General features: G+C 43.5%; 9 protein-coding genes, 1 long non-coding RNA gene, 1 other non-coding gene and 3 pseudogenes across 11 annotated transcripts; 10 read left to right on the top strand and 4 right to left on the bottom strand.

Annotated features, from left to right (window-relative positions):
• The first annotated feature begins 10410 nt into the window (after positions 1-10410).
• On the top strand, positions 10411-17280 carry LOC121754887. Its single transcript, XM_042150178.1, has 5 exons — positions 10411-11451; positions 11533-11761; positions 12365-12627; positions 12835-12887; positions 17241-17280. The coding sequence occupies exons 1-5, from the start codon at positions 10411-10413 to the stop codon at positions 17278-17280; spliced, it is 1626 nt and encodes a 541-aa protein (XP_042006112.1).
• Positions 17281-31967: 14687 nt separating this feature from the next.
• On the bottom strand, positions 31968-35427 carry LOC121754886. Its single transcript, XM_042150177.1, has 2 exons — positions 34862-35427; positions 31968-31986 (listed from the first exon to the last, which is right to left on the bottom strand). Exons 1-2 carry the CDS (start codon positions 35425-35427, stop codon positions 31968-31970), a joined length of 585 nt encoding a protein of 194 aa, XP_042006111.1.
• A 7923-nt stretch (positions 35428-43350) lies between these two features.
• LOC121754885 lies at positions 43351-45165 on the top strand. Its single transcript, XM_042150176.1, has one exon. It carries the CDS (start codon positions 43351-43353, stop codon positions 45163-45165), a length of 1815 nt encoding a protein of 604 aa, XP_042006110.1.
• Positions 45166-49761: 4596 nt separating this feature from the next.
• On the top strand, positions 49762-54372 carry LOC121756536 (transmembrane 9 superfamily member 1-like). The gene is made up of 12 exons (XM_042152102.1): positions 49762-50112; positions 50718-50910; positions 50997-51101; positions 51233-51250; positions 51334-51428; positions 51522-51674; positions 51840-51974; positions 52167-52333; positions 52799-52893; positions 53054-53427; positions 53666-53939; positions 54014-54372. The coding sequence occupies exons 1-12, from the start codon at positions 50038-50040 to the stop codon at positions 54079-54081; spliced, it is 1752 nt and encodes a 583-aa protein (XP_042008036.1). The 5' UTR covers positions 49762-50037; the 3' UTR covers positions 54082-54372.
• A 10654-nt stretch (positions 54373-65026) lies between these two features.
• LOC121754318 lies at positions 65027-67780 on the top strand (annotated as a pseudogene).
• A 3526-nt stretch (positions 67781-71306) lies between these two features.
• LOC121754294 lies at positions 71307-73726 on the top strand. The gene is made up of 2 exons (XM_042149671.1): positions 71307-71517; positions 73256-73726. The coding sequence occupies exons 1-2, from the start codon at positions 71448-71450 to the stop codon at positions 73471-73473; spliced, it is 288 nt and encodes a 95-aa protein (XP_042005605.1). The 5' UTR covers positions 71307-71447; the 3' UTR covers positions 73474-73726.
• Positions 73727-79392: 5666 nt separating this feature from the next.
• LOC121753977 (alpha-(1,4)-fucosyltransferase-like) lies at positions 79393-82356 on the top strand. The gene is made up of 3 exons (XM_042149289.1): positions 79393-80036; positions 81246-81419; positions 81536-82356. Exons 1-3 carry the CDS (start codon positions 79554-79556, stop codon positions 82103-82105), a joined length of 1227 nt encoding a protein of 408 aa, XP_042005223.1. The 5' UTR covers positions 79393-79553; the 3' UTR covers positions 82106-82356.
• A 439-nt stretch (positions 82357-82795) lies between these two features.
• Positions 82796-87416, top strand: LOC121755801 (protein TIC 40, chloroplastic-like). Its single transcript, XM_042151201.1, has 14 exons — positions 82796-83133; positions 83603-83714; positions 83864-83921; positions 84016-84033; positions 84404-84695; positions 84863-84972; positions 85068-85128; positions 85392-85464; positions 85641-85681; positions 86169-86214; positions 86474-86568; positions 86658-86761; positions 86886-86933; positions 87027-87416. Exons 1-14 carry the CDS (start codon positions 82923-82925, stop codon positions 87078-87080), a joined length of 1323 nt encoding a protein of 440 aa, XP_042007135.1. The 5' UTR covers positions 82796-82922; the 3' UTR covers positions 87081-87416.
• Positions 87417-90550: 3134 nt separating this feature from the next.
• LOC121756577 lies at positions 90551-93001 on the top strand. Its single transcript, XR_006040966.1, has 4 exons — positions 90551-90748; positions 91000-91207; positions 91413-91522; positions 92161-93001. It is a non-coding gene; the product is annotated as an uncharacterized LOC121756577 (long non-coding RNA).
• A 5967-nt stretch (positions 93002-98968) lies between these two features.
• Positions 98969-115006, top strand: LOC121753970 (annotated as a pseudogene).
• Positions 110583-110689, top strand: LOC121756644. The gene has a single exon (XR_006041023.1). It is a non-coding gene; the product is annotated as a small nucleolar RNA R71 (small nucleolar RNA).
• A 273-nt stretch (positions 115007-115279) lies between the features above and the next one.
• LOC121755055 (receptor homology region, transmembrane domain- and RING domain-containing protein 2-like) lies at positions 115280-117524 on the bottom strand. Its single transcript, XM_042150342.1, has 3 exons — positions 117087-117524; positions 115908-116609; positions 115280-115777 (listed from the first exon to the last, which is right to left on the bottom strand). The coding sequence occupies exons 1-3, from the start codon at positions 117211-117213 to the stop codon at positions 115410-115412; spliced, it is 1197 nt and encodes a 398-aa protein (XP_042006276.1). The 5' UTR covers positions 117214-117524; the 3' UTR covers positions 115280-115409.
• A 647-nt stretch (positions 117525-118171) lies between these two features.
• LOC121754884 lies at positions 118172-134092 on the bottom strand (annotated as a pseudogene).
• Positions 134093-139005: 4913 nt separating this feature from the next.
• Positions 139006-140921, bottom strand: LOC121754123. Its single transcript, XM_042149469.1, has 3 exons — positions 140317-140921; positions 139729-139914; positions 139006-139645 (listed from the first exon to the last, which is right to left on the bottom strand). The coding sequence occupies exons 1-3, from the start codon at positions 140803-140805 to the stop codon at positions 139364-139366; spliced, it is 957 nt and encodes a 318-aa protein (XP_042005403.1). The 5' UTR covers positions 140806-140921; the 3' UTR covers positions 139006-139363.
• Positions 140922-142600: the final 1679 nt, after the last annotated feature.

Below are 142600 nucleotides of genomic sequence, written 5' to 3'. Positions count from 1 at the left end.
CCTCCTCCAGAGGGTCCCTGTTGAGTGCTATGTTCAGACCCGCGGTATCTCTCTCGCATCCAAGTGTCTGTGTTGTGTCTCTTCTTTTTCAGTCGAGTCTTTTCAGCATTTGTTTGTGTCGAGTCCGTTGGCGAGATCTGTTTGGGACTACTTCGATGGCTGGTTCCCTTATATTAGCACACACATTCACACGTGCACTGATATTGCACTTAGATTAGGTTTTTGGTGGAGGTCCTCTCACAGGGCTCCCACCTTGCACATCAGTTTTATCATTCCTTGCTTGGTATATTGGTTCATTTGGACGGAGAGGAATAGCTGCAAGCACCGCGGCGTTTCTTTTCGTTCTTCCCATGTTATTTGGCAGGTGATTCGGCATTTGCGGATTCTTGTGGCGGCGGGTGTGCTAGTCCCCCTTCATTGGCGCGGTTGCACCCCGACTGTCGACTTCATGCCTTCAGTTCCTCCTCGCCGGCGAGTTCTGAGGTCCTTGAGTGTGCTTTGGCATCCACCCGACGATCCTTGGGTGAAGCTGAACACAGATGGGGCCTTCTCTACCTCGACGGGACAGGCTGGTGGTGGGGGAGTGGTTCGTGGCTCAGACGGTTCTCTTTTGAGGGCCTTTTGCACGCCCCTTGTAGCTGCGTCGGCCTTCGAGGCGGAGCTTCTAGCTCTTCTTCATGGGTTGACGATGGCTATGGAGTTCTCATCACAGGTTTGGGTCGAGATGGACGCAGCAGCAGTGGTCGCAGTGTTCACTTCGGGACGCATGGGAGCGGCGGACGTGAGACATCACATGGCTCGCATTCGCATTTTGCTCTCACAGATGCAGGTTCGGTTCTCTCACATCCACCGAGAGGGTAACCGGGCAGCAGATTTTCTTGCAGGTAGGGGGGTCCAGACCCCTGCCATCACTTACTATGATTCAGATACAGCGCCTCGGTACTTGAAGTCGCTTGTGAGGATGGACCAGCTGGGCTATCCGAACTTCAGATTCAGATATCGAGATGGATGAGTTTTTATTTTTGTTATGGATTTTGATATGTATTTCTTGTATTTCCTTTGGGCTTGACCACTCCTTGGTCATCGCCCAAGTTATTATGTGCTTTATTAGTTCGTTTGCTAGATGGATAATACCCGGCTTGTGGGGATATCCTAGTAGCTTAGATAAGTTTTTTGATATGTATCTCTTTTTGTGGACCAAGTCACTTTTGGGCTTGGTCAATGTACGACACTTTATCGTTTGATTTGATATAGACAGGTTGGGGGTCCGCCTAACCCCCCGCCGTAATGGTGTTTGAGAAAAAAAAAAAAAAAAAAAAAAAAAAACCCTAAACCCTAAACCCTAAAAACCCTGAACCCTAAACCCTAAACCCTAAACCCTAAACCCTAAACCCTAAACCCTAAACCCTAAACCCTAAACCCTAAACCCTAAACCCTAAACCCTGAACCCTAAACCCTAAACCCCACTTCAAAAAAAAAAAAAAAAAAAAAAAAAAACCCTAAACCCCACTTCCCCTCCCGCAGAGGGTTCATCGAAGAAGGCGAGGCTTTCGGCCTCGGGAGCCTACTGAGTTTCCCATGTCTTCTCACTTCATGATCTGGAATGCCCAGGGGATAGCGAACACTGCTACCCAGGGCACTTTCAAGAATATTATCGATATGTATAGTGTTTTGTTTGCCGCGGTGCTTGAGCCCCAGACGGATCCTCGGCCTTCTTTCTTTAGTAGGCGATTTGGGTTGCAGTTTAGGTGTTCGAACACAAACGGCAAGATTTGGATCTTCTCTCACAAGGACTGGCAGGTCGAGGTCATTGACGACTCTGAGCAGGTCCTTCACGTCCGAGTTTCTGCTGCGATATTCCCTTTTTCAATCTATCTCTCCGTAGTGTACGCTAAGTGCTCGAGGGAGGGGAGATACGATCTGTGGAATAAGCTCAGGGACATCTCTCTAGCCACTGACGGGGCCCCCTGGCTTGTTGGTGGTGACTTCAACATCTTCTTGTTGGAGGAAGAGAGACAGGGCAGCACGACAGACAGGCACGGAGAGATGATGGACTTCGCCGACGCCGTAGCAGACTGCCAGCTACTGGACCCAGGCTTTGATGGCCCACCGTTCACATGGACGAGGAGTGGGCTTTGGGAGAGATTGGACAGAGTTCTTCTTGGGGAGCACTGGACGACCGCCTTTGCGGCTACTAGGGTGACTCATTTGCCTAGGATCTCCTCAGATCATGCCCCTTTGCTTGTGCGGTGCCAACTCACGGCTCAGATTCCGAGGCCTTCGTTTAGGTTTCAGAACATGTGGGTTAGGCATCACACTTTCAGGGATGAGATTGCCAGAGTGTGGACGGCGGAGACGGGCTTCTTCGGCATGCTTAATCTTCAGTTCAAACTCAGCAGAGTTAAGGGTTTTCTCAAGGGATGGAATAGGGAGGTCTTTGGGAACATCTTTGAAAAGCTGAGGGAGGCAGAGGAGGCAGTTGCCGCTGCGCAGACGGCTTACGACGGGGACCCGACAGGAGCCCACAGGAGTGAGCTTAGCCGTTGCACCGCCCTCTACGTACTCCGCACTAGGATGGAGGAGGATTTCTGGAAGCAGAAGGCTGCCATTCGGTGGGCGGCAGAAGGTGAAAGGAATTCCAAATTCTTCCACGGGTGGGTGCGACAGAAGCGGGTGAAGTCCCGGATTCACGCCATTCAGGCAGGAGGACAGACTCTCACGTCGGAGGAGGACATCAGACAGTCGGCGGTTGACTACTTCCAGCGGCTTCTCACGTCAGACGTTGAGCACTTGGAGCAGCCGGACCTTGATCTCTTGCGCGGTCTCCCAGACTCCGTGGACCGCGAGGGCCTCTGTGCAGTTCCCGACTACGATGAGGTGAGGGCGGCGGTCTTTGGCATCAGTGGGGACAGCGCCTCGGGACCGGATGGCTTCTCGTCTCTTTTCTTCCAGCACTGTTGGGACATCGTAGGAGCAGAGGTGGTGGCAGCAGTGGCGGACTTCTTCTTAGGAGCTCCCATGCCCCGCAGCTTCACGGCCACGACCATCATTCTCTTGCCGAAGAAGGCAAGCCCGGCGACCTGGGCAGAGTACAGGCCGATCAGCCTTTGCAACGTGACCAACAAGATCATCTCCAAGATCTTGACATCGCGTTTGGCGCCGCTGCTTCCTCAGGTTGTGGCGCCGAACCAGAGCGATTTTGTAAAGGGTCGCTTGCTTAGTGATAATGTGCTCTTGGCTCAGGAATTGATTCACGATATCGGCAGGTCGCTCATTCAGAAGGCAAAGTCGCCTAATCTGGCCCTCAAGCTAGATATGGCTAAGGCCTATGATCGAGTGCAGTGGCCTTTCCTCCTCCTGGTGCTTGAGAGGATGGGATTCCCGCCGGGGTGGGTGAGTATGGTCGATCGTTGCACCTCCTCTTGCTGGTTCTCTGTGCTCGTGAATGGGGCTCCGGCAGGTTTCTTTCAGTCTACGAGGGGACTTCGCCAGGGAGATCCGTTATCGCCGTCGCTGTTCGTGCTTGCTGCAGATTATCTTTCGAGGAGCTTGAACAGGCTTGTGGACACACATCCCGATATGGAGTATAGATGTGCTAGGCGCGCGCCGGCCATATCCCATTTGTCTTATGCCGATGACGTTATCATCTTTGTCAGGGCGCACAGACAGTCCGTGGAGAGGCTGGTTCATTGTCTCGAGCACTATTCTGCCGAGTCAGGTCAGATGGTGAACAGGGGAAAGAGTCATTTCTACCTCTTTGAGAAGTTCGACGCTTGGGCGGCTGAGGTGGCAGAGGCGAGTGGATTCCAGCAGGGATTCCTCCCTTTCACCTACCTCGGTGTCCCTATCTATAAGGGGGGGCTGAAGGCCGGCTACCTTTTAGATATCCGACAGAAGATGGTGGACCGGATTCACAGCTGGTCTCACAGACATCTTTCTCTTGGAGGGCGCCTCGCTCTGATCAAGAGCACCCTTGTAACCATCCCACTTCACATCTTCCAGGTCCTGAAGCCGTATCAGTATTGGATGAGGGAGTTGGAGCAGATCTTGGCCCGGTTCTTTTGGGGCACGGTTGGGGAGCAGAGGAAGATTCACTGGGTTAGCTGGAAGAAGAAGATTTGTCTGCCGTTGGATGAGGGAGGCCTCGGCATCCGTCGTTTCCGCGAGGTCGTCAAAGCTTTCAGCATCAAGCTCTGGTGGAGATTTCTCGCGCAGGATTCACTTTGGGCGCAGTTCACCATGCGCAAGTATTGTTTCCATGCTGGTCGCGCTTTCATTTCTCCTTACTCTGTGCATGATAGTCCTATCTGGCATCGTCTCACGGACATTAGGGGTCAGGTTCATGGTCTCATTAGGTGGTCCCTAGGCGAAGGGCGGATTAGTTTCTGGGACGACGTGTGGGTCGGGGATCTCCCCCTTAGGACCTATTGTCCGCCCGGGACTGATCTTCCTGCCGCTGAGGTCTCTAGATTCTGGCATGATCATACTTGGCATGTTGAAAAACTGCATGATTATCTGGCTTTGTATGGTGTGCCTTTGCATGTGTTGGATCTTATCAGGGCTGTCCCGATTGAGGTGGGCAGGCGGGATGTGATGCGATGGAGCCTCACTGGCGATGGCGAGTTCTCGACGGCCTCAGCCTGGGAGCTCATCCGGACACGGTCCCCTAGACATTTCGGACTTCGCATGGTTTGGAATGCTGGGCTGGCCCCTACCATCTCTGTCTTCATCTGGCGCCTCCTCCTCCACAGGCTCCCTGTTGAGTGTTATGTTCAGGCCCGTGGTATCTCTCTTGCATCCAAGTGTCTCTGTTGTGTCTCTTCTATTTCAGTCGAGTCGTTTCAGCATTTGTTTGTGTCGAGTCCTCTGGCGAGATCGGTTTGGGATTACTTTGATGGCTGGTTCCCTTACATCAGCACACACATTCACACGTGCACTGACATTGCACATAGATTAGGTTTTTGGTGGAGGTCCTCTCACAGGGCAACCGCCTTGCACATCAGCTTCATCATTCCATGTTTGGTCTACTAGTTTATCTGGACGGAGAGGAATAGCTGCAAGCATCGCGGCATTTCTTTTCGTTCTTCGCATGTTATTTGGCAGGTTGTTCGGCACCTGCGGATCTTGGTGGCGGCAGGCGTGCTCGTCCCCACTCATTGGCGTGGTTGCTCTCCGGCTGTTGACTTCATGCCTTCGATTCCTCCTCGCCGGCGAGTTCTGAGGTCCCTGCAAGTGCTTTGGCATCCACCCGACGATCCTTGGGTGAAGCTGAACACCGACGGGGCCTTTACTAGCTCGACGGGACAGGCAGGCGGTGGGGGAGTGGTTCGTGGCTCAGACGGTTCTCTCTTGGGGGCCTTTTGTACGCCTCTCGTAGCTGGGTCGGCCTTCGAGGCAGAGCTTTTAGCTCTTCTTCACGGGCTGCCACTGGCTATGCAGTTCTCCTCGCATGTCTGGGTCGAGATGGATGCGGCAGCAGTGGTCGCGGTGTTCACTTCAGGACGCGGAGGAGCAGCGGATGTGTGACATCACATGGCTCGCATTCGTACTTTGCTCGCACAGATACAGTTCATGTTCTCTCACATCTATCGAGAGGGCAACCGGCCAGCTGACTTTCTGGCAGGTAGGGGGGTCCAGACCCCTGCCATTACCTTCTTTGATGCGGATTCAGTGCCTCGGTATTTGAAGTCGCTCGTCAGGATGGACCAGTTGGGCTATCCAAACTTCAGATTCAGATATCGAGATGGATGACTACTTCACTTGGTTCGTGGTTTTGATTTATGGTTTTTTTATTTCCTTTGGATTTGGCCCGCTTTTGGCCATCATCCTTGTCCTTTTTATGATGTATAGCTTTGTTATGTTTATTCTCTCTTTAGTTAGATGGTTAGTACCCGATCTGTGGGGATACCATAGTAGCTTTGTTAGCTCTTGTGTTTTGTATCTCTCGTGCGGACCGAGTCACTTTTGGGCTCGTCTGATGTATGTTCTTTTGGAGATTTTTGATATATACAGGTTGGGGGTCCGCCTTAACCCCCCGCCGTGATGGTGTTCGAGGTGTTGCCCTCTCACATCTTTCGAGAGGGCAACCGGCCAGCAGACTTTTTGGCAGGTAGGGGGGTCCAGACCCCTGCCATCACCTTCTTTGATGCGGATTCAGCGCCTCGATATTTGAAGTCGCTCGTCAGGATGGACCAGTTGGGCTATCCGAACTTCAGATTCAGATATCGAGATGGATGACTTCTTCACTTGGTCCGTGGTTTTGATTTATGGTTTTTTTATTGCCTTTGGATTTGACACGCATTTGGCCATCATCCTTGTTCTTTTTAGGATGTATAGCTTTGTTATGTTTATTTTCTCTTTAGTTAGATGGTTAGTACCCGGTCTGTGGGGATACCATAGTAGCTTTGTTAGCTCTTGTGTTTTGTATCTCTCGTGCGGACCGAGTCACTTTTGGGCTCGTCTGATGTATGTTCTTTTGGTGATTTTTGATATATACAGGTTGGGGGTCCGCCTTAACCCCCCGCCGTGATGGTGTTTGAAGGAAAAAAAAAAAAAAAAAACCCTAAACCCTAAACCCTAAACCCCTGAACCCTAAACCATCCAAGCAAACCAATCCAACCAAGCTGCTCTAGTGGCTTGGGAGTTGATATCAGGGAGCTTTCACTTCCTAGGAGGTCGCAGGTTCGAATCCTAGGAAGTGCAGATTTGGGGATTAATTTCTCCTTGGGTGTGGGCCCAGAATGACAACGAAGCGCACCTACGGGGTAAGACGCTTCACCTCCAACTGTTAGGTCGGGGGTCCGAGTCACATCGGAGGGTAGATGGGGAACCATCGTCGATCCTCCTAAATTTGAAAAAAAAAAAAAAAAAAAAAAAAAAAAAAAAAACCATCCAAGCAAACCAAACCATTCGTCACTTTGCACGCAAATCACACACACTAAAAACACACAATGCTCTCTAGCTTTTCGAAGTTCCCAAGTCAGATTTCGCCAATTTTTGTGTTTTTTGTTTAGTTCTTTTCCGTCAATCTTGTTCGTCTTAGTCGTTTACCCAATCTGTCCGATTGGTTTTTGTTTTCGGCGTGGTTTTGGTCGGTTTTTTGGTCGTTTTCTTTTTTTCCGTCGAGTCACCATTTTTTCCGTCATCTTCCTTTCCTTTTTCCGGCGGATTTTGCCGCCTTTCCGTCGTGTTTAGTTTAGTTTCTGTGTCTGCCAAGGTTGACAGTCAGTTTTACCGTTTCTGTTTGAAGTTTGGAGGTGGTCGGAAACCTTGAGGTTTTCCGGCAATGGCGGAAAACCCGCTGCGGAGGTTGCCGGCTTCCCCTCAGCGGGAACGCACGGATAAAGAAGAAACTGATCCAGTTTGGTGTGATGCGAGACAATCAGATTTACATTCGGAGTAGGAGGCCGTAGCAGAGGCGGAGTCGGGGGGTTCTGAATATTCGCCGTCGGAGGAGGAGGAATCTTCAAACGATTCGGACTTTGATGATGATGATTTGCTTAATTCGGAGGAGGAATTTCAGAGAGAAATGGAGGAGCAGCGCATAGCTGATGAGAAAAATGGTCATTTTCAGGAGATCCGACAGCCGGCAGTAAACCGACCGGAGTCAGCGTCGGAGGCGGCGGCGCCAGTTGCTGACCTTACTGCTAGGGTTTCGGATGTCTCCCCAATGAATCTGGACGAGAAGGGTGGCGATGGGAGGCGTCAGCAGATTGGTGAGAGTTCCTCCCGTAATAGCCGCGATAATCGCGGAAACCCAACCCTGCCTAACGTTCAAATTTCTTATGAAGATACGGGTGATAACTTAGGAAGATTGCATTCAACAGCTGTTAGGAGTGGAGTAACAGCAAATCGTGGAGGAGGGAATTTGAATTCAAATTTGGGAGAGGTGCATGCGTTTGAAAATTCGATTTTCTCCGAAAATAATTTGCCATCTTCTGCGTTGAGTGAGGGGAAGAATCAGCAGATTTCGTGTGATTCGCTTATGGAAGGGGAGATACGGTTAATCTCGGAAGGAATGTTTGACCCACATCAACTGGAATTGGCCGAGAATCTCGCGGCTATTAGGGAGGCAGATCGTATGCTGTATGGAGATGAAAATGCAACGCTTGATCTCAAGGAGGCTCGATCCCTGGTGGAGGCTCATACTGGAGTCGGGCCACTCAGCGGGCCTAAGGAATTGGGCCCGAATTTTTCCGCCATGGACAACGACCATTCAAATCAGGGCCTGGTAAGTGGCTTTTTAAAATCCTCCCTCTCCAAATCTGCTATCCCCAGCCTAACTCCTTCTGCCAATGATTCCCAGCCCAAATCTACTGCCCAAATGCCTACACCCCACTCAAAGCCCAATTTACCAAAACAAAATAATAAACCACCTTTGCCCAACAAAACGACCCACCAAAACAAGACCCAAATTTCCCACAGCCCAAATAAAAATCGCCCATCACCTAAACCCAACTCAGCAGCCCAAATCAAAAAAAATAAGAACAGCCTTCCTCCGCCAAACTCTGTTACCGGAAAGGAGCTTGCTGCGTATCTGTTTACCGGACGGCACCATTCCAGGCAGCCTCCTGTCCCACCAGTTGTTATACCCCTCAACTCCAACGAGTTTGAAGCTTCAAATATGATGGAATTCCCTCCGATTCCAGGCATGAAGGCGACCCCAGAGGCTGCTGCAGCCGCTGTTCCCAGCAACACAGCCACGGGTCACAGTCTTTCTATGCACCAGAAACAGTCGGGCGTTGTCTTCCGGCGACCCGGGCATGGTCCCCTCATCCTCTTGGGCGGATAGGATGGAAGAAGATACAATTTTGGAGGAGGAAACGACTATGGAAAATTCTGAAACCCCACATGAAGCAGCGGCTGTTCCGCTTGAAAGCAATCCAAATATTTTCTTTGGTCGATCAATGGCTGATGTTCTCAAGTCGGGGCAGCCGGCAGAAGGTCCAATTCTCCTAGACCGTCAACGAGCTGACAAGAGAGGCGAGGTCCGGATTGTTGAAGGTAAACCTTGCTTATATTTTTCGGCTAATGAAACTTCCACTCTTGCAGACCGTATAGGACCTGCCATCGTCGGAAAATTTTCTCACTCCATCCCCCCTGCCCACCAAATTCAAAAAGCCTTAGGTAATCTTAAATTGGTTGGTGCCATGTCGTGGAATTTTCTGAATGCAAAACATATTTTCATCCAATTGTCTGATATGCGTGACTATGTGAAATTGTTAAATGGTCCTAACAACTCTCCTGTGTGGTATATTGAACATCATCCCATGCGTGTTTTTAAATGGACACCTGATTTTGATCCGTTTTTTGAGATCCCTATTGTGGCTATTTGGTGTAACATTCTTGCTTTACCTGTGCATTTATTTGAGGAGTCCTCTTTGATTGCAATTGGTGAGATGCTAGGTAAGCCCGTTCAAGTGGATCGTGCCACTATTTCTAGATCGCGCGTTTCCTTTGCACGTATTTGTGTTGAGGTGGATCTGTCGAGGCCTATTCCAGAGGAGATAGATATTAACATTGCAGGGAAACATGTGACTTTGAAGGTGAAATGGGATAAGATCCCTTTATATTGTTCCGAGTGCAAGCACGTAGGCCACTCAGCGATGACTTGCTATGCTTCTGGGAAGCGCCCCATGCCTCCCAAGAGGGATTACACTCAAGGGCCGCCCTCCCAGAACAGACCGACCCCCAACAAAGAGGGTGAGTCGCGTCGTGCAGAGCAGCCCCTCGCTGCGAGCTCTGCGGCTGGTAAACAGCCACAGGTCCAGCGGCAGCAGTCTAGCGCGGGAAAGGCTACAGAGAGGCCTCCCCCAGAGGTTAGCCAGCCTCCGCGTCAAGTGAGACGTAGGCAGGAGTTGGCGGTCACAGAGATGGCCCCCGCCTCTGTCTCACACCCTGGGTCTTCTTCCGCAGTCGCAGAGGGTGCACAGGTCGCTGAGGACGACGGTTTCGTCGCTCCTAAGAAGAAGATGAACGCGAAGAAAGTTGCTAGTCGACAGAGGTGGCGAGAGAAGCGCCGGGCAGAGAGACGGGCAACCTCTATCGCAGAAAGGACAGTGTCAGACGGCGAGGGAGAGCATGGCATTGAGGCGGATGAGTCCTCGTCAGAGAGTGAGCGGGGTTCTAGATCGCTCTCTCCTACACTTCGACTTGGGCTCGGGTTCGGGCCCCTAGCGATGGTGTTGCATGACAACAACATGTTCGGAGCCTTGGAGGATTTTCCCTCTGATGATGTTGAGGTTGAGGTAGACAGCGATGACCACCAGGATCATATGATTTGTGAGGTACCGAAGACGAGGCTTGAACTCTCAGATCCGGTGATTCAGTACATAGGACCTCCTTCCCCTCCAGCAGAGGGTACACCGAAGAGGGCGAGGCTATCGGCCTCGGGAACTCGCTGAGTTTCCAATGTCTAGCCATTTCATGATCTGGAATGCCCAGGGGATAGCGAACGCTACTACCCAAGGCAGTTTCAAGAATATGATCGATATGTATAGTGTGTTGTTTGCCGCAGTGCTTGAGCCTCAGACAGAACCCCATCCTTCTTTCTTTAGTAGGCGCTTTGGGTTGCAATTTAGGTGCTCGAACACAAACGGCAAGATTTGGATCTTCTCTCACAGGGATTGGCAGGTCGATGTGATCGACGATTCCGAGCAAGTTCTTCATGTCCGAGTTACTGCTGCTATATTCCCTACTCCAATCTTTCTCTCCGTAGTGTACGCTAAGTGCTCGAGGGAGGGGAGATACGATTTGTGGAATAAGCTCAGGGACATCTCCTTAGCGACTGACGGGGCACCCTGGCTTGTTGGAGGCGACTTCAACATCTTCTTGTTGGAGGAAGAGAGACGGGGCAGTACGACAGATAGGCACGGAGAGATGATGGACTTTGCTGACGCCGTTGCAGACTGCCAGCTCCTGGACCCAGGCTTTGATGGCCCACCTTTTACTTGGACGAGGAGTGGGCTCTGGGAAAGGTTGGACAGAGTCCTTCTAGGGGAGCATTGGACGACAGTCTTTGCAGCTACTAGGGTGACTCACTTGCCTAGGATCTCTTCAGATCATGCCCCTTTGCTCGTGCGATGCCAGCTCACTACCCAGATTCCGAGGCCATCCTTTAGGTTTCAGAACATGTGGGTACGGCATCATACTTTCAGGGATGAGATCACCAGAGTGTGGGCGGCGGAGACGGGCTTCTTCGGCATGCTCAATCTTCAGTTCAAACTCAGCAGAGTGAAGAATTTTCTCAAAGGATGGAACAGAGAGGTCTTTGGGAACATCTTCGAGAGGCTGAGGGAGGCAGAGGAGGCAGTTACCGTTGCGCAGGCGGCTTACGACGGGGATCCCACAGGAGCCCATAGGAGTGAGCTCAGCCGATGCACCGCTTTCTATGTACTCTGCACTAGGATGGAGGAGGATTTCTGGAAGCAGAAGGCTGCCATTCGGTGGGCGGTAGAAGGCGAAAGAAATTCCAAATTCTTCCATGGGTGGGTGCGACAGAAGCGGGTGAAGTCACGGATTCACGCCATTCAGGCAGGAGGACAGACTCTCACGTCAGAGGACGATATCAGACAGTCGGCGGTAGGTTTCTTTCAGCAGCTGCTCACGACAGACGTTGAGCAGTTGGAGCAGCCGGACCTTGATCTCTTGAGCAGCCTTCCAGACTCAGTGGACCGCGAGGGCCTCTGTGCAGTCCCGGACTCAGATGAGGTGAGAGCGGCGGTCTTTGGCATCAGTGGAGACAGCGCCTCTGGACCGGATGGTTTCTCGTCCCTGTTCTTCCAGCACTGTTGGGACATCGTTGGAGCAGAGGTGGTGGCAGCAGTGGAGGACTTCTTCTTGGGGGCCCCTATGCCCCGCAGCTTCACAGCCACGACCATCATACTCTTGCCGAAGAAGGCAAGCCCGGCGACCTGGGCGGAGTACAGGCCGATTAGCCTTTGCAATGTGACCAACAAGATCATCACCAAGATCTTGACATCGCGTTTGGCGCCACTGCTTCCTCTAGTATTGGCGCCGAACCAGAGCGGTTTTGTCAAGGGTCGCTTGCTTAGTGATAATGTGCTCCTGGCTCAGGAATTGATTCATGATATCAGCAGGTCGCTCATTCAGAAGGCTAACTCCCCTAATCTGGCCCTCAAGCTAGATATGGCGAAGGCCTATGATCGAGTGCAGTGGCCTTTCCTCCTCATGGTGCTTGAGAGGATGGGATTCCCGCCGGGGTGGGTGAGTATGGTCAGGAGATGTATCTCTTCGTGCTGGTTCTCTGTGCTTGTGAACGGGGCTTCGGCAGGTTTCTTCCACTCTACGAGGTGACTTCGCCAGGGAGATCCGTTATCGCCGTCTTTGTTCGTGCTTGCTGCAGATTATCTGTCGAGGAGCTTGGACAGGCTTGTGGCTACACATCCTGATATGGAGTATAGATGTGCTCGACGCGCGCCGGCCATATCCCATCTGTCTTATGCCGACGACATTGTCATTTTTGTCAGGGCGCACAGACAGTCCGTGGAGAGGTTGGTACATTGTCTTGACCACTATTCTGCCGTGTCGGGCCAGATGGTGAACAAGGGAAAGAGTCACTTCTATCTCTTTCAGAAGTTCGACTCTTGGGCGGCCGAGGTGGCAGAGGTGAGTGGATTCCAGCAGGGATTCCTCCCTTTCACTTACCTGGGAGTGCCTATCTATAAGGGGGGGCTGAAGGCCGACTACCTTTTAGATATCCGACAGAAGATGGTGGACCGGATTCACAGCTGGTCCCACAGACATCTCTCTCTTGGAGGTCGCCTTGCTCTGATCAAGAGCACCCTTGTCACTATCCCTCTTCACATCTTCCAGGTTCTGAAGCCGTTTGAGTACTGGATGAGGGACTTGGAGCAGATCTTGGCCAGGTTCTTTTGGGGCACGGTTGGGGAGCAGAGGAAGATTCACTGGGTTAGCTGGAAGAAGAAGATTTGCTTGCCGTTGGATGAGGGAGGCCTTGGCATCCGTCGTTTTTGTGAGCTCGTCAAAGCTTTCAGCATCAAGCTCTGGTGGAGATTTCTCGAGCAGGATTCACTATGGGCGCAGTTCACCATGCGCAAGTATTGTTTCCATGCTGGTCGTGCCTTCATTTCTCCTTACTCTGTGCATGATAGTCCTATATGGCATCGTCTCACGGACATTAGGGGTCAGGTTCATGGTCTCATTAAGTGGTCCCTCGGCGAAGGGCGGATTAGTTTCTGGGATGACGTGTGGGTCGGGGATCTCCCCCTTAGGACCTATTGTCTGCCTGGGACTGATCTTCCTGCCGCTGAGGTCTCTAGGTTTTGGCGTGATCATACTTGGCATGTTGATAAACTGCATGATTATTTGGCTTTGTATGGTGTGCCTTTGCATGTGTTGGATCTTATCAGGGCTGTTCCGATTGAGGTGGGCAGGCGGGATGTGATGCGATGGAGCCTCACTGGTGATGGCGAGTTCTCGACGGCCTCAGCTTGGGAGCTCATCCGGACACGGTCCCCTAGACATTTCGGACTTCGCATGGTTTGGAATGTTGGGCTGACCCCGACCATTTCTATCTTCATCTGGCGCCTCCTCCTCCAGAGGGTCCCTGTTGAGTGCTATGTTCAGACCCGCGGTATCTCTCTCGCATCCAAGTGTCTGTGTTGTGTCTCTTCTTTTTCAGTCGAGTCTTTTCAGCATTTGTTTGTGTCGAGTCCGTTGGCGAGATCTGTTTGGGACTACTTCGATGGCTGGTTCCCTTATATTAGCACACACATTCACACGTGCACTGATATTGCACTTAGAATAGGTTTTTGGTGGAGGTCCTCTCACAGGGCTCCCACCTTGCACATCAGTTTTATCATTCCTTGCTTGGTATATTGGTTCATTTGGACGGAGAGGTATAGCTGCAAACACCACGGCGTTTCTTTTCGTTCTTCCCATGTTATTTGGCAGGTGATTCGGCATTTGCGGATTCTTGTGGCGGCGGGTGTGCTAGTCCCCCTTCATTGGCGCGGTTGCACCCCGACTGTCGACTTCATGCCTTCAGTTCCTCCTCGCCGACGAGTTCTGAGGTCCTTGAGTGTGCTTTGGCATCCACCCGACGATCCTTGGGTGAAGCTGAACACAGATGGGGCCTTCTCTACCTCGACGGGACAGGCTGGTGGTGGGGGAGTGGTTCGTGGCTCAGACGGTTCTCTTTTGAGGGCCTTTTGCACGCCCCTTGTAGCTGCGTCGGCCTTCGAGGCGGAGCTTCTAGCTCTTCTTCATGGGTTGACGATGGCTATGGAGTTCTCATCACAGGTTTGGGTCGAGATGGACGCAGCAGCAGTGGTCGCAGTGTTCACTTCGGGACGCATGGGAGCGGCGGACGTGAGACATCACATGGCTCGCATTCGCATTTTGCTCTCACAGATGCAGGTTCGGTTCTCTCACATCCACCGAGAGGGTAACCGGGCAGCAGATTTTCTTGCAGGTAGGGGGTCCAGACCCCTGCCATCACTTACTATGATTCAGATACAGCGCCTCGGTACTTGAAGTCGCTTGTGAGGATGGACCAGCTGGGCTATCCGAACTTCAGATTCAGATATCGAGATGGATGAGTTTTTATTTTTGTTATGGATTTTGATATGTATTTCTTGTATTTCCTTTGGGCTTGACCACTCCTTGGTCATCGCCCAAGTTATTATGTGCTTTATTAGTTCGTTTGCTAGATGGATAATACCCGGCTTGTGGGGATATCCTAGTAGCTTAGATAAGTTTTTTGATATGTATCTCTTTTTGTGGACCAAGTCACTTTTGGGCTTGGTCAATGTACGACACTTTATCGTTTGATGTGATATGGACAGGTTGGGGGTCCGCCTAACCCCCCGCCGTAATGGTGTTTGAAAAAAAAAAAAAAAAAAAAAACCCTAAACCATCCAAGCCCCTTGGCCTAGCGGTAAAGGGTGCTGGATACCGCGTCCATCCTGGAGGTCTCGAGTTCGAACCCTGGGTGGCGTAATTTGTCTTTCCTCCTTGTTATAGGAGTTGATTTGTAATTTCCTCCTTCATATATATGATATTAATATATGAAGTTAATTTTAAAAAAAAAAAAAAAAAAAAAAAAAACCCCTGAACCCTAAACCCTTTCACTTACCTAGGAGTCCCTATCTATAAGGGAGGGCTGAAGGCCGACTACCTTTTAGATATCCGACAGAGAGATCTCTCTTGGAGGTCGCCTTGCTTTGATCAAGAGCACCCTTGTCATTATCCCTCTTCACATCTTCCATGTTTTGAAGCCGTTTGAGTACTGGAAGAGGGACTTGGAGCAGATCTTGGCCAGGTTCTTTTGGGGCACGGTTGGGGAGCAGAGGAAGATTCACTGGGTTAGCTGGAAGAAGAAGATTTGCTTGCCGTTGGATGAGGGAGGCCTTGGCATCCGTTGTTTCCGTGAGCTCGTCAAAGCTTTCAGCATCAAGCTCTGGTGGAGATTTTTCACGCAGGATTCACTATGGGCGCAGTTCACCATGCGCAAGTATTGTTTCCATGCTGGTCGTGCTTTCATTTCTCCTTACTCTGTGCATGATAGTCCTATATGGCATCGTCTCACGGACATTAGGGGTCAGGTTCATGGTCTCATTAGGTGGTCCCTCGGCGAAGGGCGGATTAGTTTTTGGGATGACGTGTGGGTCGGGGATCTACCCCTTTGGACCTATTGTCAGCCTGGGACTGATCTTCCTGCCGTTGAGGTCTCTAGGTTTTGCCGTGATCATACTTGGCATGTGGAAAAATTGCTTGATTATTTGGCATTGTATGGTGTGCCTTTGTATGTGTTGGATCTTATCAGGGCTGTTCCGATTGAGGTGGGTAGGCGGGATGTGATGCGATGGAGCCTCACTGGCGATGGCGAGTTCTCGACGGCCTCAGCTTGGGAGTTCATCCGGACACGGTCCCCTAGACATTTCGGACTTCGCATGGTTTGGAATGCTGGGCTGTCCCCGACCATTTCTATCTTCATCTGGCGTCTCCTCCTCCAGAGGGTCCCTGTTGAGTGTTATGTTCAAACCCGTGGTATCTCTCTCGCATCCAAGTGTCTGTGTTGTGTCTCTTCCTTTTCAGTCGAGTCTTTTCAGCATTTGTTTGTGTCGAGTCCGTTGGCGGGATCTGTTTGGGACTACTTCGATGGCTGGTTCCCTTATATTGGCACACACATTCACACGTGCACTGATATTGCACTTAGATTAGGATTTTGGTGGAGGTCCTCTCACAGGGCTCCCACCCTACACATCAGTTTTATCATTCCTTGCTTGGTATATTGGTTCATTTGGACGGAGAGGAATAGCTGCAAGCACCGCGGCGTTTCTTTTCGTTCATCCCATGTTATTTGTCAGGTGATTCGGCATTTGCAGATTTTGGTGGCGGCGGGCGTGCTAGTCCCCCTTCATTGGCGCGGTTGCACCCCGACTGTCGACTTCATGCCTACAGTTCCTCCTCGCCGGCGAGTTCTGAGGTCCTTGAGCGTGCTTTGGCATCTACCCGACGATCCTTGGGTGAAGCTGAACACAGATGTGGCCTTTTCTACCTCGACGGGACAGGCTGGTGGTGGGGGAGTGGTTCGTGGTTCTGACGATTCTCTTTTGAGGGCCTTTTGCACGACCCTTGTAGTTGCGTCGGCCTTCGAGGCGGAGCTTTTAGCTCTTCTTCATGGGCTGACGATGGCTATGGAGTTCTCAACTTAGGTTTGGGTTGAGATGGACGCAGCAGCAGTGGTCGCAGTGTTCACATCAGACGCAGGGGAGCGGCGGACGTGAGACATCATATGGCTCGCATTCGCATGTTGCTCTCACAGATGCAGGTTCGGTTCTCTCATATCCACCGAGAGGGTAACCGGGCAGCAGATTTTCTAGCAGGTAGGGGGGTCCAGACCCCTGCCCTCACTTACTATGATGCAGATACAGCGCCTCGGTACTTGAAGTCACTTGTGAGGATGGACCAGCTGGGCTATCCGAACTTCAGATTCAGATATCGAGATGGATGACTGTTTTTATACTTGGTTTAGATTTCTGATTTATCATCTTTGTACTTCCATTGGGCTTGGCCATCCCTTGGTCATCACCCATGTTATTATCATGTATTTTATTTCTTTTAGATGGATAGTTCCCGGTATGTGGGGACATCCTAGGGTGTTTTCTAGTAGTTTGATACGTTTCATCTTTCTGGGCCAAGTCACTTTTGGGCTTGGTCTATGTATGATACTTTATTGGTTTTGATATGGACAGGTTAGGGGTCCGCCTAACCCTCCGCCGTGATGGTGTTTGATTTAAAAAAAAACCCCTGAACCCTAAACCGATGATTTTTTGTACACTTGGTTCTGGTTTTTGATTTGTATGCTTTGTACTTCCTTTGGGCTTGGCTATCCCTTAGCCACCTCCCATGTTGTCTTGTTGGTTTTTTGTTCTCTTGCTAGATGGATAATACCCGGCTTGTGGGGACATCCATGTTGTTTAGTTAGAGTTCTTGATATGCATTACTTTGTGGGCCAAGTCACTTTTGGGCTTGGCCAATGTATGACATTTTCTTGGTTTTGATATAGACAGGTTGGGGGTCCGACTAACCCCTCACCGTGAAGGTGTTTGAAAAAAAAACCCTGAACCCAAAACCCTAAACCCTTTTAAAAAAAAAACCCTGAACCCTGAACCAAAAAAAAATGAATCAAAAAAATGAATCCCTTGCATGCAAATCACACACACTAAAAACACACAATGCTCTCTAGCCCTTTGTATTTTCAAAATCCGATTTCGCCTTTTTTTCACGTTTGTTGTTCTTGTTTTTTCGTTCTTCTTGTTCGTTTGAGTCTTAGAAGTTGTTCTACCGATTTAGTTTTTGTCGTCGTCGTGTTTTTGGCCGTTTTCCGGCCATTTTTATTTTTCGTCACTTTCTCTCTCTAGATTGCCGTCAACTTCTTCCCTCTTTTCCGGCGGGTCTGGCCGCCTTCTCGTCGTGTCTGGTCTGGTCTAGGTGTTAGTGGTGGTCGTGGAGTCTTTCCTTCGTCTCAGTTTCAAGTTTGGAGCTGGTCGGAAAAGCTTGAAGTTCGGCCGTCAATGGCGGACCGATCGCAACATCATCTGCCTTCTTCTCTCCAGCGGCATGGCGGTGTTTTAGAGCGTGTCAAAGATATTGAATCTATAATGGGAAGAAATGGAGCGAGAAAGGTTGATTTGCAGCCAGATTCGGAGATCGCCGACGAGATTGGTTCGAACGTCTCCGAACACTCTATGTCGGCGGAAGAGATTGATGAAGATGATTTGCTTGATGATGAAGAAGAGTTTCAAAAGGAAATGGAAGATCAGAGAATCCTCGACTCAAAAAACGGCCACTTCGAAGAAGAGCTATCGCCGGTCGGAACGTCGGTGACGGCAGAAGAGGCGGTCGAGTACTTAGCTCTCTCTCTCGCTGCATTTCCACTGTGTCAGGGAGAGAACATGATGATGACTGAAAGGGAGTGTTCTCGCGTGGGGAAGGAGCATTCCCACGTGAATCCGGGAACGGGAGGTGGTGCTTTGTTGATGGGTGGATGTGCATTGTTGATGGGTAGATGCTCCGGCGCCGCTTCAGTCGTGAGTGAATAGGAAAAGCATTTGGGTGAGGACCCATGTCTGGAGCAGGTGCAAGTTCACGGAAATCTCGGAAAGGGAGGCGCTGCATCGTCAATTCATGAAAGAGATGATTTGGTTTCAGAGATGATGGAACAGCCTGTTGTTGAGAAAGGCATGGCTACGGTTTCTAGCATGCATGCTTGCATGGAGAGTGGGTACACATTAAATGCAAAGCCTTATTCCTCTTCTTTAGGTAGCACCGGGAATCAAAGCCCCGTGCCTATTTTTTCGGAAACTGATATGCGGCTGACAGCTAGGCATGGGCATGTGATTGGAGTGGTTAATGTAGAGGATCATGCGCTCCTTGCTCCCACCGAGAATCGATCCCAGGACCGTCTACCAGCTGCCTTTGCAGAAGAAAGCCAGCTTTTTGATCTCATGGAGGTTCGATCCCTGGTCGCTCACCAGGTAGATTCGGGCCCTGCTCTCGGGCCGCGAGTTCCAGCAATTTCTCCAGCCTTGCCCCAGCCCAATTCTCAACCAAATTACTCCCAGCCCAATAAACACCCCACCAATCAATCCCCTTCCATCTTGGCGAAGCCCAATTCGGATTTTATTAATCCAAAGCCCCTTCGGCCCAGTTCAATTAACCAACCCAATGCCACCTCCCCTCAGCCCAAAAAAAAACCATTTCAAATCCAAACAAGCTGCCAATTTTAAAAACAACTCCCCCCCTCTGCCTCGTCACTTCCATTCAGCCTCCGACGCCGGCAAAGACCTTGCCGTCGCGATTTTCACCGGCAAAAAATAGCCCAGCCAAGCTAATTCCATTCCACTCATTCAACCCCAACCCCCTAACGGCTTTGCGACCTCAAACATGGAGGATTTCCCTCCGTTCAGCGGCTGCAATTTCACTCCAGCAGCTCCGACTCCTACTGATCGGACAGCCTCCCCAGCGGCTGCTCCTCTCCCGGCGGTCCAACTCTCACACACGACATCTTTTGCTGCCAACAAGGTTAATTCACCTCCTCTTTCTTGGGCTGCTTTGATGAGCGAAGAAGATAAAAGGGAGAAAGAAGTTCATGGGAACAATTCAAAGGCACATATGTCTTCTTCGACAGAAACTAATGGGGATCGATCCAACATTTATTTTGGGAGGTCCATGGCTGATGTATTAAAGAAGGGGCAGCCGGCAGAGGGTCCGATTTTGTTGGACCGAGAAAAGGCGGATAAAAGAGGCGAAGTCCGCATTGTCGAAGGTAAACCTTGTTTATTTTTTTCGGCTAATGAGACTTCTCTTCTTGCAGGCCGTTTAGGTCCCGCCATCGTCGGCAAATTTTCACACTCCATCCCCCCTGCCCACCAAATCCAAAAGGCACTAGGTAATATAAAATTTGTTGGTGCTATGTCTTGGAATTTCTTGAATGCGAAGCATATTTTTATTCAATTATCTGATATGAGTGATTATGTGAAATTATTGAATGGGCCTAACAACTCACCTGTTTGGTATGTTGACCATCACCCGATGCGTGTTTTTAAATGGACTCCTGATTTTGACCCTTTTTTTGAAATCCCTATTGTCGCAATTTGGTGTAACATACTTGCTTTGCCTGTTCACTTATTTGAAGAGTCGTCTCTTATTGCGATTGGTGAGATGCTAGGCAAACCTGTACAAGTAGATAGGGCCACTATCACTAGATCTCGCGTTTCATTTGCTCACATTTGTGTCGAGGTTGATTTGTCGCGCCCTATTGTTGATGAGATTGATATCGATATTGCGGGGAAACATGTCAAGTTGAAGGTGAAATGGGACAAGATCCCTCTATATTGCTCTGAATGCAAGCACGTTGGTCACTCGGCGTCGACGTGTTATGCATCCGGGAGGCGGCCTATGCCTCCCAAGAGGGACTACTTCCAAAGGCCGACCCCACAGAACCGGCCTCCTCCCAGTGGAGAGGGAGAGTCGCATCAGGGATGCCCTAGTAGACAGCCTCAGGGCCCGAGGTACCAACCGACAGAGAGGCTTCCCCCGGAGGTTGGACAGCCATTGCGTCAGGAGAGGTGCAAACACGGCTTCATGATCATAGAACCGGCCCCTGGCCCCGTCTTACACCCCGGGCCTTCTTCAGCAGCCGCAGAGGGCTCTCAGGTTGCATGGGACGACGGCTTCGTCGTGCCTAAGAAGAAGAATAAGGCCAAGAAGAAGAATAAGGGCAAGAAGAAACAGGCGAACAAGACCTCGGCGAGGACAGTGTCAGAGGTAGAGGGTCATCAGGGCATGGAGGCGGATGAGTCCTCGTCAGGGAATGAGCGGGGCTCTAGATCCCGTTCGCCTTCTATTACACGCGGATTCGGTTATGGGCCCCTAGCGATGGTTGTGCATGGTGATAACATGTTCGGGGCCATGGAGGATTTTTCCTCGGATGATGCCGAGGTTGAGGTAGACAGCGATGACCACCAGGATCATATGATTTGTGAGGTACCGAACACGAGGCTTGAACCCGACGATCCGGTGCTGCAGTACATTGGACCCACTTCCCTTCCCGCAGAGGGTTCATCGAAGAAGGCGAGGCTTTCAGCCTCGGGAGCCTACTGAGTTACCCATGTCTTCTCACTTCATGATCTGGAATGCCCAGGGGATAGCGAACGCTACTACCCAGGGCACTTTCAAAAATATGATCGATATGTATAGTGTTTTGTTTGCCGCGGTGCTTGAGCCCCAGACGGATCCCCGGCCTTCTTTCTTTAGTAGGCGATTTGGGTTGCAGTTTAGGTGTTCGAACACAAACTGTAAAATTTGGATCTTCTCTCACAGGGACTGGCAGGTCGAGGTCATTGACGACTCTGAGCAGGTCCTTCATGTCCGAGTTTCTGCTGCGATATTCCCTTTTTCAATCTATCTCTTCGTAGTGTACGCTAAGTGCTCGAGGGAAGGGAGATACGATCTATGGAATAAGCTCAGGGACATCTCTCTAGCCACTGACAGGGCCCCTTGGCTTGTTGGTGGTGACTTCAACATCTTCTTGTTGGAGGAAGAGAGACAGGGCAGCTCGACAGACAGGCACGGAGAAATGATGGACTTCGCCGACGCCGTAGCAGACTGCCAGCTACTGGACCCAGGCTTTGATGGCCCACCGTTCACATGGACGAGGAGTGGGCTCTGGGAGAGATTGGACAGAGTTCTTCTTGGGGAGCATTGGACGACCGCCTTTGCGGCTACTAGGGTAACTCATTTGCCTAGGATCTCCTCAGATCATGCCCCTTTGCTAGTGCGGTGCCAGCTCACGGCTCAGAAGGCCTTCGTTTAGGTTTCAGAACATGTGGGTTCGGCATCACACTTTCAGGGATGAGATTGCCAGAGTGTGGACGGCGGAGACGGGCTTCTTCGGCATGCTTAATCTTCAGTTCAAACTCAGCAGAGTTAAGGGTTTTCTCAAGGGATGGAACAGGGAGGTCTTTGGGAACATCTTTGAGAAGCTGAGGGAGACAGAGGAGACGCTTGCCGCTGCGCAGGCGGCTTACGACGGGAGTGAGCTTAGCCGTTGCACCGCCCTCTACGTACTCCGCACTAGGATGGAGGAGGATTTCTAGAAGCAGAAGGCTGCCATTCGGTGGGCGGCAGAAGGCGAAAGGAACTCCAAATTCTTCCACGGGTGGGTGCGACAGAAGCAGGTGAAGTCCCTGATTCACGCCATTCAGGCAGGAGGACAGACTCTCACGTCGGAGGAGGACATCAGACAGTCGGCGGTTGACTACTTCCAGCGGCTTCTCACGTCAGACGTTGAGCACTTGGAGCAGCCGGACCTTGATCTCTTGCGCGGTCTCCTAGACTCCGTGGACCGCGAGGGCCTCTGTGCAGTTCCCGACTACGATGAGGTGAGGGCGGCGGTCTTTGGCATCAGTGGGGACAGCGCCTCGGGACCGGATGGCTTCTCGTCTCTTTTCTTCCAGCAATGTTGGGACATCGTAGGAGCAGAGGTGGTGGCAGCAGTGGCGGACTTCTTCTTATGAGCTCCCATGCCCCGCAGCTTCACGGCCACGACCATCATTCTCTTGCCGAAGAAGGCAAGCCCGACGACCTGGGCAGAGTACAGGCCGATCAGCCTTTGCAACGTGACCAACAAGATCATCTCCAAGATCTTGACATCGCGTTTGGCGCCGCTGCTTCCTCACGTTGTGGCGCCGAACCAGAGCAGTTTTGTAAAGGGTCGCTTGCTTAGTGATAATGTGCTCTTGGCTCAGGAATTGATTCACGATATCGGCAGGTCGCTCATTCAGAAGGCAAAGTCGCCTAATCTGGCCCTCAAGCTAGATATGGCTAAGGCCTATGATCGAGTGCAGTGGCCTTTCCTCCTCCTGGTGCTTGAGAGGATGGGATTCCCGCCGGGGTGGGTGAGTATGGTCGATCGTTGCATCTCCTCTTGCTGGTTCTCAGTGCTCGTGAACGGGGCTCCGGCAGGTTTCTTTCAGTCTACGAGGGGACTTCGCCAGGGAGATCCGTTATCGTTGTTCGTTCTTGCTGCAGATTATCTTTCGAGGAGCTTGAACAGGCTGGTTGACACACATCCCGATATGGAGTATAGATGTGCAAGGCGCGCGCCGGCCATATCCCATTTGTCTTATGTCGATGACGTTATCATTTTTGTCAGGGCGTACAGACAGTCCGTGGAGAGGCTGGTTCATTGTCTCGAGCACTATTCTGCCGTGTCGGGTCAGATGGTGAACAGGGGAAAGAATCATTTCTACCTCTTTGAGAAGTTCGACGCTTGGGCGGCTGAGGTGGCAGAGGCGAGTGGATTCCAGCAGGGATTCCTCCCTTTCACTTACCTTGGTGTCCCTATCTATAAGGGGGGGCTGAAGGCCGGCTACCTTTTAGATATCCGACAGAAGATGATGGACCGGATTCACAGCTGGTCTCACAGACATCTTTCTCTTGGAGTGCGCCTCGCTCTGATCAAGAGCACCCTTGTCACCATCCCTCTTCCCATCTTCCAGGTCCTAAAGCCGTATCAGTACTGGATGAGAGAGTTGGAGCAGATCTTGGCCCGGTTCTTTTGGGGCACGGTTGGGGAGCAGAGAAAGATTCACTGGGTTAGCAGGAAGAAGAAGATTTGCCTGCCGTTGGATGAGGGAGGCCTCGGCATCCGTCGTTTCCGCGAGGTCGTCAAAGCTTTCAGCATCAAGCTCTGGGGGAGATTTCTCGCGCAGGATTCACTTTGGGCGCAGTTCACCATGCGCAAGTATTGTTTCCATGCTGGTCGCGCTTTTATTTCTCCTTACTCTGTGCATGATAGTCCTATCTGGCATCGTCTCACGGACATTAGGGGTCAGGTTCATGGTCTCATTAGGTGGTCCCTAGGCGAAGGGCGGATTAGTTTCTGGGATGACGTGTGGGTCGGGGATCTCCCCCTTAGGACCTATTGTCCGCCCGGGACTGATCTTTCTGCAGCTGAGGTTTCTAGGTTCTGGCATGATCATACTTGGCATGTTGAAAAACTGCATGATTATCTGGCTTTGTATGGTGTGCCTTTGCATGTGTTGGATCTTATCAGGGCTGTTCCGATTGAGGTGGGCAGGCGGGGTGTGATGCGATGGAGCCTCACTGGCGATGGCGAGTTCTCGACGACCTCAGCTTGGGAGCTCATCCGGACACGGTCCCCTAGATATTTCGGACTTCGCATGGTTTGGAATGCTGGGCTGACCCCTACCATCTCTGTCTTCATCTGGCGCCTCCTCCTCCACAGGCTCCCTGTTGAGTGTTATGTTCAGGCCCGTGGTATCTCTCTTGCATCCAAGTGTCTCTGTTGTGTCTCTTCTATTTCAGTCGAGTCGTTTCAGCATTTGTTTGTGTCGAGTCCTCTGGCGAGATCGGTTTGGGATTACTTTGATGGCTGGTTCCCTTACATCAGCACACACATTCACACGTGCACTGACATTGCACATAGATTAGGTTTTTGGTGGAGGTCCTCTCACAGGGCCACCGCCTTGCACATTAGTTTCATCATTCCCTGTTTGGTATACTGGTTTATCTGGACGGAGAGGAATAGCTGCAAGCATCGCGGTATTTCTTTTCGTTCTTCGCATGTTATTTGGCAGGTTGTTCGGCACCTGCGGATCTTGGTGGCGGCGGGTGTGCTAGTCCCCCTTCATTGGCGCGGTTGCACCCCGGCCGTTGACTTCATGCCTTTGGCGCCTCCTCGCCGGCGAGTGCTACGGTCCCTGCAAGTGCTTTGGCATCCACCCGATGATCCCTGGGTGAAGCTGAACACCGACGGGGCCTTTTCTAGCTCGAAGGGACAGGCAGGCGGTGGGGGAGTGGTTCGGAGCTCAGATGGTTCCCTCCTCGAGGCCTTTTGCACGCCTCTCGTAGCTGGGTCGGCCTTCGAGGCGGAGCTCTTGGCTCTTCTTCACGGGCTGACTTTAGCTATGCAGTTCTCATCGCATGTTTGGGTCGAGATGGATGCGGCAGCAGTGGTCGCGGTGTTCACTTCAGGACGCGGAGGAGCAGCGGATGTGAGACATCACATGGCTCGCATTCGTACTTTGCTCGCACAGATTCAGTTTATGTTCTCTCACATCTTTCGAGAGGGCAACCGGCTAGCAGACTTTTTGGCAGGTAGGGGGTCCAGACCCCTGCCATCACCTTCTTTGATGCGGATTCAGCGCCTCGATATTTGAAGTCGCTCTCCAGGATGGACCAGTTGGGCTATCCGAACTTCAGATTCAGATATCGAGATGGATGACTTCTTCACTTGGTCCGTGGTTTTGATTTATGGTTTTTTTATTGCCTTTGGATTTGGCACGCATTTGGCCATCATCCTTGTTCTTTTTAGGATGTATAGCTTTGTTATGTTTATTTTCTCTTTAGTTAGATGGTTAGTACCCGGTCTGTGGGGATACCATAGTAGCTTTGTTAGCTCTTATGTTTTGTATCTCTCGTGCGGACCGAGTTACTTTTGGGCTCGTCTGATGTATGTTCTTTTGGTGATTTTTGATATATACAGGTTGGGGGTCCGCCTTAACCCCCCGCCGTGATGGTGTTTGAGGAAAAAAAAAACCTGAACCCTGAACCATCCAAGCCTCCTAGCTCAACTGGTTGAGAAGGGAGGCAAGGATATGGCACCATCCAGGAGGTCTTGAGTTCGAATCCTGGATGGTGCACCTTGGGATTAATTTCCCCTGTGGGCCTGATCAAGGTTGTTTCCTTGGGCTTGGCAAGCTGATGGGCCTGGAACTCGTCTCGGGTGGCGGCTGTTCACGGGCGTAGACCCGTCTCGGGTGGCGTCATCTCGGATGGCGGGGTTCACGGGCGTAGACCTGTCGAAGGTGCACGGCTGGTTGGCTGCCTGTCTACCCACCACAAGGGGCTGGTTGGCGGCCTGTTTACGAACCACGAGGGGCTTGGAAAGGGCTGGTTAGCTTATCGAATGTATCACGAACTCCGATGTATGTGTGTGAAGGGGAAAAAAAACCCTGAACCCTGAACCAAACCCTAACCCATTCATGCCCTTGCATGCAAATCACACACACTGAAAACACACAATGCTCTCTAGCCATTTGAAATTTACTGAAAACACACAATGCTCTCTAGCCATTTGAAATTTCAAATTCCGATTTCGTCTCGTTTTTACGTTTTTCGTTTTAGTTTTTTTCGTTCATCTTCTTCGTTTGAGTCTTAGAAGTTGTTCTACCGTTTTTGTTTTTGTCGTCGTCGTGTTTTTGGTCGTTTTCCGACCATTTTTTTTTTCGTCACTTTGTCTCTCTAAATTTCCGTCGTCTTCTTCCCTCTTTTCCGGCGGGTCTGGCCTCTTTTTCGTCGTGTCTTGTCTGGTTTGGGTGTTAGTAAGGTAGAGGAGTCGTTTGGTGGTCTCCGTTTGAAGTTTGGGCCTGGTCGGAAAAGCTCGAAGTTCTCGCCGTCAATGGCGGATCGGCCGCCACAGCCTCTGCCAGCCTCCTTCCAACGGCTGGTCTCTGTGTTTGAAAGAGAAAGAGACACAGAGCCTGAACAAGCCTCAACTGAGGCGGGCAATATCGGTTTTTCTCGAGGTCGCCCGTCAATGGCGGACCGGCTGCCAAGGCGGTTGCCAGCTTCGTCTCAGTCGCATGTCAGTGATTCAGACAGTGGGATGAATGCTGACCCTTTTACGCAAAGATCCTCGGCGGAAATTCTGGAAGTTCAGCCGTTTTCTGCCATCGCCGATAAGAATTTTTCATGCATCTCCGATCACTCCATGTCGGCAAAGAACTCGAGGAAGATGACTTACTTGATGAGGAAGAGGAATATCAGCAAGTTTTGGAAGAACAGAGGACAATGGATGCTAAAAATGGTCATTTTGAAGATGATTGGCGTCCTCCGATCAAGGAAACGGTAACGCCGGCGGAGGTGGCGAGATATATTGCCAACTCGTTCACCGAAGCTGCTCTGTACCAGGAAACGGTCTTGGGTGAGGAGGAGAGTCCATGCATGGGGAAGGAGCAACTTTACGTCAATCATGGAAAAAGTGGTTGCTCTCCAATGCAGCATGGTGTTGCATGCCCCAATCCTCTCAACATGGAGGAGCCGTCTCTCGAGAAGTGCACAGCCGCCAGGATCTTCAACCATACCTGCATTGGGAGTGAACAAAGAATTATTACTTTGGCTGACTCCTCATCCTTGGGTAGTTCAACAAATCACGGCTGTGTTCCTTGTTCTTCGGAAAAGGCGCCGCAATTGCCAGCTGGGCAGAGTCACGGGACTGAAGAAGAAAACGCAAGCCTCGACCTTGTGGAGGTTCAAACCCTGGTGGAGCAGCAAATCCCTTCGGGCCATCAAAACGGGCCGCTGCTATTGGGCCAGGTTAGTGCAGCTGTCTCTTCCTCCCCTTCCGTTTTAAATTCCCCACCCCTTATTTCGCCCCAGCCCATTACAGCCCCATCCTCAATTTTAATTCCACCAGCCCAACCTCCTCAACAACCCAATCTTCCTAACCCTCCAGCCCAATCCTCTCTCAAGCTCCCCAAATCCAGATTCCCTCTACCCAAACTCCCAGCCCAGGAAAAAATTCACCCAGCGTCTTCCTCTAAGTCTAAACCATCAGCCTACTCCAAAAATAAAAAATACCAACCTGCTACTGTCTTGGCTGGAAAACAGATTGCCGAGGCTTTTTTTGCCGGCGGTAGCCACGCACAAATCAGCCCCCTGCAACCTAACGTGCATTCTTCAACGTCGACATGCTTGCAAACCTTGGATGAAATGGAATTCCCCCTTTTACCAAATTCAGCAGCCCCTACTCCCTTCCCAAATGGCACAAACATGGTGGATAATTACAATCAACTTTGCTCTACAATTCACAATGAAAAAGGTCAAGCAAGCTCCTCTAAACAAGCCACGGTTCTTGCCAAGAGTACTCCTACTCCTCCTCAACCTTGGGCTAATTTGATGGGTAAAGAAGCTTACATGGAGAAAGAAATGCATGGGGAAAGTTCAAAGAGGGGACTGTCTCCTTCGGCTGAAATCAATGAAGACCATTCAAACATTTATTTTGGGAGGTCTATGGCTGATGTTTTAAAGAAGGGGCAGCCGGCAGAAGGTCCGATTCTTTTGGACCGGGAAAAGGCGGATAAACGAGGCGAAGTCCGCATTGTCGAAGGTAAACCTTGTTTATTTTTTTCGGCTAATGAGACTTCTATTCTTGCAGGCCGTATAGGACCTGCCATCGTCGGAAAATTTTCTCACTCCATCCCTCCTGCCCACCAAATTCAAAAGGCCCTAGGTAACCTCAAACTTGTGGGTTCTTTATCTTGGAATTTCTTAAATGCAAAGCATATTTTTATTCAACTTTCCGACATGCGTGACTATGTGAAAATATTGAATGGTCCTAATAACTCGCCTGTTTGGTATGTTGAGCATCACCCTATGCGTGTCTTTAAGTGGACCCCCGATTTTGACCCCTTTTTTGAAATCCCTATTGTGGCTATTTGGTGTAATATTCTTGCCTTACCTGTGCATTTATTTGAGGAGTCCTCGTTGATTGCTATTGGTGAGATGTTTGGCAAGCCTGTCCAAGTTGATCGGGCTACTATTACTAGATCTCGCGTCTCCTTTGCTCGGATTTGTGTCGAGGTTGATTTATCGCACCCTATTCCGGAGGAGATAGATATTGATATTGCAGGTAAACATGTGACACTTAAGGTGAAATGGGACAAGATCCCGTTGTATTGTAACGAGTGCAAGCACGTGGGGCACTCGGCGATGTCATGCTACGCTTCGGGGAGGCGGCCTATACGGCCAAAGAGGGACTATTCCCAATGGCCGACCCCACAGAACCGGCCTCCTCCCAACAGAGAGGGAGAGTCGCATCCGGCAGGCCCTAGTACACAGCCTTAGGGCCCGAGGTACCAGCCTTTTGCTAGGCAGGCGACAGAGAGGCCTCCCCCCGAGGTTGGACAGCCACGGCGTCAGGAGAGGCGCAACCAGGGCTTGGTGATCAGAGAGCCGGCCCCTTGGCCCCGTCTTACACCCCGGGCCTTCTTCAGCAGCCGCAGAGGGTTCACAGGCTGCACGGGACGACGGCTTCGTCATGCCTAAGAAGAAGAAGAACTTCAAGAGCGCAGCTTGGTACGAGAGGCGACGAAGAGAGGCACCGAAAGAAGATGCAGGCGAAAGCCACCTTGGCGCGGACAGTGTCAGACGGAGAGGGACATCAGGGTATGGAGAGGGATGATTCCTCATCAGGGAGAGAGCGGGCCTCTAGGTCTAGATCGCCTTCTATTACACGCGGTTTCGGATACGGACCTCTGGCGATGGTTTTGCACGGTGATAACATGTTCGGGGCTTTGGAGGATTTTCCCTCGGATGATGCCGAGGTTGAGATGGACAGCGATACCCACCAGGATCATATGAGAGTGGTGGTACCGAACACGAGGCTTGAATCCGACGATCCGGTGCTGCAGTACATTGGATACACTTCCCCTCCCGCAGAAGGTTCATCGAAGAAGGCGAGGCTTTCGGCCTCGGGAGCCTACTGAGTTTCCCATGTCTTCTCACTTCATGATCTGGAATGCCCAGGGCATAGCGAACGCTACTACCCAAGGCACTTTCAAAAATATGATCGATATGTACAGTGTTTTGTTTGCCGCGGTGCTAGAGCCCCAGACGGATCCCCAGCCTTCTTTCTTTAGTAGGCGATTTGGGTTGCAGTTTAGGTGTTCGAACACTAACGGCAAGATTTGGATCTTCTCTCACAGGGACTGGCAGGTCGAGGTCATTGACGACTCTGAGCAGGTCCTTCACGTCCGAGTTTCTGCTGCGATATTCCCTTTTTCAATCTATCTCTCCGTAGTGTACGCTAAGTGCTCGAGGGAGGGGAGATACGATCTGTGGAATAAGCTCAGGGACATCTCTCTAGCCACTGACGGGGCCCCCTGGCTTGTTGGAGGTGACTTCAACATCTTCTTGTTGGAGGAAGAGAGACAGGGCAGCACGACAGACAGGCACGGAGAAATGATGGACTTCGCCGACGCCGTTGCAGATTGCCAGCTTCTGGACCCTGGTTTTGATGGCCCACCGTTCACATGGACGAGGAGTGGGCTCTGGGAGAGATTGGACAGAGTCCTTCTTGGGGAGCACTGGACGACCGCCTTTGTGGCTACTAGGGTGACTCATTTGCATAGGATCTCTTTAGATCATGCCCCTTTGCTAGTGCGGTGCCAGCTCACGGCTCAGATTCCGAGGCCTTCGTTTAGGTTTCAGAATATGTGGGTTAGGCATCACACTTTCAGGGATGAGATTGCCAGAGTGTGGACGGCGGAGACGGGCTTCTTCGGCATGCTTAATCTTCAATTCAAACTCAGCAGAGTTAAGGGTTTTCTCAAGGGATGGAACAGGGAGGTCTTTGGGAACATCTTTGACAAGCTGAGGGAAGCAGAGGAGGCGGTTACCGCTGCGCAGGTGGCTTATGACGGGGACCCCACGGGAGCCCATAGGAGTGAGCTTAGCCGTTGCACAGCTCTCTACGTACTCCGCACTAGGATGGAGGAGGATTTCTGGAAGCAGAAGGCTGCCATTCGGTGGGCGGCAGAAGGTGAAAGGAATTCCAAATTCTTCCACGGGTGGGTGCGACAGAAGCGGGTGAAGTCCCGGATTCACGCCATTCAGGCAGGAGGACAGACTCTCACGTCGGAGGAGGACATCAGACAGTCGGCGGTTGACTACTTCCAGCGGCTTCTCACATCAGACGTTGAGCACTTGGAGCAGCCGGACCTTGATCTCTTGCGCGGTCTCCCAGAGGAAGTAGACCGCGAGGGCCTCTGTGCAGTCCCCGGCTACGATGAGGTGAGGGCGGCGGCTTTGCCATCAGTGGGGACAGCGCCTCGGGACCGGATGGCTTCTCGTCTCTTTTCTTCCAGCATTGTTGGGACATCGTTGGAGCAGAGGTGGTGGCAGCAGTGGCGGACTTCTTCTTAGGAGCTCCCATGCCCCGCAGCTTCACGGCCACGACCATCATACTCTTGCCGAAGAAGGAAAGCCCGGCGACCTGGGCAGAGTACAGGCCGATTAGCCTTTGCAACGTGACCAACAAGATCATCACCAAGATCTTGACATCGCGTTTGGCGCCGCTGCTTCCTCAGGTTGTGGCGCCGAACCAGAGCGGTTTTGTAAAGGGTCGCATGCTTAGTGATAATGTGCTCTTGGCTCAGGAATTGATTCAAGATATCAGCAGGTCGCTCATTCAGAAGGCAAACTCGCCTAACCTTGCCCTCAAGCTAGATATGGCTAAGGCCTATGATCGAGTGCAGTGGCCTTTCCTCCTCCTGGTACTTGATAGGATGGGATTCCCGCCGGGGTGGGTGAGTATGGTCGATCGATGCATCTCTTCATGCTGGTTCTCAGTGCTTGTGAATGGGGCTCCGGCAGGTTTCTTCCAGTCTACGAGGGGACTTCGCCAGGGAGATCCGTTATCGCCGTCGCTGTTCGTGCTTGCGGCAGATTATCTTTCGAGGAGCTTGAACAGGCTTTTTGACACATATCCCGATATGGAGTGTAGGTGTGCTAGGCGCGCGCCGGCCATATCCCATCTGTCTTATGCCGATGACGTTATCATTTTTGTCAGGCGCACAGACAGTCTGTGGAGAGGCTGGTGCATTGTCTCGAGCACTACTCTGCCGTGTCGGGTCAGATGGTGAACAGGGGAAAGAGTCATTTCTACCTCTTTGAGAAGTTCGACGCTTGGGCGGCTGAGGTGGCAGAGGCGAGTGGATTCCAGCAGGGATTCCTCCCTTTCACTTACCTTGGTGTCCCTATCTATAAGGGGGGGCTGAAGGCCGGCTACCTTTTAGATATCCGACAGAAGATGGTGGACCGGATTCACAGCTGGTCTTACAGACATCTTTCTCTTGGAGGGCGCCTCGCTCTGATCAAGAGCACCCTTGTCACCATCCCTCATCACATCTTCAAAGTCATGAAGCCGTATCAGTATTGGATGAGGGAATTGGAGCAGATCTTGGCCCGGTTCTTTTGGGGTACGATTGGGGAGCAGAGGAAGATTCACTGGGTTAGCTGGAAGAAGAAGATTTGCCTGCCGTTGGATGAGGGATGCCTCGGCATCCGTCGTTTCCGTGAGGTCGTTAAAGCTTTCAGCATCAAGCTCTGGTGGAGATTTCTCGCGCAGGATTCTCTTTGGTCGTAGTTCACCATGCGCAAGTATTGCTTCCATGCTGGTCGTGCTTTCATTTCTCCTTACTCTGTGCATGATAGTCCTATATGGCATCGTCTCACGGACATTAGGGGTCAGGTTCATGGTCTCATTAGGTGGTCCCTCGGCGAAGGGCGGATTAGTTTCTGGGATGACGTGTGGGTCGGGGATCGCCCCCTTAGGACCTATTGTCCGCCCGGGACTGATCTTCCTGCTGCTGAGGTTTCTAGGTTCTGGCATGATCATACTTGGCATATGGAAAAATTGCATGATTACTTGGCTTTGTATGGTGTGCCTCTGCATGTGTGGATCTTATCATGGCTGTACCGATTGAGGTGGGCAGGCGGGATGTGATGCGATGGAGCCTCACTGGCGATGGCGAGTTCTCGACGGCCTCAGCTTGGGAGCTCATCCGGACACGGTCCCCTAGATATTTCGGACTTCGCATGGTTTGGAATACTGGGCTGACCCCTACCATCTCTGTCTTCATCTAGCGCCTCCTCCTCCAAAGGCTCCCTGTTGAGTGTTATGTTCAGGCCCGTGGTATCTCTCTTGCATCCAAGTGTCTCTGTTGTGTCTCTTCTACTTCAGTCGAGTCGTTTCAGCATTTGTTTGTGTCGAGTCCTCTGGCGAGATCGGTTTGGGATTACTTTGATGGCTGGTTTCCTTACATCAGCACACACATTCACACGTGCACTGATATTGCACATAGATTAGGTTTTTGGTGGAGGTCCTCTCACAGGGCCACCGCCTTGCACATCAGCTTCATTATTCCCTGTTTGGTATACTGGTTTATCTGGACGGAGAGGAATAGCTGCAAGCACCGCGGCATTTCTTTTCGTTCTTCGCATGTTATTTGGCAGGTTGTTCGGCACCTGCGGATCTTGGTGGCGACGGGTGTGTTTGTCCCTCTTCATTGGCGCGGTTGCACCCCGGCCGTTGACTTCATGCCTTTGGCGCCTCCTCGCCGGCGAGTTCTACGGTCCCTGCAAGTGCTTTGGTATCCACCCGACGATCCTTGGGTGAAGCTGAACACCGACGGGGCCTTTTCTAGCTCGACGGGACAGGCAGGCGGTGGGGGAGTGGTTCGGGGCTCAGATGGTTCCCTCCTGGGGGCCTTTTGCACGCCCCTCGTAGCTGGGTCGGCCTTCGAGGCGGAGCTCTTGGCATTTCTTCACGGGCTGACTTTGGCTATGCAGTTCTCATCGCATGTTTGGGTCGAGATGGATGCGGCAGCAGTGGTCACGGTGTTCACTTCAGGACGCGGAGGAGCAGCGGATGTGAGACATCACATGGCTCGCATTCGTACTTTGCTCGCACAGATACAGTTTATGTTCTCTCACATCTATCGAGAGGGCAACCGGCCAGCAGACTTTTTGGCAGGTAGGGGGGTCCAGACCCCTGCCATCACCTTCTTTGATGCGGATTCAGCACCTCGGTATTTGAAGTCGCTCGTCAGGATGGACCAGTTGGGCTATCCGAACTTTAGATTCCGATATCGAGATGGATGACTACTTCACTTGGTTCGTGGTTTTGATTTATGGTTTTTTGTTTTCCTTTGGACTTGGCCATCATTTGGACATCATCCTTGTTATTATTTTGATGTATAGCTTTGTTATGTTTGTTTTCTCGTTAGTTAGATGGTTAGTACCCGGTCTATGGGGATACCATAGTAGCTTTTTTAGCTCTTGTGATTTGTATCTCTCGTGCGGACCGAGTCACTTTTGGGCTTGGCTGATGTATGTTCTTTTGGTGATTTTTGATATATACAGGTTGGGGGTCCGCCTTAACCCCCCGCCGTGATGGTGTTTGAGGGAAAAAAAACCCTGAACCCTGAACAAGTGGTTCGGGGCTCAGACGGTTCTCTCTTGGGGGCCTTTTGTACGCCTCTCGCAGCTGGGTCGGCCTTCGAGGCGGAGCTTTAGCTCTTCTTCACGGGCTGACACTGGCTATGCAGTTCTCCTCGCATGTCTGGGTCGAGATGGATGCGGCAGCAGTGGTCGCGGTGTTCACTTCAGGACGCGGAGGAGCAGCGGATATGAGACATCACATGGCTCGCATTCGTACTTTGCTCGCACAGATACAGTTCATGTTCTCTCACATCTATCGAGAGGGCAACCGGCCAGCAGACTTTCTGGCAGGTAGGGGGTCCAGACCCCTGCCATCACCTTCTTTGATGCGGATTCAGCGCCTCGGTATTTGAAGTCGCTCGTCAGGATGGACCAGTTGGGCTATCCGAACTTCAGATTCAGATATCAAGATGGATGACTTCTTCACTTGGTTCGTGGTTTAGATTTATGGTTTTTTGATTTCCTTTAGATTTGGCCCGCTTTTGGCCTTCATCCTTGTTCTTTTTATGATGTATAGCTTTGTTATGTTTATCCTCTCTTTAGTTAGATGGTTAGTACCCGGTCTGTGGGGATACCATAGTAGCTTTGTTAGCTCTTGTGTTTTGTATCTCTCGTGCGGACCGAGTCACTTTTGGGCTCGTCTGATGTATGTGCTTTTGGTGATTTTTGATATATACAAGTTGGGGGTCCGCCTTTACCCCCCGTCGTGATGGTGTTTGAGGGGAAAAAAAACCCCTGAACCCTGAACCCTAAACCCTCCCCAAGCAAAACTCTATCCAACCTCTCCCAGACCCCGTTTCGTGTCCAAGTAAAATCAGGACCATCGAAGCCAGGATCAAAAAGCTGACAATCTGCAATCGCATCTGCAAAATCCATCATCTCACCGTGTCTCTCTGCTGTGCCACCCCGTCGCTCATCCTCCGTGAGGAAGGTGTTGAAGTCACCTCCAACGAGCCAAGGTGATCCATCTGTCAACAGGGAAATCTCTCTGAGCTTGTCCCACAAGCTATATCTGCCCACCCTAGTGCACTTGGCATACACAATCGAGAGGTGAATGGGAACCGGAAAGATGGCGGCCGTAACTCTCACATGCAGGACCTGGTCCGAGTCGTCGACCACCTCAATCTCCCAGTCTCTATGTGCAAAAATCCAAATCTTGCGGCTGATATTCGCACACCCAAACTGAAGGCCAAACCGCCTACTGTAAAAAGAAGGTCGGGGATCGGTCTGAGGCTCGATCACAGCTGCAAATATCACACTGTACATATCAATCATGTTCTTCAGAGTGCCCTGGGTGCGAGAATTTGCAATGCCCTTGGCATTCCAAATCATGAAGTGGCTAGACATGAGGAGATCAGTGGGACCCCGAAGCCCTAAGCTTCGCCTTCTTCAATCTACCCTCAGGAGGAGGGGAAGTGTGTCCCGTGCCATGGGCCTCGAGCTCTAGCAATCTAATGCGCGAAGCCGAGGCCTCAGCCATCAAAGTGTCCTGAAACTCTGTAACAAGTCGATCCTCCTCGTCGTCAGATGGGAAGTCCTCCAATGCCCCAAACATGTTGCTGTCCACCGCAACAATGGCCAAAGAGTCATTCACATGTCGGGATGTGTACGATGGGGAGAAGGATCCACCATCACTCTCGCTCTCTGAAGCTGAATCCTGGCCATCTGTGTCGGGGTCATCACCCCCCTCTGACTGAACCTCTGTCGGACTCACAAGTTGTTGCTTCTTCTTCAATCGTTGCCTCTCCTTCTTTCTGGCCCGGCTGGCTGCACTGCGTGTCTTCTTCTTCTTCCTAGGAACAATGAATCCATCATCCTTGGTCTCATGTGTCCCTGCCATGGCTAATCCCGAAGGCCCAGCATCAATGAAGTGTCCCGGGGCCTTCGGGTCGTGCTCCGAATGAGCAGTCTCCCTCTGTAGAATACGAACGGCTGGTCTCTGTACCTGGTGAGTCTCTGGCTGCCGTATCTCGGGAGTCTGTTTCTGAACTCCAAAGTTCCCAACCTATGGGACTCTAATGTGAGAGGCGCCTACCGAAAACTGGCCTCGAGGCTGTTCCTCGTGTCCCCTGCTGGGAGTGGTCTCCCGGTGCTGATCTCTCATCTCCTGCCTCGCTGGGGGATGATCCCCCCTCCACTGACTGGATGGGCCCGGCTGCCTCGGCACCCCGTGAGAGTAGTCCTTTTTGGGGGCATTGGACGCCTGCCAAAAGCATAACAGTTCTCTGCACTGTGCCCCACATGCTGACACTCTCGACAGTACAACGGTATCTTATCCCACTTGATCTTCAAAGTGACCCTCTTCCCCGCAATATCCAAAGCGATCTCCTCAGGGATAGGCTGGGAGATTTCAACCTCAACACAAATACGGGCAAATGAAACCCGTGATCTAGTGATCGTTGCCCGATCCACTTGCACAGCGTGACCAAACAAATTCCCAATAGCAATCAAAGCAGACTCCTCAAACAAATGCACAGGTAAAGCAAGAATATTGCACCATAAAGCAACAATGGGGATCTCAAAAAATGGATCAAAATCAGGGGTACACTTAAAGACACGCATGGGCTGATGCTCAATATACCAAACAGGAGAGTTATTTGGACTATTTAAAATTTTCACATAATCACACATCTCAGATAATTGAATGAAAACATGCTTCGCATTTAAAAAATTCCACGACAAAGTACCTTTTAATTTGATGTTTCCCAAGGCTTTCTGAATTTGATGTGCGGTAGGGATGGAATGCGAGAACTTTCCAACAATGGCGGGTCCTATACGGCCTGCAAGATCGGCAGACTCATCAGATGAAAAAAATAAACACGGTTTACCTTCGACCATTCGGACCTCGCCTCTCTTTTGTGCTCGGGCGTGATCAAGTAGGATTGGGCCTTCCGACGGCTGTCCCATCCTCAACACATCCGCCATCGAGCGGCCAAAAAACACTTTTTTTTCTTCTCCTTCTCCATTCCATCTCCATTGTTAATTGGACCACCTTGTTCTTTCTCCACCAAATCCGCCCAAGTCAAGAGTGGCGTAGATTTTTTCAGAGTGTTGTCCGAGGGAGGAATTTCATTTGAGGCCATTGGGGCTGCCCCATATGCGGAATTAAGTGAGGGGTAATTCGAAGCCTTTAAGGGATTATGATGATGATTGTTTAGAGGGTTGGCTGGGGTTTGCATGGGATGTTGAGTTGAAAGCATGGGATTGTTAATAAAATTCAAGGGGTTGTCGGTTGTAATTGGAGAAGGAATTTAGTTATATTTATTTTGGTGTGTAGGCGTGGATTTAAAATTAGTAAGGGCTGGAAATTGGTGGAGGTCATGAGACGGTTTAGAAGACTGAGTATGTGGTTGGTAAAGAGTAGGCTTGGACGTGTGGGAATTAAAAGGATTGGGCTTAGGGAGATTTAAAAATGAATTGGGCTTAAAAGGGGAAAAGGCTGATGGGGATACCTTATTTGTGAGGCAGGCTGTAAATCTGGGCCGAAGATTAAGCCCCATTCCAGCAGGCCCGAACATTGATGATAGACGGCTGGGCTGCCCAGCTCCTCCAATTTTAGAGGTAGACGGCCCAAAAGGCGGTGGCCCAAAATCTGAAACAGGCAGAAGGTGTCGTTGCTGAGTGTGTTGAGATTCCAAGAGGTCCAAAATTGCTACCTCTTCATGTGGGACCGCTGATAATGGGACCACCTCCAGTCCAGTCGGCTGACACATGGCAACACCATGTCCACGCGGCGTTGACTGTGGATTCAGAGTAGTTGAGTCCTCAAAATACACGCGCTCCACATCAATAGTTGAAGATTTCCCAGATTTTTTCACTCTTTCCAACAGCAAAAGGCTTGAATTCGATTTGGCATGTTCTTCGGTATTAATGTTGTCGCTGCCATCCATGTTGCTACCTCCCAATGATCTCGATTATATTGCTTGCTTTCTAGGATAAAGCAAATTTCCTTCCCTCTCACCAGCTGGTTTTCCACTTTCCATGCAAGATCTATTCCCTTTTCGGTGCAAAATCAGAGAGTTGACTCCATTAGGCGGTTGGAGTGTATCTTGAATTGGAGCCTTCTTAAATGCAGCCGACGCTATTTTGGGGCATGTGAGGTTGGCGGCTAGTGTTTCATTAATGAGTGTTGTACCCAATGTTTCGCTAGCTCCGAGAAAAGAGGTAGCCGTTGCAGCATGTGTAGTACTCCCTCCGTCCCGCACTACTCGCACGTTTCATTTTCGGCACGGAGATTAAGGAATGAGTGTATAGCAAAGTCAAATATTACGGCTGTAGGTGAAAATTTTTACTAAAAATGGAAATAGTGCAAATAACTTGGGACGCCCAGAAAAGAAATAAGTGCAAGTAGTCCGGGACGGAGGGAGTATAAAACAAGCCATTCTCCACTTCTTGTACAGCTACCACCCCTACAAAATCGATATCCTCCAAACTCCCTTTCCCATGTAGTACATTTGCAGCCTTTCCACATTCGGAAACCCCCAAACAAAAGGTATTAATTCCACTGTCTTCTTGTTGATTTGGATTATGCAAACTTGCTGTTGTACTCTCTGCCTTCCCTCTCTCATCCTCTGAAACATGTAGCGACGTAACATCAGAGATCCTAGAGGACGTATCAGCCTCATAAGCCGCCACCCTTGGTGCAACCCTAGAGGACCGTCGTGGAATTGAGTTTGCTGCCTAAACCTGTGTTGCCGGCGGCTATTTTGAGGAATTTTTTCGTAGCGTGTGAGAGATTGGTTGTGCCGGCGACTCAGAATTTTCGATAAAGTGGCCATTTTTCCGGTCGGCAATCCTATCTTCTTCCATTTCTTTCCAATATTCATCATCCAAGGCAAAGACGTGCTCCACCTTTCTGTTCAGAAATTTCTTTTTCATCTCCTCTATTTCTGCCAATGAGTGAAGCCTCTCGTCACCATGAACAGCCTCTGATTGAAAATCGATATTCGTCGCCTCCTTCCAAACCTGTTCAGAAACCTCCTCCCTCCCTGAAAATCGATTTGTTTCACTGTCTAAGACCACGAGCAGCTCCGGCAGTCGCCTCTGCGGCGGGTCCGCCATTGCCGCAAAGATTCAGTTGACGGCGACCACTCCCACCCACCAAAAACCCAAGCAGACACACAAAAATGTACCTACAAACACAAACGACACAACAACTCACCTAGACACGACGACTGATGGCAAGAAACCGCCGGAAACCAAACGAAGAAGATGACCTGAAAGTGGATTCCGGCGACAGAAACTAAAAACGACCAAAATCCGGCCAAAAACTTGACGAAATCAAAAACAAAAACGGACAGAAAGATTAAACGACCAAGATGAACAAGATTGACGGAAAAAAACTAAACTAAAAACACTAAAATCGGCGAAATCTGACTTGGAAATTTCGAGGGGCTAGAGAGCATTGTGTGTTTTTAGTGTGTGTGATTTGCGTGCAAGGACACGAATGTTTAGGGCGGTTTAGGGTTTAGGGTTTTTTTTTTCTCAAACACCTTCACGGTGAGGGGTTAGGCGGACCCCCAACCTGTCTATATCAAAACCAAAAGAATGTCATACATTGGCCAAGCCCAAAAGTGACTTGGACCACAAAGAAATGCATATCAAGAACTCTAACTAAACAAGGATGTCCCCACAAGCCGGGTATTATCCATCTAGCAAGAGAACAAAAAACCAACAAGACAACATGTGAGGTGGCTAAGGGATAGCCAAGCCCAAAGGAAGTACAAAGCATATAAATCAAAAACCAGAACCAAGTGTACAAAAAATCATCCATCTCGATATCTGAATCTGAAGTTCGGATAACCCAACTGGTCCATCCTCACAAGTGACTTCAAGTATCGAGGCGCTGTGTCTGCATCAAAGAAAGTGATGGCAGAGGTCTGAGCCCCCCTACCTGCGAGAAAATCAGCAGCCCGGTTTCCCTCTCGGTGGATGTGAGAGAACCGAACCTGCACCTGTGAGAGCAAGATGCGAATGCGAGCCATATGATGTCTCACGTCCGCCGCTCCCCCGCGACCGGAAGTGAACACTGCGACCACTGCTGCTGCGTCCATCTCGACCCAAACCTGTGATGAGAACTCCATAGCCATCGTCAACCCATGAAGAATAGCAAGAAGCTCCGCCTCGAAGGCCGACGCAGCTACTAGGGGCGTGCAAAAGGCCCTCAACAGAGAACCGTCTAAAGCACGAACCACTCTCCCACCACCAGCCTGTCCCGTCGAGGTAGAGAAGGCCCCATCTGTGTTCAGCTTAACCCAAGGATCGTCAGGTGGATGCCAAAGCACGCTCAAGGACCTCAGAACTCGCCGGCGAGGAGGAACCGAAGGCATGAAGTCGACAGTCGGGGTGCAACCGCGCCAATGAAGGGGGACTAGCACACCCGCCGCCACCAAAATCCGCAAATGCTGAATGACCTGCCAAATAACATGGGAAGAACGAAAGGAAATGTCGCGGTGCTTGCAGCTATTCCTCTCCGTCCAAATGAACCAATATACAAGGCAAGGAACAATAAAACTGATGTGCAAGGTGGGAGCCCTGTGAGAGGACCTCCACCAAAACCCTAATCTAAGTGCAATGTCAGTGCACGTGTGAATGTGTGTGCCAATGTAAGGGAACCAGCCATCGAAGTAATCCCAAACAGATCTCGCCAACGGACTCAACACAAACAAATGCTGAAACGACTCGACTGAAAAAGAAGAGACACAACACAGACACTTGGATGCAAGAGAGATACTGCGGGCCTGGACATAGCACTCAACAGGGACCCTCTGGAGGAGGAGGCGCCAGATGAAGATAGAGATGGTCGGGGTCAGCCCAGCATTCCAAACCATGCGAAGTCCAATATGTCTAGGGGACCGTGTCCGGATGAGCTCCCAAGCTGAGGCCGTCGAGAACTCGCCATCACCAGTCAAGCTCCATCGCATCACATCCCGCCTGCCCGCCTCAATCGGAACAGCCCTGATAAGATCCAACACATACAAAGGCACACCATACAAAGCCAGATAATCATGCAGTTTTTCAACATGCCAAGGGGGAGATCAGTCCCAGGCGGAAGATCAGTCCCAGGCGGACAATAGGTCCTAAGGGGGAGATCCCCGACCCACACGTCATCCCAGAAACTAATCCGCCCTTCGCCGAGGGACCACCTAATGTGACCATGAACCTGACCCCTAATGTCCGTGAGATGATGCCAGATAGGACTATCATGCACAGAGTAAGGAGAAATGAAAGCACGACCAGCATGGAAACAATACTTGCGCATGGTGAACTGCGCCCATAAAGAATCCTGCGCGAGGAATCTCCACCAGAGCTTGATGCTGAAAGCTTTAACAAGCTCACGAAAGCGACGGATGCCAAGGCCTCCCTCATCCAACGGCAAGCAAATCTTCTTCTTCCAGCTAATCCAGTGAATCTTCCTCTGCTCTCCTACCGCACATCAAATTCAGAAAGCCTTGGGAAACATCAAATTAAAAGGTACTTTGTCGTGGAATTTTTTAAATGCGAAGCATGTTTTCATTCAATTATCTGAGATGTGTGATTATGTGAAAATTTTAAATAGTCCAAATAACTCTCTTGTTTGGTATATTGAGCATCATCCCATGCGTGTCTTTAAGTGGACCCCTGATTTTGATCCATTTTTTGAGATCCCCATTGTTGCTTTATGGTGCAATATTCTTGCTTTACCTGTGCATTTGTTTGAGGAGTCTGCTTTGATTGTTATTGGGAATTTGTTTGGTCACGCTGTGCAAGTGGATCGGGCAACGATCACTAGATCACGGGTTTCATTTGCCCGTATTTGTGTTGAGGTTGAAATCTCCCAGCCTATCCCTGAGGAGATCGCTTTGGATATTGCGGGGAAGAGGGTCACTTTGAAGATCAAGTGGGATAAGATACCGTTGTACTGTCGAGAGTGTCAGCATGTGGGGCACAGTGCAGAGAACTGTTATGCTTTTGGCAGGCGTCCAATGCCCCCAAAAAGGACTACTCTCACGGGGTGCCGAGGCAGCCGGGCCCATCCAGTCAGTGGAGGGGGGATCATCCCCCAGCGAGGCAGGAGATGAGAGATCAGCACCGGGAGACCACTCCCAGCAGGGGACACGAGGAACAGCCTCGAGGCCAGTTTTCGGTAGGCGCCTCTCACATTAGAGTCCCATAGGTTGGGAACTTTGGAGTTCAGAAACAGACTCCCGAGATACGGCAGCCAGAGACTCACCAGGTACAGAGACCAGCCGTTCGTATTCTACAGAGGGAGACTGCTCATTCGGAGCACGACCCGAAGGCCCCGGGACACTTCATTGATGCTGGGCCTTCGGGATTAGCCATGGCAGGGACACATGAGACCAAGGATGATGGATTCATTGTTCCTAGGAAGAAGAAGAAGACACGCAGTGCAGCCAGCCGGGCCAGAAAGAAGGAGAGGCAACGATTGAAGAAGAAGCAACAACTTGTGAGTCCGACAGAGGTTCAGTCAGAGGGGGGTGATGACCCCGACACAGATGGCCAGGATTCAGCTTCAGAGAGCGAGAGTGATGGTGGATCCTTCTCCCCATCGTACACATCCCGACATGCGAATGACTCTTTGGCCATTGTTGCGGTGGACAGCAACATGTTTGGGGCATTGGAGGACTTCCCGTCTGACGACGAGGAGGAGCGACTTGTTACAGAGTTTCAGGACACTTTGATGGCTGAGGCCTCGGCTTCGCGCATTAGATTGCTAGAGCTCGAGGCCCATGGCACGGGACACACTTCCCCTCCTCCTGAGGGTAGATTGAAGAAGGCGAAGCTTGGGGCTTCGGGGTCCCACTGATCTCCTCATGTCTAGCCACTTCGTGATTTGGAATGCCCAGGGCATTGCGAATTCTCGCACCCAGGGCACTCTGAAGAACATGATTGATATGTACAGTGTGATGTTTGCAGCTGTGATCGAGCCTCAGACCGATCCCCGACCTTCTTTTTACAGTAGGCGGTTTGGCCTTCAGTTTGGGTGTGCGAATATCAGCCGCAAGATTTGGATTTTTGCACATAGAGACTGGGAGATTGAGGTGGTCGACGACTCAGACCAGGTCCTGCATGTGAGAGTTACGGCGCCATCTTTCCGGTTCCCATTCACCTCTCGATTGTGTACGCCAAGTGCACTAGGGTGGGCAGATATAGCTTGTCAGAGAGATTTCCCTGTTGACAGATGGATCACCTTGGCTCGTTGGAGGTGACTTCAACACCTTCCTCACGGAGGATGAGCGACGGGGTGGCACAGCAGAGAGACACGGTGAGATGATGGATTTTGCAGATGCGATTGCAGATTGTCAGCTTTTTGATTCTGGCTTCGATGGTCCTAATTTTACTTGGACACGAAACGGGGTCTGGGAGAGGTTGGATAGAGTTTTGCTTGGGGAGCATTGGACGACAGTTTTTGCAGCTACCCGGGTCACTCATCTGCCTAGGATCTCCTCAGATCACGCCCCCCTCCTGGTCAGGTGTCAGACCTCTTTACAGATTCCGAGGCCGTCTTTCAGGTTTCAGAACATGTGGACCCGGCATCATACTTTCACGGAGGAGATTGCCAGGGCATGGGAGGCAGACACGGGGTTCTTTGGTATGATTAATCTTCAGTTCAAGCTCAATCGAGTTAAAGGTCTCCTCAAGAGATGGAACAGAGACGTCTTCGGGAACATCTTTGAGAGGTTGAGAGAGGCAGAGGGGGCGGTCACCTTGGCCCAGGCGGCATTTGATGGGGATCCCACACCCACGCACAGGGCTGAGCTCAATAGGTGCATCGCAGAGTATGTCCTCCGCACTAGGATGGAAGAGGATTTTTGGAAGCAGAAAGCTGCCATTCGATGGGCGACAGAGGGCGAGCGGAATTCCAAGTTCTTTCATGGGTGGGTCCGACAGAAGAGGGTAAAGTCCAGGATTCACGTGATTCAGGCAGGCGGCCAAAGCCTCACCTCAGAGGAGGAGATCAGACAGTCGGCGGTTGGGTTCTTTCAGCAGCTCCTCACGTCAGACATCGAGCAGCTGGGACAGCCCGATCTTGACATCCTGCACAACTTGCCGGATTCAGTGGACCGCCAGGGTCTTTGCGTAGTGCCAGATTCAGATGAGGTCAGAGCAGCAGTTTTTGGCATCAGTGGAGACAGTGCTTCAGGTCCGGATGGCTTCTCGTCCCTGTTCTTCCAGCATTGTTGGGACATTGTGGGTGCAGATGTGGCGCTGCTGTTGCCTCTTGTGCTGGCGCCGAACCAGAGTGGTTTCGTGAAGGGTCGCTTGCTTTGTGATAATGTTCTTTTGGCTAAGGAGATGATTCATGACATCGGCAGGAAGATCCTCAAGAGGGCCCCATCGCCTAATCTAGCACTTAAGCTGGACATGGCAAAGGCTTATGATAGAGTGCAGTGGCCTTTTCTCCTCATGGTGCTTGAGAGGATGGGATTCCCGTCGGGATGGGTGAGTATGATCAGACGGTGCATCTCCTCGTGCTGGTTCTTGGTTCTGGTGAATGGTTCCCCTGCGGGCTTCTTCCAGTCGACGCGGGGCCTTCGCCAGGGAGATCCTCTCTCCCCATCTCTCTTCGTTCTCGCAGCAGACTACCTGTCTAGGAGCTTGGACAGGCTGGTTGATTCCCATCCGGACATGGCGTACAGAGCTGTTAGATCATCGCCCACTATCTCCCACCTCTCCTATGCCGACGACATCATCATCTTCACCAGGGCGCATAGGGAGGCGGTTGAGAGACTCGCGCACTGCCTTGACCACTATTCGGCAGTGTCTGGTCAGATGGTGAACCGGGGAAAGAGTCACTTCTTCTTGCACCCGAGGTTTGAATCATGGGCAGATACGGTGGCGGAGGTCGGAGGCTTTCAGATGGGCTCGTTCCCTTTCACATACCTCGGGGTGCCTATCTATAAAGGTAACCTGAAGGCTGACTACCTCCTCGACATCCGACAGAAGATGGTTGACCGGATCCACAGCTGGTCCCACAGACACCTCTCTCTTGGGGGTCGTCTTGCTCTGATCAAGAGCACCCCGATGACTATCCCGCTCCGCTCCACATCCTTCAGGTCATGGAGCCCTATGGGTACTGGTTGAGGGAGCTGGAGCAGACTATGGCCAGATTCTTTTGGGGCACCGTTGGACAGCATAAGAAGATTCACTGGGTCAGTTGGAAGAATAAGATCTCCTTGCCGTTGGATGAGGGAGGCCTTGGCATCCGTCGCCTCCCCGAGTTGGTCGCCGCTTTCAGCATTAAGCTCGGGTGGAGATTCCTCTCGCAGGATTCCTTGTGGGCACAGAACACTTTGAGTAAGTATTGTAATCATCGTGGACGTGCTTTTGTTGCTCCTTGTGCTTCGCATGATAGTCCTATTTGGCGTCGTCTCACTGTCATTAGGCAGCATGTGCATTGTTTCATTAGGTGGTCCCTTGGCGAGGGGAAGATCAGCTTCTGGGATGACGTGTGGGTCGGGGATCGTCCCCTTCGGACCTATTGTCAGCCTGGGACTGCTCTCCCACCCGACGAGGTTTCTTGTTTCTTGTGTGATGGTACTTGGGATGATGATAAACTGCATGAATTGCTTGTTCGGTATGCTTTGCCTGCGCATGTTTTGGATGTTATCAGGGCTGTGCCGATTGAGGTGGGCGGTAGGGATGTGATGCGATGGAGTCTGACCGATGATGGCGAGTTCTCGACGGCCTCAGCTTGGGAGCTCATTCGGACTCGGTCCCCTAGACACTTCGGCCTTCGCATGGTATGGAATGCTGGGCTGACCCCGACTACCTCCGTGTTCATCTGGCGCCTCCTCCTTTAGAAGATCCCTGTTGATTGTCATGTACAGTCTCGTGGTATTTCCCTTGCTTCCAAGTGTCTGTGTTGTGTCTCTTCTTCTTATGTCGAGTCTTTACAGCATTTGTTTGTGTCTAGTCAGTCGGCGAGGTCTGTTTGGGACTACTTTGATGGCTGGTTTCCTGATATATGCACACACATTCACACGTGCACTGATATTGCACTTAGATTAGGTTTCTGGTGGAGGTCCTCTCACAGGGCTCCCACCTTGCACATCAGCTTCATTATTCCTTGCTTACTCTACTGGTTCATTTAGATGGAGAGAAATAGCTGCAAGCATCGCGGCATTTCTTTTCGTGCTTCCCATGTGATTTGGCAGGTTGTACATCAGTTGCGGACTTTGGTGGCGGCGGGTGTTCTAGTCCCCTTTCATTGGCAGGGTTGCACCCCGGTTGTCGATTTCATGCCCATGGCTCCTCCTCGCCGGCGAGTTCTGAGGTCCCTGAGTGTTCTTTAGCATCCACCTGACGCGCCTTGGGTGAAGCTGAACACAGACGGGGCCTTTTCTACCTCGACTGGACAGGCTGGTGGTGGGGGGGTAGTTCGTGGTCCAGACGGTTCTCTCCTGAGGGCCTTTTGCAAGCCCCTTGTAGCCGCGTCGGCCTTTGAGGCGGAGCTTCTTGCGCTTCTTCATGGTCTGACGATGGCTATGGAGTTCTCATCACAGGTCTGGGTCGAGTTGGATGTAGCAGCAGTGGTAAGGTGTTCAATTCAGACCGTAGGGGAGCAGCGGAGGTGCGACACCACATGGTTAGCATTCGTCTTTTGCTCTCACAGCTGCAGACGCGCTTCTCTCACATCCATCGGGAGGGCAATCGAGCAGCGGATTTCTTAGCAAGTAGGGGGTCCAGACCCCTGCCCTCACATTCTTCGATGCGGATACAGCACCTCGGTACTTGAAGGCACTTGTGAGGATAGACCTGTTGGGCTATCCGAACTTCAGATTCAGGTACCGAGATAGATGATCGACTTGGTTTTTAGTTTTTGATTTGTATTACTTTTTTCTTCCTTATGAGTTGGTCACTTTTGGGCCAGCCATGGGTACGTATGTTTTGGTTCCTTGTTACATAGCTTTTTTGCTTGATTGATTGATAGATAGCGCCCGACTTGTGGGGCTGTCTTAGCTTGATTTTCTAGTTCAAGTCACTTTCGGGCTTGGACTATGTATGTTTATGACTTTTACCATTTTGGATGATATGGACAGGTTGGGGGTCTGCCTAACCCCCCACCGCTAAGGTGTTTGAAAAAAAAATGAAAAAAAAAACCCTAAACCCTAAATGACACGCATAAATCGAGAAATGGTCCAAATTTGAAAAAAAAAACCCTAAACCCTAAACCCTGAAACCCTGAAACCCTGAACCCTGAACCCTGAACCCTAAACTAGAATGTTATTGAAGAATGAGTCTTTAAAAATAAAGGAAACATATTAAGAATTAATAAAAATAAAAAAATAAAAAAACCCTAAACCCTATCCATCGGGAGGGCAATCGAGCAGCGGATTTCTTAGCAAGTAGGGGGTCCAGACCCCTGCCCTCACATTCTTCGATGCTGATGCAGCACCTCGGTACTTGAAGGCACTTGTGAGGATGGACTAGTTGGGCTATCCGAACTTCAGATTCAGGTACCGAGATAGATGATCGACTTGGTTTTTAGTTTTTTATTTGTATAACTTTTTTCTTCCTTATGAGTTGGTCACTTTTGGGCCAACCATGGGTACGTATGTTTTGGTTCCTTGTTACATAGCTTTAGCTAGATTGATTGATAGATAGCGCCCAACTTGTGGGGCTGTCTTAGCTTGATTTTTTAGTTCAAGTCACTTTCGGGGGCTTGGACTATGTATGTTTATGACTTTTTTACCATTTTGGATGATATGGACAGGTTGGGGGTCTGCCTAACCCCTCCACCGCTAAGGTGTTTGAGGAAAAAAAAAACCTAAACCCTAAATCTTCTTGTATAGAAACAAAAAAAATTATTACCAATTGATATACTCCATATGTCCTATAAAAATATGTGTATTTTCTATTTTCGTCCGTCCCACAAAAAATGTGTGCATTCCATTTTTGAAAAGTTATACCATTTAAATAATGTATGTCTCACTATCCACTAGATATACTCCATCCGTCCCATAAAAATATGTATATTTTCTATTTTCGTTCGTCCCACAAAAATGTGTGCATTCCATTTTTCAAAAGTTATACCATTTAAATAATGTAGGTCCCAATATCCACTAACTCTACTTTACCTACCATTCTCCTCATCTCTCTTACTTTACCATAACATTCACATCCCTCTCTCTTACTTTATCACTTTTGTCTTCATTCTCGTGCCAATCCCAATGCCCATATTTTTATGGGACGGAGGGAGTAGTATATAGTAATAGTGGGGTGTGAACAATTGATAACTCAATCTTTAATTACTAATTATAATTAACTTAAAATCATAAAATTTGTAGAGACCAGGTGGTCTATAAATTACCATGTGTAATTTCATTTTATTATTATTTAAATTTAAAAAGATAGAAAAACTACTAAAATTATGGTTTTAGATCAAAATGTCAATATAGTGTATTAAACATATCAATACAATTAATTGAATATGTCAACACAATTTAACATTGACATTGTATATGTATTATATTGCCATAGGTATGTTTGTTACAACAAAAATACGAAAATTTAATTCTTTTTCTTAAATTTTGACATCGGAAAATATGCAAGTGAGATCTCGTTAGAATCCTATCAATGAGTTGCCGTTAGCAATTTAAGGGGGAGTTAGCAATATAACACTTCCCTAGTAGTAGACTACTACTAGTAGTATAAAGTATTATTGTAAAGATGCGCGGAAAAAATATACTAGCCAATTCTAATAAATATAGTACTCCGTACAATGTATAATTAAGAAAAGACGAAACATCTTTTTTTGGTCTACTAACCTTGTGAAACTCTCATTTTAGGTCCGTAAACTTTGAAAATATCATTTGAGGTCAGTCAATTATGAGTTAATATTAAGCGAAGTACTTTTTTACTATTTTCAAGTTTTTTCAGACGAAAAAACCCTTAATACCTTGAAGGGTATATATTTTTAACAAACTTATCACATGGTCCTCTTATATTGCTTATATCATCATAATCCAAAATTAAAACCAAATTCCCAGATCACATCAATAAATGAAGCATTTCGCTTTTTATGAGAGTGTAGAAATTTTGAATTGGAGATTTTTTATGAAAGAGGTGAAAGAAGAGGGTTGCATTATTTTACTCTCTTCATATATTCGAGATGGCGCAGAATTGAAAGAGGTGAAAGAAGAGGGTATATTGGTAATTTTGTGTTTAATATGGGTTATGGATATAGGCCTGATAAGTTAACGGACCTATTTTGGGTTGATACCATAAATGAGGAAATGAACTAATTTGTTTGATGGGCCTAAGTCTTAAACATGGGCCATATCATTAGATTATCTTATCTACCAAACGCTAAAATTAATCAAGATAACTTATCTATCATCACTTATCAAATTAGTGTATTACAAATATCAACATAGTGACATGAGAATCTAGTAATTTAAATCGAGAGAGTTATGTAAAAAAGTCTATTAAAAATATATACTTTTCAAGGTATTGGGGTATTTTCGTTCAAAAAACTTGAAAATAGTAAAAAAGTACTTCGATTGATATTAATTCATAATTGACGGATCTCAAATGGTATTTTTAAAGTTTACAGACTTAAAATGAGAGTTTGACAAAGTTCGTGTACCAAATAACGAATCGATACTTGGAAAAATAAAATATACATAAAATAAAATAAGAAATAAACGTATAGAAAATGTAATGGTTGAGCGAAGACTCATCAACTTTTACTGAGAGCCAAAGTCACACTGGTGAGAGCCATAAACCCAGATTTGCTCTGCTTTTCTCCTCCACACTCGGAAAATCGCAGCTTCAATCAAATGGCGACATAAACCGAGCTCTTTCTCACAAGAAATACGATCAATTTGTGAGATCTGACTCAATTTCCGTTGAAACCAGCTGAGAGATATACCCGAATCGCCCCATTTCTGTGATTTGCAATCCGACGAGTTTTTCGATTCAGATCCGGCAAACCTTGTCGAAAAAGAAGCGATGATGTCAGACGTCCGATCATTGTCCGCTCTCATCATCTTCCTTGCCTTTGTCGCCTCTCCTGTTTTCGGCAAGGTGAGGAATTTGTGATTTTATTATGGTTTTGCTACTGAATTCCTCGTCTTACGTGGATCTTGTTCACAGTCTTCTTATCCATGTTATAATTTGGTTTATGTTCGATGCGTGTGTTTGATTACTGGTTCCTGCTTTCTACTTGTCTGCTATTAGTGTTTAGACTGGGAGACGAGGGTTTTGTTTATCTTTGTTAGTTGAGGGTAATGAGAGGGAAGAAAAGCAGTTATATGGAGTAATTTTCTATATTCGAATGCCAGCATGTTGGGTTTTTCTTTTTCCCCCATGTTATAGTAATAAATTTTCATCTTGCCTTTCAATTACCAAAAGTTCTTAGAAATTAAAGTCACGAAATAAAGTTTTTAAATAATAAAGCATTACTCTGTAGTAGCAAAGAATATGCTTGGTATCTAAATGCACCAGTTTTATTTTCATATATGCGCCAAATTGCTCAAACATTCATGGCTGTTCATTTAAGTATGTAGTAACATAGTATCAATTAGTTTCTATGAAATTAAGATAATTTGGATAAGTTTTGTGTCTTGTGTGCACAAAGGATTGATAGCATTATGAATTTTATGGCTGATATGTTTTCAATTAATCTGTAGTACAAAGCTGATGATCCTGTCACCCTATGGGTGAACAAGGTTGGCCCATATAACAACCCCCAGGAGACCTATAACTATTATAGCCTCCCGTTTTGCCGCACGTCGAAAACTGCTGCACACAAGTGGGGTGGGCTTGGTGAGGTTCTTGGAGGGAATGAACTTATCGATAGCCAAATCGACATAAAGTTTAAGAGTAATAGCTTGTTTCTGATTTTTATTTTCCCTACTCTTTTCATTCCCTACAACTTTTGGTGAAATATGTAACCAATGTTTCTGCAGAGGATGTTGGTAAGACTGTAATTTGTGAAATTGAACTAGATGCTGCAAAAGTTAAACAGTTCAAGGATGCCATTGACAATTCTTACTGGTTTGAGTTTTTTATGGGTAAGTCCATCTTGTCTTCCTTTCCAGTTTCCGCTACTGCTTAGTAAGCTTGATAGATATCTCTTAACTGCATTGTTGTTCCTTTTTAACTGGTGTTTTCTTGCATGCCTTTGGTGGTTTCGTGTCATCAGATGATCTGCCATTGTGGGGTATGTTTTTTGTCTGTATATAGTAGTATAACTCTTGTGGAAATGTATATAACTTTAATGGAACTGCTAAATGTTTTGTGAAGGTTTTATTGGTGAGGTTCTTCCGGATAGAAATCGCGATAACAAGCATGTGCTCTTTACCCACAAAAGTCTTGTAATTAACTACAATGGAAATCAGGTTGGCCTAAAAGAGAGGTTTTTTACAATGTGATAATTCATTCAAACAAGATATGTTAGCTTGCTCGATCTGAACTGGAATTCGCACTGCTAGATTATTCATGTCAACCTCACTCAAGAAAACCCTAAGCCACTTGAAGAGGGGAGAACACTGGATATGACTTACTCTGTCAAATGGACTCAAACTAACACCACATTTGCACGTCGTTTTGATGTATATCTGGATTACCCCTTTTTTGAGCACCAGGTACATGCTCGTATATCTATCAAGTTTTGTGTGCCCCTGTTCTTGTATTTGGAACAATTGTTTATATATGCTGGAAAAGAGGAGTTACCTTTCAATAGTTGGCACAACATTAGTTGTGTGCTTATTTCTCACAGTCAGCTCTTCCAAGCATTTTTCACTTTGCAGATCCATTGGTTTTCTGTCTTCAATTCTTTCATGATGGTGATATTCCTCACTGGCTTGGTGTCTATGATACTAATGCGCACACTGCGCAATGATTATGCAAAATATGCTCGGGAGGATGATGATCTTGAGACTCTGGTAATGAACTCTGAATATTATCTTTCTTTACAAACCTTATTGCCTATTACTGCTTGTGTGTTGTGTTTCTTGGAGCTTGTATTTATAGAAAGTATGTTGAAGAGTTTTCCTAATAGAATGACTTCTGTGTTTTCTAACTTGCTTATGCCTTATAATTGAACTCTCTTTTTTGTTTAATTTTTATTATTATAGGAACGGGATGTAAGTGAAGAATCCGGTTGGAAACTTGTCCATGGTGATGTGTTTCGGCCTCCCAAAAATTTGGCTCTACTCACTGCTGTTGTTGGCACTGGTGCTCAACTAGCAACGCTTGTTCTGCTTGTCATCATTTTAGCTATTGTTGGAATGTTGTACATAGGGTATGCTGGAGCCTCTTTAAGATGCCAATTTGGTTTCTACATTGAAAAAAAGCTTGGAGTTATCCTTTTTCCTATATTAAACTACAATGATGATGAATCCTGTGCTGTGTTCCCGGAGATTACATTATTTATGGAACAGATCTTTTGTGGAATATCATTATTCACCTTATGAGATTTTGCACCAATATCACCCTGTGAAGTATTAGGAACCCAACTTGTACATCCTTTTCCAAAGGAAATTTTGTTCTTTCTGATCTTTGTAACTTCTGCTACAGCTACAGAAGCCTAATTTCCTATTACCCATTTGTGTGCCTTCTTTCAGCATATTTTGTAACTCCACCCCTTGCATCTATTTCTACTACCACGTGAAAGGTTTTGTCGTAGTTCTGATGTGCTGTGTTTATCTTTACGGTTTTTCCATCTTAATTGTTTGATACTTATACCTGATCTGTTTTTATGACCCAGGAGAGGAGCTATTGTAACTACCTTTATTGTATGTTATGCTTTTACCTCATTTATAGCTGGTTATGTGAGCGGTGGCATGTATTCACGTCATGGGGGTAGGTGGCATTCTGCTCTATTTTAACAAAGCCTACAATGTCTTTTACTCTATTCTTTTCTGATTGTACAGTTTTACACCAGTCATAAACATACTATATTGTATCATTGTATGCTTTACTGGTCTGCCTATTTGTTTTTACCTCTGTTAAATCTTGTTAGGTAAGAAGTGGATAACATCAATGATCCTCACAGCATCACTTTTCCCATTCCTGTGCTTTGGGATTGGCTTCATCTTAAACACAATTGCTATATTTTATGGGTCTCTAGCTGCCATTCCCTTTGGTACCATGGTGGTTGTTTTTGTCATATGGGCTTTTATTTCTTTCCCGTTGGCTCTTCTTGGCACTGTTGTTGGAAGAAACTGGAGTGGTGCGCCAAACAATCCTTGCCGAGTAAAAACCATTCCTCGTCCGATACCTGAGAAGAAATGGTATCTGACTCCATCAGTTATCTCTCTCATGGGAGGTCTGCTCCCTTTCGGAAGCATTTTTATCGAAATGTATTTCGTCTTCACTTCCTTCTGGAATTACAAGGTACAGTTAATTTTAATTGAAATGTGATGAGCTCATCTCTTTTGTTTGAATATATATTTGGAAGCAAGTATGTGGCTGCCAGATGTTTTATTTGGTAGACTATGTTAATGACCTACATTGTATCTAGATGTGACAGGTTTCTTCTACAGGCTACTTAATTTATTAGCTTAACATGGTTATTTTCCCATCTATCCAAATGGTCAGTGGTCTCATATTCATGTGGTTTTCTTGTTTACAGGTTTACTATGTCTATGGCTTCATGCTTCTCGTCTTTGTAATTCTGATTATTGTCACCATTTGCGTGACAATCGTGGGTACATATTTCTTACTGAATGCTGAGAACTACCACTGGCAGTGGACTTCGTTTTTCTCTGCAGCTTCCACCGCTCTATATGTATACTCCTATTCTATATACTACTATCACGTCAAGACTAAGATGTCTGGCTTCTTCCAGACCTGCTTTTATTTTGGATACACTCTGATGTTCTGTCTCGGTCTGGGAATCCTCTGTGGTAAGTTTGCCAGTCTTTAAACTCAGCATAAATGAGAAAACGAACAAAAATAACACGATTTACTCGAATTTCAGGTGCCGTAGGATATCTGGGCTCCAACTTGTTTGTGAGGAGAATTTACAGGAATATCAAATGTGACTAATTCTAGGTTATACATAATTTGTTATTGATAAGTTAAAAGGCGAATGGGGAGAGATAATGGAATGGACCAGCTCTGCAGCATCCTTTTTGTAGTGATGAAATGAATTGATTTGGGATTTTGGACTGTTGATTACTATACTCCATTTTGGTTTCTCCCATTACATCAAAATCTTTGTAGCTTGTAAAAATCTTGCCTCTTAGGCATTTGTGACGTCTCTCTATTTTCATGCTATGTAGACATTTCACTCTGCCAAAATTAGTTATTTAGTGTATGTAGAGGATTTGGATTCAAGAGTCATTCATCATTATATAATTAAGAAATTGCAAACTTGACAATTCCCCTCTTTCTTCCTTTTTTACAAGAACTGTGCAGCAGATTTTGGATATAAAACGACTGGACTGCAACAAACTGTACGAAATCAAACTTGAGGCATTACCCCAAACTCAGAAACATAAATCGCCTCGTATATCAAGATAAGGAAAATTATTAGCACAATAGTTATTAAAAACCAAAGAGCAGGAGAAAAATTACAAAAAACTAACTGAATTGATACGGCAGAGGCAACTGTTGCGGGGCTGCGGAAGCGACGGAGCTGGCCTTGATAGATATCGGTCAGCTCCGGCGACTTGGTTGGAAGCGTTGCTCGGATTGGACGAGGAGCAGGTCTTGCCTGATATCGTATTGGATATCCCCAGACCGCATAATGTGAATCTTAGAATTTAAGACACATATATTTGTCCCGGACTTTTTCTTACAAATTACTAACAACCCAAACAAACTCATCAAGAAACGAAATAATAAAATGGTGGAAAATGAAGGTGTTATGATTTAGATAGATGATTGGAACCTACCTTCTACAAAACAATAAAGAGAACTCAAGACAATTTTCACCAAAGCAAAAATCTAATAGCTCCACAAAACTAGCAACACGAAAACTAGAATTGCATACCTTAATATTTAATCTAAGTCCGACAATAGACGGCAACAATAAGAGATTTTGAATAAACATTATTATGTATTTATCATTTAGTTTAATTAATGACAAGGATTACAGTTGTTATTATTATTATTTATTAAAAATATTTTACTGATAAATGTTGACTATGGCCGATTACGTTTTTCTATAAACTGTGGTCAAAATAATAAAGTGATAGCATAGACAGAAAATATCAAAATAATAAAGTTCAGTGATATAGAATTATCTTTTTGATCACACAAAAATCGATACGCAGAAAGTTCTTCATAATAATTTAACTGAACAATTTTGAATTTATATTTATAACTTAATCAGATAAAAACTTTGAATCATTTGCATATTTAGAAGTCTGTAATGAATGGGCTTCGGCGCAACGTCTCAATATTTTCTTATTATAACCCAACTACAAAATGGTATTAGGCCCAATGAAGTCACCTTCTTTAGTTATGTGGCTCTTATCTGAACACCGCGCTTCAATTCCTCAATTGCTCTACAAATTGTTGAACAAATTCCGCACACAAAAATTTCTTGTCCGTTTTCGATCACATTTGGTTTAGACTAGTAGTTTTGCGCTTGGTTGTTTCAAGTGCATTTTTCGAGGTAACAAAATGATATTTCCGATTTAGATTACCTAAGTTTGTATGCAAATTCCCCTTTTTTCTGAATAATTGAGAAAATAAAGAGCTTATATACTATATACTGTTATGGTTGAGTTTCTCATCATATGATCTCGTCGTTAACTGTATGATTGCGCTGTTGTTTCAATTTGTTTATGATGGAAGCTCGCTTCGAATTTTAAATGGTTGATTGCTAAGGCTGCATTCAGCTTAAGTCATAGAAAATCCCCAATCCAGTAACGATTTCACGTGTTTCTGAATTGACTTGTGAGGAATACTCAATATTTACATCTATTTATTGTTCGAATTGTGTGTGTGTGTATTTTGTGGTTGTTGCTGATTCAGATTTGGTTAATGGAGCAGATGGGTGCTGTCAATTCGGAATTAGAAGACCTATTTCAGGATAAAAAGCGAGTCAGGAATCCCCTTGTACCCATTGGTAAATCTCTCATCTTGTAGAATTCCGGTTTTTCTTTTTTTCCTTTTTATGGTTGAATTCTCACTGTGTTTTGATCTCGTATGGCTTTCTTGTATTTTTCGGTTTGCTTTAGCTATATCTCTGAAACTAAATTTGGAACTTTCGCATTATACATTTGTTGGGTTCAGTCCAATGGTTGAATTATTCTTTTTGATGGAATTATGTGATCATTATGTTTCCGTACTAACTAATGTCTAGGGGCAAGTGTTTTCACTAGTTACTTGGAATCAGTTTGTAGCTCGTAGAATAGCTCATGTTGAATTTGAGCTACTCGGGCAATTTGAGGTTCATCTCTATCTGTATCACAATCGCCTTGGCTTGAGAACCTTGGAGAAGTTAGTCTTACTTGTGAGCCAGTTGAGCTGTTGTAACTTGATTTGGAATCAATCATAAATTTTACGCGTCAAGAAATTGATTGACCTGAATCGACCTCAAACTTAGGATCACCTGCTATGTTATTTTCTAAGACAACATACCAAAACTGCCGATGGTGAAATAGGACAAGTTGGGTGTCTGAGAAAATACTCAGTTTTGCAGTTCCGTCCTCTTGAAATGGGTCAAACTCACAGCATCACCAAATTGCAATTCAGAAACCTGCACTCTGTGTGCCATGTGTTGGTCTTGGGTTGTTTAGACGTGGGGGAGGTCAGCTAGCTAGATATATCTGCACAAGGTATGAAACTCAAAAAATTTAGCTTGTTGAGCCCATATCCTCCATCTTCAAACAAGTATGGTTTACACTTCACCAACATGCTTATGTGAGATCAATTTCAATGGCTTGCCCAAATTTTATGTCATTTTTCAACATTATGGATTGCTTTTATGTTTCAATGTTCTCACATGTTTGCGCGTCTCAGGTGCTTTCATGACAGCTGGGGTGCTGACGGCCGGTTTGCTCAGTTTCAGGCAGGGGAACTCTCGTTTAGGTCAGACGTTAATGAGAGCTCGCGTAGTTGTACAAGGTGCTACAGTTGCACTCATGGTTGGCACAGCTTATTACTATGGTGAAAATTTTTGAGGATCCTATGCTGGTGCTGCCTCCTCTCGACCTTCATCTTCGTGCCCTTTCTCCATTTCTTCATGAATAACATCTTCACTTTAGTTTGCTTTCCCGAATTCGGTTGATGTTTTAAGAAAAAGAGCGTGATTCATAGCATCGTTGTGCTTTGTGAAACAAATAGAAACTGTATAAGTACTAGTTTAGAATCGGGCTTTAGTATCATTGTTTCTTGCAAGTGTTGATGAATGAATAGAATATAATTTCTTGAAACTGGTTCTCGGAGTTGTGTAGGAATCTCTCTCTAAGTCTGATTAGAGCATCCACAATGGCGGCGAGCGGACCGGCTAGCCGATCTCCGGCGCTCGCCGGTTCGCTCGCCGAACCATTGTAACCGGCGAGCGCACGCCGATTCGCGAGCGCTGGGCGATGCGCTCGCCGCCATTGCAGGCTCCGGACCGGCGAGCGATCGGCGAGTGAATTTTTTTTTTATTTTCGAAACACTATATATACGCGCTTTGCACGTTATTTTCATTCGCACCACTTATTTTCGAAATTAATGTATTTTTTTAATGTACTTTTTTTAAATTAATGTATTTTTTAATGTACTTTTTAATTTAAATAATATTATTGAATTTTCAGGTATCTGTGTCGTAAATTTAATTCCGTATTTTGTGTGATTGTCAATTATTTGTTTTATATAATTAAGAGTGATGTGGCTAGGCTATTGCTGGGCTATTTGCTTGTCCTGATGATGTGGCAGGAGGGGTTTGTGGCTGGGCTATGGCTTGGCGAAAGCCATTGTGGATGCTCTTACAAAAGAAGTATATCATTTATACTCTCTCCGTCCCTGAAATTTTGTCACATTTTTTCATTTTCATCCATTCCACAAAATTTGTCACATTTCACTTTTTACCATTTTTGGTACCCACATTCTACTAACTTATTCTCACTCACATTTTGTTATAAAACTAATACTTTAAAAGTAGGAACCATATACTATCAACTTTTTTAGCACATTTTTCATTACATTTCTTAAAACTCGTGTCTAATGAAACTGTTACAAAATTTGGGGGACGGAGGGAGTGTTATTTAACTCTTCAAAAGCAAAACAACACAATATTTAATGTACATTGTCATTAAAAAGGGAAATAAAAAGTTAAACGCTTACCAAAATTGAAGTTTCAACGTAGAGCGCAAAACAATTAGAGGCTGCCCGTGCACTTCCGTAGAAACTGACAATCTGCGGTGCAGAAACTGACAATCTGCGGTGCTTGGTTTTCGGAGAAATTCATCGGTGAAGGCTGCCCGAACGCCTTTGCAGAAGTTCATCAAACATAGTCTCCCAGTGCTTTCCCCAATGTGCAGGTATTCGTTGAACACATCCGCAGTTTGTCAAGTAGCAAGGTGAAAGATTGTTGTAGTACATTTCTGGAGCGTCGTGTGACTAGGACGACCAACGACGTCGAACCCTTCTTGGAAGTACTCTTCCCGGGCTGCCAATATATTTGCGATATGCAGAAATAGCCGTTTCCGTACGCGAAAACGGCGACGGAAGTAGGTCTCTCCTCATACCGGGTTCTCACAGAAGTAATCGCGTACCAACCTTGCGGCGGCTTCCTCCCGGTTACGATGGATGTAAATCCGGGATCGCCTTTGAGGCGGCGCGGCTTCTTCCTCCTCCATACCTCGATCTTCTTCCAGTGATTCTTCCATTATTCGACACATTTGCTCAAATGGATCCATGAATGAATTAAATTTGGGAGAAGAATAATGTTTTGAGGTGAAAAATGTAGAGTGTTTGAGTGAGAATATACAATTTTTTTATGGTGGATTAATTTGTGGGAATGATTTGATATTTATAGAAGTGATTGGGGGCTTAAAAAATATAAAAAAATAAAAAAAATTGTAAAAAACGGCTATAAACGGCTACTATATTTTTTGGGAATTTTTTGGAATTTTTTCTGAATTTTTTAAAAAAAACAAAAAAAAATATTTTTAACGGAAATAAACGACGACCACTCGCGGGCCGGCGAGTGGGCGTCATGGACGAACCGGAGCTCGCCACGTGGCAAACGCGCGTGGCGAGCTATCTCGCGCACTGCCTCTCTGCGGCAAGACTCCCAACGAGACGAGACCGAAACGGAGGGTTGTATCGCCGTCTCTTATCCGTCTCGTCTCTCCGAGATGAGACCGAGACGGATAAGAGAAGCGTTGCAGATACTCTAAAGGAGAGAGATAAAAGGTACAACTAGAAAGAGAAAAGAAATGAAAATAACGTGTCTCGCTCTCTCTCATACGTGGATCATAGTCGCTCACAGCCGCCCACATAAGAGAATCCACAACCGTGCTCTTGCCAGCGGCACGGTTGTGGGTACGGCCCCACTTTTTCTGCCTGCTCTCTCGCAAGAGCACAACACCCACAGATGTGCTCTTCCGCAAGGACGAGCACAATTAATTTAAAATTCAATTAAACAATAACATTTCAATAATACTCCCTCCGTCCCGCACTACTCGCACGTATTTCCTTTTTGGGCGTCCCAAGTTACTTGCACTCTTTCCATTTTTAGTAAAAATTTTCACCTATAGCCGTCATTTTTGACTTTCCTATACACTCATTCCTTAATCTCCGTGCCGAAAAGGAAATGAGCGAGTAGCTCGGGACGGAGGGAGTACTAAAATTCATTAAAAAAACCTAAATAATATTACAAATGACAAATAAAATAAAAACGACATAATTAAAAATTACATAATTAAAATACTAAAAATTAAAAAAACCACTACGCGTTGCCGAATTTCGCTCACATGTGTTTGATTAGGTCTTCTTGTAGTTGATTGTGGATTCGCGTATCGCTCATTGTGTGTCTTGTCTCGATTCTTTGGCCGACCGTCGTATGCTCGCCTCGGCGTGGAGGAGACCTCGCTGTTGAGCTTCCGGCTTCGTCCTCGTCGTAGAAGCTAGCCGCCCTCGGCCCTTCGTCGGCTATAATCATGTTGTGTAAGATAATACACGTGAACATGATGTCGGCGATATTATTCACGTACCATAGCCGAGCCAGGGACTTCACAATGTTGAATCGGGCTTGAAGGACCCCCGAAAGCTCTTTCGACATCTTTCCGTGCGGACTCTTGACGCTGCGCAAAAAGAACCCGTCTCGGGTCGTGCGGGTTGTTGAACGTCTTCACGAAAGTCGACCACCTTGGGTAGATACCATCGGCGAGATAGTAACCCATGTGGTAGCTATTTCCGTTGATGGTGAAGTCGATCGTCGGTGCTACACCATTCATCACATCAGTGAAGAGTGGTGAAGAATATAGTACATTCAAGTCGTTGTTGGATCCAGCAACGCCGAAATATGCATGTCAAATCCATAGGCGGTAGTCGGCGACCGCCTCAAGGATAAGCGTTGGGCCGCCGCCTTTGTGACCGCTCAAGTGTTGCCCCCTCCAAGCAGTCGGGCAATTCTTCCACCTCCAATGCATGCAGTCAATGCTGCCAAGCATTCCGGAAAAGCCATGGACTAATTCGTGAAGACGAAGCAACCGTTGGCAATCATCGGTGGTGGGTGCCCGAAGGAATTCATCCCCGAAAGCTGAACGAACGCCCTCGCAAAAATTCTTTAGACAAAGGATTCCAGTGGATTCACCGATATGCAAATACTCGTTGAAGATGTCGGCCGTTTGCCCAGTAGCGAGTTGTCGGATGGCACACGTACACTTCTGCAACGGCGTGATACTTTGCCGCCCGACTGCATCTGGACCTGTTTGGAAGAATTCAACACGTGCGGACAATGTGTTGACAATTCGCATGAATAAGCGCTTTGACATGCGAAAACGGCGCCTAAAGTAATCTGCCGGAAATCGTGGCTGGTCGGTACAGTAGTCGGCAACGAGCCTTTCGTGGGCTCCCTCCCGGTCACGATGAATGTAGCGCCGATTTGATCTGGTTCGTTGAGGAGGAGGAGCGGGGGTATTCGCCACGACATATGCTTCGTAAGCGGCACGATGTTGTTCGTAGTATTCTTGTTCTTCGGGTTCCGCTTCCGCCATAATATGGGTAAAATCCATTTGAGGTTTTGAATGAGGGATGAATGTGGTGATAGTTTGTATGAGAATTAAGAATGAGAGATGAATGGGAGATGAATTGATGTGATAAATGGATGATGAATGTGTGTATTTATAGATGATTTTGGGGGGAAAAAAACAAAAAAAAAATAAAAAAAAAATTCAAAAAAAACGGGAAAAAACGGCCATATTTTTGGGATTTGGAAAAAAAAAATTTAATCATTTTATATAATTTAAAAACAATTTTTAAAATAAAAAAAAATAATTCAAAGGCAACGGCTATGCCGTTGCCCAATCATAAGCCGCCACGTCGCCTGCTCGCTGGCACGGCGCTGCTCGATGCATCGAGCAGCGTTGTGCCAGCGGCGCGAGCGCAGCGGCGGCGGTCCTCGTCCTCGCCGCTGGCACGGACGGCGGCCTTCACTCCCACCACCGTTGTGGATGCTCTAAGTTGTGGAGCAGAATAGTACTCCTACATCAGTTACCATTTTAGTGTTTTACTATCATTATTTCATGTTAATATAAAAACTAAGTTTGTATAAATGATCCAGTTTCATAATCATTTCAGTTTTGCATAATATGTTATCAATGTTGGTGTTCCATGATTCCATCATTGTTGATTTGTTGTAGTTATACAAAGTGGAGTGCTTATTTTAGATGTACTCCTTCCGTTCCATTAAATATACAATATTTATTTTTCGTCACAAGATTTTATGTAGTGTTGTTTGAGGAAATTCCGCGAATGTACGTCATGGGAGATGATATCCGCCATTTGTACCCGAAAAAAAAACATTTCCCGTGATGGGAAAGAAGCGTGAGCCTCTCGCGTGTTTGCCTTGAATAAACACGCGTGACGCTCTCGCGTGTTTGCCTAGGATAAACACGCGAGGTCGATCTCGGCCGTCGGAGCGTGGAAATCGTCGAAATCGGCGACTCGGAGGAGGTTCTTCGACGGCTCCGATTGGTAGATCGCGACGCCGGGCTTCGATCGGGTGAAATGCAGCTTGGCGAGGTAGGGATCGGAGGTGAGATCGAGCCACTGCTTGCAGACGGATTTGCACTGGACGAGGGATTTCACGGGGAGGCGGGAGAGGATCTCGATGATAATGGTGCGACGGGAGGCTCGTGAGGAAATCGCGGCGGTTGGAGGCGGATTTCGAGGGCGAGACGATGAACGCCGTTGTTGATTGAAACACGCAAGAGGCTATCGCGTGTTTGGTTAAAACATGCGAGAGGCTCATGCGTCTTTCCCATCAGTGGAAATGTTTTTTTTCAGGTACAAATGGCGGATATCATCTCCCATGACGTACATTCGTGGAATTTAGCCAGTGTTGTTTTGTGAGTTAATGAAAAGAAAATAAGGTAAAAGAGAAGAAAAAATAGAGAAAATATTGTTTCCATTTTTAGAAACGTTTTATTTTAAAAGTTTCATTTATAACGAGACAAAGAAAGTGTTGTAAATAAAATAATCCTTATTTAGAGCATCCTCATCCGTGCTCTTGCCAACGAGCACGGATGTGGGCCCGAACCCACTTTTACTCCCTGCTCTTAGGCAAGAGTACAACACTCACATCCATGCTCTTGCGCAAGGACAAGCTCAAGGGTCCCACCATTCTATTATTCAAATTAAATAAAAACATTTCCACAAAATTAAAATGCATTAAAAATATTCAGAATACTATTACAAATAAAAAATATTAAAAATTACATAATTAAAATCCTAAAAATTAAAAAGTACATAATTAAAATCCTAAAAATTAAAAATTACATAATTAAATTCATAAAATTAAAAAAATCCACTACTCGTGGCCGAATTTCACCCAAATGTGTTTGATTAGGTCTTCTTGTAGCTCAATGTAGGCTCGAGTATCGCGCATTGTGTTCCTTGTTTCGATCCTCTCCCCCACCATCGTATGCACACCTCGGCGTGGAGGAGACCTCGCGGTTGAGCTTCCGGCTTCATCCTCGTCGTAAAAGCTAGCCGTCATCGGTCCTTCGTCAGCTATAATCATAGTGTGCAAGATAATACACTTGTACATGATGTCGGCGATATTTTTCACGTATCAAAGCCGAGACGGGGCCTTCACAATGTTGAATCGGGCTTGAAGGACCCCAAAAGCTCTTTCGACGTCTTTCCGAGCGGACTCTTGACGCTGCGCAAAAAGAACCTGTCTAGGGTCTTTCGGGTTGCTGAGCGTCTTCATGAAAGTCGACCACCTTGGGTAGATACCATTAGCGAGATAGTAACCCATGTGGTATGCATTTCCATTGACGGTGAAGTCGATCGCTGGTGCTACACCTTTCAAAACATCATTGAACAATGGTGAAGAATAGTCGGCAACGAGCCTTTCGTTGGCTCCCTCCCAGTCACGATGGATGTAGCGGTGAGTTGATCTAGTTGGTTGAGGAGGAGGGGCGGGGTATTCGCGGCGACATAGGATTCATAGGCGGTACGATATTGTTTATAGTATTCTTGTTCTTCGCGCTCCGCTTCCGCAATGAGATGGGTGAAATCCATTTGAGAGGGTTTGAGTGAGAGAGGAAGATGTAGATAAGTTGTATGAAAAATATGAATGAGAGATGAATAGGAGATAATTTGATGTGAATAATGGATGATGAATGTGTGTATTTATAGATGATTTTGAGAATAAAAAAATCAAAAAAATACTAGAAAAACGGTAAAAAAAAAAGCACAATATTTTTGGGAATCTGAAAATATATTTTTTAAATTTATGGTATTATTTTCGATTTTAAAAAAAAATCCAACGAAAATGCCGTTAGCCAATCAGGAGCCGCCACGTCAGCTGCTTGCTGGTACGGACGTGCTCTTAGCTAAGAGTAGCTCCGCTCTAGCGGCAAGAGCGCAGCAGCGAGCGCCACAAATAGAATAATCCTTATTTAAAATGACCGTACCCCACCCTAAACCCTCAACCTCTACTTTTCTTCTCCGCAAAAAACCACTTCAACAGCCAACCCAAAGCACAAAATTTCTCTCTCTCTCTCACACACACACTCACTATACGGTGTGTTGATAAGAGCATCCACAGTGGTCGGCGGACAAGCAATAGCCCAGCCATAGCCCAACCATGCCACATCAGCAACTGGACAAGCAATAGCCCAGCCACAGCCTTGCCACATCATCAGCACTAAAAATAAATAATCACACAAAATACGGAATTAAATTCACGCCACATATACGGAAAATTCGATAATTTCATTTAAATTTAAAAAGGTACATAATTTAACAAAATTACATAATAAAAAAATTACATAATTTAACAAAATTACATAATTTAACAAAATTACATAATTACGGTCTATCTCTCGGGACGTATAGGCATCCAAATGTTCGTTCAAACGCCGTTCGTACTCCTCAGCATCCCCACCACTACCACTACTACTACCACCCGTGTTACTCATTTCGCGTTGTTGTTGATCTTATACAGAAATTAAGATAGATAGAGTACTCGTTAAAATAAGTGGTGCGAATGAAAATGTTGTGCAAATCACGTATATATAGTGTTTCGAAAATTAAAAAAAAAACAAAAAATTCGCTCGCAATTCCTCGCAGATCGGGAGGCTGCAATAGCAGCGAGCCGATCGGCGAGAGAATCGGCGAGCGCCCAGGAATCAGCGTACCCTCGCCGAAATTCTCGCCGATTTGGCGCTCGCCGTCTGCAATAGTTCGGCGAGCGCCAAAAATCGGCAAACCGCTCGCTAGCTGACCACTGGAGATGCTCTAAGTGATAACACCATCAACATTGAATAAGAGATATACGTACAAAGCTCGTCGTACCCAGAATTTGGATTCAGTGTGAGATGCACCAGAGTGATGCAGAAGCTTTTGCGCAGAACGCCCGCTTCATTCGGAAATAACAACACTCCTCTCTCTCTACCCGTCTCTGCCTCCAGCTTTATCTCTCTACGGTTCACCGGTGCCGCCAGGAAAATGTCGTGTCTCGGCCAGCCGACATATCCTTTTTCGTCCGCAGCGGTGCGTGGCCTCAAATTGACGAAATTGCGCCCCTTCAGCTGCGCCATCGACAACAGCAGCACCAATGCGGCGCCGCTGAGGGCGTGGGTGGTATTGAAGGAGAGCAGTAGGCATAGTGACGGGTCCCACAGGGCGGCGTGGTTCGCAACCCTAGCCGGGAATCCGAGTAAGAGCGGCGAATTCGCGGTTGCGGAGGAGAAGAGCTTGCAAAGGAGGAGGAATGGGGGCAGTGGCGCGGTGGTTCCGGGGAGCCCGGATTTGCTCACTATTCCCGGAGTCGGCCCCAAGGAATTCGAGGAAGCTTGTGGAAAAAGGGTTTGAGGGTGTAGCTCAGCTCAAACAGCTATATAAAGACAAGGTATATTTCTGTTTTTGGCTTAACTGTTGAATTCAAGTTTTATTTCTTCATGTCATCTACTTCTGAGCTCTGTTTTAGTTGGTTCAGTGTGTTGCTGAAATTTAAGAAAGAGTTTAACACTCCATTGTAGCAAAAAAGCTGTGTTACTTTACTAGATTATTATGTGTTTCATTGTGTGTCTTGAGTATGGCAAAATATTTGAATAGCTGAACTGAGGTGTATAAATTGAACTTTTGTAAGTAGCTGGTTATAGTACTAAATAACATGCTCTTGTTATGATGCAGTTTTTCGGGAAATCTAGTGAGAAGATGGTGGAGTTCTTACAGAGTTCGGTTGGGATCATACACAAGAACCATGCTGAGAGCATAACTATATTTATCAAGGAGAGTGTGGATGAAGAGCTCAAGGAAAGTATTAAGCCTAGTCAAAAGGATCGGATCACTTTATGTGTTGAAGGAAATATCAGTGTTGGAAAGACTACATTCTTGCAGAGAATAGCTAATGAAACCCTTGAGCTTAGAGATCTTGTGGAGATTGTTCTCGAACCAGTTGACAAGTGGCAGAATGTTGGTCCCGACCACTTCAACATATTAGATGCATTTTATGCTGAACCAGAGAGATATGCGTATACTTTCCAGAACTACGTGTTTGTAACAAGAGTTATGCAAGAGAGAGAATCATGTGGAGGTATGAAGCCCCTGAGGCTTATGGAACGGAGTGTCTTCAGTGACAGAATGGTAAACGAATAAGTTCCTCTCTTTTTGAGCATGATGACAATATGGGATCTCTATCTCCTGAGCTGTTTTAGAAATATTGTGTTTGATCATGCTTTTATTACAACTGAATGACAAAGAAGAAGACGGGCAACCTATTAAACAATCCATATTCTTATGTGAAAACCAAGATATTTGTCTTATGTGTGAAAGTAGTATTGAGAAACCTTTTTAGTTGTTCACTAATATTGAATCAGCTTTGCATATCTTCTTGATCGATTTTCTTAATTTAGGTCTTTGTGAGAGCTGTTCATGAGGCAAAGTGGATGAATGAGATGGAAATTAGCATTTACGATTCATGGTTTGATCCTGTCGTTTCAAGTTTGCCTGGACTCATACCTGATGGATTCATCTACCTAAGAGCAAGCCCTGATACTTGCCACAAGCGCATGATGCTGCGTAAGAGAGCAGAGGAAGGCGGAGTCTCTCTGGACTACCTGAGGGATTTGCATGAAAAGCATGAAAGCTGGCTTTTCCCCTTTGAGAGTGGCAACCACGGAGTTCTATCAGTGAGTCAACTTCCCAAGGACGATGATTGGTCTTTACATCCCCACATCAAAAGCCGCGTCTTTTATTTGCACGGTGATCATATGCATTCGAGCATCCAAAAGGTACCACCCATCATTGCACTTGCAAAACTATTCCAGGCTATTCTTTTCGTCATTTTTTCCCATCTCTGTGTTTTGCCTTTTGTTATGGAGCAGGTTCCTGCTTTGGTTCTCGACTGTGAACCAGACATCGATTTCAGCAGAGACATAGAAGCTAAACAAGAGTATGTTAAGTTTGGACTTCCCCATTTCTAGACAGTTTTTATTGCTGATCTCATTCAAACACTCAATTGTTTTTATCTATCTCAATAAGATTCTAGAATAATAGATTAATCTAATCTAAAACAAGCTCTGATGCATTTCTTTATCTGATCACATTTGAGTTATACCTCAAAATTTATGTACATTATTTTTCATCTGAAAGATATGCTCGCCAAGTTGCTGAGTTCTTCGAGTTTGTCAAGAAAAAGAAAGAAGTTTCTGATTCAGTCATAGGACAAGACACACGAACGAGCAACCAACCTTCGGTGCTGTTGCCCCACAATGGAAATCTCTGGATGCCGGGACAGCAGCCTTTCCCAGGATCAGCTGATGATTTTAGGAAAGCTATGTCGTTTATGCCTAAGTAGAAAGTGACTGTTTTAGTTTTATCCTCATGTAAAAAGAATAGATGTCTAGTAAATCTGTTAGCTAACAGCTCTCTAGAGATTGTTGAGAGTTGTGATTTTGTGGATTATAGGTTGCTTTCTTTTTAGGAAGCTGACTTTTGGAATTTGAGAAGAATGTTATCTCTCAATCCTTTGTTCCCACTTCCTTTTTTGGGGTGAAGTTTGATGCTCTCTCCATTAGTATCATGTCTCACCTCATGTTTTCATAATAGTTCAATGTTATGGTATTAATTATATGTAGTGATATGACATATACTATAGTACTCAGCACATAGTAGTTAACATTGTAAAAGTGCCAAGGCAGCCAAACAACTGCATAGTGACACTAGATTGTTAAATAAGAGTTATCTTCACACACATTAAATAAGATTATTTCAGTAAATTGAAGAAGTGAACTTTATTAATTAGTGAAAATTAGTGAAATCATAATGAAAATCTTATTTCAGTAAATTGAAGAAGTGAACTTTATTAATTAGTGAAAATTAGTGAAATCATATTTAATTTTCATTGTGATTTATTTCTCCTAAACTATTGGTTCAGCTTCAGCCCATAATACTTTTAAGAGCATCCCCATCCGTGTTCTTGCCAAAAAGCACGGATGTGGGTCCGGACTCACTTTTATTATTTTTTTACTATATGCTCTTAGGTAAGAGCACAATACCCACATCAATGCTCTTCCGCAAGGACATACTCAATGGTCCCACCATTCTATTATTCAATTTAAATAAAAACATTTCCACAATATTAAAATGCATTAAAAATAACTGGAATACTATCACAAATTAAAAAAAATAAAAAATTACATAATTAAAATCCTAAAAATTAAAAATTACATAATAAAATTAAAAAAACCCACTACTCGTGGCCGAATTTCGCCCAAATGTGTTTGATTAGGTCTTCTTGTAGCTTAGTGTGGGTTCGGGTATCGCGCATTGTGTTTCTTGTTTCGATCCTCTCGCCCACCGTCGTATGCACACCTCGGCGTGGGGGAGACCTCGCAGTTGAGCTTCCGGCTTCATCCTCTTCGTAAAGTAATCTTCCGGAAACCGCGGCTGGTCGGAAAAATAGTCAGCAACGAGCCTTTCGTTGGCTCCCTCCCGGTCACGAGGGATGTAGCGGCGAATTGATCTAGTTGGTCGAGGAGGAGGGGCGGGGTAGTGGCGGCGACATAGGCTTCATAGGCGGCACGATATTGTTCATAATATTCTTGTTCTTCGCGCTCCGCTTCCGCTATGATATTGGTGAAATCCATTTGAGAGGGTTTGAGTGAGAGAGGAAGATGTAGATGAGTTGTATGAAAAAATATGAATGAGAGATGAATGATGAATGATTTAATGTGAAAAATGGATGATGAATGTCTATATTTATAGATGATATTGAGAATAAAAAAATTATAAAAAATAAAAAAAAATTCAGAAAAATGATAATAAAACGACTATATTTTTGGGAATCTGATTTTTTTTTAAATTTTTGGTATTATTTTCGATTAAAAAAAATTTCCAACTAATAATCTGTTGGCCAATAGAAACGCGCCACGTAACCTGCTCAGCGGCACGGATGTGATCGATGCATCTAGCAGCGCCGTGTCATCGGCGGGAGTGCAGCAGCGGCGACAGCGGTGCTACGCTAGCGGCACGGATGCCGTCCGTCAACCACAGCTGCGGATGCTCTAAGGCCATCCACAATAGGAATAGCCCAGCAATAGCCCAGCCATAGCCCAGCCACTGCCACATCATCAGCACTAAAAATCCTCCTGCCACATCATAAATAGCCCAGCCATAGCCTAGCCACATCATAAATAGCCCAGCCACATCAATAGCCATATCACTAATAACAATTATATAAAATGACATAATTAACAATCACACAATATACGAAATTTAATTTACGAGACATATACGGGAAAAGTTTAATAATACTATTAAAATTTAAAAAAGTACAATAATTTTAAAAAAGTACATTAATTTAAAAAAAAAATACATTAATAAAAAAGAGTGACAATTCACTCCTCGTCTCCGTCGTCGTCGCCTCCGTCGCCACCATCGCCGCCACCACCATCGCCGTCACCTCCGCCGCCTACGCCGCCGCCGCCGCCACCGGTCTCCCTCCGTATAGCCTCCAACTCGTCCTGCAGGCTCATGAGCAAGGTTTGAAGCACGCTCTTCTCCACGGGATCCGTCGCCACCCGCCATTCGGCCATCGTCTTGATCAACTGAGCGCGCGTTTGGGCGCGAGCGAAGAATTTGAGCTCCTGGGTGGATTGGCCAAGGGGGGATGCCGACTGGACCTCCTGGGAAGCTCCGGCGTTCCCTCTCGCCGCCTGCTGAGCGCGCTTGCGCCCAATCGGGCGAGGTCGGCCACCGACCGAACGCGGCGTGGGGAACTCCTGCGTCGTCTCGGGGAGGTCGTGGGAACCTCCGCTGCTGCCGCTGTAATCGCCGGTGTAGTTCAGTCGTTGCTTCTTCGGCCAGCCAGAGTCGACACCTACTCGGAACTTCTCGGACTCGCTCAGTACAAGATAGCAGTTCCAGTAGGTGAAGTCCTTGTATAAACCCTTCAGTGGGAAGGCTTTCTCCGCTATTCTCCTGCAGTCATCCTCCGTTTGGCCACTGCTCATCATGCGGAGTGCGTTGGTGTACAACCCCGAAAATCGGGAGACCGCCGCCCTGATTCGGTTCCAGCCCTTCCGGCAATCCTCCCCGTTGCGGGGCCTCCCCTCCGGGCAAAATCTCTGGTAGGCTGCTGCTATCTTGCCCCACATGTTGACGATCCTTTGCTCGTTCGAAACGAGAGGATCGTCGCAAACACTCACCCACGCCTTGCTGAGAGCGACGTTCTCGTCGTCCATCCACCTCCTCCGTACCTCCTCCTCACCCGGCTGCGACGACTCGCCGACCTTCTTCTTGCCCTTCTTCTTTGGGGCGCCACGCCCCGGCACTGCCCCCCCCTGAACTAGAGTCTCCGGAGCTCCGAGAGTATCAAACCCCAACTCATTCAAGGAGAAACTATCAAACCCCAAGGGTGTTTGGGTCGATGTGTGCGAAGACCCAGTCGAAAAATCAAAACTAGGGCGATAGACATCCCCCGCCGTCGCCGGGGACCCCCCAGGAGTCCCCTGTGTAGCCGGTACGACCCCCGGAGTCCACTGTGTCGCCGGTACGACCCCCGGAGTCCACTGTGTCGCCGGTGCTCCCCCGGGCATCATCTGCATCCCGGGTACCCACCCCGGTATCGGCGGAAACCCCCCCGGCGGACTCCCCCCCATTGGGGCCCCGGGCATCATCTGCTGCCATGGGTACATGTTGTAGTACCCGGGCACCTGACCCCATCCACTTCCCACAGGGATCGACGGAGTTTGTGACCCGCTACTCCCGGAACTAGGCTCGTTGTTGAGATCCATTTCCCGTTGTTGATCTTGAACAGAAAGAAAGATAGAGAGAGTACTCGTTAAAACAAGTGGTGCGAATGAAAATGACGAGCAAAGCGCGTATATATAGTGTTTCGGAAAAAAAAAATTAATTTTCGCGCTGGGCGGTGCGTTGGGCGATCCGGGAGCTGCAATAGCGCCGAAAGGACCGCTCAGCCGACCGCCCAGCGCCACGCCACCGCCCAGCGCTGCGCGGTTTCTCTCTCCAGTCAGCGGCTGGGCGGCTGCAATAGACCGCCCAGCGAACCGCCCAGCGCCGGCGCTCGGCTGGGCGGTCGCTGGGCGATTATTGTGGATGGTCTAAAACCCAGTAAATGAAGCTCGACAATTTCTTTCCACAAGTGCAATTCGAACGCCTAAAATCACAAATCAGTTTCCTAAAATCATAAACCCTTGTTCCAGATTCGTCGTTTTGCTATAATCCTGTATAGGAATTGAGCTCAACGAAATCGGAATTGCTCGATAATGGCGATGAACGGCGGATTGAGATCTTGTGCTTCCAAGCTTATGAATTCGGCAACTATGCCCAAATCAGGTATACCGTTTCTTTCTATCATTCTCTTTTTCGTAGATCTTTTTCTTTGTTTCTGGTACAATTGGTGTAGTTTTGGTGATTATGCGAATCCGCTTTACGTTTTTTTTTGTTTTCGTATCTTTAAATTAGTACTATATTCCTACATTCAGTTCTGTAGAACATAGATCTTGTTGGTTTGGATTTTACACATTTTATTGATTGACGCGTTCATCTCGGCGTCAGAAACTGGATTACACCTTTTTAACTAGTTGTGTTATTTATTTTAATTTTTCTGGATTATTCCGTAGCTATGAAAAATGAAAAAACTGTGCTGATTCTGCTATACATACTTCTTTGTGTGATAGTGATGGTAACTATTTATGTGCTCTGTCAGTTGCTTATGTTGATAATGCTATAATATAATGTATGCTGATATACTTCACCTGGGACTAAGTTGTCTGTTACTTTGTGCATAAATATACAAATATGTGCATTTTGACATATTCGCTTTCCATATATCATCATCACATTACACTAGCGTGTTAGGGGATGTGGCTTTGTTTATCCATTTATTGACACAACCAAATATGTTTTGTCGAAGTGGTGATGAACTTTCTGTTGCATTGTTCATATTATTCTGTACCTTTGTGAATTTTGTATCATTACTGATTGCCAAAGGTATATGCCTTTCTTTTCTCAATATTTACCTGGAGCATCTGAGTTATATTTGTTACCAATGTTATCAATCTCGTATGGCGGCTTATGGCGGTTCGCCTAAAAACCGCCACAGGGATATGGCGATATGGCGTATTAGTATGGCGGATATGGCGGTCAATAATTAAATAAATAAAATAATACTTATATATTTATATATAATTCGGAAATTAGAAAATAATTAAAATATAACATCTAAAACACTTTAAACAATTAATAAAGTATAAAATACAACTCTAACCTCCATGTTTCTTGCATAATGCCCCATTCCTAAATACAATACACATGCAATGTTGTCAAATGTCGGATATGGCGGTGCTATGGCATCGACATGATGCTATGGCGTTTCCACCACTGAACGCCATGCCATAGCGCCATGGCGCCGCCATATCCGCTATTTGATAACATTGTTTGTTACCTTTGTTTTTCTCATCGAAATGTTGGCTGAGTAACAGACAGATGTTCCTTATTAGAGAATCTCTTAGCTATTAATTACTTGACTTTTAATAAACTTTGTATGGTCTGTTCAATGTTTTTTACTGTTATCCTGGATAATCTAAGGAATGTGGGTCTTTTTCCTTTGAACTGATCCTAAAAAATGGCTATACAACATACAAAATGCATGCGTTTTAACAATATATTACTTTTAGTGAATGTATGAATAAATAGAAATTTGGAACATAGTTATTGGAGGTTGGGAGTATTTTGTGTCATGTATGTCTTCTGGTTTCTCTTGTCTTATCAGATCTTCTCATTATGTTAATGTTTTGTATCTAAAAAAGAGCTTAAACAATATATTTAATTATTGAAATGATCATTAGAGTTTTTATATTCGTTTCACTGATGTCATAAAGCTGTATTTTGAACTGAGAAATACTTGGTAATTAGTCTCCATTTCGTGCTAATCTTTTCTTAGTTAATAGTATTGTATATCGTATGTTTAAATTGTAAATTTAGTTAAGTATAATTATTTCAGTATTGGATATTGTAGTTTTTCTCTCTGGGTGGGACTTATGAAAAAGTGAAATTCGTTGTTCATTCACAGGGAACAGGGGCATTCACTCAACTAGTGTAAAGAAGATGGGAGGAGGCCATGGCCATGATGAGCCTTTCTATCTACATGCAAAGCACATGTACAACTTGGACAGGATGAATCATCAGGCACTGAAAATGAGCATTGCTGTCTTCACTGCATTCAGCATTGGTGTTGTAGTCCCAGTTTATGCAGTAGTCTTTCAGCAGAAGAAGACTTCCTCAGCGTAATTTTTCTTGTTGATATCTGCATTTGTGGCAATAATTGACATTTGAGCCTTGTGTAGGAGAGAAGCAAACACCGAGGATACACTGATTGAAAAGAATTTAACAGTCTTTTGCATTCACTGTCTTTATGTGTCTACTTGCTTTGATTTGTTCCAACTACAATGCTACAATGCTGATTTCCCTTCTATCAACATTTCACTTTCTCACTTTGATATTTCTTGGATCTGTCCCAAATACAATGCCATTTTTTCTTCTATCCTCATACATGATGTTTGCATCTTGATATACATACCAATCTTCTTGCTAAAGTCTATAATTCTTGCGCTGCTCAGCACTTTATATTTTTTGATAGTTGAATCTGAAAACGAGTAGCTCCATATAGAACCCTCAAGGGCCTTGAGGTTGCTAATTTGCATTATTGAGAACTTAGAAACTGCTGTAATTTCTGTATTAGATTGATCTAATTAAGAACTAATGCTAGTACCTTGTTAGATGCTGGTGTTTAGTGATTGTTGACTTCCTGAACGTAGATTTGTAGTATAAATGAGTAATTGACACATTCAATGACTAGAAACCGTAGGGAAGTTGGTGACCTGACCCGACATCTCAATATGGCATGTGGACTTTATTAGTTACTAGTATTAAATATCAGTAGCTTAAGTGCTGAACATACGCATGTGAGATTTCAGTTTCAGTCTCCTTCTTTGATCATCTGCAATGGTGGAAAACCTCTCTTATGGAATAGAATAGACATTGACATGGAGCTTCTGTGTTAACTCATATGACCGGCCTTATGTAATCAAACAGGAGCATCGTGGTAGTTAGAATTTACTATTACTGAAAAAGATTAGGCATGCTAAAAGATAATCAAAACCAGCTGAGACTCATAATGAATCACACTAATGAATCATATATGCTTGTCATGAATGTTGGTAATATAAAAATGAGCTTATAATTAGAACTAGAAACCACTCTGGCCCGTATTTACATATTGATTAAAATAAATGGATAGTTGTCGTTTAAATTATAAGATTTCTTTGACTTTTGTTCACTCATAATAATTTTTATATTATAAATTAAAAACCATAGCTTTTCAATTTTTGTAATTGTTTTTTTTTGATCAAATTCGAAACTCATACTCCCTCCGTTCCATGTTAATAAAGTCATTTTTCAATTTTGAGAAGTTTCAAATTAATTGAATCATTTCTATTTTTAGCAAAAAGTAATTCTCACTTTTACTTTATTTTCTGGTCATCTCTCTTACTTTTTCCACAATTCATTTAATACACTATTTTTAAATTTCGTGCTGAAAAGAAATGTCTCTATTAACAAGGAATTTTGTTAATGGAAAGAGAAAAAAAAGTAAAATATGATTAGGCAAAGCGACCCTGTTTCCGATAAAACAGTGTCATTCTATTTTGAGTGTTAATTAAACAATGTTAATTTATCTGAAATGACATGCTTTTGTTGTCATAGTAACGATTTGACCATCAAGATTATTTTTAGACATAATAATAGTATTTTGTATATAAACAAACATCTTACTAATATATACCCCATCCCATGTTAATAGTAATCATTTTACTATTTTAAAAAATTTTAAGTTAACTAAGTCATTTTTATTTTGACAAAAGTAACTATCTTTCTTACTTTATTCTCTATTCATCTCTCTCACTTTAGTCTCTCTTACTTTATTCACTATCCATTAACACACTATTTATAAACTTCGTAGCGAAAAGAAGCGCCTCTATTAACAAAGAACGAAGGGAGTTATGCATTTTCTAATTTTGAAAACTTTTTTCTCTCTAATAAGGTGGAACTCATTCTCTACCAACAATACTTTAATTACTTTTTCTCTCTACCTATCTTTTAATTTATCAACTTTACATTGAAATTCGTGCCGAATTCAATTGCATATTCGTTGGTGTTGGAGGGCAGATTTATTGTAGTTTCTAAAATAATTTACAAAATGTGCAAAATCCAATAATACAGATTGATTGTATTTACTAAAATAATCATTTTTTTAACCCAAGGAGTGTGGTCGAGTGGCATGAGACTCGTTCATCCTTAACCAAATAGTCAGGGGATAATGGTCAGGGGATCGATCCCTGTCTTTGGGTATGGAGCAGCTTTAAATATGGAGCAACTTTAAATCATTGGGTCAGTTGTCCCACCCTTTGAGGTGCCTACAAATCAGGGAGCAGCTTTAAATCCTTGGGCCAGAGCAGCTTTAAATCATTGGACCAGTCGTCCCACCTCAAAGGTCAGGGGATCGATCCCTGCCTTTGGGTATGGAGCAGCTTCAAATCATTGGGCCAGTCGTCCCACCCTTTGAGATGCCTTCAAATCAGAGAGCAGCTTTAAATCCTTGGGCCAGCTGTCCCACCCTTTGAGGTGCCTACAAATCAGCGCGGTGAATAGTCACCGGGCCCGACTTTAAATCCTTGGGCCAGCTCACTAGGCCGTCGGTGGATACCCCTGGTAATTACAAAAAAAAATAATCTTTTTTATTTTATTTGACAATTTCAATAAATATTATTTCGAATTGGATAAGAATAACATATAGAAGCTCAATTTTATGTTATCCTATTTCCCAAATGGCGCTCGTCATTCGCAATATTAAAAAAAGTAAATGTATCCACTAAATCAAACTCCACAAAACACGATGAAATAAGTTTAGAACCAAGAATGAAGAATCCCATGACCATGAATATCCATTTTCAGCCATTCGATTGCAGGTCGAGAATTACAATGATGCAGATCAACATCTCCTCACTTGTTGAAATCTTGATTAAAATCTCACTAGGGGCAAAATATAACGAAAAATATACTACCACTACCTAGTTTGCTCTTTGCACAATATCCAATCCTCTATATGTCTAATTAAAGTTGAATTAATCTCGATAGCTCGATATACATGCATGCATGCGCAACGGCCAATCCAACTGTCCAAGTGTCCATGCACCATCAATACAAGCCCACGCTCTACGTCCTTCCAAAATCATTCATTGTGGAAAATTAAGTCATGAAGCAACAATAATTGAAAAAAACCCACAATTTGGATTGGTCATATATACATTCTGCATAAATCTTGCAAAGCCCATGTCAAGGAAAGATAAGAGGATAATGCAAATATGTAATGATTTGGATGTTATTATTGTACATACTATCCGATACTATACCATTAGTCTTTTAGGTGCTTCATGAAATTTTAATAAGTAATTTATAGGGATTTACGTATATTTAATAATTTAATTATGATACCTTTAAACTAAACTTATGCCAATGACGATAGCTACCATTTTGGTCTATAAAAGGGATTTTGTATATTTTTTGTAGTATTTTTTTAAAAGTCATTTGCTTATTAAACTGGTGATTTTTTACATTAATTAATAAGTCAAAAGAACATTTAAGCATTCAACTATTTGGGAAAAAAAAAACTTAGTAGTACTATGATTTTGCAAAAACGTTGGCTTATTTTCTACTCCCTTCATTCCATATTAATAGAGTCATTTTTTTAAAAAAATTTCAAGTTAATTGAGTCGTTTCTATTTTTAATAAAAAATTAATTTTATTATTTCTTATTTTATTCTCTTTCACTTTTTTCACCATTTATTTGACCTACTATTCTTAAATTCTGTGTTAAAAAGAAATGGTAGAGTAACAAAGTGAATAGTTATTTAAACCCTTATTAAGAGCATCTCCAACCATTTACACTAACCTCAAACTCATTTTAGTGTAAATGTCACATCAAATATGATTTTACTCCAACCATTTACACTAAACTCAAACTTAAAAAGATTATTCTCTACATTATATCTTTTTTACTCGTAAAATTTGAAAAACTTTTGAGTTTGAGTTTAGTGTAAACCTAAATATATGTATTTTTTCCTAAAAATAAAAAATGAGATTGATTTTAAAGTATTATTAGAGGTAGTTACCTATCTTATTTTAGATTTTAGTGTATCCTTGAAAATGGTGTAAGTTCTATGCTAAAACCTAAATTGGTTAAACCATCCACAATGCCGCCCAGCCGAGCGCCGGCACTGGGCGGTTCGCTGGGCGGTCTATTGCAGTCGCCCAGCGGGCGAATGGAGAGAGAAACCGCGCAGCGCTGGGCGGTCGCGTGGCACTGGGCGGTTCGCTGGGCGGTCCGCTCGGCGCTATTGCAGCGCCCGGATCGCCCAGCGCACCGCCTAGCGCGAAATTTAAATTTTTTTTTTCCGAAACACTATATATACGCGCTTTGCTCGTCATTTTCATTCGCACCACTTGTTTTTAAATTAATGTATTTTTTTAAATTATTGTACTTTTTAAAATTTTAATATTATTATTAAATTTTTCCCGTATATGTCTCGTAAATTAAATTTCGTATATTGTGTGATTGTTAATTATTTCATTTTGTATATATTTGTTAATAGTGATGTGGATATTATGTGGCTAGGCTATAACTGGGCTATTGCTGGGCTATTTGCTTGTTTTGATGATGTGGCAGGAGAATTTTTAGTGCTGATGATGTGGCAGTGGCTAGACTATGGCTGGGCTATTGCTGGGCTATTACTATTGTGGATGGTCTTAGGGAAGAAAATGACATTTGACCTGATTTAGGACTAAAGTCACCTTAAAGCAGTGCAATCCATCTGTACCTTGAACCATTTCCACCTACGGTCAGCGCAAGCTTCACCTATTGGTGTGGGCTTCACCAAAAAAATACTATGCAGTGTGAGAATTCCACGGAGTACAATATGTATGTATTTTGACACGGTCTGAGAAGAGCGCATGAAATTATGCCCAACTATGCGAGATTTCTTGTGATGTGCTAGCACACAAATGAACATGGCTACTTGTTCCTCCACACTGACTAGGTTTTGATCAATTAAGCCTACCCGGTCCCGGAGAATGCGACATAGACGCCCAAAGGTGTTCCTATCCATTCGTAAATTGTCCACACAGGCCCTATCTGTTACCCGCACTAGTCTATCCAGCTGACATACATGAGCCGGAATAGAATCTAGAACCGCTGACTGACCTAGACGATCCCAACGTTTACGCTTGCGGTTTTGAGGGCGGAGCAATGAGATCATAAAATAGATGAGCAGCAAGTTAATTTGATAGTTCCGTATAACCTCTTCAAGCAAAATCAACACGGCCGTCATGTCATTCTGTGGCCATGAAACCTTCACAAGCATTCCATTACAGAAAAGGCTAACTTCAATTCGAATATAACAATTTGACTCTATGTACCTCACACAGCAAAAATTAAGACAACATTTTGTTCAAGCAATTGAGAGAATTCAAATTTAATATATGCCCAAACACAACAACGTCATATATGCCCAGACACAGCAACGTAACCGGCAGATACCCAACATACACCGAGATATAGAAATTCAGATCTGTAAAGCGTAAACTTATGGGCACTTGCTGAACTGACTTACCTCACGGAAATCCTCTCCGTTATCCATTCAGATCCGATCCTAATAGCAGTGTCTGTGGGCTACAAAAAAGGACTCCGCTACTACTTTAAAATAGCAAAAAACATCAGCCAAGGTAACAATTGAAAGGAAATTATGCAATTCATGAATAAATTGATACGAATACATAACTTCATACCTACAATCGGCGAATCAGCCGCGAATTACTACAAATCGCTGCCGGTTAAAATATGTTCGCCTATACGATATTCCCCAAAATTTGATTAATCTGACCCAATGAGGGGTCTTTCAGACAATCAAAGGAATTTAAAACAATCGGGAACGACGCATGAAGCTTATCGGAGCTGAATCCCCCGATACGCGTACACGCCAAACCTGGCTTGGTATCGTAATGAGGACCGGGTTGGTGGTTGTATCCCGGGTCCTTGTGCAACATTGTCAGGGCAATCAAACACTAGATAAGCCCTATATAGGAGGCCTTATCTGATCATATCAGGGCAATCAAGTAAGCCCTTAAACTAATCCCCAAATCTCAGAATTTCAACCGCCTAAACCCAGGATGGAACAATATTCTCATCTCTCTTAACTAGAGAGATATAGATATAGGAGAAATTTGTTGCATTTCTTGAAAATCTCCTCACATCCATTATGCAATTGAAAACCATAAACACCTTCGCTGTGACACTGATGTTAACCGCTGCGGTGATCATCCTCTTCTCCACTGGATTTCTCGAATTCCCAGCTGCCGATTCCGCAGTCCCATCACCTAAAGATTCGATCTTCTACTCTCTTTCGAAATCCGATTCGCCGGAGCCCTTCAGAGATTTGTTCGGAGCGTTCAAGAAATGGGATTCCGAGGTGGGCTGCGCCCAATTTAGGGAAACACACCGAGATTTACTGGTGAATGGGTCAAAGATGTCGTCCTTGCAGAATGCGGAGGGGGGAATCGAGTGTGGTGAGCTGCAGATGAAGCATGTCAGGGTTCTGGTCAAAGGGTGGACTTGGGTTCCTGACAATATGGATAATTTGTATAGCTGTAGATGCGGGTTGAGCTGTTTATGGACCAAATCTTCTCTTCTTGCTGATATGCCTGATGCCCTTTTGTTTGAAACAACAACTCCCCCAATTCTGGTAAAATCCCCCTATTAATTGGTTATTTTGAGGATGATATGTGAATATCAGTGATTTGGGTTAAAGTTTTTTGTGATCTTTGTTATGTGGTTTGCTTTGGTGTTTCTGATTCTGTGAAAGCAATCTGCAACTCTAGTATTAGCAATACTTGCTTTTTTGGTATCCTGGTTTGAGATTGTAGTCGCTGGTAGTAGTATTTAGCTAGGGAGGATACACAAAAATAATTATAGTTAATCCACCATTTACTTTGATGGTTTGGTTAATTTTGGACTCGTTTGACCATCCTATCCTCGAAGTATTTAATTCATCATATCACTCAAAGTAAACACCCCTGTAGTGTCTAGTGTGTGGTTCTTGAATCTTGATCCTAGCAATTAGTGAAATATGATGGCCTACATTGAAGATTGAATCCATTTAGAATCACTCTAATCTACTTGATCCTAAATCAGATCGACTACGGCATTTGTAAGCATTAAGTTAGTGAAATTTGATGGCCTACATCGAAGATACTAATTTGTGTAGGATTACATAGGATTACTCTTGCGTGTGATGGAGTTCTGGACTGCGGAGGTTTATTGCGATTATATCAAATCAATTAGTGAAATATGATGGCCTACATTGAAGATTGAATCCATTTAGAATCACTCTATGCTACTTGATCCTAAATCAGATCGACTACGGCATTTGTAAGCATTAAGTTAGTGAAATTTGATGGCCTACATTCGAAGATACTAATTTGTGTAGGATTACTTAGGATTACTCTTGCGTGTGATGGAGTTCTGGACTGCGGAGATTTATGGCGATTATATCAAAGTAGTGTGAGGACCGGGAAAGTTCTTGATGAATTAGTAATATTGGTTTTTATCTTATTTAGGGACTGCAGTTTGATGTCTGTTGTTGATATTACCACTGGTGCTATTGGTTTTGTCTAATCAGTAGTGAACAAGGGCATATGTTGAGGATATTACTTTAAGGATGGTCTGAATCATTCTATAGAAAAACTGGATTAGAGATGATCGAGATGCTTCCCTACAGCACTGTCGATATTAGGATTAGAATTTAGGCTTGTGTGAGCAAAAGGATAAGAAACTTGGCAAGACATTAGCATATCGGGCTGACAAATTGCAAAGTTCAATATTCTTGTACTCGAAACCAGCAGGTTCCCACATTTAACTCCATCATATTTAGTATTTTCATTACATTTGACAGAGACGGGATGGGGATCCACTTCGGGTGTATATGGATCTTGAAGCCGGTAGGAAGAGGTCAGGCAATGAGGATATATTTATTAGTTATCATGCTAGAGATAACGTCCAGTCAACTTATGCTGGGGCAGTTTTTCATAACAATCGAAATTATCAATTATCTTCTGATAAGAACAATGTAAGTGTTTCACACATTCCATTCCATTTTCTTCACATGTCGCTTGTACCTTTCGCACTTTTGCTTAATCTTGAGTTTGCGTTATCTCAATCTAATTGGGATTCTTGATTCTCAAGGACACACTTGTCTATTGGTCTTCGTCTCGCTGCTTACCTCAAAGGAATCAGCTTGCCAAAAGGATACTCAGCCTGTTACCCACCCACTCTTTTGGGAAGTGCCTGAACAACGTTGGAGGCCTCGACCAGGCACTCTCCTTCTACCCCGAGTGTGTGAAGGATCCCAACGAGAAACCCAAATGGTGGGATCATCTACATTGTGCCATGTCCCACTACAAGTTTGTCCTTGCAATCGAGAACACCATGACAGAGAGCTATGTGACGGAGAAACTATTCTATGCTCTCGATTCTGGGGCGGTTCCCATATACTTTGGTGCCCCAAACATCTGGGACTTCATACCTCCTCATTCCATAATAGACGGGACACAGTTCAGTTCCATCGAGCAGCTGGCTTCCTACGTAAAGTCCTTAGCTAATGATCCCGTTGCTTATGCTGAGTATCACTCGTGGAGGAGATGTGGCGTTTTCGGTAACTACGGAAAGACTCGTGCAGCTAGCCTCGACACGCTGCCTTGCAGACTGTGTGAACAAGTGAGCAAGATGAATGGGAGAGATGCAAAAGCTTTGTAGCAGCAGCTGTTCTAGTTGGAATATGTTGATTTTTGTTGTCATTTTGATCTGCTAGAATTTTTAGAGTATATATAATATATATATATATATATATATAACCATTGGAAATGAGATGTAGAAAAACATGAAGATTGACAAATCAATTTATACAGAAATTTTGCTTAGATTTTGAACTCTATAGCAAGCTGATTTGTTATCTTTGCAGTGAGCTATTCTTTATTTCAGCAATTTGAATGTTGGTTTAGTTTGATCACTATAATTGTAGTACTACTATTCAACCCTCTTTCACGATGACTCAATCCATAATCTATGGGAGGAAAAACGTCTCCATTAATTAGTATAGTAGCTTTGTATTTATAATGTTGGATTATTGATTTATTTCCCTTATATTTTTCAGTTTTTTAATGGAATTGAGTATAATACTTATGCAATTTACTATTTTCTTTTCAGTTCATTCCACGAAAACAGACACTTTTCAATTTTGAAACTCTTTTTTTAATGAGATGAACCCATTCTCCAATATCAATATTTTAATTACTTTTTCTCTCTACATCTCTCTTATTTTATTAATTTTACTACCGAATTTAAAGTGCATATTCTTCCGTTACTAATTGTTTGGGACTTAGGGAAATAAGACCCACACCCACCGTCTTATAAATCGGGTCGGGTGTCAGCCCGCTTGAAAGATCCGAATCAAACACGCATATCGTTAACGCTTCCCCCGACTTGCGTTCACGCGTAAAGCCTTTGCGCTCTCTCTTTCTCAACTACTATTTCGATAAACTGAGCTGCTAGTAGCTGGATTTTACTGGTAAAAATGGAGAATTTGGGAATGGTTTCCTCACCCAAAATAGTGTTAGGAGTCTCCCCAAATCCGAGGAACTCATTAATTCCACTTTCCAGCAAGCAATTTGTAGGTCTTCCAAATTTACTCAGAAAAACGGTGACAAGTTGCAGGAAGAGCAATCCTGCTCATTCTGTCTCGGTTGTTTCTCTGCTCGAGGCGAGGAAAGCCACCAAAACTATGGGTAAATGAATACAATTTTGTTTAGTTTATATGTTTCTCGGATTAATATGTAATTACTATTTCGGAAAGCATGATGTTCGTGTTATATCTGTATCCAATCCCTAATTTGAGAGGAGTTGATGATTGGCTAAAGAAAAAAAAATGTTATTTTGTGTTGTAGGCAGTTATGGGAAGCTAGAAATTAATGGTGAATTAATTGCAAATATATCACTGTGAATTCATGAGTTTGTTTCTAAACTCACTGTTAAATCATTGAACAGTATAACAATGTAATGTATAGTACCTTCTCTTCCTTAGCGAGTTAGTTTGCATCCATCAGTGCTTGTTTTGTTATTGGCCTCTCCGCCTCTGTAACAATGTATAGAATAACCTCTTGAGAAGCTTTGTGTGTTGCTTCCTTTGCTTGTTACTGCATTTAATAATTTAAATCTGATGTTGTTTTGTTTTTACTGTTAATTCGACCATTTCAGTGGCGGAGAAAGTTGCAAGGGATTGTTTTGCTAGCATTGCTTCTAGTGGCCAAGAAACATCGTCTGTTGGTGCAAATCCACAGATTTCAGTTCCACCTAGTTCTTCTCAAGTGTAATAATCCATCGATGTTATTCTTACCACCTTGTTCACAGCTATGATCTTATAATTTTATGTATTCCACATAGAGAGTATGATTTTGTTAGCATGCACTCTCTCAACCTTGCGTACTCATTGCCCAACTTCTTGATCTCTCAAAATAGGGGCTCGCCTCTCTTCTGGATTGGTGTTGGTGTTGGTCTCTCAGCACTTTTCACATGGGTAAGCTTTGCTTTGTCACAGAAGTTTCATTACTCTTCTTCCAACTTAATTATGTTCTTCAACATTTTATTGACCTACATTCATTACGTTACAGGTGGCTGGAAGAGTAAAGGTGGGTCACGCCTTTGCTGCCCTATTGTTCTCGTTCATTCTCTTAGTTAGTTCATTTTGTTAGTTATAGTCCATTAGTGTGATCTCTGATTTTTGTAGCATCAGCTGAAATTACATTAGAAAATACATCTATATTCATGCTTCTTTTACTTGTCATCTTCCCTTTTTATTTGTTCCTCTTTTTTCCTGATCTACATTCAATGGATCAAGTGATTGAGGTCCATTAGTTTACTTTTTATTTTATCCACGAATCTTACATTGGGACATGTGTATTAGTATAGTGTCATTAGTGTGGAAAAATGGTCAATCATAAATCGCCACTCCCACCCCTTTCCTAGTCTGACTTTTTCAGAAAAATCACATTGCTGCAGAAATATGCAATGGAACAAGCTTTTAAGACCTTCACACAACAGATGAATACTCAAAATAACCCATTTGGAAACACTGCCTTTGCACCTGGCTCACCCTTCCCGTTTCCACCACCACAACCACAATCAAAGAGCTCGGCATCAGATTCCTTCAAAAGTGGAGCTCCTTCCTTCAAGAGTGGAGCTCCTGCAGCTTCTCAATCTATAACTGATATACCTGCAACAAAAGTGGAGGATCCTCTGCCAACATCTGTTAACAATAAAGTAGAAGTGCAGGATGCACCAAAGAAATACGGTATATATAATCCTTTATAAATATTTCACTGATAATTTATTCTTAATTGATCATCCAATAACTATTAATCTTAGTGACTTCCTTTTATTTCCGTTTCCACATATCCTTTGTCCTTATGTTCTTCTGTCAATATTCATCGGATCTGAGTATATATGCTCCATTTTCAGCATTCGTAGATGTCTCCCCAGAGGAGACAGTGCAGAAAAATGCTTTTGAAGACTACAAGGAATCGGTGCTGACAGATCCACCCAATAATTACTCACAGTCATCCGAGCAAGTAAGTTGGACCCTCAGTCACTTTGTCTGGACTTGTAATTTGTTTTGATGATATCACATTTTGGTCAATTTAATCATTTGAGCATCTTCCAACAGGTTTCCCAAAATGGCACGGCTTCAAACCAAGGAACAGGGGCATCAGAGGGTCCCTCCACTAGTAAGTTCGGACTGCATTCCTGTGTAGTTTTAGTGTTTGTAACTACTTTCTGAACTATCTAAACCTACTTGGAGTTGTTAAACTGAAAAATATTTTTAAGATTTTACATGTAACATATTATAAAAAAAATTTATTGCTTCTTATCCATAAAAGATGAAGCTTGAGAAGAGACCATGTTTACAGTTTCTAGATTATTTCTTGCTTCCTTTAAATTTCTTTCACAAATTAGAAATCAATTAAATTATTCATCCCTAAATAAACAGGTAACCCCCTCTTGTCAGTGGAGGCATTGGAGAAAATGATGGAAGATCCAACAGTTCAGAAAATGGTTTTCCCGTGAGATATCCTATACCCTTACTTTGAATGGTTTTACATTGTTATTAATTTTCATGCATACGAGATGAGAGCTGAGACCTGTTAGAGGTTAAAAAAAAAGTTGTCCCATATAGATGGTCAAACTATTTTTATCTTGTGCCTATTGGGACTTATTATTGGTTTGCTATTATTTGCAGTTACTTGCCAGAGGAGATGAGGAATCCTACCACCTTTAAATGTAAATTTGACTCTCCATCCATTTCAAATTTTATGGGAGCTTTGATTTTTGTTGTCTAGTTTTTAATTTGTGGTGAACTTATAATGTTTCATATCCATTCTGTTTGAAGGTTTTGCAAAGCAAGTTTTTTTCTCATTTGCTATTCCAGTGGCTTAATTGAAATTTAATAACAATAGAAGGAAAGAAAAGGGAACTGGGAACCTTAGAAACTTATTGATTTATTCTTGACTAGTTCAATGCAAAGCTGAAAACTTTCAGCATGATTTTGTTTGTAATACAGCAGCGGCATTTTCTCACTCTGCTGAGGACTAAATTATGAGAATTCCAGATTTTTTCATTTTAAAACTTTCTTTTTGGAGCAGAATCTTAATTAAGAAAAGGAGGGTAAAATGAGTGACATCCTTAAGCTTTAATAAATATAATTATGAATTATATCCTAAACTCTTCAATGAAAATTTCTAATTACCTTATCCATGTAATGCTACAGGGATGCTACAAAATCCAGTGTACCGTCAACAACTTCAAGATATGTTGTAAGTACATCTTTATGTCCATTGGTTTACAATTTTGGAAGATATTAGATGCTTCTTCCATGGACTCAAAACATTTAAGTATGTTAGTTACGCTCCATTCTGCTAAGTAAGTTTGTGTATGTACTGTGTACAACTTCAGAGCATTTAGAAAATGAATTAGTTACTGGTTTGTTTGGTTGAACTGTTGATGTGGTTGCCTATACTGGATGATACAGGATCTTATATAATAGTAATGTATTATTCTACATTATGTTTTCAGAAATAATATGGGGGGAAATCCTGAATGGGACAGTCGCATGATGGATACGTTGAAGAACTTTGATCTCAGCAGCCCTGAGATCAAACAACAGTTTGGTGCGTATTGCCCATTTTAATTTGTTGATATCTAATGTCGATCAGGAGATATGTTGCAAATATTTACACCTTCTGTTTACTTAATACAGATCAAATAGGCCTCACTCCTGATGAAGTAATATCCAAAATTATGGCTAATCCGGATGTTGCTATGGCATTTCAAAATCCAAGAGTCCAAGCAGCCATCTTAGATGTAAGCAATTTCTTCAATTCTCATCCCATCTACTTAAGCGCTCCCCCTCTGGTCATACTCTCTTGTGTTATGTTGCATTGCTATGCGTGTCAGCTTCTATTTTGGATTTTCCTCATTCTTGCAGTGCTCTCAGAACCCTCTAAGTATCGCGAAGTACCAAAATGACAAAGAGGTAAAAGCTAAAGGCATAACATAATCAGTTCAATCAAACTATTATTCCATGTTCAGTTTTTGCTAATGCTTGAATCTTCATCTTCTCTCTTAGGTTATGGACGTGTTCAATAAAATCTCCGAGCTATTCCCTGGAACTTCACCTTAAACTCTTGATTCTGTCCATCTCCTACCAAAGCAGCAAGGCTCTGAACGTGCTTTAATTTCCCCGGATAGATTTCCTATGGAACGAGCTTCATAATCTTTGATGCATCAGCAAGCCCCATGCGACAAGTACGATTAACATCATCTTTACGTTGCCTCCACCTACGAATACATTGTTTTACTTTGGGATGGTGCTTCTTCAAGTGTTGGTGTAGTTTTTGTTAGTGGTTAAACCAAAACCCCCTCACTAGTTTCAGATACGATTTTCAGCTGTTCCTAGTTTTTTTGGTGAATGATGTTTGAGATTTTCTGAGATGTTGCATATTCAGATGAGTTATCATCTCTTGTTGGTTGTGAATTTAATGCAACTGAAGAATAAAACGTGGACAAACCATTCAATCTGTCTACATGTGAAATTGTTACAGAAAATTGCATAATTCAATTTAAATTAGAAAAAATATGTTAAGATGGGTTCGAAGTTGGGAGTATATAATTGAATTATTTTTATTTTCCTTCTTGTCACAAATTACTTTTTGAAAATTCATCAGTTTATGTATTATAAAATTAAAAAATATAAGAGGTGTATGTGGAGTATTTGGCATTTGAAATTGGAATTTTAATATCTCGGTTTTAGAAATAGAAATTCTTCTCTTTTAAGTATATGCCTTTTAAAATAGAAACTTTCTATTTTGAAATATTTATTTTCTCTTATTTACTATTTTTTTAATTAAAATTTGTATATTATTTCAAAGGTTTTTATTTTTGGGGATGGAGGGTGAGAGTAAGTAAAACAAAACGTAGTACGCATAATTGAAGAAAAATGTTTTAAGAGCATCCACGTCGGCGAGCAGGGACGCGTTCGTTCATTCGTGCCAGCGGCACGGAGACGCAGTCCGCCGCTGCGCTCGCGCCGCTGGCACGGCGCTGCTCGATGCATCGAGCACGTCCGTGCCAGCGAGCAGGCGACGTAGCGCATTCTGATTGGCCAACGGCATACCCGTTGGAATTTTTTTTAAATCGAAAATAATACCAAAAAAATATATATTTTTTCACAATCCCAAAAAAATGGCCGTTTTTTTGTCCGTTTTTCTGTATTTTTTTTGAATTCCCCCCCCCCCAAAATCATCTATAAATACAAACATTCATCATCCATTTTTCACATCAAATCATCTCTCATTCATATTTTTCATACAACTTATCTACACCTTCATCTCTCACTCAAAACCCCAAATGGATTTCACCCATCTCATTGCGGAAGCGGAGCGCGAAGAACAAGAATACTACGAACAACATCGTGCCGCTTATGAAGCATATGCCGCAGCGAATACCCCCGCCCCTCCTCTTCAACCAACTAGATCAACTCGCCGCTACATTCATCGTGACCGGGAGGGAGCCCACGAAAGGCTCGTTGCCGACTATTTTTCCGACCAGCTGCGGTTTCCGGAAGATTACTTTAGCCTCCGCTTTCGCATGTCAAAGCGCTTGTTTATACGTATTGTGAACATATTGTCCGCCCGTGTTGAATACTTCCAAACAGGTCCAGATGCAACCAGTCGGCAAAGTCTGTCGGCGTTGCAGAAGTGTACGTGTGCCATCCGACAACTCGCTACTGGGCAAACGGCCGACCTCTTCAACGAGTATTTGCATGTCGGTGAGTCCACTGGAATCCTTTGTCTTAAAAATTTTTGCGAGGGCGTTCGTTCAGCTTTCGGTGATGAATTCCTTCGGGCACCCACCACCGATGATAGCAAACGGTTGCTTCGTCTTTACGAAACAGTCCATGGCTTTTCCGGTATGCTTGGCAGCATTGACTGCATGCATTGGAAGTGGAAGAATTGCCCGACTACTTGGATGGGGCAACACTTAAACGGCCACAAAGGCGGCGGCCCAACACTTATCCTTGAAGCGGTCGCCGACTACCGCCTATGGATTTGGCATGCATATTTTGGTGTTACCGGATCCAACAACGATTTGAACGTGCTCTATTCTTCACCCCACTTCAATGATGTGTTGAATGGTGTAGCACCGGTGATCGACTTCACCGTCAACGGAAATGTATACCACATGGGTTACTATTTCGCCGATGCTATCTACCCAAGGTGGTCGACTTTAGTGAAGACGCTCAGCAACCCGCAAGACCCGAGACGGGTTCTTTTTTGCGCAGCGTCAAGAGTCCGCGCGGAAAGACGTCAAAAGAGCCTTTGGGGTCCTTCAAGCCCGATTCAACATTGTGAAGGCCCCGTCTCGGCTGTGGTACGTGAAAAATATCGCCGACATCATGTACACGTGTATTATCTTACACAACATGATTATAGCCGACGAAGGACCGAGGGCGGCTAGCTTTTACGAGGAGGATAAAGCCGGAAGCTCAAGCGCGAGGTCTCCCCCACGCCGAGGTGTGCATACGACGGTGGGTGAGAGGATCGAAATAAGGCACACAATGCGCGATACCCGAACCCACGTTGAGCTACAAGAAGACCTAATCAAATAAATTTGGGCGAAATTCGGCCACAAGTAGTGGTTTTTTTGATTTTAGGAGTTGAATTATGTATTTTTTATCGATTAGGAGTTTAATTATGTAGTATTTATTTTTTATGATTTTAATTATGTAATTTTTATTTTTTAGGATTTAATTATGTAATTTTTATTTTTTAATGTATTTTGTGATATTATTCCGGGTATTTTTAATGTATTTTAATTTTGTGGAAATGTTTTTATTTAAATTGAATAATAGAATGATGGGACCCTTAGGCTCGTCCTTGCGGAAGAGCACGAATGTGGGTGTTGTGCTCTTGCCTAAGAGCATGTAGAAAAAGTGGATCCGGACCTATATCCGTACTCATTGGCAAGAGCACGGATATGGATGGTCTAATGCTCTTATTATTTGGAAGTTGGAAGGCTTCGAAAGGCTAAACACTAATTAAAGTTAAACCCAGTTTCAAACCGGTAAGGATCATCACTCACATGTTTTATGTGTACTCCTATGTATTAGGAGATGAATTTGGATTTGCCACGAGCCAATCTCCTACTCCACAATCACAACAAAATAAAATAATCCACTATCACAAAATTGGTTATTATTATAATACTTTATTCGTCTATGAAAAATAGAGCATATTTGTCATTTTTAGATGTTCATGAAAAATATAGCATATTTAAAAGAGGAAAATTTTCAACAATTTCTTTTCCTTCTCTCTTATTAATAATATGGATTCCACATTTCACTAACACTATTTTTCTCTTACTTTTTTCCCTCTCTCGACCCTACAATCCACTAACACTACTTATCTCTTACTTTACCAATTCCACATTAAAATCTGTGTCATTCACAATGTGTCCTTTTTTTGGATGAAGAAATATCTCTTACTTTACCAATTCCACGTTAAAATTGGTGTCATTCACTATTGTCCTATTTTTTTTTGGATGAAAAAATTTTATTTTAAGTACTTTTATTGTGAGTAAGTGGAGCAGGGTTTTGCCTCCGGTTTCCAACATTTCTTCTGTCATTCTCAAAATCCTCGAGAATTCACTGCCCTCGTATCGATTCAATTATTAGCGATCAATTGCTCCAAATCCAACTAATTCCTCTAAACAGATTGAAGGAGTTTGCTGACGAATAAAGGAGTATATTTGAAGTGAATGAGGAGCTACACCGAATTGAGTTCCGTTGAAGTGAGCCTCTTCTTGTTCTCAATTGCAAGTTTCGTTAGCTCCGATGCACTAATAGTCTGTTGTTTTTTCAATTATGATGCGTTAGATGTTGGGTGATTTGGGCCTTTTTATTGTGTTTTGCCTGTTTGTTTTTTTTGCCTCTGAGAAAGTTATTTGAGCTTATGAACTGTGTCGAAGTTCAAAGTGAGATTTTGAATACCTCCCTTCCCTTCATATGATTATAATATTTGATTTTATTTCGATCTCCATAGATTTGGAAGCTTCACTAGAATATTCTACATCAGATGAAGATCTGGAGTAGCAAGATCTCAAATATATCTAGAAGAAGGAAGTTATAGTAAATGATGCTCTTGATGATAACAAGCTCATTGCATCATCTTGACTTTGCTGTTTTGCTTTGATCAACTCAAATCCATGGTTGTCGCATAAAAAGGCAATACTAGCGCTATCTTTTTCCAAGTAAGAAGATTTCACTCACAATCAATTTTTTTAGGTTGTAAATTACCACTTTTGGCTTAATCATGTACTCCATGATAAGCTTTGGGATTATTCCTTGTCACACATGTTAATTATGTTCCTAGCTTTGCACAATTCTTAGCTTTCTTGCTCGTTGAAAAGCACCTGTCCTACTTATTTCAAACCTTGTGATCTAACATGTCTACAGATTGGAGGGAGCTGTAATGGAAGTCATGAGCAAGTTCTTAATTGCATCGGCATTTATGTGGACCGTGCCTATTGCAGTTTTATATGGGTTCAACCATAATTTCTTCCCTGGTAATCTTGCCCTGACAACTTTATCTCATCCATTTTCTTCACTTTTTTTAATTTGTAGCTTCTTTTTAGTTTCAAGCTTCTTTAAATATACCTTCTATTTGACATAAGATAGCCTGATTGCTGGTGGTGATCAGTAGTAGATGCATCTCCTTGATTACTCTTTGAGGCGTTCACTTTGAGTGACATGATGGATAGATAAAAATATTCCAAGCTGATCTACCTTTTAAAGATGATGGATGGATTAAATTTGAGCTTGTTTGGTTATCTTATCATCACAAAGATGATGGATTGATTAATTTTGAGCTTGTTTGGTTGTCTTATCCTCATGTATTCAATTAAAAGTAATACTAGTATATTATCAATCTATTTTATCGCTCAAATTGAACAACCCCTTGTCAGACGAGTGGAGGCTATCTCCTTAGAGTGACACACACTTCAATTTGCAACCACTTCTATGGTTTCACTCAAGATTATATGGCTGAAAAATCACATTTATCAAACTCCATTACCACAAACATAGTTTATAAAGGTTGTTCAAAATTTTACCAAATTTTGTTAAATGCCAAAAAGTTGGTTTGCAATTATATGTTTGTAAAAGACAAAGTTGCTGCCACTCTTATCTCATGTAATTGGAACAGGTTCAGCTAGTTTGTCCCAGGAAGCCCTGACATTGTGGAGTGGAATCCTTGCAGTGATCTCCGTAAATGTGGTTATCGTATTGTACATCATCTCGGCCATGAAAGAGCCCCCGTTGGAGAAACACGAGCCGGATCCTAGATTCGTAGCAGATGCAAAGGCTAGCATAAAGCAGCAGCTGGGACCAACTGAAGTCGACCCATCATCAGACCGTGCAAAACAAGAATAGCTGATGTTATCTTAGTACAAGGTAGTTTCAGCTCTGATTTTCTCAGAGGAGCCATACGTATAATGAGCAGGAGCCCTTGACAAACGAGCACCGAGATTATCGATAGGTTCGACCTGCTTCATTTCCATGATCAGAGTTTGTGTATGAGGCTAGAAGTCTGGTGTTTGGTCTTGATTTACCTTGGCCCATTTTTATTTATTTTCATGATTTTTCTTAATTTTTGTTTGGATATGGAATTCAGTTACCACTCAGCGTTTTTGTAGTTGATATTTATAAAAGTAATGAGCATATTAGACTCCCATTCCTCTACATGAATCATAACATACCTATTTTAAATTCTTCTTTTATGCGGCATCTCTCTCTCTCTCCAAGTTATGTTGAAGTGAACGAGCTAAACCAGAGGAGTAAAGCTCAGAGAAGTTGACCGTTGGAGTCGACCGTTGGAAACCGTTGAAGATATTTTGAGTTAGTTAGTCGGTTGAGTAGTTAGTTAGGAATGAGCTGGCTTTTGCGCCTTTCATTTGTTCCTTCTTAGCTAGAGTATAAAAGTGGGTTGTAGTAGCTTATAAAACTTGATTTTCAATATAGAAATAAAATTCCTTTGTTTCGTTTTCTCTCTCAGTTTTGTGTGTATCTGTGTGTATCTGGTTGTGGTGTTTGGTATAGTTCATGTATTACGTTGGTATCAGTTCCTACATGGTATCAGTTTGAACTTTTCCGCTGCGTTTCTCTCTTTCAATTTGTATTTCTCTTCTTCAATCTCTCATGATGAATCGTCCTCCCTGAGGAAATCGAGGTGGTGAAGCTATTGTTCCGGTTGAAGACAACACTAGCCCATACTATCTTCATGCTAGTGATAATCCGAGCCTCCAATTGGTTCCTCAGTTATTGATCGGTTCCAATTACATCAATTGGAGCAGATCCGTGGTTACTGCCTTGATTGCTAAGAACAAACTCTCGTTTGTCAATGGATCACTACCGCGTCCTCCAATTGATGATCTTCTATCTCCTTACTGGATCAGATGCAACAGTATGGTCATTTCATAGCTTCGTAATTCGGTATCTCCTCAGATCTGCTCTAGTATAATGTACATTGATGATGCTCATGAACTTTGGTTGGATCTGCGTGATAGATTTTCTCAGATCGACTCAGCTCGATCCTATCAGCTTAAACAACAGCTTATGCTTCTCACACAAGGTAATTCGGATGTGAATACTTATTTCACTAATCTCAGAATCGTTTGGGACGAATTTAAACATTCACAACCGGTTGCGTGGTGCACTTGAAATACTTGTCGGTGTGATAGTGCTTCAAAGTGGCACAAATATCAGGAGGATGATTGCACAATGCAATTCCTTATAGGTCTAAATTCATCATTCTCACAGATCAGATCCAACATTTTGTCTATGGTTCCATTGCCTTCTCTTTCCAAAGTTTTCTCAATGGTTGTTCAAGAAGAGAGGCAAAAGAGTATTGAAGGATATCTACCATCTCCTACTGTTACATCGAGTGAGCAACCTTATGTTAATGCTGCCTCAATGAATTTTGGTCGAGGCAAACTGCAATGTTCTCATTGTGGAAGAACAAATCATACAGTGGATAGATGCTTCTCTCTGCATGGTTTTCCTCAGAGTTTTGGCAGAGGCCGAGGAAGATTTTTTTCTAAGGATTTCAGTCCCTCAAAATCAGTAAACTATGTTGATGATTGTGTGACTGATAACACTGATAAAACACTATCAGTGCCTCCTTCAACAACTATGCCTTCATCGGATCAGTGTCAACAATTAATATCTTTGTTGCAGTCTCAGCTTGCTGCCATTTCAGTCTCCTCCACATCTCCTTCAGCCGCACAAATCAACCTTCCATCTACATCCACTCAAACTCCATTCACTGGTACAACTCTTTTCCCTCCTTTTGCTGCTTTAGTTTCGTCTTCTACTTCTTTGTGGTTACTTGACACTGGTGCCACTCATCATGTATGTTGTGACATTAATCTCTTTAATTCTTCCTCTCCTGTTGATAATGCTTCTGTCAATTTACCAAATGGAGCCACAACCACAGTCACAAACATAGGCTCAATTCATCTTACTTCCACAATCACTCTACATTCTGTCTTTTGTGTTTCCTCTTTCACATTCAACCTCATTTCTGTCACCTCCCTCGCCTCATCTCTATCATGTGTTGTTCTTTTCACTCATGATTCCATAACTATTCAGGGAACTTCTCCGGGGACTGTGATTGGGAAGGGTAAAAGAATGGGGAACCTATACATCCATGATGTTGATTCTAATCCTATCTCAGGTTCTTCTTCTTTTCCTTGTATCAATTCTGTTGTTTCTGTTGATCTTTGGCATAGAAGACTTAGCCATTTATCCTTTAATAAGCTCAAGTCTATGTCATCTTTTCTTTCTTTCACAAATAAAACTCTCCCTTTGTGAAATCTGCCCTTTGGCTAAACAGAAGCATTTACCCTTTACTGCTTCAGAATCTGTATCTGCTGACATCTTTGATCTTGTGCATTGTGATATATGGGGCCTTTTTCCCCTTGTACTGCACAAGGATTCTCATATTTCCTCACTATTGTTGATAATAAGTCCAGATTTGTGTGGACATTTTTGATGCAATATAAATCTGATGTTAAGGATGTGTTAACTCAGTTTTCGAGGAAGATAAAGGCTATAAGGTCTGATAATGGACCAGAATTCCACCTTTCCCATCTATACTCTTCTTTTGGTACAGTGACACAACACTCTTGTGTTGAAACCCCACAACAAAATGCTCGGGTAGAAAGGAAGCATCAGCATCTGTTAAATGTGGGTAGAAGTTTGTTGTTTCAATCTCACTTGCCTAATACCTTTTGGGGTGACTGCATTCTTGCAGCCTCTTATCTCATAAATAGAACCCCATCATCTGTCTTACCAAATAACTCCTTCCCTTTCCAAGTCCTTTTCCAGAAACCTCCATCCTACTCTCATCTTAAGGCTTTTGGCTGCCTATGCTATGCCTCCACTTTAAATCGTCACAGAGACAAATTCTCCCCAAGAGCCTCTAAGTGTGTCTTTTTGGGGTATCCATCAGGGTATAAGGGATACAAACTCCTTGAGATTGACTGTATGCAAGAAATCATCACAAGACATGTGGTGTTTCATGAAGACACTTTTCCCTTTGCCCATCTATCTCCCTCTGAATTCCCCATTCCTCTCAACACATCTTCTCATCTTTCTGATCAGATGCAGACACCTTCATCATCTGCTTCTGATCATCCAGCCCCTCCTTCTAATATCACACACACTCAGCTCCACAATAAACTCACAAGAGCTGGTAGACAAATCAACCCACCAGCTCATCTTACTGACTATCTCTGCAGCTCAATCTCATCTTCCTCTCAATATCCCATATCAAATTACTTCTCCCTCTCCAAACTTTCTCCACCCCACCTCAAATACATTGTGCTCATGACTGCCGTTTTTGAACCCAAGTCCTACAAACAAGCTTCTCCATACCTTGAATGGCAACATGCAATACAAGAGGAACTCTCTGCCCTCATTCAGAATAATACATGGAGAATTCTTCCTCTCCCTGTAGGGAAAATCCCTATAGACTGTAAATGGGTCTTTAAGGTGAAATTCAAACCTGATGCAACTGTTGAAAGATACAAGGCTCGTTTGGTGGCTAAATGATTCACACAACTTGAAGGCATTGACTTTCTGGACACCTTTTCACCTGTTGCAAAACTCACAATAGTTAAGTTCATTCTTGCTTTAGCTGCAATTCATGGGTGGTCTCTTTATCACCTTGACATCAACAATGTCTTTTGTATGGTGATCTCAAAGAAGAGATCTATATGAATATTCCTCCGGGGCTTCATGTTGAGGAGGGCGATCCAAATGGCTCCAGAATGGTGTGCAAGCTTAACAAATCCTTGTATGGATTGAAGCAAGCATCAAGACAGCGGTATTTGAAGCTCACTGAAGTGCTAGCAAAGTTTGGCTTACAACAATCAGCCTCAGATCACTCTTTCTTCTTCAAGAATGAGGAATCTGTTTTCTTTGCAGTTGTTATGTATGTGGATGATTTAATGGCAGCCACCAACAAGCCTGAACTAATGGAAGACTTCAAGAAGTTTTTAAGTCAGTTTTTTAAGTTCAAAGAGGACATCCTAAGTATTTCCTTGGATTGGATATAGCTAGAAATAAAGAAGGCATCATGGTCTCTCAAAGGAAATATGCAATGGACTTGATACGGGATGCAGGATTACTTGGTTGTAAACCATCATCAGTACCCATGGATCCTTCAAAACAATTGCAGCAAGAAGTAGGTGATATTATGGAGGATTCATCCAAGTATAAAAGGCAAATAGAGAGGCTGCTATATCTGTGCATTACTAGGCCAGATATCACATTTGTTGTGCATAAATTGAGTCAATATGTGTCAAAACCATGCATTCAGCATTGGGAAGCAAGTGAGAGAATATTGAGATATTTGAAGGCTACACCAGGTAATGGTCTGTTCTATTCGAGCAAAGTCACACCAAGACTTAGTATATTTTTTTATGCTGACTGGGCAGCCTGCCCTGATACCCAAAGATCTATAACTGGATATTGCTTGTTTCTTGGATCATCTTTGGTGTCTTGGAAGTCTAAGAAGCAACAAACTATATCCAGATCTTCAGCAGAGGGTGAATATCGAGCAATGGCTCAAGCAACTTGTGAAGTGGTCTGGGCAATTGCATTGTTGAAGGACTTTGGAGTTAAAGTAGAAAGGGCAGTTCCTCTCTTTTGTGACAACCAAGCTGCAATACATATTAGTGTGAATCCGGTATTTCATGAACGTACCAAGCACATTGAGATCGATTGTCATACGGTTAGAGTACTTGGAAGGAACTATCAAACCGATGCATATTAAGAATGATTTGCAGCTGGCAGATATCTTTACTAAACCGCTTCCAGTTGCTGCATTTGAGAAAATTTTGAGCAAGATGAGCTTCTGCAGTCTATACGCTCCATCTTGAAGGGGGGTGTTGAAGTGAACGAGCTAAACCAGAGGAGTAAAGCTCAGAGCAGTTGACCGTTGGAAACCGTTGAAGATATTTTGAGTTAGTTAGTTGGTTGAGTAGTTAGTTAGGAATGAGCTGGCTTTTGCGCCTTTCATTTGTTCCTTCTTAGCTAGAGTATAAAAGAGGGTTGTAGTAGCTTATAAAACTTGATTTTCATTACAGAAATAAAATTCCTTTGTTTCGTTTTCTCTCTCAGTTTTGTGTGTATCTGGTTGTGGTGTTTGGTATAGTTCATGTATTACGTTGGTTTATCAGTTCCTACAAGTTAGAAAAAAATAAATTAGTTGGTATAATTCTGAATATCATCCATAAATATATACTGCCATAAATTAGTTGGTTTAATTTACTATGTGTAAGACCATCCACGATAGATATAGGCTAGGTCCTAGCCAAAAACTCATCCTATCACATCATCATGTCTTTCCCATAGCCTAGCAATAGCCAACCAAACAATAACATAGCAATAGTCTAGCCAATGCCCTAGCTAGGGCGTTGGTTTTTCGTCCGTCGAGCTAGCCTAACGCAATAGCGGACTAGCCGAGAGTCCTAGCCGCACGATGATGGCTAGGGCATCGGCTAGTCCTCTATTGTGGATGTTGTAATATATATATATATATATATATATATATATATATATATATATATATATATAGGGATGTATTCATTTCCTTTTTGTATCTTTTGTTCTTTGTTCTTTTTAATCTCAGCCCCACGATTTTGTCATCCGACGATTAGATTGGTGCCACGTGTCATTTAATAATGCAGATTTTCAGTTGAATAATGCACACCTACTAATAATGCACCATAATAGTGTAATAGTGCAGATTTTCAGTTGAATAATGCACACCAACTAATAATGCACCATTATAGTGTAATAATGCAGATCATCTGGACCGTTGATGAATGAGATATAACGGCACATATTAAGAAGAATAAAGGATCTAAGGGATGAATAGGAGAATAACGCTCCTCCCATATATATATATATATATATATATATATATATATATATATATATATTCCCATACACATCCATCTTCTATGTTATTATAATACTATTGTTATTGATATAAAAACTTCAAATACAAATGATAATATTTGGTACAAGTATTTAAAAAGTACAAAATTCAAGTTTCGGAATGAAATATACATTACTAGGGGTGTTCGGTTTGCAAAATTGTATCCCAAATTAAATATGTATTGTGTTTGGTTCATGAGATAACTCAATCCTGATAATCATGAGATAATTAGTCATAGCTAAACCAATCCTAGAGTATATCTTGATATTATTTTATCTAGAAAATCGAACACCACCCTAATAAATACTCACTCCGTCCATGAAATATTATCCAGTTTTGCCATTTCGATCCGTCCGTGAAATGTTGTCCACTTTGCTTTTTTTTTCTTTTATTTTGGTAAATGAATCTCACTTTCCACCACTCATTACACTCACATTCTAATACACGAAGACAGAGTTTTAATAAAAAGTCCAATAAATTAGAAAAGTTTTACGGCCAAAAATTCATCAAAGCGAAGAAATAACAAAAAAATAAAAAAGTCGCAACGTTGCAAGAGTTGGAGCAGATTCAATCGGCGCCGCAAACCACCATGCCCACCGTCAGCGTAGGCCGAGACCGTCTGTTCGCAGCTCTAGGACGCACCTACAGTATGCCATTTTACTTTCCCTATCTATTTACGTCTGTATTCGTACTTGTATAAGCTCGTTGAAGCTAGTGGAATCTGATTCATTTCTCATTTCTGGACGCGATAAAGCTCAAGAAGAGTTTGAAGACTTGTGCTTCAAGTTCGGAATCGAGCTCGACGATGTGGTGTGTATAAATTTTGATTACTACGAGTCAAATTTGAGAAAAGTTGTAATTCATGATTTTTCTGTTCGGATTAACGTGGAGCCAGACGACGGAGAAGGCAATTATACGAAAAGAGAAGCATTTGGAAGAAGTGGAACCGTCTGAAGACGAGGAAGTGATTTACAAAATTGAAGTTCCAGCTAATAGGTACTCCGTATATAATTTTTTTAATTATTGCCAATCTTGTTATGTAGATGCTGCAATGTAGGTCCAATTAGATGATTAAAACGAGTTAATTTCCAGTTATTGTAAGAAAATATCATACTATGTGCTAGTGGAGTAGATTAATGAAGTGTGATCAATTTCAACTGGTTCGGATTAGCAAAATTTGCTATCTTTTTCCTGATTTCATTTATACGGACAGATATGATTTACTTTGCCTCGAGGGTCTGTCACAAGCTCTGCGAATATTTGCTGGGCTTGACCCAATACCTACTTATACTGTTGCGAATATCAGCAAGGAATCTATGCTCAAAATGCATGTAAAACCAGAGGTTCGAACAGAATAAAGCTAGCTGGTTTCATAAAGTTTTTATTTATATATCATTTTCTTAGTTGGGTTGCTGCTTGATCAGTCATTTTTCTTTATTACAGACATCTCAGATCCGCCCATATGTTGTGTGTGCTGTTTTAAGAGGTGTTACATTTGATGAAGCTCGATATAATAGCTTCATTGATCTTCAAGACCGCCTTCACCAGAATATTTGCCGGTAAAGCTGTTTAATCTGAGACTCGACAGACTACTTATCCTCCTTTCATAAAAGAAACTCCATGAATTATATCTTAGGATTGTATATGTTGATGTAACTGTATCAAGGTGGCGTTTGGCATGCCTTCAGCAACATTTTCTGGATATAATTACCATTTCTCGTAATTTACTTTTGATTCTAAACTTCACTTATTTGGCCTCTTATTTCTATCTCTTTCCTTGCATGTATATAGGCGAAGAACTTTGGTTGCAATCGGTACACATGATTTGGATACAATAGAAGGCCCTTTTACATATGAGGTATAAGTATATTCTTGTATTTTGTAATACCCATGGGAGTTACTGCTTTTATAGTTATGATCTTGCTTTACTTTCTGGATTTTACTGTGCTACTTTGACTGGTTAACTATCCTTTTTGGTTTGTTTCCAACCAATTTGAAACATAAGAACTAGGTAAAGTTCGCCCTCCAACTTTTAAATCTCAAAAGATGGTCTCATCCCATTTGCAGTTTGCACCATTCTCTTCGATGGACATTGGACACGAAATTAGCATTTAACCAATTATTTCTGTGCGATTTTCAGGTATTATCACCGAAAGACATAAAGTTCACCCCACTAAAACAGGTATTTTTATTTATGTTTGAAGTTTTCTTGAATCTAATGATTATTTTCAGGAATGATGTGATGGTAGTGAAGGACTCAAACTTCACAAATTCTTTACAGTTAAAATGGTGATATTCAATTTGTCATCTCTTTCAATAAAGACTAAAGTCCAATTTTGGTCCCCTACATTTGCCATAAAATTCTTTTTGGTCCCATACATTAAGTTTGTGACCTTTGGATCCCAAACATATTAATTTGGTACCTTTTGGTCCCATATATATTGTTTTGGTCCAAAATAACCATTTTCTGTTAAAATTAACAGGCAAAGTGTTTGACCAAAATTTAAGTTTGTAGTAGAGAGCTATGAAAAATTCTGTTTTAGGAAACAAGAGTTTTAGGATTAATTAACTATGATTGAGCAGTTTAAAAAATCAAAGAATTTTTCATGTTTATAAAAATTCAATTTTTATACGAATGAAATTTAAATTTAAAAGCATCAAAGTTACTCCACTTTATTATCTATCCATTTAACACTCTAAACATTCTTTTCTTAAATTCTGTGCCGAAAAGTTTTGTCTCAGCAATGAGGGAACGGAAGGAGTATTAAATTAATTAAGTTAATTAGGTTAATTAGATTATAATTAAGTTATTAAATTGGTCAAACACTTTGACTGTTAATTTTAACAGAAAATGGTTATTTTGGACCAAAACAATATGTTTGGGACCAAAAGGTACCAAAATAATATGTTAGGGACCTTCAATAAAACTATTAGCAATAGAAGGTAACCCTTACACAGTGACATGTGGTGCAAAGTTAATATATACATTCACACTGTGTTACTGGAATAGTACTTGATATATAAAGATTCCTGCCAGTTTCCCGTTCTTCACATATTCAAATATTGGTTTACTCAAAACCACTTAAAGAGCCATTCCATTTCGATATTTAGATTAGAGCAATTCCATTTTGATAATTATTAATAGCTGCATGCTTATTGCTTAATATTTTAAACATTCTTTTCATGTATTAAGCTGAATCCCAATTTCTCAGACAAGGAACTTCTCAGCTGATGAGCTAATGGAATTTTATAAGGTGAGCCACACACTTCATTACTTACATTTAGTATTTTGTACCAGTAGATATCAAGTTCTTGTCGTGAGTTGTTCCTCGGCAGCCAATTCTATTTCAATGGATTCACTGGTTAATGATTATGGTTTTGTGATTTGTGATCATACGTTCCCTTAATTTGTTTGGCAGAAAGATTTGAAATTGAAGAAGTTCTTTCATATAATTGAGGGTTCACCAGTTTACCCTGTCATATATGACTAGAGAAGGTAGTCTCCTTTTCCACAATCATAGGGTATTGTGCTATTAGTCATGTACTCTTCTTTTGCACTAGTTGTGTCCTAGACATATTAGTTTTGTTTATCTTCATATGTGTGCCTGATAATCTTTAATCCTCGAAACTTCATGTCTAATAGTAACAGAGCTTAGCTTTTTAGTGCTTCTGGCTACTGTTCTGCTTGCTTAACATTGATCTGATAAATGGCACGACACTTTCTGCAGAACTGTTTTGTCCTTGCCTCCAATTATTAATGGTGCACATTCTGCCATTACCTTGGAGACAAAGAATGTATTTATTGAGTGCACTGCCACAGACTTGACAAAGGCCAATATTGTTTTGAACACAATGGTATATATAGAATGGATCTGCTTCTCTAATTTCTGAATTGTGACGTCTCTTGTTTTTCTTAGTAATTGTGTTGTTGCCTTTTATGCAGGTTACCATGTTCTCAATGTATTGTGAAAGGAAGTTTGAGGTTGAGCCTGTCGAAGTGACTTACACTGATGGAAGATCATATGTTTCGCCAGATCTGTCTCTTTACCAAATGGAGGTTCCTTTGTCATACATCACCAAGCTTATTGGGGTATCCCTGCCAGCCCATGAGGTATCATATTCTTTCGATGATCAATTTCCCTCTTGATTGTTGTCATTTATGCCTCATGTGCTTTACTTTGTCCCTTCACCTGAATTGCTCCAACTTTACTTTAATGGGGATACTAGTTGATGTGGTATTTTAGAGTTCTCAAACAAAGTATAAAGATTATCAAGTTCAATTATTTAAACTCTAATAATACTACACTACTGCAAGAATACAGTATCGTAGTAGTATTTCAAGTGTCGATCCACAAGGAGGCGAGATTGCTTACACTTAATAAGACGACACAAAGCATGTAAAGATTTTGTTTTGATTTTGAGAAGGTTAACTAACTTAAGCTACTAAAGTGAGGTTTTTAACACGTGAAAGACAAGTCACTCCAAGTTGCTCTCTAAGCTTGCGTTGTTACACACCATTACAACGAACCATACGACGGGATTAAAATTATCAACCTAATCGCGTGCACTGAACATGTCTACGACGTATAGTTCACAGTCAGCTGAACACTTGTTCCATGAACCAGCTTTCAACGACATTTAATTCCTGCAGATGCGCGGGAACAAACGTCGTCTACTATAATTACTTACCTAATCCACTATCAATTTATCCCCTGAACAGTTCTAAATCGATAGCATACCAACAAACGATCAATCCTAAGCTATGTTAAAGAGACGATAGTTAAGATTTAACAACACTACATCATTAGCCAAAAACGTAGCATTTTAATTATCAAACACATTGTTGGTATCGAACATACGATTCAAGGTGTTAAAACAAATGCACAAGCCTAGATTACAACTCGGAGCAACGAAGAGAGCCTAGCCTACACACATAGTAGAATGTAGAAATAAAACCATAGGTGTGATGCTCTCGTCGAGTGGAGTCGGGATTCGGGAATGGATGGTCGGAATAATGGCCGGAATGCCTTCACTCTCTTCTTCCTCTCCTCTCTTCTCTCTCTCTTTTTTCTCCTTTTCTTCCCTCCTGAAAAAAACCGTCCCCCTCTATCTGATTTTTCCCCTTTTTAATCATCCAACTGCCGATTTGCAGTTCTGCTCCGAAACGCCCGACCGGGCGAAATTATAAGAGGGAATCGCCCGACCGGGCGAAAGGCTGCTGCATGGCTTCGCGGGAAACGCCCGACCGGGCGTTTAGTTGAAATCAGAACGCCCGACCGGGCGAACTTTCTGGACTCCGCATGCACAAATGGAAACGCCCGACCGGGCGTTTAGCAACTTCAAAACGCCCGACCGGGCGAACTCTCTGGAATCTCAGCTATGCCTTTCCGACGAACTTCCAGCTTCTAACACCCGAAACTACACTCAAAGCACGACTCGGTGAGTTACAATTAACATAAAAACCGGGGTAAAGAATAGGAAATATGCTTCGCATCAAAAACCCCCAAACTTGAACTCTTGCTCGCCCCGAGCAAGGTCTATTTTCAGCACAAAAACTCAACACAAGTCTACCCCGCAAAGAAATTTTCAACACAAAGAATCAAATAGGGACGTGATAACAAAATCTGAACCCCCAACATTTTCAATCAAGATTTCCCACTCTCAAGAACAATCACTCATCCCCCTAGAACGTCAAGTTAAGGTGCACTTCAAAATAAGTCCAAGCATGCGATCAAACAACTCAAACCATCATCATTGACTCATTAAGCATTACTAATCACATAGACTCACGGATTTCAAACCAAACTTCTTTACTCTACCAAGCTACTAAGATACATCCACAAGTATCAACGATTAGGTCCAAGGTCTTCGTTCAAGGTTGTAATGGGGCTAGGGACGAGGTAGGATCAATATGGATAGTGAGCTCAAAGGCTACACATTTGAGTGCCAAAATCTTCCCTCCTACAACTTCCTTCCAAAGATTAACCAACGAAAAATTACAACCAAACAAACGACCCCCCCAAACTTGAGATCTATTCCAGACGAGATTACACGAACAAACATAGAAGCTCTATCTTTATTTCATCAACTTATTCTTTTTTTCTGTTTTTGTAAAGACCTCGACTTTTGTGAATTTGGAGGTCGTCTTTTTCTTGTTTTTTTTATATTTTTTTTTTAGAACTTCATTCTTTTCACCTTCTATCAAGTCTAGAAAAGTCTATTCTTTACAATCCACCACCTCACACTCACAACTCAAAACACAAAGCTCAACTTGTATTTAGCACCCAAATAGTAGCAGGGTCTATTGATGAGGCTAAAATTAGGCTTATTTAAGTAGCTAAGTGTTTGGTTAAGTGTTTACACAAAGAATAGGGAATTAAGCTCAAGGTGGCATCTAGGGGATCATTTGATGGACTAGGCATGTGATCATTTGGCCATAGAGTTCATCCTAGTGCCTTATCCTCCCAAATCGTTAACACAAACGAACGCAAGCACTTCACTCGATAAAACAAATCAATCAAAGATAATTTCCACAAGTCATGCGATTTTCATACTCTCCTCAACTCAAGAAATCGGATGTAATCACAACATGCTCTTTCAAATAAATCCTGCACAAATTCCATTCATCCTAGGCTTCAAAGATCAAGAAAAATCAAGCAAGAATTCCCAACCAGAAAGCCGAAGATTTAGCATGCATCCGTCAATTACATGATTCACAACACCTTAGCAAACAATACACCCAAAAACATGCATCATGCATAAAAATCATTCAACTTCAAACAACCCCCCCAAACTTGAATGCGTCATTGTCCTCAATGCATGCAAAGAAGAACATAAAAAGTAAAGGGACAGAGTACTCCCCCAAACTTGGCATGATATCCATAGTGCATTCGGGAGGGTGGGTGGGTGTAAAAATCCTCTGCGGGTGTGCTTCCTCCTAAGCTCCAATCCAAACTCCATCATGCTCCTACAAAAAGAACAAAAACTACAAAAAGAAACACTCAATTCAAAATAAATGTTAGAGGAAAGAATTGAGCAAACAAAACCTCCAACATATGAAACCAAAAATAAAAACATAAAAACTTGGGTTGCCTCCCAATCAGCGCCTTTGTTTATAGTCGTTGGCTCGACCTCCTTCATCCTTGGTCTACACTTTCGGATTCTCTAGTGTGACCACCTCTTCTGTCTCCATGCCACCTTCAATTCCAACATAGGCCTTCAAGCGTTGGCCATTCACCTTCCAAATGCTCCCATTCTTCTCATCCTGAACATCCACAACACCATAGGGGTATACCTTATGCACCACATAAGGCCCCCACCATCTTGACTTGAGCTTGCCCGGAAACAGTTTAAGCCGAGAGTTGTACAAAAGGACCCGTTGTCCCTCGTGGAATTGACGAGGCTTAATGGCTGCATCATGTACCCTCTTAGCACGCTCTTTGTAGAGATCAACACTCTCGTATGCATGAAGCCTAAACTCGTCCATTTCATTCATATCACACACCCTTTTCTCGGCTGCAGCATCATAATCCAAATTAAGCTTTTGCAAAGCCCAAAAAGCTTTATGCTCAAGCTCTACTGGCAAATGGCAAGCCTTTCCAAAGACCAACTTGTATGGTGAAGTTCCAATCGGAGTCTTATACGCCGTTCGATATGCCCACAAAGCATCATCTAACTTTTGAGCCCAATCCTTCTGAGACGGCCTTACAACTTTCTCAAGCACCCGCTTTATCTCACGATTGGAGACTTCAACTTGACCACTCGTTTGTGGATGATAAGGGGTAGCAACCTTGTGTTGGACACCATACTTACCTAGGGGGTTCTCAAATAACTTATTGCAAAAATGAGTTCCTCCATCACTGATAATGGCTCGTGGTGTCCCAAAGCGGTTAAAGATGTGACTCTTGATAAACTTCAACACCACTTTAGCATCATTGGTCGCCGAGGCCACTGCCTCAACCCACTTAGAAACATAGTCAACAGCAACGAGAATGTATTGCTGCCCATTAGACTTGGGAAACGGTCCCATGAAGTCTATTCCCCAAACATCGAAAAGTTCTACCTCGTGAATATTATTCATCGGCATTTCATTTCTCCACGAGATATTGCCGGTTCTTTGGCAACTGTCACATCTCTCTACATAGGCTTTTGCATCCTTGAAGATCGATGGCCAAAAGAATCCGGACTGAAGCACTTTAAAAGCCGTTCGTCGTGCTCCAAAGTGGCCGCCATACAACGAATCATGGCATGCAGACAAAATCTGAAGGTGCTCATGCTCTCCAACGCACCTTCGAATAACTCCATCATTACAAATGCGGAAGAGAAACGGATCTTCCCAAACATATGTGCGAGTGTCACTCAAAAACTTCTTCTTTTGGTTAGATGACAACCCTTCGGGTATAATGCCCGTGACAAGGTAGTTCGCCAAATTGGCAAACCACGGCACATATGTTTCCCGAGCTTCCACTTGCAACACTTGCTCGTCGGGAAATTTTTCATTGATCCTCTTCTTTCTTTCATCTTCCGTTTCTTCCAAGCCCTCTAGCCGAGACAAATGATCAGCTACCAAGTTCTCGGTCCCCTTCTTGTCTTTAATCTCCACGTCAAACTCTTGTAGTAAGAGGATCCACCTCACCAACCGAGGCTTTGCATCTTTCTTATGCATCAAATATTTGATAGCTGAATGGTCCGTAAACACTACCACTTTCGTGCCAAGTAAGTAAGCACGAAACTTCTCGAAAGCATACACAACTGCTAGCATTTCCTTCTCTGTCGTGGTATAATTCAGTTGAGCTTCATTGAGTACTTTGCTAGCGTAGTAGACGGCGTGTAGGACCTTGTCTCTCCTTTGGCCTAGAACGGCCCCCATAGCATAGTCCGAAGCATCACACATCAATTCAAATGGCTTCGACCAATCCGGTGTGATAATAATAGGTGCTTCGACTAGCTTTTTCTTCAACAACTCAAATGCCTCAAGGCATTTTCCATCAAAGACGAACTTGGCATCCTTTTCAAGCAAGTTGCAAAGCGGCTTTGCAATCTTCGAAAAGTCTTTTATGAATCTTCGGTAGAATCCCGCATGACCAAGGAAACTACGGATGCCCTTCACATTCGTCGGGGGAGGTAACTTCGAAATCACATCGATTTTCGCCTTGTCCATCTCCAATCCCAACTCCGACACCTTGTGTCCCAACACTATGCCTTCTTTGACCATGAATTGACATTTTTCCCAATTAAGCACGAGATTTGATTCTTCACATCTTTGCAAGACCCGTCTCAAGTTTTCTAAGCACAAGTCAAATGAGGATCCAAAGACGGAGAAATCATCCATAAAGATCTCCATAATATCTTCATTCATGTCGGAAAATATTGCCATCATGCAGCGTTGAAATGTAGCCGGTGCATTGCATAAACCAAAAGGCATCCGGCGGAAGGCATATGTACCAATAGGACATGTGAATGTCGTCTTTTCTTGATCTTCCGGGGCAATTGCAATCTGATTATACCCTGAGTATCCATCTAAGAAGCAATAGTGGGAATAACCCGCAATCCTATCGAGCAACTGATCTAGGAACGGCAAAGGAAAGTGGTCTTTTCTCGTCGCCGTGTTCAACTTCCTATAGTCCATGCAAACTCTCCATGAGTTCACCAATCGAGTTGCTAACACTTCATTTTTTTCATTAACGGTCACGGTTATTCCCCCTTTCTTCGGTACACATTGCACCGGGCTAACCCACGCGCTATCGGAAATGGGATAGATCATCCCAAATTTCAACAGTTTCTTCACCTCTTTTTCAACCACTTCTTGCATGAGTGGGTTCAACCTTCTTTGTCTCTCCCTTACCGGCTTAGCTCCATCTTCCATCAAGATTTTATGCATGCATTTAGCGGGGCTAATTCCTTTGATATCGGCAATGGACCATCCTAGAGCTTGCTTGTGCGACTTCAGTAGCTCTATTAACTTGGATTCCTCTTCATCAGTCAACAAAGCCGATACTACAACCGGTAACGTTTCATTCTCACCAAGGAAGACATATTTCAGATTTGTTGGGAGTGGCTTCAATTCAAGCTTTGGTGGTATTTCGATTGAAGGTTTCACATCCGCCACGAAAGTATCCACCACACATTCATTCTCGAGACTTGGTTGATCAACTTGAGAATCTTCTATTTCATCAAAATCTACTTTAAGTGTCGAACCATGGTCTCTCTCCAAACTTCCTTTATCATACACGCTTCCTTCTATTCTTGCCGAGCAACACATCTTGTCAAAGATGCACTTGTCAAGGACATCAACTCTAAAACACGCTTTTGCATCACTAGGATGCTTCATCGCTTTCTCCACATTAATGGTCACTTGCTCACCATTAATTCTAAACGTGACAGAGTTGTCTTTTGCCCCAAGCAACACGTCTCCTGTGGCAAGAAATGGTCTACCAAAAAGAATTGGTACCTCTTTGTCCTCGGGCATGTCCAAGACTATGAAGTCGACAGGGATGATGAACTTGTCTACCTTGACCAAGACATCCTCTACTATTCCAGTGGGCTTCACAATGGAGTGATCAGCCAATTGTAGAGCAATGTCGATGGGCTCCATTCTGTTCTCGAGTCCAATGGCACGTGCCGTTTTCAACGCCATCAGCGAGATCCCCGATCCTTGATCCAACAGACATTTGGTGAAAATTGTATTGCCTATCTCACAAGGAATCACGCAACTTCCCGGATCCATCTTCTTCATTGGCATCATTCCTGAAATCAGTTGTGAGCAATTCATGCTCAAAGCCACTATTCCCTCGTCTTGAAGTTTCTCCTTGTTTGCCATCATGTCCTTGAAGAACTTGGAGAACTTGGGGAAATTAGTGAAGAGGTCCACCAATGATACATCCACATTCACTTTACGGATCACGTTCATCATCCACTCAAAGCTTTTCTCTTTAGGGACCCTCTTCTTCCTCTTGGATGGATACGGTGGAGGAGGAATGTGATCGGGGAAGTTGAATTTGCTTTTCGGATCTAGTGCTGGACTTGTCATCATCTGTCTCTTTGATTCCATCTCTACACTCTTCTTTCCTTTCTCTTCTACTGAAAACCTTTCACTTACCTCGGATTCTACACCGTGTTCCTTGCTGCCGGATGCAGCCTGTTCTTGACCATGTTGGGCACCCTGCACCAACGCGGGACTTCCCTTACATGCCTCGTCCGCCCCTGCGTGCGAGGAATGCAAGCCTAACATCTCATCCGCCCCTGCGTGTGAGATGCCGGAAGTACCTTGGCCGTCCATTGCTGGTGTCGAATCCAACTCACGACCACTTCTCAAGACCACTGCCTTACACTGTTCATTGCCTCTCGGATTAGGTATGGTATTGCTCGGGATGGTGTTAGGAATCCTCGTGTGTGATGCCGTGGCAAGCTGCCCAATTTGAGTCTCAAGATTCCTCATTGTCGCCTCCATCTGTCCAAACTTTTCCACTGTTCTTTCCTTGAAATTCTCATTCTCCTTTTGACTCTTAGTCATAAAAGAGAGAATCTGTCCCAACTGATCTTCGACTGATGGCTTCTTCTCATAACCCGGGGGTTGAGTATTGTTCCTCCATTGATTACCCGAGTTGTTGCTAGGACCAGCGTGATTCCATCCCGTTTGTTGAGGCCTCCAATTTTGCTGATTGTTGTATTGGTTGCCTTGATTGAACCATTGGCGATTGTTGCCAATATAGTTCACATCCTCGACTGGTGGTCCTTGAAGACTTGGACATTGATCAGTATGATGTCCACCTTGACACAACCCACACTTCATAACGGTCACTACTTGAGGTTGAGGAGTTAGTTGAAGAGATTTCACTGCTTTCGTCATTGAAGACATCTGGGTACTAATGTCCGCCAATTGAGCCTCAATGGCTGTCACTCTTTCCGCATCTTTGGTAGCACCAAATGTATCTCCTACCTTCTCAGCCGCTCTTCTTGGATTATGCCAATTCCTTTGGTTGTTCGCCAACCTTTGGAACATGGCTCTCACTTCCTCGTGAGTTAAGTCGTCCAAGTTCCCATTAGAGCCTGCAGTCACCAAGCCCGTGCCTTCATTATTGAGTCCCTTGTAGAACTTGAGTAGCTCATGCCCTGGAGCAAGACCATGGCTCGGGCATTTCCTAAGCAATTCAGTGAACCTCTTCCACGCTTCCGCAAAAGACTCATCATATTTCTGTCGGAAGGTAGTGATCTCCTCTCTCAACTTCTCAATCTTCATCGGAGAGTTATATTCCAAGAGGAACAACATCTTCAACTCTTGGAATGTGGCTATGTTGTATCCCGGAATAGAATCATACCACGCCCGTGCTTTATCCCTCAGTGAGAAAGGGAATAAGGCCCTCTTAATCTGATGATGGTCCACATTCGGGGGTCGATGAGAGTTCGTCAATTCGTAGAACGCGTTGAGGTGGCTCATTGGATCCTCATCGTCTCGCCCATGGAAGAGATTTCCCCCGTTCACCAAGCTAATGTAATGAGGAGGAATGTTCACGTTGTCATTCGCGTAAGCGAATTCTCCTAGAAAGTCGACTCCCAACCTAAGAGTGTCACCGAACCTTCCTCCAGGTGGTGGGACAGCGTTGTTATTATGTTCGGCCATCGACTCAGCTTCTAGATCACTGTCACTACTTTCAAACAATGAGTTATCTCTTATTGGACTCGGCGAATCCTGTTGAATTTCAAACCCGGCTGAACTTCCTGACCCTTTCCTTCTTTGATAACAGAGTAGTCCAAACGGTGGTGTACCCTGTGATCGCGTGTGCATTCACTTTTTTTATTATTTTTTTATTAGTACCTACACAACAGAAAATACACCAAGCACAAGCACAAGCACAATATATTTCCTAATTACCGAAAGCGAGACCTCTCGACAACTTCGGGGTAAGTACTATCAAAAGTGTGTGCTTAAGTGAAAAACTAAACTACCTAAAAAACTAAACTGAAAGTTAGCTAAATATTACCTAAAATAATACACTCCTTCATCTTCAAGTCCGGACGTGGTAGATGGCTATCACACCGTAGAACACGAACAATGTACCTAAATAAACTTTAAAAGAAAAATCAAACAAAATAAAATAAAAACTAAAACAATTAAGCATAAACAAGCTATTGCCTCCCCGGCAGCGGCGCCAAAACTTGATGTGGTATTTTAGAGTTCTCAAACAAAGTATAAAGATTATCAAGTTCAATTATTTAAACTCTAATAATACTACACTACTGCAAGAATACAGTATCGTAGTAGTATTTCAAGTGTCGATCCACAGGGAGGCGAGATTGCTTACACTTAATAAGACGACACAAAGCATGTAAAGATTTTGTTTTGATTTTGAGAAGGTTAACTAACTTAAGCTACTAAAGTGAGGTTTTTAACACGTGAAAGACAAGTCACTCCAAGTTGCTCTCTAAGCTTGCGTTGTTACACACCATTACAACGAACCATACGACGGGATTAAAATTATCAACCTAATCGCGTGCACTGAACATGTCTACGACGTATAGTTCACAGTCAGCTGAACACTTGTTCCATGAACCAGCTTTCAACGACATTTAATTTCTGCAGATGCGCGGGAACAAACGTCGTCTACTATAATTACTTACCTAATCCACTATCAATTTATCCCCTGAACAGTTCTAAATCGATAGCATACCAACAAACGATCAATCCTAAGCTATGTTAAAGAGACGATAGTTAAGATTTAACAACACTACATCATTAGCCAAAAACGTAGCATTTTAATTATCAAACACATTGTTGGTATCGAACATACGATTCAAGGTGTTAAAACAAATGCACAAGCCTAGATTACAACTCGGAGCAACGAAGAGAGCCTAGCCTACACACATAGTAGAATGTAGAAATAAAACCATAGGTGTGATGCTCTCGTCGAGTGGAGTCGGGATTCGGGAATGGATGGTCGGAATAATGGCCGGAATGCCTTCACTCTCTTCTTCCTCTCCTCTCTTCTCTCTCTCTTTTTTCTCCTTTTCTTCCCTCCTGAAAAAAACCGTCCCCCTCTATCTGATTTTTCCCCTTTTTAATCATCCAACTGCCGATTTGCAGTTCTGCTCCGAAACGCCCGACCGGGCGAAATTATAAGAGGGAATCGCCCGACCGGGTGAAAGGCTGCTGCATGGCTTCGCGGGAAACGCCCGACCGGGCGTTTAGTTGAAATCAGAACGCCCGACCGGGCGAACTTTCTGGACTCCGCATGCACAAATGGAAACGCCCGACCGGGCGAACTCTCTGGAATCTCAGCTATGCCTTTCCGACGAACTTCCAGCTTCTAACACCCGAAACTACACTCAAAGCACGACTCGGTGAGTTACAATTAACATAAAAACCGGGGTAAAGAATAGGAAATATGCTTCGCATCACTAGTTACTACTAAGTACTAAGAGATCAAAAAGCTGACAATCATAATAGGTATATACATCTTGATGAGATGTATCATTATTAGCTCGAGCCTCTGTAGGATAGGATGACTAGGGACAGAAAAGCTGCGAAGATGGTTTAACTTAAAGACTAACATCTATATATATCAAATTTCAGTCTGCTTGTCTGTTGAATAAAATGCAATTACATGCCAAGCACTCGATATCAGAGAAGAATGAAGCCAGCTTCACAATATCAGTTCCTCCCACTAGAAGTGACATTCTTCATCTTTGTGATGTGGCTGAGGTATCTAGTTTCATCTTTATCTTATGCTTGATTTATATCTGCTCGTTGCCTGTGTACTGACCTGACTATTGCTCCTCTATTCCTTCTTTTTAAGGATGTGGCTATTGCTTATGGCTACAATGAAATTCCTAAAATAACATTTCCATCTGTGAAGCCACAATTATTGAATAAGTTCAGTGATCTTATTCGAGAAGAGGTAGGATAATACAGAATTAATATTCTATGTTTTTGCTTATAATTAATCATTTCAATGTTAATTCATTCTGCCAAATATCTTTTCTGCTTGTAACTTTGAGCACCTTTTCTATTCAGCTGGAGTTTCTTGCTTTTGACCTGATATAGTGTTACTCCTCTTAGATTGCAACAATTGGTTACACGGAGGTTTTGACTTGGATATTATGCTCAATCAAAGAAATTTCCACCATGCTTAACCGTGAGGAAGACAAAACTGCAGTGATTAATGGAAATCCTCGCTCAGTAGATTTTGAGGTTCAGTTAATTTTCAATGCTAGTTTCCCAGTTTTATAGTATATTTTTGGCTTGTTAATTTTGTTGATCTACTCGATTCAGGTTGTCCGCGCCACTCTTTTGCCCGGCATATTGAAAACAGTTGGGCACAATAAAGATCATCCAAAACCAATCAAAGTAATTATAACTTAACATTCTTGCTGCTTCTGCATCCATTAGCAAGAATAGTTTCATCATAATGACAGACACAACTTGTACAGTAGGAAATAAAGGAGAAACAAATAGATATAGCAGTTGACTTTGTACATTCCCCACAAAAAAAGTGACTGCTTCTTTTGTGTAACATTAAATTACTTTTCCCTTCTATTTTTATGCATGTATGAATTGCAACTCTTTGTGATCATGTGGCTTAGAAACGATCCATATGCTTTCATGTAATGCCATTTTATGAAATTCCCACATTGTACATTACTAAAGAGCACGAATATTGTGTTTCTTAGATATTTGAAGTGGGAGATGTGGTGCAATTGGATAAGGAAAAAGATGTTGGTGCATCCAATCATCGAAAGCTTGCAGCTTTACATTGTGGATCTACCTCTGGATTTGAGGTACCCATTTCTAACCTTTTAATTTACTTGTAACTTGTGTTCGGCCACATTATAAGTAAACGAGATTCCTTTTCTTTCAGCTTATACATGGCCTTGTAGATAGAATCATGGAAGTAATGGGAACTTCATTTGTATCACCTGGCGACAAGACAGGCTACTACATAGAAAGTTCAAATGTACGTCCTGTTTTAGCTCTTCAGTGTCATATAGATCTAGTCTCGAATGATATGCTCACTACAATGTCCTGGCTGCAGGAGCCGGAGTATCTGAAAGGTAGACAAGCACACATCATATTCAAAGGAGAGAAAATTGGCAATTTTGGAATCGTGCATCCACAGGTACACTTATCATTCGACCCATGTACTCAGTTATTTTTTCCTTTTTACAAGTTTTCAGGATTTATGATTCTTGTAGCTCGTCACCACTTTTTGCTATCCACGAGAACACTTCATGTTTGATTGCAGGTTTTGCATAACTTTGACATTCCAGACCCGTGCTCATTTGTGGAAATCGACATTGAGAAATTACTCTAAAGCCTAACAAAACCATATAGTGAAGTGTGAACCCTCGATGGAGGAGATAGAAAGGCTATGGTTTTCATTCTGTTACATTTTAATGTAAATTTTGACACAGACGTGTTTCTCAGCTTCTCTAGTACTTGGGATCAAGTGATATTTTGTTGGAATTAATTGTATATTTTTTACATGAAAACCAAAACTTGTATGTTTGATCCAACTATACAAGTATATATGGTTATAATTTGTTTCCACACTTGGTCGTGCATTTTGTACTCAGATTGTAGGCTAAAGTAAATAAATAATATTCTACCACAGCTAGTCATTATTTCACGCAAAAATATAAGTAGATTAGTCTCCAAAAGAAAATAACAAAGAAGCCATTATCAATAATTCCCTCCGAAGAAAAATCATGAAGCACAAGAATGTGTTGCAGCCTGCAGGTTGTTACTATAAACATGTTTGGAAAATTACACCCAAAAAATTATCAACATAGTTACAAAAACAAAGAATAATGAAAAGGACGAACTTAATCAAATGAACTAAATTGACATATAGAGCTATTACAGCATGAACAACCAATATATAGTCACACTGTTATAACCTCCCTTCCACATCTAGATTCTAAGACTTTGCCCTATAATAACAGACAACTCCCTATGTCGCGTGACTTGAAGAGCCTAAACACCCCGACGAAACATTACCGGCACCCGGAATATATGGCAGCATGTAGATGGAGTTAAGAGTCGACAACGAAGTGTAGTTGGTCGTGCTAGACGACACTGCACAATCAACCTCGGGTTGGAGGCGAGGCGCATCACTCAGGTTGTAGACGGGTGGAACTGAAGGCCCTATCTGCAGGGAAGATGGCGAAGAAGTCGAAGGTAGGGGACCGGAAGCTGACAGCAAAGGTGTGGACTCTGACGCGGTAGGCCTTGTAGTTTTAGTTTTTGCATCACGCTTGCAGACAGGGCAGAATGTTCTCCATGACGTTAGCCACGTGTCGACACAAACAGCGTGGAATTCTGTCAAAACGCAACGTAAAAAATCAGTTTCAAGATAGCCCCTCCGTCCCATTAGCCTGTTTCCTTTACCCAAAAAGGAAACATGCCAAGATTAATGGGACGAGAGGGAGTATTTCACTCGAAGACTTACTGTGCCGACAAGGAAGGACCCTGAGCTTTTCTCCAACACTGTAGTCTTCAAGACATATAGCGCACGTCTGAGAGGTGCAGTTATCTTCAAGAACAGCTGTAAAGATCAAGCTGGGCATTGCCTTCACCAGACGACTGCTTATCCCATGGAACTCTCTCACACGGGGCGCTAGAGGCCTTTCACCTCTGAACCGGTGCCTTCTCACGAAGAAACAAGTAGCCAAGACGGCTGAAACACTGGCTAAAGAAGTGAACGACAGCGCTATTATAGACCACGCTGGGTTCTCATAGCTCGGGACTATCAACAGCTGCAAATCAGCTGCACCAGCAGCATAGCTAGCAAGTGTTTCCCCACAAACTTTCGACACAAACACTGCATTTATATTTATACCAACAGGATTTCCAGCCACTGCAAGTTCAGATCGTATGAAAATAGCATCAAATCTGAGTTTCTCAAGAAAAAGGAGATTACTTGGTAGTAAATCGGTGGTGTCGTTGTCATAGACAATGGCTGCTTCGAATCCAGCAGCTTGTGCTCGTCTAACCTTGTCCTCGAAGCTACATCCTCCTCTGATAATCAAGACGAATGGATATCTGGTGCCGTTCATACTAGCAACTATCTCGTTGGTCAGTAACGAGCAAGAATCCAAAGGCTCTGCAATGCTCACAGTCCCACCTATTCCAGACTCTTTCACTGTGGGTGCTACAACCACAGAAATCTATCATCAATAGCAGCCATCACAAGCTATGTGTATATACACACAAAAACGACGTTTCTTGATCTTTTTGTATATATATGCACACACGAAAATGGCTTTCTTGATTGTTTTGTTTACTACTTTCTTGATCTCTTTTTTTTACCAAATGACAACCATCAGAAGCTATGGATTTACAGAGACACAACAGTTACTTTGTTTATCATTTTATTTCCACTACATATTAGATGTTGCTATCATGTTACATTTTTCAAAAGAAATACTATAACAAGAAAATAGCTTGAACCAGAATCACTCGAGCATTTCATCAAACACAAAATAGAAAACTCATTATATAAAAACAAATGCATAAACATATGAGATAAGAATTCCAAATTCCATGAAATGAATGATACAATATACATAATTACAAAAAATGAAAAGAGAAAAGGGAAAAAATTATAAATATAAAATAAATAACTCACCAAAGAGAGCTTCAACGTCGTCGAAAGACAAAGTTACATTCTTTGCAATCATCACCACATTTCCAGAAGCTGCGAAGAAACCCATGAAATAGGAAATGCAGCACAAAAATACCCACAAATACAACATCTCTTTTTAACCTTGACAAATTTCGCCAATCTTTCTCCCTTGAAAAAAAATTGATTCTTTCTTGCTATTTTCCCAAAATTCATGCAATATTAGAAAATTAAAACATCAACTTCCATAGTGCAGCAATACTTTTTAGGGTTTTTGCAAAAGAATTTCGCTAATGTTTGATTAACGAGATCAATCCAGATTACGATTCCTATTTAAACAAATGATTATCCATTTAGGGGTACATGCATGCATGAATATCTTTTTGTGGAAAAGTATAATACTATTTGCAACTAATATTGGGATATTTTGTAGTAGTAATAAAATGATCCTCTTATTATGGTTAGTAACATGATCTGCAAAAGACCATTCAGTTTCGAATGTTTTTTAAGAAAACGCCAATCAATATCCATGTTCATTCCTTATTTATTTTGATTCTAATACTATTGTTTACGTCACTATTTGTACAACTTAATTAAAAATCAAAGTTCAATTTATTCATCTAGTCTACGATTTCAAATAAATAATTCAAATAACAAATCAAGTTTTGGTTTCTTTATTGCCTCCATCCACAAAAAATAGTTCCATTTCAAAAATGGAAATTTTCATTCATACTAAACTCACTTTTTCTCATTCTCTTTCTTATTTTACCAATTTCGCATTAAAATTCGTGTGGTCCACAAATGAGACTATTTTTATGACATCAGGAGTATTAGTATTTGTACATTAATAAGGTGAATAACAATTTAAAGTACAAAAATATAATTAAATGTGTATAAAGCAATGCAAACAACAGTAAACATGAATTAAACGAGAGTGATGCTCACAAATTGTATCGATTTCTATTATTACTATTTGAATATACTTGTTTAATTGGTACAAATTGAAAAGATTGAGATTGAATTGTTGATTTGACTTACTTGGACTAAAGACTAAGGGATATTCATATCAAGATAGTAATATGGCATGGTGATGAAAGGCTAGAACCAAGTCTATTAAGATAATGAAAAAGTCAGCATTAGATTCATATAATTTCATTACATATAAACCTCCATGCCTATGTACTTGGAGGACTGACACAATGGAACACACTCAACTTGCTTTCACACTCTTTACACAAACATACATGTTTACAAGGTAACAAAAGCATGCACACTTCCTTCACTCTACACACCTTACACCTCATCAACTCCTTCCTGTCCTTGCGGAGGAGGAGGAAGTCGACCGGGCCACCATTGCAGCACGACGCCGTGTCTTCAACCTCGCCCTACACCCTTCTTTACTGTCCCTGCTTTGCGCATAAGCCTGCTCTAGGTTGTGCTTGAGGGCGTTGATCATGTTCTCGCTGTAATTTGCCTGTTGCTGCCAAGCGTTTGCCTCCAGAGCGAGTTGTTCCATCCGCAGTTCAAGCTCCACGTTCTTTTTGTTGATATCTTCCACCTTGGCCTCTTTCTCCCTGAACTTTTGCAGAGCCTTCTCTTCAACATATGACATGGTCTGGAGTTGGGTTGCTTGGAATTTTTCTAGAATAGCTTGTCGCAGACGTTCACCCTGTCAAGAGATAATCAAACCATTGCCAAATGAGACGGAATTCATTGTAATCACAATAGAAGTAAAAGAGCGTTAAGGAAAACTACACATCTCGCTGGCACAAAATTAGACCCAAGTTGCTTAATTGTACTCCCTCCGTCCCCAAAGAGTATGAACTATTTCCTTTTTCGACCGTCCCTAAGAGCATCCACAATGGCGCCTAGCGCACCGCCTAGCCGAGCCCCGGTGCTAGGCGGTGCGCTCGGCGAACCATTGCAACCGCCTAGCGGTTTTCCGAAAAAAAAATCGCCTAGCGCTCGGCGCCATTGCAGGGTCCGGATCGCCGAGCGCATCGCCCAACGATTTTTTTTAATTAATTTTTGAAACACTATATATATACGCGTTTTGCACGTCATTTTCATTCGCACCACTTATTTTAACGAGTTTTCTCTCTATCTTAATTTCTGTACAAGAGCAACAACGCGAAATGGAGAACAACAACGAAGGTAATCCAGTGATGAGCGGGTCTCAAACTCCCTCGGTACCCGTGCGAGGTGGATGGGGTCCGATGCCAGGGTACTACAACATGTACCCATGGCAGGGGATGATACCCGAGATGGCAGCGGGGGGGAATATGCCCGGGATGGCAGCTGGGGGGAGTATGCCGGCGTGGCAGGGGGTACCGGGGATGCAACCCGGTATGCAGATGATGCCGGGGTGGGTGCCCGAGATGCAGATGATGCCCAGGGGAGGGGGGGACGGCGATGCAGCCCCCGACAGGAGGGGTACCGGCGACGCAGGGGACGCCGGGGGAGGAAAACGTCTATCGCCCCAGTTTTGATTTTTCGACTGCTTCTTCGCACACATCGACCCCAAGGGAGGCGCAGTTCACGCAATTTGAGACTTTTTCCTTAGAGGAGTTGGGGTTTGATATTCTCGGAGTTCCGAATACTCCCGTTCAAACAGGGGGAGCAGTGCGGGGTCGTCGCGCCCCAAAGAAGAAGGGCAAAGGGAAGAGGGTCGGCGAGTCGTCGCAGCCGGGTGAGGACGACTGCTCGGTACGGAGGAGGTGGACGGATGCGGAGAACGTCGCGCTTTCCAAGGCGTGGGTGAGTGTTTGCGATGATCCCCTCACTTCGAACAATCAGAGGATCGTCAACTTGTGGGCTAAAATAGCAGCAGCCTACGAGACATTTTGCCCGGAGGGGAGGCCACGCACCGGGGAGGATTGCCGGAAGGCGTGGGACCGAATCAGGGCTGCGGTCTCCCGATTTTCGGGCTTGTACACCAACGCCCTCCGCATGCAGAGCAGTGGCCAAACGGAGGATGACTGCAGTAGGATAGCGGAGAAAGCCTTCTCCCAGGCCGGGATATAAGGATTTCACCTACTGGAACTGCTTTATGGTGCTGAACGAATCCGAGAAGTTTCGAGCAGGTGTCGACGCTGGCTGGCCGAAGAAGCAACGACTGAACTACACCGGTGATTACAGCGGCAGCAGCGGTGGTTCCCACGATCTCCTCGAGACCGCCCAGGTGATCCCCACCCCTCGTTCGTTCGCTCGCCGATCTCGCCCGGTTGGGCAAAAGCGGGCGCAATGGGAGGCGAGGGGGGTCGCCGGGGGTTCCCAGGAGGTCCAGTCGGCATCCCCCCTTAGCCAGTCCACAGAGGATCTCAAATTCTTCGCGCGTCAACAAACTCGGGCTCAGATGGTCAAGACGTTAGCCGAATGGCGAGCGGCGACGGACCCCGAGGAAAAGAGTTTTCTTCACGCATTGCTCGTGAACATGCGTGATGATTTGGGTGGAGGCGGCGGCGACGGCGACGACGGAGGCGACGGAGATGAGGAGTGAAACTTTTTTTTAATTAATGTACTTTTTTGATTTTATTGTACTTTTTTTTAATTAATGTACTTTTTAAAATTTTAATAGTATTATTAAATTTTCCCGTATCTGTGTCGTAAATTTAATTCCGTATGTTGTGTGATTGTTAATTATTTGTTTTATATAATTTTGAGTGATGTGACTGGGCTATGGCTGGGCTATTTGCTTGTCTTGATGATGTGGCAGAAGGATTTTTAGGGCTGATGATGTGGCCGGAGGAGTTTGTGGCTAGGCTATGGCTGGGCTATTCCTATTGTGGATGCTCTAAAGAGTATGAACTTTCTAGTTTTAAAAAACTCAAACTACATACTAACCCTATACATCATTTTATTTACAACTTATATCATTATCATTAACACTTATACCATTATAATAATGTGGATCCCACTCTCCACTAACATTATTTCCACTACCCTTTCTCCCCCTCTCTCTTACTTTTCCCCTTATTTATTAAAACCCGTGCCGAACCCAAAGTTCATATTCTTTGGGGACGGAGAGAGTATGTAATTTAAAGTTCAACAAACAATTAGTGTTGAGTAAATCAGTAGCAAAATAGCTGCACTTTTGCCTCAAATCTAAGTCGTAATGCAATTAAGTGTTAAGAAAACTAGTATAGCAAGGATGGGAAGATCCTAAACCTAGAAAGTGAATTTTCTTCTAACATGCTACACATGAATTTATCTATTGTAATCTGTGATGCTACACAATTCTTTCTTCTTGGTTGGAGATGAGGTTTGTAACTTTCAAGTCTGATTGTAGCACTCCGGAAAATTGTGACTTTTTTTTTATTATTTTTATTTGATGGCTTATTTTATTTTAATTAATGTGGATGTTGAATGAGAATTTCTTTTGTGGAAATTGAGTTTTTATGTGTTTGAGTTAATTATGTGAAATTAGTTGTTGTGAGTTATGTGAGTTAATGTGATTAAACTTCCAATGTGTGAATTAACTTAAATGAGATAATGCATAATCATTCTAGCCATTTTATTTGAAATTTTCAGCCCTCCTATTTATTGGAAATAATACTTTCTTTCTTGGATTTAATTAATTGCTCTGGGATATTTATCCAAATTAAATCCAAACCAAATTATTCCTATGCTATTCTAAATGATTTTCGACCCCTTGGCCATCCCTTGAGATTTTCGAAATCTCCTATTAATTAGGAGAATGAATTATTTTTGTAGATTTAATTGGTATTTTGTTTATCTCTTTCCTTGAATTAAAATCCAATTAAATCTTATCATATCTTGCCAAATCTCTCCATATCCTATTTAATTAGGATTTGACTCTTTCCTTCTTTGAGACCTCATTATTTTCTCCCCTTATGCCTATTAATGACTTGTGGGATTAATTTATTTGTTACCTATTTTGTGGGAGTCTTTTCCTACAAGAAATTACCAAATTTAAATCCTATTCCTATTTGATTTGAGGATTTAAGTATTTTTCCTTGATTTTTCCCATTATACACGCCCCTTTTTATTTCCCCACTTGGAGTTGCTTAAATTATTTTGTTACCTTATTTATGAGATACTCAATATCTTTTTACCTATTTTGTGAGTATCTTTCTCTCCAAGTAAATACCAAATAAATATCTATGCTAATTAAATAGCAATTTTTGAAAATTACTCCCCCACATACTGCACGCCTATTTTCCTTTTAATGGTGGGATTTATTCATTGACCTCTATTTTATTCTTCCACAATTTTAATTACTTTATTGTGGGATTTATCCTAGACTATAAATTAAAAGAACCCTAACTCTAGCCCTCATATTTTTGCCTCCCTCTTCTCTCCATACCACACGTCTCTCTATTCCTCTCCTTCTCCACCAATCCTTCACCAATTCTTTGTTCTTGCATCATTGTGGAGTTGGAAATTCAAGATTCATCGAAGAATCGCATCATTCGTCATTCCTACCGATTGTTTTTCAAGAGAAAGGTATACTTTGATTATCTTTCTCCTTCTTACCATTGAATCCATGTTTCTTGATCCCCTCATGCATATAGTGAGTGTGGAAATCGTAGATCTTAAAATTAATCGGTTGGGAAGGATGTTTGCATGAGAAAATATGTGTATGTGCGTGTATGTATGTGTGTGTGTGAGTTTGTGGATGATTCATTGGTGAATGCTATGTGTAAATAGGAGAACATGGTTGTGATATCGTTTTTGAATCATGAATATGTGTTGGAAGCATGAATATGTATGTGTGGATGAATGATAGACAAACCCTAGTTTGTAAATGTTGAGCATGAAAACTGTGGTGTTCGGACAGTAGGTCCCGACGAGCGTTTGGCCAACCAAACGATCTTATTTTGGCACGAATTTTTAATTGAGTGAAATTTTAAGTGTCTTCTGTGTTGTGTCAAAATTTCAACCTATTTTGACGAAAGATGAATTTTTAACGAATTTTGCAATTGAACTGCGCAGTCCTGTCAGAATTTGTATTCTCGTCCAGTGAGTTTCGTTTTTGTTTTTGACCGACCTAAAGATGTAATTTTGGTGTGGATTTTTAACTGGATGAACCTTGATGTGTCTACTGTGTGGTGACCAAATTTTAGCTTCAAATGATATCGGATGGATTTTTAATGATTTTTACAAAACGACTGCGATGTTCTGCCAGATTCATGTCTTGATTGAAATTGTCTTGTTGGCAAGTTTTGAATGAAATACATGATACATGTGTGAGTAAGAACTTATCCTATGATGTGATTATGCGTTGCACGTTGATGTATGCCAAAGGGTTCGTATCGTTTATGATGGTGAACGTTGGGATGGGCAATATGAGAAAATGATGAAAGGAACGATAGGGCATGCATGAGTAATGTGTTGATAGAAAATTGATTGTGTTGTATTATGTGGTTATGATGTTGATAAGGGTTGTTGTGCGTACGTGGGTACGAAGAGCAAGGATTTCAATAAAGTTGTGAACCGTGTTTGTAAGCAATCGAGGTGGGCTTTCTTTACTAACTCTTTTACGTTTCAAAAGTATGATATGGTGTTATAAGGGTGGTTTAAAGTGTTATGTCAGGCCATAATTGTTTTGATGTTGAGATTATTGTCTGATGCCTAGTTCGTTTGAGCTTGCTCCGTTAGGCTATAGGGCTATGTGTGAAACGAATTCGGGTCTTAGTAGGGCCGCAAACCCTACCAGGCTGTGTACACAGGTGGGATCGGGAGCCATCCTTGCTAGTCGGCCGGTCTCGTGGGCGAATAGTGTGGCCACACTTTCGTCGCTCTATGATAAGAGGATGTGATTGATTGATTGTGGAGAAAGTGGGGAGATTGTTTTGACTGGCCAGTCTATGGAAATGTTTTGTGATACTCGATGATATTCTTTTCTAAAATGCTAAAACTCGAGTTCACTATGGTATGGATGACATAACTTTTATCAAATATTTTGGCGTGTGTCCACTGAGTATGTCAAGTGCTCAGCCCTGCATATGTTTTCTTTATGCGCAGGTTGAACGGTGATGTTGCGGCGGATGTTGAGTCGAGCCTTAAGAAATTCCGGATGCGTCGTGTCTTCATACATAGGCGTCTCTCTATGACTCTCTAGACACCTTTATTCCGCTGCCTTGTTTCGAATCGTTCTTGATAAAGTCTTTCGTTTTGCTCTACACTACTTTATGACATTAATTACCTTGAGATATTAACCCGCCGCCTAATTGTTTAATCGATTAAAACTTTTCTTTTGAAGCTTTGTTTAAGATGTTGTCTTTCATTGTTTTCCCCTTCTTTTTCCCCGCTCCTTAGTCCCTTCCCCAGTCACGATTTCCCCGTCTTTACTATCCTTAGTAAGGGCGGTCGTGACACTGATATTCCTAGGATTTGCAGAAAATGAACCTTGCAGATTAAGAGAGATGGATAAAAAGGGCATCGAGATGTTTGCTCCATCAAGAGGATTATAATCAAACGCCATGTCCATTTTCAAAGTTTTGAATATTTTCATGACATTCACTAACTTAATAAGAGTTTCTTACAATACCAAGCAACATAACAGAATAATAGCAATACACAGCCAAGATCAATGCAGAAAAATACAATGGACCCGGCATTATGTTTAAACAATGATTTTGCATAATGTCATAACCGAATTTACAGAATCACACCAGTAATACATGTTCATGCACCAAAAGTGTAAACATGTATATCACTTTGAAAGGATCCGATTGCCTTGAAACACAAACAAAACACAAGCCCAAACGGCTGTGATTATTCAAAAGATTCAAGTTTTCATTAAAATCAGAAAAAAGAATGCCTTTGAGAACATGTTTATTCGACAACACAAGACTTAAACGTAACTCAATTGATACAAAACCAATATATGACCTCTTCATATCACTAAAAAGACTAACAATTTACAAAATTGAAGCATAAATCATCCACATCAGCAATATATATTTATCATAGACAAGCAGAAATATCAATACAGCACAATACACAGTCAAATCAACCAAACATTGAACACTTAAAATGAGGGGGAAATCATTCAAGAAATCACAATTCGCACCTGAACTTTAATGTATCTATCAATCTCAGCATCCTGCCTCTGCAACTCGCGATCGAGAGCATCTCCGACCAGCCCGAGCAAGGCCGAGTCACCTGAAGATGCCAATCGTGGATTGTCCAACGAGAGGCCCAGCCCGGTTGACACTGAGCGGGCCTGCAGCAAATCCACGGATGATATCTGACAATTGTTGTTGCTGTTGCTTTTATTCTCCAGAAAAACTTGTTCAATCGGCCGCTTTTTCTTCGCCTCAAGCCTTAAATTCCACTGAGATTCAAGCTCGTTCTCCTCGTGAGGCAGGCCTGGAGCCAAGCCCGCAACTTGAACTGAAAAATCAAAGAAGAAATTAGGGAAACTGAGGTGAAATCGCATTGAAAGAGAAGTAATCGGAGAGAGATTAGGGCAAATACAAGGAGGAATGTAAGGGGGTGATGATCAAGAAGATTGGGGGTGTTGAAGTAGGGCACCGCCGTGCGTCGCCAGTTCCACCGCCGGCTTCACGCCTCCTGCAGACCTCGTCCAACCGCCCGCCGCCTACTGCTCTCTCTTCTTCTCTCTCATGTCATCGCTGTCACTAAACCGGCCCTTAAATTACTGTTCGCGGGCCCCACTGTACTTTTTTACTCCATCCCTTAACTGAGGGACGGAACCTGCAACCCTCTATCCCGTAACCGTCTCTTAAATTACTATTCATTCCATTTCATTTTTTATTTTTATTTCCAACCAAATTCAATTAAAAAACACACACTTCATTAAAAAAATTACAACATAAAATAAAAATACAACTTAAAATTCAAAAAAATAAAAAAAAGACATAATTAAAATCCTAAAAAAATAAAATGTCATAATTTAAAATACAATTTTATAGAAAATAAAAAAAACTACTCCGCCGGCGAATCATCCCCCGAAGGCGGTGGAGGTGCACTGAAGCCGTGAGGAGGCGGAATGCCAAGTTGTGCTGCCATAAACGTAATTCTGTTAAGTCAGGCTTGGTATTGGCCGGGCGTCATGCGGGAAGTGTCCGCCATTGTGGCGGTCATGTACATGGCCATAAGGGAGTTGGGGGGTCCCCCCGAGCCCGAACCCGCCTGGCTTGATTCGGCTCGGCCCCTCCTCCCTCTAGCCGCCTTCGCTGCATTTCTCCCTTGCGGCCGACGGCGCCCACTGGAGGAACCCCCGGCATCGTCTGCCGGGGTCTCAACCTCCTGCGAGGCAAACTCTTGTGGCCCGCTGCCCGAACCGCCCTTACCAGACGAGTATTGGCCACTCGCCGTGTGCTTCGTGCGCTTCGAGGTCGAGCTCGTGCTGGACCGCACACCGCCGGCCCACCTTTCCTCGTCCTTGACGACCTCACAAACATCGACATATTTGAATTGTTTGTCGGTGTCATCGAAGTAGACCCGCAAAGCCGACCTCAGAATGTCGGCTCCCGTGGCTCCGCTTTGGTAATGAGCCGCTTCATTCTTGTGGATGGCGTAGAATCGTTTGACCACTCTGTCGACTCGGTCAAAGTGAGCGCGGAGCATCTTATATGTGCGGCAGCGGGTCTTTTTCGGCTTAATCACGTGGTAGGCCTCGATGACCTTTTCCCAGAAGCACTTCCGGGGTTGTTGATTCCCGATGATGGGATCGTACGAGAAGCTGATCCATGTGTTGTACACCACCAGCGTTTCTTTGGGGCCGTACGGATGCCGGCCTAGATCCTCCTCCTCGTCTGCATCGGCCTCCGCCCCCGCCTCGGCCTTCTTCCAGAGTGGGTTGAACCGGATAATCCTCCCAAATCTGGGATAATCCCTGCGAATACCGCGGGGCGGAGGGACGTGCGTATGCATCAACATCAAAATTGGGTGGTTGGTACCCCCAGCGTCGACGAACCGGAACCACCCAATGTGTTGTACATGCCCCCAGTCACCGAACGCTTTGAGATCCCACCCGCCGGAGCCGCCACCGCCGGAGTTTCCGTCGCCGGACATTTTGTGATGAGATGTTAGATGGAAATTGGAGAGGAATTGGAGATGATAATATTATCGTTTCACATTTATTATTATTATTTTTATTTTTATTTAATTCGATTTTTTAATAAAAATGAATTATTGCGTCAGTGTGACGATGCCCATTCGCGGGACGGCGAGTGGGCGTCACGCATGGCCTGGGAGCGCGCCACGTCGCCTCGGCGCGTGGCGAGCCGTCTCGCGTTTCGTCACGGCGGAACGGGACGGGTGACGGGCTGGGGACGAGACGGGGTGCGGCAATGCATCACGCCGCCGTCCCGTCCCTGAGTGACGGGATACTGGCCACCCGCGTGACGCGTTGCGGGTGGCCTCAACTCGGAGCCGCCACGACCACGCCCGCCTCGCCGCTCCACCGCTTCTTCCGCCGTGTCCCGCTGCTCCACCGCCGTGCCTCACAGTTCACTCGCTAGCTTTACGCCGTCTGCTTCACGCTGCCGGATCGGATCGTCACCGCCCAGCTGCCGTGAGATGCTGATTTGTGGAGTTTTCAATATTACGCATGGAAGGACAATGTGGTTAGTCAATCCAACATAAGATTGTCCTTAATAAGAGATTGTATCACTACATCGCACATTCGGAATAACTAAATTACCATAATAGGAGTATATAAATTATTTAAATTTGTCAATCAATTACTACTCTATTTATATGATCTATATAGACAAATACACTATGTTAGACTACATATCCGAGATTTGAACCAAAAAACTATAATCATACTAAGAAATTGCAACGAAAATTAAATTAAATGCATAAATAATGGATGAAACTAGAAAATTGCAGGAGTATGACCGGTCTCACATAAATGCTAGTATAAATTTTTGTGAGAAGACTATGAGCTAGACACCATAATTAATATTGTAACTATTTTATAAAAATTAATTCTACTTACCTAAAAGGTCTATGAAATTTATTGATCACAACTCACAAGGTACACAACAACCTCCATTAACAACGTTAAGGATAAATCCAGAACGTAAAAGAAAACCATTATACTAAGATTTTATTTTAATATTTTAGTTTCTTAAGATCTCGAAATTTTAAAGTGTTATAGATCTACAAAAATAAAATTCAAAGTTCTTACATCAGAAATAACTAATAAGGCCCAATAAGAACGCAACTAATCCAACCGTTTGATAGTTTTATTTTGCGATAATTGAATTTAGACTCAAATTAAATTTTTTGGCATTTAGTTTAAGTTAAATCCAATCTCTAAAGCTTCATGAAACATCTCAACTTTAGATTAAGTTAGATATGGATGAATTTTAGACGAGATTAGAACTACTCATACATATAGACATGCGTTCAATATTAAAACTGAATTTACAGAATAATTTTTGAGTCTAGTTACAAATTTTGTCAATTTCATTGTCACAATCTGAAAAACAACTTTCCAACAGCAATTTATTATGGAAAACTGAGATTGAAAATATTAATAGCCAACCTATTTTCATCATGACATTGTCTCCGCTGCAAATGCAGCGGAATGACGAACGAAACCATAGAATTTGCGGTGGAGGTGGAGCAAAGGCGAGCGTAGATCTCTGTAATACATTTCCTACGGCGCACTGTCGGCGAGATCCTACTACACTCACAACCAGCGGCGGATGGAGGTGGGGTCGAGTGGGGTCGGCCGACCCCACCGCCATCCCTGGTGAACTGCCGGAATACTCCTCCCAACGGCCCCCGACCCCACGGCGTTCGGAACTCTGCCCCATGATTCATCTTCAAGCTGCGCGTAGCTTTTGCACCTTGTTATTTTCTCTACTGCTAAATCTTTTATGTGTGGGTTCATTTATTTTAATTAAAACATGCAGGGAATACTTTCTTCATAAATAATTTATCTCTATTATAATGGTTAATACTTTCTTTACAAATTACAACTAAGATTGCTCGGTATCTAAATTAATTTTAATTCAAATTAAGGGTTTGAGGGGTAGAGCATAGGCTGTGCAAAAAAAAAATTCGGTGCATTATATTATAGGAGTATAGTTTATTGAACATCTTGTAGTCATGTTTTATTAATTAATTTACTTTATTATCGTAGTAACCGATAAATTTTAACCTAATTTTAATAGATATTCCCTCCGTCCGATAAAAATATGAATATTTGGAATAAAACATAAATTAATGTACAATTGTTAAAATAAGAGAGAAATGGAAAGAAAAAGTAATTATAGTATTGTTAGTGAAGAATGTGGCTAATCTACTAGAAAAGGAAGTTACCAAATACTATAAAAGGAGATAATTTTATGTGACATTCCAAAATGAAAATGTATTTATTTTTATGGGACGGATGGAGTAATATCTATCTTTTACTTTTAATTATTGATTTTAGTTACCTTCTATTTTAGATTAATAGATACTCCATTCGTCCCACAATAAAAGTCATATTTTGTCATTTCGGTCCGTCCTATAATAAGAGTCACATTTCACTTTTATCATAAATGTTAAATAGGTCTCACATTCCACTAACTCACTTCACTCACATTTTATTATAAAAATCAATATAAAAAAGTGGGCCTCATGTTCCACTCACTTTTCCTACCCACTATTCTTTGCATTTCTTAAAACGCATGTCTACATCAAATGTGACTCATATTATGGGACGGATAGAGTATTCATTTTTGAAAAAATCTCGAGTTTCCATCAACTCTTCTAATGCTAATGGCGAACAAAAACAACAGCAACTAGAAGATATTTTCGCAACTAATTTTGACAGTTTCATAATATCGTAGAAGTACATATAAAATAGAGATATTTCATTTATAATGTATCTTTATAAGTATATACTCCCTCCGTCCCATGCTACTCGCACTTTTCATTTTAGGCCGTAAATTTGGGATTGATTTTTTGTGTAATTAAAAAAGAATTTTAGGTGTAATGAGACATCACTTAATAAAAGAGCTCTTAACTTAAACTAACATATTAATTAAATGCATTAATTCTAACTTAAATTATAAATAGTGTAAGGACTTTGTGACGAGCCGAAAAGCAAACGTGCGAGTAGCACGGGACGGAGGAAGTATATATTAGTATATTTTATTATTTCTTTCGACCCCACGGAATTTTATTCCTGGATCCGCCATTGCTCACAACTGCTTCAGAGATCCTACACCACAGCCTGCTCCGCCATCACCAGACTCCACTACTGTTAAGGATGAACTCCTTAACCTAGGATCAATTCCTCCGTGAAGTCGTGGGAGCGTTTGCCCGACGATAAAACACGACAAGAACTAGGGTTTGGTTGAAGAAGAAAGTAAATTGCGTAAAAATATTTTATGCCGTAATGAGTGAAATAAAATACAATCATATTTATATCTAGGACCCTAGGGTTGATTCGACCTACGATCCGGGAAAGAATCAACAAAGAAAACCCGGAAAAGAGTTTATATTCCGCTCGAGGCTAAAATAATTGAAATAACAATAATAATTCCCAAAAAGCTAATGTATAAAATGTTGAGAAAACTGGGTAATTTTCTCTCAAATAGTGAAATGAACCGATTCAGTAATTTCAGAGTTAACCAAATGAGGTCTACTCGATAAAACTACTTCTCCAAATAAATTCTTTGGAAAGACTGGCGGGGACACTGTCCCTCTTAAATACCAGATTGCTAACAGAATTTATCAGTCGATCTATTTATCACAATATAAAAACACCCAAAAGAACCGTACAAAACACTACTACCAAACCCGCAAATAATATTGAATACAATATCCCAACAGAAAATAAACCCAGAAATAAATGCGGAACAAAATAAATAATAAAGAAAGAACACACCTGAAACTTTGATAACGGAGTTCGGCCAAATTGCCTACGTCTCCGAGCACCCTCTGCAGAGCCCGCTTATATATAGACGGAGAAGAGAATACAATATTTGGGGATACATTACAAATGAGGGGGGAGTTCCTTTTATAGGCAACTTACCCCCCCAAGTTTCATCTCCCCACCGATGTGGGATTTACACATTTTGACAAAAGTCAAAGTTTGTAGGCAACAAACTTCAACAAATCTCCACCTTGGCAAAATTTCAAATCCCACCTAACACAAATCTTCACCATCCAAACAGACGACTCGCGGTGCTTTCATATTGGCGCAGTCAAGCGCCAGCTCCAAATCGCAGAATATTAACCAAGTCCAAACAATGTTTGAACTTGGCTCTCATCACCACCTTAGTTAACATATCTGCAGGATTCTCCGAAGTTGGAACCTTTCTGATGACAATTTCCTCTTCTTCGGGAATTTCCCGCACAAAATGATAGCGAACATCAATGTGCTTCGTCCTTGCATGAAAGACCCGATTCTTTGCTAAATGAATAGCACTCTGGCTGTCAGAATATACTTCAAGTTGTTTCTGACCAACACCCAATTCTTTCAGCAACCCATGAAGCCAAATCGCCTCCTTCACGGCTTCAGTAATGGCCATGTACTCTGCCTCTGTCGTAGACAAAGCTACCGTTGACTGCAAGGTAGACTTCCAACTAACTGGCGCACTCGCTAAAGTGAACAAATACCCAGTAGTAGATCTTCGCTTATCCAAATCACCAGCATAGTCGGAATCACAATATCCAACTGCAAAATGACCAAGTGATTTATTCTGCTCAAACAACAAACCAATATCTACAGTATCTTTGATATACCGCAGAATCCATTTCACAGCTTGCCAATGACCTTTTCCTAGATCATGCATGTATCTGCTCACAATACCAACGGCCTGTGAAATGTCTGGTCTTGTATACACCATTGCATACATCAACCTTTCAACTGCGTTAGCGTAGGGAACTTTCGCCATATATTCTCGTTCATCTTCCGTTTTTGGAGATAACTGAGAACTAAGTTTCAAATGTGGAGCAAGTGGGGTACTTACAGATTTGGAAACATCATTCACACCAAAACGCTGTAGTACTTTGGTCAAATACTACTTCTGTGTCAGCCAAAGCTTGCCTCCCTTTCTATCCCTTGTAATCTCCATACCGAGAATCTTCTTGGCTTCCCCCAAATCCTTCATCTCGAACTCTTTACTCAACTGAGCCTTCAATCTGTCAATTTCAACTTGGCTCTTTGATGCTATCAGCATATCATCAACGTATAAGAGTAGGCAGATGTAGGAACCGTCTTGAAGTCTGCGCAAATACACACAATGGTCGTATTTGCTTCTTGTGTACATCTGATCCTTCATAAGTTTGTCAAACCGTTTGTACCACTGTCTTGAAGACTGCTTCAATCCATACAACGATTTGTTCAACTTGCAAACCCAATTTTCTTTACCAGCAATCTTGAATCCCTCCGGTTGGGTCATATAGATTTCCTCCTTCAGATCACCGTGTAAAAACGCGGTCTTCACATCAAGTTGAGCTAGCTCCAAATTCAACTGCGCTACCAAAGCCAACAAAATTCTAATTGAGGAATGTTTAACAACAGGAGAAAATACCTCATTGTAATCAATTCCCTCCTTCTGGGCGTAGCCTTTAGCTACCAATCTTGCTTTGTAGCGAACATCATCTTTGTCAGGAAATCCCTCTTTCTTTGCAAAAACCCATTTACATCCAATTGCGTTCCTGCCTTTCGGCAATGGCATCAGCTTCCACGTCTTGTTCTTCTGAAGAGATTGCATCTCTTCTTCCAAAGCACCTTTCCAACCATCGTTTTCTGAACTTTCAATAGCTTTCGAAAAGATAAATGGAACATCATCAACAACTGGAAGCGCATATGCTACCATATCCGCAAATCGAGCAGGTTTCTTATTTTCGCTCCTCGTTCGCCTGACTGCAATTGGCTCTGATTGCTGCGAAGGTTCTTGGGGTGGAACCTCTTCATCATCTGACTCTTCTTCTTCCGTAGGAGAGTCATTTGTGGTGTTCGTAGTTGGGATCACAACTGCTTCTTCGAACTCCACCTGCTTCAGTGTATACTCCACCTGCTGAGAAGTATCACTACTATTTGGATTTACCTTATTCAACATGGAAGATTCATCAAAGGTAACATCCCTACTTACAATCATCTTCTTAGACTCCAAACACCATAACCGATATCCTTTAACACCAGCACTGAAACCCATAAACAAAGCCTTCTTTGCACGTGGATCCAATTTTGACTCAGTCACATGATAATATGCAATAGAACCAAAAATACGCAGAGAATCATAATCAGTTGCAGGTTTACCGGACCATACCTCTAAAGGAGTCTTGCCATCAATGGCAGAACATGGCAAACGATTGACAATGTGTTGAGCGTATGTGATGGCCTCAGCCCAAAATTTCATGTCTAGCCCAGCATTAGACAGCATACAACGAACTTTCTCCGCTAGTGTTCGATTCATACGCTCTGACACTCCATTCTGCTGTGGTGTATTTCTCACTGTGAAGTGCCGAACTATGCCACACTCCTGACATACATCTTGGAAATGATCACTCTTGTATTCTCCACCGTTGTCAGATCGGAGAACCTTGATCTTCCTCCCCATCTGATTTTCAACTTGAGCTTTCCATTTCAGAAAAATCCCAAGGACTTTATTTTTGCTCTTCATAGTGTACACCCAAACTCTCCTGGAAAAATCATCAACAAAGGTGACAAAATAGTGTCTACCTCCAAGTGACGGAGTCTTGGCAGGTCCCCACACATCTGAGTGCACGTAATCCAGAATTCCCTTCGTATTATGGATTGTAGTGCCAAATTTCACTCTTCGTTGTTTTCCCAAAACACAATGCTCGCAAAACTCTAATTTGCAAGACTTCTTACCTTTCAATAATCCTTGCTTGGCGAGAATTTGCAATGATCTCTCACCAACATGTCCCAATCGCAAATGCCAAAGCTTCGTCACCTCTGCATCCTTCTTGTTACTCGAAGTTGCAGTTGCTACTGTCCCAACAAGTGTACTACCTTGATAGTAATACAAATTGTTCTTCCTCAAGCCTTTCAACATCACCAATGCTCCTGAAGTTGCTTTAAGAATTCCATCTCGCATCATCACAACTAGGCATTTAGATTCTAAGGCCCCCAATGAGATGAGATTCTTCTTCAACTGGGGCACGTACCGCACATCCTTCAAAATTCTAGTGGATCCATCCTGATTCTGTAGCTTGATTGAGCCTATCCCGGCTGTCTTACATGGACTGTCATTCCCCATGTACACAAGTCCGCCATTGAGTTCTTCGAAATCAAAGAACCACTCCCTGATGGGACACATATGATAGGTGCAACCTGAATCCAATATCCACTCGTCTGGATGCGATGTTGAAGGTGAAACCGTCAAAGAACAATCTGACTCCGCATCATTTTTGCATTCAGCAACATTTGCATCTTGCGAAGCCTTTTCTTTCTTCTTCAACTTTGGGCAGTTTTTCTTCCAATGTCCTTTCTCATAACAGAAAGCACACTCATCTTTGGCAACTCGTCTTTTCGATTTGGACCTTCCTCTTCTCTCCTTTGATCGGTCTTGTTGACGACCTCTTGCCACTAATGCTTCATCTGTAACTGCTTTGCCTTTCATTTTATCTGCCTTTCGCAATTCATGACTATACAAGGCAGAACATACAGTATCTAAAGACACATTCTCTTTACCGTGGAGTAATGTGGTCTCCAAATGTTCAAATTCATCAGGTAGAGACTACAACAACATCAATGTCAGATCCTCATCCTCAAATTTCACATCTAAATTTAGCAAGTCTGCTACTAATTGGTTAAACAAAGTAATGTGTTCATTCATAGTGGTACCTGGTTGGTATTCAAATCGGAACAACCTTTTCTTCATAAGGAGCTTATTCTGACCACTCTTCTTCTGAAATTTGTCCTCCAGTGTCTTCCACAATCTATGAGCAGAAGTCTCATTCTTGACAGCATACTTCTGCTCCCTGGACAGACACGACCGAATTGTTCCACAAGCTAACCGATTTATGGTACTCCAATCTTTATCATCTATATCTTCTGGTTTCTTTTCTTCAATGGCAATGTCAAGACCCTGCTGGAAAAGAGAGTCTAGAACCTCCCACTGCCACATACCAAAATGGCCAGTACCGTCAAATATCTCCACCGTCAATTTCATATTTGACATTGGAAACCTCGACCACGATGACGAAGAACTAGCCTTGTTTTCTTGATCATTACCCGCCATTACAGACTCAAAATAAAGTATTCAATATTAAAACAAATAGAACCAAGGACGGACCTTGGCTCTGATACCACTTGTTGAGAAAACCGGGTAATTTTCTCTCAAATAGTGAAATGAACCGATTCAGTAATTTCAGAGTTAACCCAATGGGGTCTACTCGATAAAACTACTTCTCCAAATAAATTCTTTGGAAAGACTGGCGGGGACACTGTCCCTCTTAAATACCAGATTCCTAACAGAATTTATCAGTCGGTGTATTTATCACAATATAAAAACACCCAAAAGAACCGTACAAAACACTACTACCAAACCCGCAAATAATATTGAATACAATATCCCAACAGAAAATAAACCCAGAAATAAATGCAGAACAAAATAAATAATAAAGAAAGAACACACCCGAAACTTTGATAACGGAGTTCGGCCAAAATGCCTACGTCTCCGAGCACCCTCTGCAGAGCCCGCTTATATATAGACGGAGAAGAGAATACAATATTTGGGGATACATTACAAATGAGGGGGGAGTTCCTTTTATAGGCAACTTACCCCCCAAGTTTCATCTCCCCACCGATGTGGGATTTACACATTTTGACAAAAGTCAAAGTTTGTAGGCAACAAACTTCAACATAAAAATATACATAAACATACTAAAATAAATGCTACCCTGATCACTTCAGTGCTTGGCGAAATCAGCGAAGTGATCTGGTTGGCGCCTCTGACTGCGTGATCGGTCCTTCGCGATGGTTCTCTCCGGCTCCTGGCAGCTTCTGTCTCTCGTATCAGAGTCACTCTCTTCCACCAGCAAATCCGGAAACTTCCAACGCACCATATCAATCGGCTCCCAACTCGGATGTTCACCACCATCGTCACTCCACTCCAGTAACACCTCGTCGATGGCAGCCCCCTCGCTCCAAACTGTTCGGCGATCCAACACCTTACACGGACGCACAATTGGGCGACCATGTGCAAACGCAGGCGGCAAAGCCTCGGCGCATGGCTCCTGACCCTCCTCCATGTCTCTCCTGGACAGAGCATTTGCGACTTTGTTAGAGGCTCCCGTTCGTACTCAATCCAAAACTTATAACCCATCAATTTCCGAGCGTAAAATTGTTGATCCGGTGTTTGTATAATTTGCTGCAGCAACTCCTTCAAGCTAGTCACTCCTAATCACAAACTCTCGACCAAGCAAATACTGACGCCATTTTTGCACTGCCTCCACAATTGCATATAGTTTCTTGTGGTATATGGAGGAAATACGTCTCCTCGGGCCGAGCTTCTTGCTGAAAAAGGCCAAGGGGTGGCCATCTTGAAGTAACACAACTCCGATTCCAAAATCCGAAGCATCCGTCTCCAAGTAAAAAGTCCATGTGAATTCCGACAAGCAGAGAACCTTTCGTGTGAAATCCTTTCGTGGTTCTTTTTCAGGGCCACGAAACTGGTTGCCGCTGCAGGCGACCACAAGAAGGCGTCCTTTTTCAAGAGTTCTGTTATGGGAGCTGCAATAGACGCATAATGCTCCACAAATCTCCCATAGTATCCTGTCAGACCCAAAAACCCCGGAGTTACCGTACCAAGGTGGGAACCGGCCACGCCAACATCGCCTCAATCTTGGAAGGGTCAGCCTTGAGCTGTCCGTCTGCAATTAAGTGACCAAGGTACTCGACCGTGGAGCAAGCAAAAGTGCACTTAGATAATTTAACAAAGAAGTGATTTCTTGTTAGGATCGATAGTACCTCGTTCAAATGACGAACATGGGACGGCAGAGTGGGACTGTAAATGAGGATGTCGTCGAAGAATACGATCACAAACTGACGCAAGAAAGGCCGGAATAGAGCATTCATGGCCACTTGAAATGTAGAAGGCGCGTTCGTCAGACTGAACGGCATGACCAAGAACTCAAAGTGGCCGTCATGGGTCCGAAAAGCCGTTATATAGACATCATCCTCGAACATCCGAATCTGGTGATACCCGGAGCGCAAGTCCAACTTTGTGAAGAACCGTGCCGTCCCTAGTTCATCAAACAACTCATCTGTGGTGGGGATCGAAAAGTGATCTAGCACCGTTGCTGCATTCAATGCTCGGTAGTCAATGCAAAAGCGAAACGACTCGTCTTTCTTTCGAATCAACAAAACCGGCGACGAGAACGGGCTATGACTGGGTCGTATGATACCCGTATCGAGCATCTCCTTTACCTGCCATTCGATTTCTGTCTTTTGAAAATAAGGATACCTGTAGGGGCGCACGTTGATCGGCTTCAAGTCTGGATTTAAATGGATTCTATGGCCAAACTGGCGCTTAGGAGGCATACCCGACGGCACCCCAAACACTTTTACATGCGACTCCAACACCGCTAATATCTCGTCCGGCAGGTCCTTTGGAAAGGATACCGCCGCTGCTGTCTCGGGTTATGTGCCACGCTGCGGTAATTGAACAAGCTCAAACATCTCCGCATCGCCCTACAGAGATAGTATAGAGGCGAACCGGAGCAACGACACCGCCTGAGCAAGGGGGGCACCAATTTTAGTCGAATATGCTCCCCATTCCGCACAACTCCAACGTGCCTGCGTCGAAGTCATTACTCACCCGACGGAGGGATTTCAACCACACTATCCCCAAAATCACATCCGGACCATGCACCGAAAGAATATGTAAGTCCACCAAAAACACATGGTTCTGAACAACGATCCTTGTTTGCTTGCTTACCCAGGAACACAACAGCGATTCACCATTACCCACATACACCCGGAAGGGTCGCACCTTCTGCAGAGGAAGTGCCAATTTTTCAGCTACACGAAGATGTAAAAAATCATGTGAACTTCCCGTGTCCACCAGGATGCGAACTTCAACCGCCTCTATCTCACCAATCAACTCAATGTCCTCCTCTTTCTACCTGCCTTCACATATATATAAATAAACATACTAAAATAAATGCTACGCTCTTCACTTTAGTGCTTGGCGAAATCAGCGAAGTGATCTGGTTGGCTCCTCTGACGGCGCGATCGGTCCTTTGCGATGTTTCTCTCCAGCTCCTGGCAGCTTCTGTCTCTCGTATCAAAGTCGCTCTCTTCCACCGGCTGCTCCGGAGTCGTCTCCTTCAGGCGAGCCGACGGATGTTCCGTAACAACTACTATATAGTATCTTCAATTTTTCCGATCAATTTTCCAAACACTGCTCTGCTTCTCATTTTTCTACATCTCACTGTTGGTTTACATTTACACATTTTTTTAATTGAAATTGGAATGAATGTCGAGGATGTATTCAGACCATAATAATTGGAAAAAATAGACTCTCTTTTTATTGTTGCATGCAGTATATCGAGATAGATCTTGAAATCAAGCAAATTTTGGAGAACGTTTTGCTTTCTGCTTGCTTGCTGTTGAAGAATATCATGGCCTTGTTAATTCGAATCTACGGAGTAATTGACAAATTCTAGTAAGTGGATACAAAGAGTTAAATTAAATTCTAGTAAGTGGATATAAAGAGTTAAATTAGTGGATGTTAGCAATGTGCCTTGTACTGTTGTACAAATCCAAAATCTAGTGTCTCAATTTTTTTTTTAATCATACTTACTTTTTTAAAGAAATAGTTTATAATATAATAATGGATCATGATTAACAATTAATTCAAAACTTCAATTTAAAAAATCAATACACCCTACTTGCAAACTTAATTGCTGTAATGATTATAAGTATTTCTTAATTGGATATAATCATATAATATATGTGGAGTAGTAGTTAATAAGTACTTCAACTAAAGCATAAAAATTGAAATTAAGAATAAATAAAAACATATATTCAAAATGGAAACTAGTGGGTAAAGTAAGACACATAAGTATATATAATACTACGACTACTACTTACTAGCACTACTAAAGAGTTCATACACTTCCATAACCCCAACTGAAGAATTCATCCAAACCCAATATACCAAAAATAAATTAAATTAATAAGTCACACAAGGCCTAGATAAAATATAAACAGACACATGAAGAACTTCAAGAGTTCTTATTCAGCTTAGCTCATGTATTCATAAATACTAGCTGCTAAGCTCACACAAATTGTGCTATGAAATTACCTCAATCAATCCTCAGTAGATATGAACAATGTAATAATTTCATCTCATCTCCCATTAATTGTAAGTGCAGTTCTTGAGGGAGATGGGCACGTTGAGCTTCTTGGTGTCATAAACGATAGAGCATTCGATCTTCTTGTAGAACTTCGGCTTCACCAGTTTGCCAAGAACATAAGCCCTCGACCGGACTGTGAACTCCAGTTTCAGCGGCACAGGGAGCATGGTGATCCCCGTGGGGGTGCTCAAGCTCGCACCACTTCCGTACAACGGGATCTTGTCGCCTATTACAGTCACAGCCATGTTCCTCTGGCTGGTACGCGATTGATAGAACTTCTTCACCTGTAACCCAATGCCACAAACCAAAATGATCATTCGATGGCACTCGTCGTTTGTCAGATAGCTTTGACAGAGTGGAGACTTACGGTGCCCGAGCCAATGGTGAGCTGCGAGTAGGTGAGAGCGACCGGGGTTGAGGTGACGTGAACTCCGAAAAATGTAGCTGTGTTGCGGTAGGTTAGTTTCACGGTCGAGTTCATGGAGATCATGTCTGTCGATACCCCCGTGGAATCGGAGCCAGCTTGAACCATGAATCTCTCAAATGTAATGCTCTGTTTAATATCAGTAAAATACTAAAATGTTCAACAACATCAAAATTGTGCATCATCAATAAAAAAACAATTCAAATTCTATCAAATCACCTCCAAAATCACAAACCCTTCGCCAATTGATTCATACAAATCAAAATTCAACACGATTTCATCAAAATAAGTAACCAAACTCTAATCACAGAGCTAACGAGCCTTGTTTTTGAGCTCCACAACATCATCACCATCATCAACTCAACGCAATTCAAATTTTCAATGAAATCACAATGCCACATAAATTGATTCATATGAATCACAATCCAACATAAATAAGTCCAGCAAATCCTAATCACAGAGCTAGCAAGCTTTGACTCTCAATCAACCACAAAAAAAAACAGTAAAAGCGTGGTCAAAGGAGAAACTGACCTTCATCGTGATCTTAGGCTTCTGCGGCTTGCTAGCTCCCCACAAAATCAAGGCGAAAAACGAAAACAACACAATAAATCCGACAACAAAAGCAAGGAAATAGCATCTACGCGGCAGGCCTTTCCGCGATTCCTCATCTTCCAGCAATCCTTCCTCTTCAATCACATCGCAGTCCTTCCAATTCGTCTTCCGCGGTCCCCTGCCCCCAGATCCGACGTCGTTTGGCGATACCTTCCTCGATCCCGGCTTCAGCGAGCCGGAGAAGCGGCTGGTTGACGACTCCCTGGAGTGGTGGCCGACGGAGGAGTGCGACCGCGGTGGCGACCCCATGGGGCTCCCCAGCACCGGAGTCGAGTGGAACGACGTTGTCGTCTTCTCCCCGTCGTGCGAATCGCGCGACGGACTCTGCACGTAGTACATCGCCCGCCGGTTGTGGTCCGGCGACGAAGGGGCAAGGCTCGTCACCTCCGAATCCGTCTTCGCGTGCATTGTGTTTCTCAGTGCGTGAAGAGTTTGGTTTGCGGAATTTGGAATTTTAGAGACTTCTGATACTGAAGATTAAGAAAATGACTCAGAGCTGATTCTATGCTACTTCATCCAATTTTCTGAGGATTATTTTAAATTGGCTGACATATTTATTATTAGAGCAACTATAATAAGAATAGCCCAGCCACAAATTGCCACATCATCAGCACTAAAACTCCTCCTATCACATCATCAGGACAAATAACTAGACAATCAATAGCCCAGTCACAATAAACAAAATTATTAAAAATAAATAATTAACAATCACACAAAATACGGAATTAAATTTACGACACGTATACGATAAAATTCAATAATTTCATTTAAATTAAAAAAAGTTCATTAAAAAAATTACATAATTAAAAAACTCCTCTTCCACACACGAATTACGGAATTACAAAATTAAAAATTACAATCACGCAAATACAGAATTAAATTTATGACACAGATACGGGAAAATGCAATAATTTTATTTAAATTAAAAAAAGTAAATTATAAAAAAATTACATAATTAAAAAAAAATCGGCTAGCCGATTCCGGGCCTACAATGGTGGCTAGCAGATCGGCTATCGGCAGCTAGAGCCCGCGAATCGGCTAGAGCTCGCCGATCGGCTAGCCGTTTTGCCGCTCGTCGCCTACAATGGTTCGGCTAGCGACCGGCCAGCGCCGGGATCGGCTAGCGATCATTGGAGATGCTCTTACTAGTCCTTATTATAGGTATTTTATTACGATTATCTATGAATTTCCTGAGCGATTAAGTATGCATGTGTGACAACTTAAAATAGATTTCAGTTGTGTGTACATCTATAAATTTGATCAAATTTGTAATATAGTGTAGAATTTGTTTTGATTAATTAGTTCCGTATATCACCGACACGAAAAATGAAAATAAGTGAGAATCAATGTTGGGTAGAAGAGTTTGGTTTGCGGAATTTGGAATTTTAGAGACTTCTGATACTGAAGATTAAGAAAATGACTCAGAGCTGATTCTATGCTACTTCATCCAATTTTCTGAGGATTATTTTAAATTGGCTGACATATTTATTATTAGAGCAACTATAATAAGAATAGCCCAGCCACAAATTGCCACATCATCAGCACTAAAACTCATCCTATCACATCATCAGGACAAATAACTAGACAATCAATAGCCCAGTCACAATAAACAAAATTATTAAAAATAAATAATTAACAATCACACAAAATACGGAATTAAATTTACGACACGTATACGATAAAATTCAATAATTTCATTTAAATTAAAAAAAGTTCATTAAAAAAATTACATAATTAAAAAACTCCTCTTCCACACACGAATTACGGAATTACAAAATTAAAAATTACAATCACGCAAATACAGAATTAAATTTATGACACAGATACGGGAAAATGCAATAATTTTATTTAAATTAAAAAAAGTAAATTATAAAAAAATTACATAATTAAAAAAAAATCGGCTAGCCGATTCCGGGCCTACAATGGTGGCTAGCAGATCGGCTATCGGCAGCTAGAGCCCGCGAATCGGCTAGAGCTCGCCGATCGGCTAGCCGTTTTGCCGCTCGTCGCCTACAATGGTTCGGCTAGCGACCGGCCAGCGCCGGGATCGGCTAGCGATCATTGGAGATGCTCTTACTAGTCCTTATTATAGGTATTTTATTACGATTATCTATGAATTTCCTGAGCGATTAAGTATGCATGTGTGACAACTTAAAATAGATTTCAGTTGTGTGTACATCTATAAATTTGATCAAATTTGTAA

Source organism: Salvia splendens, chromosome 11 (assembly GCF_004379255.2).
Source record: "Salvia splendens isolate huo1 chromosome 11, SspV2, whole genome shotgun sequence".
NCBI lineage: Eukaryota > Viridiplantae > Streptophyta > Magnoliopsida > Lamiales > Lamiaceae > Salvia > Salvia splendens.
The sequence above is the reverse complement of the archived record's forward strand: the minus strand, read 5'-3'. Positions and strand labels throughout refer to the sequence as shown.

Excerpts from the sequence above, each read along its gene's own strand:
- LOC121754887 (XM_042150178.1), top strand. The coding sequence starts at position 10,411 with ATGTCTAGCCATTTCATGATCTGGAATGCCCAGGGGATAGCGAACGCT. Across the intron at positions 12,628-12,834 it reads GGGCGGCCGAGGTGGCAGAG|GTTCTGAAGCCGTTTGAGTA; the intron begins GTGAGTGGATTC and ends CACATCTTCCAG. Across the intron at positions 12,888-17,240 it reads TTGGAGCAGATCTTGGCCAG|GTTAGGGGTCCGCCTAACCC; the intron begins GTTCTTTTGGGG and ends TGATATGGACAG.
- LOC121754123 (XM_042149469.1), bottom strand. The coding sequence starts at position 140,805 with ATGCACGCGAAGACGGATTCGGAGGTGACGAGCCTTGCCCCTTCGTCG. Across the intron at positions 139,915-140,316 it reads AGCCTAAGATCACGATGAAG|AGCATTACATTTGAGAGATT; the intron begins GTCAGTTTCTCC and ends GATATTAAACAG. Across the intron at positions 139,646-139,728 it reads TCACCATTGGCTCGGGCACC|GTGAAGAAGTTCTATCAATC; the intron begins GTAAGTCTCCAC and ends ATTGGGTTACAG.
- LOC121754885 (XM_042150176.1), top strand. The coding sequence starts at position 43,351 with ATGATGGATTTTGCAGATGCGATTGCAGATTGTCAGCTTTTTGATTCT.
- LOC121755801 (XM_042151201.1), top strand. The coding sequence starts at position 82,923 with ATGGAGAATTTGGGAATGGTTTCCTCACCCAAAATAGTGTTAGGAGTC. Across the intron at positions 83,134-83,602 it reads GAAAGCCACCAAAACTATGG|TGGCGGAGAAAGTTGCAAGG; the intron begins GTAAATGAATAC and ends CGACCATTTCAG. Across the intron at positions 85,465-85,640 it reads GTTCAGAAAATGGTTTTCCC|TTACTTGCCAGAGGAGATGA; the intron begins GTGAGATATCCT and ends TATTATTTGCAG.
- LOC121755055 (XM_042150342.1), bottom strand. The coding sequence starts at position 117,213 with ATGTTGTATTTGTGGGTATTTTTGTGCTGCATTTCCTATTTCATGGGT. Across the intron at positions 116,610-117,086 it reads CGACGTTGAAGCTCTCTTTG|CACCCACAGTGAAAGAGTCT; the intron begins GTGAGTTATTTA and ends CTGTGGTTGTAG. Across the intron at positions 115,778-115,907 it reads GGTCCTTCCTTGTCGGCACA|AATTCCACGCTGTTTGTGTC; the intron begins GTAAGTCTTCGA and ends GCGTTTTGACAG.
- LOC121753977 (XM_042149289.1), top strand. The coding sequence starts at position 79,554 with ATGCAATTGAAAACCATAAACACCTTCGCTGTGACACTGATGTTAACC. Across the intron at positions 80,037-81,245 it reads CAACAACTCCCCCAATTCTG|AGACGGGATGGGGATCCACT; the intron begins GTAAAATCCCCC and ends TACATTTGACAG. Across the intron at positions 81,420-81,535 it reads TATCTTCTGATAAGAACAAT|GACACACTTGTCTATTGGTC; the intron begins GTAAGTGTTTCA and ends TTGATTCTCAAG.
- LOC121754886 (XM_042150177.1), bottom strand. The coding sequence starts at position 35,427 with ATGTCTAGCCACTTCATGATTTGGAATGCCAAGGGCATTGCAAATTCT.
- LOC121754294 (XM_042149671.1), top strand. The coding sequence starts at position 71,448 with ATGGCGATGAACGGCGGATTGAGATCTTGTGCTTCCAAGCTTATGAAT. Across the intron at positions 71,518-73,255 it reads GGCAACTATGCCCAAATCAG|GGAACAGGGGCATTCACTCA; the intron begins GTATACCGTTTC and ends GTTCATTCACAG.
- LOC121756536 (XM_042152102.1), top strand. The coding sequence starts at position 50,038 with ATGATGTCAGACGTCCGATCATTGTCCGCTCTCATCATCTTCCTTGCC. Across the intron at positions 50,113-50,717 it reads CCTCTCCTGTTTTCGGCAAG|TACAAAGCTGATGATCCTGT; the intron begins GTGAGGAATTTG and ends ATTAATCTGTAG. Across the intron at positions 51,429-51,521 it reads TTAACTACAATGGAAATCAG|ATTATTCATGTCAACCTCAC; the intron begins GTTGGCCTAAAA and ends TCGCACTGCTAG.